The 144,179-nt window shown below is 41.9% G+C and overlaps 3 protein-coding genes and 1 long non-coding RNA gene across 5 annotated transcripts; 1 reads left to right on the top strand and 3 right to left on the bottom strand.

Moving 5' to 3' along the window:
* Positions 1–15,063: 15,063 nt before the first annotated feature.
* Positions 15,064–40,432, bottom strand: GLIPR2 (GLI pathogenesis related 2). The gene is made up of 5 exons (XM_064658561.1): positions 39,607–40,432; positions 27,574–27,682; positions 23,622–23,725; positions 17,732–17,809; positions 15,064–16,668 (listed from the first exon to the last, which is right to left on the bottom strand). Exons 1-5 carry the CDS (start codon positions 39,617–39,619, stop codon positions 16,508–16,510), a joined length of 465 nt encoding a protein of 154 aa, XP_064514631.1. The 5' UTR covers positions 39,620–40,432; the 3' UTR covers positions 15,064–16,507.
* An 11,200-nt stretch (positions 40,433–51,632) lies between these two features.
* Positions 51,633–57,949, bottom strand: BLOC1S4 (biogenesis of lysosomal organelles complex 1 subunit 4). Of its 2 annotated transcripts, none has more exons than XM_064658537.1 (5): positions 57,682–57,949; positions 57,286–57,357; positions 56,010–56,111; positions 55,204–55,338; positions 51,633–52,651 (listed from the first exon to the last, which is right to left on the bottom strand). In XM_064658537.1, the coding sequence occupies exons 1-5, from the start codon at positions 57,892–57,894 to the stop codon at positions 52,553–52,555; spliced, it is 621 nt and encodes a 206-aa protein (XP_064514607.1). In that variant the 5' UTR covers positions 57,895–57,949; the 3' UTR covers positions 51,633–52,552. The 2 variants fall into 2 exon arrangements, with proteins under 2 accessions (XP_064514607.1, XP_064514617.1); XM_064658547.1 differs by lacking the exon at positions 51,633–52,651 and adding an exon at positions 53,570–54,110 and having other exon boundaries at positions 57,682–57,945.
* Positions 57,950–59,053: 1,104 nt separating this feature from the next.
* Positions 59,054–124,483, bottom strand: PARD6G (par-6 family cell polarity regulator gamma). The gene is made up of 3 exons (XM_064658526.1): positions 124,169–124,483; positions 111,326–111,548; positions 59,054–61,888 (listed from the first exon to the last, which is right to left on the bottom strand). Exons 1-3 carry the CDS (start codon positions 124,238–124,240, stop codon positions 61,029–61,031), a joined length of 1,155 nt encoding a protein of 384 aa, XP_064514596.1. The 5' UTR covers positions 124,241–124,483; the 3' UTR covers positions 59,054–61,028.
* Positions 124,484–124,644: 161 nt separating this feature from the next.
* Positions 124,645–125,540, top strand: LOC135417924 (uncharacterized). The gene is made up of 2 exons (XR_010432273.1): positions 124,645–124,990; positions 125,138–125,540. It is a non-coding gene; the product is annotated as an uncharacterized LOC135417924 (long non-coding RNA).
* The last annotated feature ends 18,639 nt before the right edge of the window (positions 125,541–144,179 follow it).

Below are 144,179 nucleotides of genomic sequence, written 5' to 3'. Positions count from 1 at the left end.
ATAAGCAGGCATAGAGCAAGCTTGCGATGCTCTTGCCCTAAGCTGATGCTGATTAGGGAGAGACCAGTTCTCAAAGGGTCCTTGTCATGATTTAACCCCAGCCATCAACTCGGTGCTGCATAGCCTCACTTCCCCCTGGTGGAATGGGAGAGAAAATTGGAAGAGTAAACCAGAAAAAAACTCGTGGTTTGAGATAACAACAGGTTAATAGGGAAAGCAAAAGCCACATGCAGAAGCAAGGCAAAACAAGGAATTCATTCACCCCTTCCCATGGGCAGGCAGGTATTCAGCCATCCCCAGGACAGCAGGGCTCCATCATGCTTAATGGTGCCTTGAAGACAAAGGATATCACTCCAAATGTACCCCACTTCCTTCTTCTTTCTTCAGCTCTAGATATTGAGCATGATATTATATTGTATGGAATATCTGTTGAGTCAGTTGGTGTCAGCTGTCCTGCCTGTGTCCCCTCTCAACTCCTTGCGCGCCCCCAGCCTCCTTGCTGGTGGGGTGAAGGGCAGAAAAGGCCTTGGCCATGCTAGCACTGCTCAGCAATAATGAAAAACATCCGTGTTACCAACACATTTTCAAGCACAAGCCCAAAACACAGCTCCATACCACCCACTGTGAATAAAATGGACTCTATCCCAGATGAAACAAGCACAATCCTGTACTGATCCAAATCAACAAGGAAAGATTTGCTTGCTTTTCTCCCATATAGCAGAATTGCAAATACTATCTGCTGCCACTTCTACTACACTCCAGGACTAGTGATACAGCCTGGTTTAGTCCAGGGTGGCCAGAGGTGATGGATGCTGTGCTGTCTGTAGGATAGAACAAAAAGAGTAACATCTCCTGCTCTACTATCATCAAAATTTCTTCTTTTCCCTCTCATTTTGCTAAACAAGTATATCCATGTGAAAGGAGTTGGACTCCTTCATCCCATCTTGCCATTCCATCTGGGATGACTCGGTAATTCAGTTCTGCTGTCATGTTTGATTTTTGATGAAGCCACACCTGAAACACCAGTCACAGCTAATCAGGGCAGTGAAGTGAGGGTTTTGGAGACTTTCCTCCTGTTGTAGGAGTTTGCATCACAAACAATAAGATGACTTGAACCAAGTACAAGTGGAAAAAGACTGCATGACACAGCAAAACAAACACTACAGGACCAGGTTTTATTTGTAAACAGGAGCACAGTCAACAGCAGTCAAGCTTGTTAACACTGAAGAAGGTTTTGTTTACATCAAGATCAAAAGGCCCATGTTTCAGGAAGACCAAAATACAGCTAGGCCAGCAGAGGACCTGGTGGAAAGATGGCAAAAAGGCACCTTTTATCTGGCATCCCTTTCCCTGCTCTCCAAACAATGTTATTACAAGGAATCCAAAATCAGGGAAGTGAAACAATACATAGTAACTCTATGTTTGATACTTACAGGGTCGGGGGTTAAATTAGAAATGTTCAGAAGCAAAAGATTATCTTGTACTAAATATTGATCCTTAGAAGCTCAAACAGACCAATTCAACAAAACGCTTCATAACATCCAGCCCATGCCAGCCCCAGAAGTGCAGTGAGATCTCTGAAGCCAGAGCTCATCAGCTGCCAGGTCACACAGAGGGACGTCTACCCACATTTTGTGGACACATGCATCTCACTGCTTCTGTGCAGGCCTGGGAGAGTGAAAAAACAGGCCAGGGTTAGTCACAATTTCTGTCAAGTTCAGGATCTCTGTGTTTCAACAAACCACATTAAGTTAGCAGATGTGAGCCAACTTTCCACTCACAGTACCCCTGTGAGCCAGAAAATTTTATCTGGAAGCAACTGAGTGCATGAGAAACCTGAAGAAACTCCACAGCCACGCAGCAGAGGAGAGACCTGGGATTTATTAGGTGGCACTGATATAGACCTTTTTTTCCTTAGGGAGTCACAGAGGCTCAAAATTTAAAATAATTTAGGTTACATTTAAGTGATAAAGTATGACTAGCGATATTTTGAGTCACTCACGTGACAAGACCCATTGCCTATCCCCACTACTCAATCCTCCACTCCCTCACTGGTGTGTTCCAGGGTCCATAGGTGATCATTGCCATAATCAGCCCTAACCATGCTGCATTCATACATAGGCTTCCCTTGTTCAGAGTCCTCTATTAGAAACCTGGTCCCGCAGTATCAGTTGCACACGGGAAATGAAAAACAAATTGCCCAATATCAGTGAAACATACAGTAAAAATATATGACCACCTGCCGAGACACGGCAGCAGAATAAAGAGGAATAGAGATGAAAACGGTGTATGTTTATGAGAGAAAAAGCAATGGCAGCAAACCTCTGGATTGAAGGGAAAAGAACTCCTTAGTAAGGAGCAGCCATAAGCATCTTCTGAGAGGGTGAGGATGGCACCTGAGCACACAGTTCTCCTTGTAACCGCTTCTTAACCCCACTGGGTCATAGAAGCGCTGGCCTGAAGGGACTCACTGGAGGTAATCTTCCACTCACTCAAGATGGAACTATCATCCACACTAGACCATGTCATCTTTGCCCAACCAAGTCTTGGAAACTTCAAAGGACAAAGGTGTCTCAAAACATTTTCGCACATCATGGCCACTGATTTCAACAGAATTTAGAAATTTAAATTCATACAAAAATTTTTGTTTGAAACAATAAAACTAAACAGCTCTTCCACTACTGGTAAAAATAGCCACTGCTATTTGAAGCCATGATAATTAAATCTCCATAATCTATATTACAGAGTTATCAGCATATCTTGTACAGACTAGCTTACTCCTTCTGCCCTATGTGAGCCATAGGAGCTCCTGTAGGTGCACCTGTGCATCTGCCTTGTTCCTTATAAGCCACAGAAGAATAGTGACAGGGCAGCATCCATGGCAGGACTGTAATGTGCACCTGCAGTGCACGAGGAGTTCCTTAAATGGATCCCTTCTCATGATATCTGCAAAAGCAAGCAGGCAGTCATTCCCTTCATATGGAGGGAGACCAGCCTAGCCCACCCAGGAGTTGTTTTTGACCATTGCTACTGATCATTGCCTGCAGCGAGCTAGCTAGCAAAAGTATTAAACATTGATATATTTCAGTGTACCAATTGACTGTGCATTTTAAATAGACTCCCCTATTCTCTCCCAGTGGAAAGATTTATTTTGCTTTAAGAATATATAGGGCTGTGCTTTCAGTACTTTTTCTTTGTTTAACAAGCAGCTCTCTTGCTGAAAACCCAGTAGACCACAAAACCAGTCAGGGGCTTTTATCCAGGATGTCTGACCCATCGCCTGACAATAATTAGTTCAGGTTAATTACAGCAAATCTGTAGATTTGCAGCCTGAAATCGTCTCATCCCCTAAGCTGAACCCTCCAGAGATTTCTTTTATGAGCTCTGCATCCTAAGGGTGGACTTAAAGTAATGAATTTGTCTCTAATAAGATTCATAGGTTTGTTCCCTAAGCAATGGTGTCAATCATAGAATCTAACACTGATGGCTTATTTTGCTGAAAATAGTGAAATTGAGAGTTTTTAATGAAGCATGCAGGATTTTTAATGCTTTTATTTAACTCTTTGCATTGTTGGAAAGTATAAAAATACAATTATGTGAAATATCGTACCACTTTCTAAGTATTTCTGTGTGTGCCAATAGCTAATTTCCTTCTGCTCTATAATGTAAAAGGTTAATGTAATGACTCTGAGATTTCATTTGGAAATGTTCCAGAAGAGTGTCTGAGTATTTGCTGCACTTAATGGCAGGAAGTAATAAGTGAGGTTATGTATTGGTGAAAAATATTTCATGTACTGAGAAGATTAATACTGGAGAGAGGCACATGGGACACAAGCCTGAGGCTTCCTCCTCAATTCTGACACAATATAATATGTCCATACTTGATACGTGCCCTTCTGTAGTTAGCTCTTAATCATTAACAAAGCAGACAGTAAGTCTCTGGGGAGTGTGGTATCGGGAGAAGAGAAGGAACCAGATGTAGGTTTCTCCTCTCTCCTACAAATGAGTGGCAGACACCTCCACCTGGGAACGCCAGACCAGATGGTACTGGTACCAGCAAGGTATCTGCATCGCAAGATAATGCCATAACAACCTGAAATGGTTTGACTCTATCCTGAGTATTCCAACATCTACACTAATTTTGAGGCATTGTTATTGTACTTAGGGTCCCTGGAAAAGGAAGCACCATGTCACAGTTTTTTCAGCATTTTATTTCACATTAAATTTCTTACGTATGAAAAATTTAGCACTACTGCATATGAAAGATTAAGCCCTTTATTTCAACCTTTTCAAATTTACTCTTAATTCCAGTCCTATTCCTGCTGTCTTAGTCCATTCAAGTCACAAAACTAAGGTTTCAAGCTCATGAGAAATAGTGCCATTTATTTATTTTACTAATTTTAATAATTAAATTATCATTTTGCTTTTAATAACTACTTTTTACAAGGGCAGGTAGTGACAGGATGGGGCAATGGCTTTAAATCAAAAGATCGAGTTTAGATGAAATATTTGGAAGAAATTCTGTGCTGTCAGTGTGATGTGGCACTGGAACAGGTTTCACAGAGAAGTTGTGAATGCCCCATCCCTGGAAGTGCTCAGGTACAAGCTGGATGGGGCTTTGAGCAACCTGAGCTAGTTGAATATGTCCCTGCCCACGGCAGGGGAGCTGGAACTCCCAAACCAAACCATTCTGTAATTCTATTCTATGACTCTGTGAAAGAAGGGACAGTGTTCAAGGACTCTTTACTCAACTGGAAAGAGATTGTTGAGGTTGGAACTGGAAGAGGGTATACATTGCAATAGTCATCACTGGAAGAGTGGTCACGGCTAAGATACACAGTAACTGTACACCTACAACAACTCCTAATATTTAAAATACAATTTTCCTCAGCAAGGTAAATTGTTGAAAAATTTAAACTAACATTTCACTGCTGACAGATTACCGTGGGAGCTTGTTCTTCTCCCTGGTTGGGGGTCACACTGGCAGATCAGTGCAAGCCACATTTTCAGAAACGCTTTTAGATCAGCTGTGGCTTCTCTGCGCCTTCAGCTGAGTTGATGAACTTAGAAACTGTTGGGTTGGACTTAAGAGACTTGTGTCAGGTACCTAAGACAGATGTCAGACAGGACAGGCTGCCATGTTCACTGGTGGTCTACCTGACACTGGGAGCGGGGATTGAGGATTGTGTATCTCATCGCCTTCCCCAAGTCGGTGAGTCTCTGAATTCTCACATTTTACTGAGTGTCATGCATAAGCTGTGACCGATATCCTCTTTAAAGGATGCTTATCTAATGAAGTCTATTACAGTGCACATTTGAAACAATAAAGGCATCCATTAGGAAGAATATTATTTAGAAAAGGGAAAAAACTGGAGATACAGGATACTACTTTCTCTAGGTTAAGCACTGATCAGATGCTTGCAGTGACACACTTTTTTTGCTGGAAAACACTGAAGTACTGTACTAGACTTACATATCAAGGTTCTAGTAGCATGGGAGGCTGCATGGTGGCTTCTGTGACGAGACACCAGGAGCTGCCCTCGTTCCAGCCAGCTCCAAGATGGAAACAATGCTAGGCAAATTTGAGCCCTTCAGCAATGCCAGTGATACCTCTGTGATATTTAAGAAAATATAAAGAACACTGGGCAGCATCTGTGAGAGGGGAGTGAGAAAATATGAGAGAAACATCTCTGCAGACACCACGCTCAGTGAAGAAGGAGGGGCAGGAGGTGTTCTGGGTGTCGGAGCTGAGGTTCCCCTGCAGCCCATGGTGCAGACCATGGTGAGGAAGCTGTCCCCCTGCAGCCCACGGAGGTCCACAGGCTAGCAGAGATCCACCTGCAGCCCGTGGAGGACCCCATGACAGAGCTGGTGGGTGCATGAAGGAGGCCGTGACTCTGTGGAAAGCCCACGCTGGAGCAGGTTTGCTGGCAGAATTTGTGACCACACAGGGGACCCACTGGAGCAGTCTGAGCCTTCAGGACTGTGATCTGTGGAAAAGACTCACACTGGAGCTGCTCATGAAAAACTGTAGCCTGTAGGCAGGGCCCAGGCTGGAGCAGGGGAACAGTATGAAGAGGAAGGAGTGGCAGAGATGAAATGTTATGGACTGACTGCAGCCCCCATCCGCTGCACTGCTTGGAGAGAGGAGATAGAGGAGTTAGGAGTGAAATTGAGATCAAAAAGAAGGGTAAAGTCAGGAACAAGGTGTTTTGAGTTTCCACTTTTGTCTTCTCACTATCTTTCTCTATTATTAATTAGCAATAAATTAAATTTGCTTCCTCAGTTCTGTTTTGACAGTGAGAGTAGCTGGTGAATAATCTCTCCCTGTCCTTACCTTGACCCATGACCTTTTTGTCCTATTTTCTCCCCCTATCCTGCTGAGGATGAGGAGTGAGAGAGCAGTTTGGTGGGCACCTGATATCCAGCCAAAGTCAGCCCTCTGCAAACACCAAGACATAAACCTTCAATGGAAAAATTACTTGATCTCATCTTTTCCCAGCAAGATCTGGTATTGTAATTCTGGAGAAGGAAACCCACACCTAAGAATGCTAAGGATTGATCACTCGTCTCAAATGGCAAATGCTTCAATATCAGCTGCCATTTTCTTTGTTTCAGGGCAGGGATCTGAACCTACAAATTGGGTGTTGCACATGGGTATCCACTCTACTGGAGGGAAGAGAGGGTCCATGTCAGCCCATCTGTAAATCATGTTGCCCTCTTATTCATTCATGCAAATAGAAAAAGAGAGGCAATTGAAGACTGTATCTGCATCCTGATGGTTGCAGCACTTGTCTTAAACACAACTTAGACCTGGGGGAGGTAGGGTCAGGAGTATCATATTAGGAAAGGCTCAGTTTTCTTCTGATTTTGAATAAAATAAAAATTATACAATCTTTCACATCTCTCATAAAACTAAAAAGTTCTTTTTCAGGTGTTCCTATGGACTGACAAGTGGTATTAATTACTTAGAAGATTGCTTTGGACACCTCTTTGAAAACATTTCCATTACAAAGTTATCAAGCCGGGGTTTAGTTAGGGGAGACACACAGTGTGCTCAGTTCTGTTAAACCTGTTCACTCAGCATTGCAACATATTTTGCCACATAACAATCTCTCCCTGTAGAAAGACCACAGAAAAGCTCAGGTGTACAGAATAGCTGTTGTTTAATCCTGTATTGCAGTCAGAACTCTCCTCACTTAGAACCTGTAACCTGTTAATTGCCTTACCCTCATTTATATGATAAGTGGTTCATTTCCTTTATTGTGATTGAATCCCCTCCCTATATTACAAGAAAACTGGAGCTGCAGAGAGTGCTTGATTGGATTTCATTGCTGTAGGCCATTTCTTAAACAGGTTACAGGTTGACAAACATAGAAGGAGGATCAATATCCATCCTTTGCCTCATTGACAAGCTAATCTTTTCAGTAAACATTTCATCAGTACCTGCCATTTGTATACATACCTGCCTCATGAGGATGGAGAAAGCTCTGCTTTATAAGGTTTAGGTAACTAATAAATGAAAAGACAAGAATATAAATTGGGCGAATCATCAAGATAGTATTTTTAGGAAAATAGCCTTTTGTTGCCTACAGAATATAACCAAACACATTTCCAACCACTCTTAATTTTAATTAGGTTGCATTACACTCAGACCTGGTGTCAGTTTCTGTTTCTTTAACTCAGTTTGTATGGCTCTCTCGGAAAGGTCTGCCCCTCAGCCCCAAATCTCACACTCGCCAGAGTTGAAGGTATTAAATGAGCTCAGCAGATGTAACAGGGGAACTAAAGTATCCCTTTTCCCTTCATGGGCCCTGCCCACCTTTTGCTTTCTTTTTCACTCCAGTGCACATGAGAAGGGCCACCACACTCAGTAAAGTGACATCCTCCTCTCTTCTCAGAGGTAACAGGGCTATTTTGAGTGGATATTGAAGTTGAGGCTCTACTAATCATTTAAAATCCATGAATCATACTCCAAAAGAAAGCAAGAGAGTTATGTTTAATGTGTTTGGAGACATCTTTTTTTGTTTCTTTTCGTTTCACGTGTCGAAGCCTCCTTCCCCCACAAGATGTGGGCTAAAAACTGGCGTTGTCTCTGACATAAATTAGGGCCAATTCAGTCACTATATTTAGGCTTCTCTTAGAGTCCTGTGTATTCCAATTGCATGGCTGAATGACAAATGCTGCAAAAATTGGTGATGCTGAATTTCTGTCTAACCTGACACAGAGAATGAATGCATTCCCCACAGGGTCTGGGGTGAAGGAAAATGAACAGCAAAAATGAAAATTTGGGTTTACAAGAAAATAAAGTAATTATCTCGTGGATACTTTAGTAATAAGTTTATTATTATCCTCCAGTCTTTAATATTAAACTAAAAGTAGATATTAGTGATGTAAAGCATGGCAGGTGATTAATTTCTTTTATTGGCCTTCCTCTGCATCTAGGATTAAAAGCTACTACCGGCAGTACTAGAGGACTGAACTATTTCCTCTTGCACTTCTGAAACACAGCCAGCAGGATGTACACAGGAAAAAGACTCCTTTCTGGGTAGAAGTCTCCCTTCACTGCTCACTAAGGTTAACAGCAGTGGGTGTGCTGGTGCAAACTGGCCATTGGTTCGTGTCCTACTTTATCTAAGCTGCTTCTGATCACAGTTGCAGAACTTGACATTCCTTTAGCTTTAAGCAACATTAAGGCTTTTAGACCATCTCCATATAGAACTGCCAGCAGATGCTAAGATGGGATATACTGGTCCTCTGCAGTCATATCAACACATCTGGGATATGCACCAGCTCTGTTTATAGTGCATGTTGTGTTCTTTTGGATGTTTAATTTGCCGTCTTTGCAAAGTCCTTCAAACCAGAAAAGCCTCCTGCAATGATTTTGGCAGCAAACTGTTTCTTCAATTTCTCACTAACTTTCCTGCTTCCTTTCTTCTGTGACATAAAGAAACTCTATTAAGCCACACAGTACCATTTGCCAGTCAAATAAAGTTTGTAGACAGTAGAATACATTAGAGATACAGATTTCCCCAGGTTTAACTTTGCTGACACTACTGAAGTAACACTAGAAATATTTTGGTCCTGCATCTTGCTAGAGCAAAGTGAGGTGATACCAGTACTGAGTGCTTGAGAAATGACAACAGAGAAATAGTGTGGCAGTGTAAAGGTCAGGAGAATGCATATACAGTTACTTTTCTTCCCAAGGGAGTATTTCAATAAGTCTTTTAAAATACACAGTAACTAACTGCAACACAGCTCAGATGTCTGTTCTATCATCTATATAATGTAAGAAAGAGCAAGTGGAAAGCAAGAGGTTAGTTAATGTTCAACAATCTGGGAAAGTCTTTAATGCAGCATTTTTCCAGCATATTGGATGCCCTCTTTTCTCATATCAAGCTGGTCCATGTAGGTCTGAGAATTTTGTTTTCTAGTTTTTTCAATTAGCAAAAGCAGTGTTAGGATACATCTTTTATTTGATGTACAGACTAGAATAGAAATGTAATAGGGAAAAAAATTCCCATATGCATAGGTTAATTGCTAGTAAATGTTGCTCAAGCGATCCCGGATATGTTGATTAATGGCCTCAGTGAGGAGATGAAAAATAGCTAGGCTGCTGGAAAGATCATTAGCAATTTTAACTCCTCAGCTATAGTGATTGGCATAGAGAAACAATTACTAACATATAGAATACATTTTGCTGAGTACAGTGGCACACTGAAACACGTTACAGTGAGGCAGAAACAATCACTGATTTATTCTTGCATTCAGTTGTATAGGATTTTACAAGACAGAGAGAGAGAAATTTTTTTTTTCTTTTTCTAAATTTTTTGGACACATCCTTAATAAATGCATAGAATATTTTATACATAAACAAAAATGCTCAGCTCTGCTCATTAGTCCTATTATTTGAAAGAGGAGAGGGACAGAGTTGCTGTGTGAAAGCTACTTTTCTGGCGAGCAGATCATGTTTTACCTTGTAAAGGTACAGCAATATTAAGTGGTGCTTTGCAACAGCACAAAGCTTGAAGTCCAGAGGCTGAAGAAAAGAATTATAAGTTTTCAAGCTGCCCCTGATCTTTCAAAGCTCTGAATATCATAGCCTCACCCAGAGCATCCAGGAGACAATGGCGCTTGTGGGAATTCATGACAGTACCTCTCCTTACCCAGAGTAACTGCAGTCCCTGATGGTGCCACAGTACCTATTGAAGTTTTAGGGAGGAAATCTCTCAGCAGTCAGAAGAGGACATTTCAAAGCTCTTACAGACCATCCCAGGCCATTTACACTACTTAGAACCAGGGCAAGGTTCCCAACATCAGCCTTCAGATAGATGTCTAGCTCCACAAACACATAAATTGCCTTTCTCTAAACAAGTCCTCAGTAAAGAAGGAAAGCATCACCTGCAGGCTGACTCTTCTGGTAAGTCTTCTACACGCTGTAGCATGGCCCCAAAAAAACCTGAAGCACTGCACTCAGGAGGGTGGGAGAATAAGCAGCTGGGCTAAGAAGAAAGCTCATAAAAAAGCCACTTGCATACATGGTAGTGGACACTGCTTTGTTTCGGTATGAAGCAGTCTCCAGAAATTATGATCACTTTCCTTGAAATGATGCACCCTTCAGCTGACGGTGTGGTAGGCAGGGCGTATTGGTACACAGGTCTGCCAAAATCAACTCTACATTGCTGAATGTTCTTTCTAGCCCTAAGAATCAATGACTCAACTCAGGTACAGCTCAGCCATCACCTCAGTCTGCTCCACTGCCTGAACCAGACATACACAGAATGATCCTTTGCAGCCCTGCTGATGTTTTTCTCAATCCTCCCATATTCTTTGGGCCACCTGCCACCTTCAACCCTAGGAATTTCACAATGACTTCTGCCCACTCGATCATATCCCTTCTGAAGAGTAGCAAAAGGCTGGTACAACCTCATGAACAGTCATCACTGTCTACTGGACCAACATTTGGCAAGCCCCGGTGTAGGATATAAGCACTGTATAAATCCTTTATGAGACATCCCAGTGCTCAGAGCCCTCTCCTCCTGCCTCTTTTTCTGTGCTAGCCCAGACAAATTTGTGACACCTACCATTAGAGACTCCATGACCCATATTAGCATTCAGATCTCAGGAGGGGATTATAAAACAATCCTGAATGGCAAGAGAAAAAGGGTGGCAAGAAGCTGAAGGCAATATCTGGTTGATAATGAGACAAGTACAATTGTAGCAGGCTTCCGGAAAGCTCATCAAGAACAATCCCTCACATGGTTTCAGAAAATATGCAACAGGAAATTACAGCCTGAAGGCACTGTGTTCACTAGCAATTCCCAGCTAAGAAAAAGAGAGAACACAAACCAAAATAATTGAATAAGTCTCCTTGAGCTTTACGTGCCAGCTCTACACTTGCTGAGGGAAGTGAGCAAGCAGCAAAAAAGGGACACAATATATCACTAATTATCAAATATAGGAGAGAAAAACCCTGATTGCTGGAGCAACAATTCCTAGAAACATAAAATCGTAGTACCTTTTAGGTTGGAAAAGACCTTTAAGACTATTGATTCCAGCCATTAACCCAGCACTGCCAAGTCCACCAATAAACCATGTCCCTAAGTGCCGCATCTACAACTCTTTTAAATATCTCCAGGGATGGTGACTCAATACATTTTCCACAATGTAACTCTGTCTGGAGTGAGGCATTTGGTAATGTATCTGTGATGAACAGACAGGGGAAATCCTCTCATGCTTCTTACATTGACATAGCTTTTTTATTGAGGCTTCTAAGAGGAGACAGCCTATGCACAACATGGACACAAAGCAAGCAAGGCACTGTAAGCTATTTGTCTTGTGGAAGAAACATACAGGATAGGTAATTGAGCTGTGCAGGGGTTTGCCAGTGTCATAATTCAAATGAAACACCCTTCTTGGCAATACCCCATCAACAGCCAGCACATTATTGCAGGGTGTTTCTTCTCTATTTTGTAGAAAGCCTAAATAAATTGGGGGGAGGGGGAGGGGGAGAAATGAAGAAAAGTGGAGGCAGAAGGAGTGTGGAAGCCATCTACATCCCCTGTGTGGCCAGGCAGGACATTGCTTTCCCTCAAATGGGAGGAAGCACTACAGATCCAGCCAAGCCACTCAGAAGCAGCGTTCCAGGCCCTGGTCCTGCTACCAGGGGGAAGTGATTTCCCCCGGAGCTGTGACCACAGATCCCCTCCTCTGTGTTCTTCCACTCCCAACACAGTGACAGACAGCCATCTGTATATGTACAGGTATCCAGCACCTTCTTCTCCCTTTGCCCAAGGCCAGAGAGGACATTTAGCCATCGAGTCAGGACTACAAAAAACATTGGGAACTGTGTTAGCCGGCACACTCTAATAAACACAAGATTTTTGTGTAATGATTTTCCATGTTATTACTTTGTTTACTGGCATTGAAGCTTAATGCGAATTTTGGATGCAAGCGTGGATGGAGCAGCAGACCCTGAGCCACAGGTGCAGACTCCGGGCTCACCAAAAAAAAAAAAAAAAAAAAAAAAGACAGAAAAAAAAAAGAAAAAAAGAAAAAAGACAGAATATAAATTCACTCCCCGTTCCCATCGCCACATCACTCTGTATTTTGGATGGGCTCAGCTAAGTCCCTTCCAAACCACGTTTTCAGTCAAATCCGTGCACCCCTCCGGGGCGGTGCCAGGCGGGAACCGCGGGGCGAGGCTGCCCCCTGCCGGCGGGCCGCGGAACGGCGGGAGCGGCGCTTCCCGGGAAAGGGCCGGCACACCGCTGGAGCGGGCGGCCTGACCCGGGGTGGTGCTCCAGCCGAGCCCGGGGTTGGGAGGGCGGGGGGGAGCGGACAGGGTGGTGGTGGGAAAGGTGAGCGGCCGTCCTCTCACAGGGTTTTGGCAGGTGATCGTCAAAGAGGCAGACTAAGTGCTAAAGTAAGGGGATATTTGATCGTAGAATCACAGAGTGGTTTGGACTGGAAGGGACCTTAGAGCTTATCTAGTTCCAACTCCCCTCTGCCATGGGGCAGGGATACTTCCCGCTAGACCAGGTTGCTCAAAGCCAGAGCCAGCCTGGCTTTGAACACTTCCAGGAACGAGGCACCCACAGCTTCCCTGGACAACTTGTTCCAGTGGGTTACTACCCTCACAGTGAGGAATCTCTTCCTAATATCTAACCTAAACCTACCAGCTGTCAGTTTTAAGCCATTACCCCTATAACTACATGCCCTGGTAGAAAACCCTTCTTCAGCTCTCTTGCAGGTCCCCTTTACATACCAGAAGGCTGCTACAAAGTCTCCCAGGAGCCTTCTCTTCTCCAGACTGCACAACACCAAATCTCTCAGCCTGCCTCTTGGAGTGGTACTCCAAGCCCTATGATTATATTTGTGGCCTCCTCTGGACTCACTACAACAGGTTCATATCCTTCTTATGCTGGAGGCCCCAGGGCTGGAAGCAGTACTCCAGGGAGAGGGTATCAGCAGAGCAGAGAACGGTGGGAGAATCCCCTCCCTTGACCTGCTGGCCACACTGCTTTTGATGCAGCCCAGGACACAGCTGCTTTCCGGGCTGCGAGCGCCCGGAGTTTTTTGGTCTTGTTGAGTTTTCTAGTCAACCAACACCGTCAAGTTTTGTTCTTTTGGGAATATAAAGGAGAGAAGCTGGCAAACTAAAGTGTTTAATACAGACTTCCCTTTTCAGCACCTTTTAAAGACCAGTCCCAGTTCTTCCCCAAGTGCTTTTTTAACCCAGAAGACTGGAAATGAACCTCAGTTCATCTCCTTCTTCTTCTGCTGCTGCTGCATAAAGACCTTAGAAACTATCTGCAGGCGTCTAGAGATAGGTATTTTCCTCTAGTATCAGAGCTGACAGTTTACCTAATCTTTGTTCCCAGGGCAAACGTGACTTGTATCTGTATAACCATCTGAGGAAGCTCTTAAACATCTTGTTTTGGTCTAACACAACAGGAGATAACCCTTCTTTTCTCCTAATTTCCACAACTCTCCAAGATGTGGTAGAGAGTGGAGCAATATACCCACACAGATGGCTACTAAGTCAAGTGTCAGTGTACAATTGCCCAAAATCATATGGCTTTTCAGTGAGTCACATCAGCAACATTACCCTTCCCTTTGGACTCCTACATACACCATGGCTTGCTGTGCAGCCAGAGTTCATTTGTAGAAGGTATCAATATCATAATTTTGGGTTATGAAGAATTAAAAATGGGTTTTTTTAACTGTTACAATCATACTTACTTACATGGACCCATTGAGGCTATTTGAGTGGCTTTGTGCCTCTTCCATGTCTAATTACCTCTGAAACCCCCTCAAAATGCTCTGTCTAAAAACCTCCAGAAGTTCATTCATCATTATCATTTTAAATAAAGATAACTACAGGCTTTGTTTTGTTTTGTCCTCTCTTTACCTACCTTCCCAGTTCTGACATTAAAATAAAACCTAGGTGGCAGCAGAGAAAGATTTTGACTTGACTCACTCGACTAGAATATATACAGTTTTACATCAACCATTCAAGGAATTATAGGGCCAGTAGCATGAATGTCATTAGGATAACACCAGAGTATTTTAATACCAATAATTTATTTAACATCAGCTTTTAGCTTTACGTCAGTTGCAGCAAGCTTATTGTGTTTTTTAGAAAGTCCTGTTTTCATTCCCATCTCACTTGTCAGCTGAGGGTTGAAGGGAGGAAGGTCCAAAGGCTGGAGTTAGTGAAACACACAGGCCTGAGTGGGAGTCGAGTGGGTATTCTTTACTGGCAACACGTCAGCCGAGAGAGGGAGCAGCAGAAATGAAATGAGATACAAAGCAGGAGTTTGGGAGAGAAAGAGGTACACCTTTTCAGCTTCAACTGTTTGCTCAATCTTCATATAAAGGGATGATTTATGATCTGCTGTATGATTTATCCTTTCTTACAAGGCCTCTTTTTTCTTTCCTGGACTAGAATACTTGCTGTTTTTATTTGCCTCATGTTCCTGAAGTAATAATGTCATATGTTAATGCCCTAGAAATAAAATTTGAAGATTATTCCACAAAGAATCAGGTAACAGCAAAGGCTTGAGTAGTTCATATGCAAAAATATTTATTTTTCAGTTGTTCATGGTATGTATTAAATTCTTGGTTACAACAAAAAATTGTAACAAACAGCATCACAGTGACGTATAATCAAGCCATAACAGTGCAGTTTATTATAACTGTGTAAACAAAAAGAAGTATTTCTGTAATGGCACTCTTCATGAATCAAATTATGGCATACAGAATCTTAGCAAAAGTCAAAAGAAACATTTAAAGAGAAAAAAACAAACAACAAATTGAAGCGGTATGTATGAACCTGGCCAAAACGGCCCAATCTACATTTCATCAGAGAAAATAGTGTCTTCAGCATTTTTGCTTGGCTTGTTATTAAGGAAATTAAGTCTTCATTTTTTCATAGCATCAATCCAGCATGTGAAATATCACTATTATTGAATGATATGCACAAAGAGCAAACATCTCTTAATTATAACCATGTGAATACCTCCTACTGTGACGTTATTAAAGGAGACGAGATGATTTGAGAATGTTATTGTCTGTAAAGCATGACACCTCTGAAAAATGTTCCTTAGGAAATAAAAATAAGTTACTGAGAAATAAAATCCAAAGTGCACTGTCAAAGAAACTTTTTTTTTGGTGTAAATATCAAAAAGAAGAATCTTACTTTTCTGTAACAGAAGTAAACAATTTGATTATAAGACAAGTTACATACTGTAAACTGTAAGGTGGACTTTGAATCTGAAGTACACTCATCTCAAACATATTTTATATATTAGCACCTAAAATGGGATTTAAACAATTTTGGTCAATTTCAGTTCATGCGTTAATTATGGTTTGCCTGACGGATAAAATTTCTCAGCAACCTTTTAGTGTTCTGTGAGATTCTCTTCATCAAAACACACAGGTCTGAATGCCACTACATTTTACACATATACCTTTCAAACAGGAAGTCTGCGTATGTTCCATCTGCAGAGAAAAGGTCCCACAGTAACAGGAGGTAAAGACAGAGGAAAGAAGTTACAGTTATTAAAAAATACTGGAAAACTGAGAGTATTCATATAATTCATAAATATTGAGAGTAATCATATAATCACAAGCTGGTATCTTCAGTATACAGAAGGCTATAAATTTGCTTGTTTAAAAAAAATAAAGACATCCAACATGTGCCTACTCACATGCTGACATGGAGTTCATGCAAACTATTTAAAAAAAAAACACCTTATAAATTTTACCCTTCAGAAATGCTGCATATACTTCATCATCAAATAAACTGAGGCCCCCTCAGAAGCAATAGGGACTCAATGTGCACATCGACTCAAGCAACATGTAATTGCTTCCTCTGTAATGAGAAGTGAACAGCAGTATCAAACAGGAAATTTCATTGAATAGTGCTTCATTTCAAACACTGTTAGGTCCAAATCCAGGTTCACTTGTCATTAAGCAATAAGACGACCTTAAAAAAAAAAAGTTATTTTCTTGGAGGAAGGACATTTTCTTCATAATAGCCTGGATTTACTACATTTCCAGCTGGATCATATCTAGCCACCACAAATGTTGAGCCATCACTAGCAGATGCTTTTCCGACTCCCATCTTTTTTGTATTCTTCCAAACCATTGCTGTGAAGTGACCTGAAGAAAGAGAGAGAAACATATGCATTCACTTTAGGTACTAAATCTGTAACATCCCCTTTACCATGTGAGGTGCCAGGAAAGAAAAAAACAATACAAAACTGTTTCTTTTTCTAACAGGTAAACAAACCAAGGACATGAAAAAGAACCCTACATTTGCATTTTGTCTTGAAAAACCCTGATCCATACTGGTTCCCTACTACTATTCCCATTTCCATGTCCTATATCCAGATAAGAATGCCTACTTGGAGAATCACGAAAGAAGTAGTTTGGGAAGTATTTGACATAAAATTCAACAAAGATATCATGGTCTTTACTCTCTGCAGCGTGAACAGCAATTCTGAGAGTGACTTATTATTCATTTGCTTTAACCACCTCATACTCCCCCATGTGTTTGCATGTGCAACTCTTCAAAAGAACACTGTTTTTGTGGCTTCTTCTGCCTAGTTTAATAACCACCCCTGCATTGTGCTGCTTCATCAGTTGTTCCCTCTATGCATAGACAAATCCCGTGGGAGAAAAACATGATTTTCTTCATCTGAAACAAGCTCAGGCATCTCTCTTGCTTGAACATAATTCCAGGAACAATGCCCTTAAGTTCATTCCACACCAGATTGTCAATATGCAGCCAATGGCCTCTTCCTGATCTCTAAATTTTAACTCAAGTGATCTCTGTGAGCAGAGTGATATCATTCAGTAGAGGTCACATGTCAATATAAACAACACCACAGTGCATTTAGTAAGACACCTATATGATTCCAATTTAGTACTTCCTACAAATTAATTTGCCTTAAAAATAAGTTGCCTGTTAAAAACTTAGGAATTGGAGGAAAAATACAGTACTAAAAAAAGCCACTAGATTTTGCTAACTTTCTCATTTCTCAGTTTCCTTTTACCTTCTGCCAGTTTTTACACAAAACTTTAGGGAAATTCTAATTTTTTTCCCTTTCTAATATTTTTTCTAAGAAAAAAAGTAGATTTTTTAAAAATATCAAACAAGTTGGCTAAGCAACTTCTTTAAATAGCTGTGTTTTTGAAGAGATAGTGCCCAGTTTGAACTTACCTGTCCCAGAAGAAAACCCTGGGTTTTGAAAGCTGTAATTTTTTATTTCACTGTACCATCTGTCAGCCACATCCTTTCCTGAAAGACAAAACAAATATGCTGTGAAATCATGACATAAACACAGAAGTGTAGCTCACTTACAGCCTGGCCAGCAAGATCTTCTGTTAAAAGCTGTCAAGAACTTCTAGAAACATGGAGGAAGTCCTTTTACTGAAAAGAGTTTTTGAAATGTAGGTAATGTGGCAGTACATAAAAGTTACCAAGTGTTTATTGTTTCACAATAGCTGTTGCTACTTTTATCACAGAATCACAGAATAGTAGAGGTTTGAAAAGACCTTTAAGATTGTCAAGTCCAACCACTAACTCAGCACTGTTAAGTCCACCAGTAAACCAGGTCCTTAAGTGTCAAATTTTCCTCATATCCAATCTAAATCTTCCCTGGCACAACTTGAGGCCTTTTCCTCTCATCCTGTTGCCACAACCTCCTTTCAGGTGGTTGTAGAGAGTGATAATGTCTCCCCTGAGCCTTCTTTTCACCAGCCTAAACAAACCCAGCTCCCTCAGCTGCTCCAGACTCTTAACCAGCTCTGGACACACTCCAGCACTTCAATGTCCTTCGTGTAGTGAGGGAACCAAAAGTGAACAGGATTTGAGGTGAGGCCTCATTAGTGCCAAGTACAGGGGGATGATCACTTCCCTGGTCTTGCTGGCCACACTATTTCTGATACAATCCAGGATGGCACTGGCCTTCTTGGCCACCTGGACACGCTGCTGGCTCATATTCAGCCAGCTGTCAACCAGCACCCCGAGGTCCTTTTCCACCAGGCAGCTTTACAGCCACTCTTTCTAATTTATTAATTTAATAAATTACTAATTAGTCCAATGCTTCTAATTAAGCACCTCATGCCACCAATGCCATCAATGATTTGAGTTCTGCTTGATGCAAACACAGTCCATCAGTTTCTCCACTGGAGTACCAGGGAACCTGTGGCCAGCAGAGCTGGCTCAGAGCCTGGGCAGGCAACCCATGAATCAGCTTTAGAACCAGGTAGAGTTCATCCTGTTGAGTAGAGATCTCTGCAGCAAGGCGCTCACCGGGTAGGACAGAGCTGATGATGAGTGTTATACTATCACCAACAGATCAGGAAACAGGACTGTCCATCAGTTCTCATCTGCTGTTAAAACTTTTCAAGGTTGAAGTTAGAAAATCCTTTGTACAAGAGAGAACTGCGTGGCATAACATTTGGATCAAAATGGTCCAGCAATCCCTTTAGTCCTCAAAGAAACATCTGGAAATTTTAACACATTGAGTTTACATTTTTTTTCTGCCCAGAATCTTCTCTAACTTTCAGCTTGAAAGGTAACGAACACGTATCTCCCTCATCTTGGATGAGTGCTCCTCTCATTAGGTTTCTACACACAGCTTTCACCAGCTCCTTCTTCTTGAAATGTGTTTGAAAATGCCAGATTTTCTAAGCAAAGGGCACAGGGGCCTGTTCCACATGGAGGCCTCCCACCTGTGGTGCATGAAGATACCCCCTTACAGCTCCAGATAAACCAAAGAAAAATTACACTTCTGAAGTCCTCCAGTTTCCCATGTTCTCATCAGCATTGAATACTTCATATTTCTGAGTGCATTTATTTTTAGTTGTTTTTATTTAGCATTTCAGCCACTGTGAAGATCCATCTTGAGACACACTAACTCAGGGTATACAGCCAGAAACCTCTAATACACATGCTGTGTCTGTGTGACAGTCCATGTGTCTCAACTCATCAAGGGCTTTCACTGATAACAGCCGTATAAGGACATGACTACATCCAGGGATGTAGCTCAGACCAGAATTTGCAGATGCTATGCAGTCAAAAGTCAAATGTTACTTCTTTTCCATTACTGGTTGTTAGGAAATTGTTGTGTCAAACACTGGGTGGGGAAGGGGGGGGGGGGGGGAGGTTTTTCCCTGAGCTACATCAATAATGATGTTTCTGCTTAGCATTCCAAGATGTATTATCAACACAAGGCCGGTAGATTTCATAGCAATGTGCCAATGCTGTTAAGCCTACTGTCATGAAGAATGCTGGTCCCTGGTGGACTGTTGGCTGCAGAACAGCAGTGACTCATGCTTTGCTATTTCACAGCAAAAAGCCTTAAACTTGTGCAGTTCTAGAAGTCAGACACTGTGTTAACTTCTTTAAACTTCATTTTCTTATGATTGAAGCTAAAAGGATGATGCTGCTAACCTGGCAAGCTGATTGTCAGAGCTGTCATTGAAAGGAAAATACTGAATGAAATGCCATCTCTTGAGAGGTTTGTGAACTGGAAGTCCCACAAACTTATATGCCACACTGTTAGTTAGGAATAGTGCTTAGTAGAGTCAAATAACATTTTCTTCATAAAAAGGTAGCAAAACCTCTCTTGCTTCTCAGAGGGGAATAATAATTGGTTTCTTCTTTCCCTCTCTCCCTGCACCAAACAAACTCTGTAGAGCTGTTTTATGGCTGAAGTATGTAACACATTTATTTGTTCACTTGTTACTCACACTAAAGCTAAATGAAGACTGAAAAAAAGTGCAAGGAGCAATCTTTATGCAATACACAGGAAAAATAAAAAGCACATAGTAAAAAAACCTGCAACAAACCAAGCAGATCATCCTGTCCCACTCCAGACTTGAAGGCTTTGAATGATTTAGACACGTTTGTAGTAAGCTGGGTGGAACAGAAGTACAGAATGTGATTGCTGACATATCTGGCCTTATGAAGCCCATGTATTTTATGTGTACAAGTGCTGAAGTAACTACACTATACAAGTAGTATTTTTACAGATGTAGGACTGCATTCCCACTGCTACCAGCACTTCATTCCCTCTGTTAATGTATCAGTGTGATACAGCATAAAGAATATTTAAAGAGAAAGTCATTCCCACTCTGCTTGCTGTAGCTCTAAGAAAGAAGTGTGCTGCATATGACAGAAAAAAATCTTCATAATGGAAGTACTGCAGGACACATGGAATTTTTAGCAAACACAGTATCTCTTAATAATTAATTTGCTTTTAATTTAAAGAACACTATCATGTGAAAAATTTTTAACTTTTTAATTCAAGGGAGGTGGCAGTGCCATCAGATAAGACTACCTCAATCTTCTACCTGAAAGACAACGAGCATAGCTGGACAGCATAGCCTATGATGTGCTAATTCCCAGACTTCAAGGATGAAAACTTGCAATTTACTGAGGCCAGGCAGTGAAAACCTAGAAGTTGATCACTATGCTCCATTTTTCACATGCAGGATCAGGTTATCATTTTATGGCATTGCTGTTATCATCCTTGAATTAAGAGTCATGGTATCATAAGCTGTGAGAAAATAAAGTAATCCCACTGAGTGAGTTGCTGAAAACATTCTAATAAAATCACATAGGACATATTTCTCTGCAAGGATGGGCAGCATCTTGGTAAGCTACTTAAAAACTGGGTTATCACAACATTCCTTCCACTAGTCTGAGGGGAAAGAAGGTAGAAGAAGATTTAACTTCACCCCAGAAATAAAATATCTACCTAGAATAAAGTCATACTAATGGGTTTTGGAACTAATTATCTACTTTCAGCGTTCCTCATGCAGGTCCTTATTTTATTTTACTTTGTTTTATTTAACAGTATTGTATAAGCTTGGTGTTAGACAGGGCTGAGGCTCTGCCCACTAGTCCTGACCTGTAGGAGACCCAGGTTTTTCCCATAACAGGGGCAATACAGCACATTCTTCACAACCACACCAGCCATCCCAAACAGAATTTAGACATCCAGTGCTTGCCTTCATCCTCCTGACACATGAAAAATGAGATGAGGCATCCTGAGAAGCCTGACATACTACAGCTGCCAAGGCAGGCTGTGGCCTCTTGCATTAGTGGCAGATGACAGCTCACTTATTTGAACACAGACAAAGAGAAGTCTGCCACGAAGCAGTTCCTGCAGGACTAGAGGGAGGAAACAGCTGTCAACTATTTCTTGAATTACAGGGATAAACATATTTCCAGCAACAGCTTTACGGTATGTAACTCTAAAATCCTGAATACAATTCAAGGTATTCTTGTACCAGGAGAGGAGTCAGACTAGAAGGCTTTATAGTTCAAAGCTTAAATCTTCTCTGAAACAAGAAATGCATCTTCTGGCATTATTACAGAACTCAGTAAGAGCCAAAATAAACAGCAGCATCACTTTGTGAGAGAGAATACAGAGTATGTTAGAGGTTTATTGAGTTTTGCTTTATCTGGGGAAGAAACCGGAAGACATTGCCTGCCTTTGTTAAGCCCATGAATGGATGCCTTAATCCAAATTTCAGCCTCATTGAGCAGGATACAAATTAACTATCCAAAGGGAACTATAGAAGAAAAAGAGGAAGAATGAACTAGCTCCACAGAGATGAAAACTAAGTCCAGAAGAGAAAATAACTTTCTTTGAAGAACTAGCTTTCTCATTCTGGTACTTTGAGTGGTCCTGCTTCATTGGAAATGTAGAAGTGTTTTACAGAACAAAAGAAGATATAGGATATATAAGGCATTCCATCCTGTAGATAAAAAAAACCAGCAAAAGTGCTCAAAACTGGAAAGTTATGTATGGAAACAGTGCATTGAAGAAAACAAATTGGATCCAGAAAAAGACAGCCATTATGTAGAAGGATTTGTGTGTTATATTTCCAGCTCTCTAAATGGGAATTCTGTGACTTTAACCTAGGGGGAAGGAGTACAGGGCATTAACACAAACAAGAAGAAAGAAGTAAGCTCAGTCAGTGAGTCATAGCCACTATGCGAGCTTTGCCGTACATCTGTGTTTTCCCATGCTGCTCTGAACCCTTGCCTCACACTTTTGCAAAGGACAGAATGCCAAATATGAGTAGATCAAATTGTAGTTTTCCACAACGGGTTTCTTTTTCAACATGAAAAAAGTACCCACTTGGGACTAAAGTTGGCACTTGAAGAGGAACTAAACAACGTCCCTGAGTCTAAAACTCACTAAAATTTCCAGGTCCTTCCAGCACAGCCTGCAGAAATGAACTTTTGTTTTCTCAAGGCTGTGCTGGAAATTCCAGAGGTAGATTGGAATAAAGGAAACAAGTGGTCACTTTTAATACATCCCACCTGCTGTCCCTGCAGGCTAAGGCACTAGCCCTGCCCACTGGAGCAAGCAAGGAGGGAAGAGCCTGCTGAATCTCTCTCCAAGGGCTCACTGCAGGCTGTCAGCCTGGCGAAAATTCAGCTCCTGGGGCATCCAAACCAAAGGCTGCCAGTTACATGTTACATTTACAATCAGAAAATATATGGAGTAATTTTGCCTTCAAAAATGAAGGCATAGAAAAGGGCTCAAAGCCTGTTTGCTGACTGAGTGGACATACTAACATAGTAACACTGTCACTTTGGTGTCCAGTTTCCCATTTTTGCCCCCACAAACAGGAACTGCTGTAGAGTGCGCAATAGACATTTTTCCACTTTCCTCACCACAGCCGTGGGCAGACCTCTCTTTGGCTGGGACAAACTAAGGACAAAGGTGAAGTACACAGCATTGATGTCTTCCTTCTCTCCTCCCATGGAAATACAAGTAGCACTAAAGACAGCTCCATAGCAGGGACATATGAAGCAGCCTAGCTGCCAAGTGCCACCTCCAAAGGAACGTAACACGCTACCACAGTCCCTTAACCCCTCTGTGCCTACATGTGCTTCTTGCTCTCCATACACATAGGCGATTGAAAACCACTATCCTGCCCCCAGGGAGCCTGGGCTAGGCTGGGCTGGGTGGTGGATACATTTTTGAAACAGAGCACCCTTGCAACCAGATGCTCTGAGTTCAAAATACATGAGACAAACTATTTATCTGGTGTCTGTGAGACAACAAGAGAAGAAAACTCACCTGACTGGTCATAGGATGCCCATGCTAGGTTTTCACCACATTTTCCATTAGCAGACTCAGAGCTGTGCTTGAGGACCCTTGTGGTAGCCAGTTCTTCTGCATACCTAGCAAAGGAATCCACACATTGGGTCAGGGACCATAGCTGCAACGAGCAGCGAGGAGGAAGAGAAGGAGATGCAAGCAAGGAATTTTGCTGGAAGATGATGGCTTTAAGTCAAGTTATCAGGTTGCAAAGCCCTGAAGCCAGGGATGCTTTAACCTTATGTAGATCTATTAGTTAGGCAAAGGGAAGGCCCAGAGGCCATTTCCCTGTCTTTCATGAGCATCTGTATCACTGCTGAAAAGGGCCTAGAAGAAATCAAAAGTCAGGTCTCCTCCCACCACATTCTGCCCATCACCTGGAAATCCACTGGCCATCCTTAGCTGCAGCCACTGGTGGAAAGGGAAGTACCTGTAGCAATTGCTACAGGTGTCACCTCCTGACATTTCTAGGCTCCTCATGGGAGTAAACCATATGTTCTCAGCGAGATTGGAAAAAAAGACAGAAATGGGGATTCAGTTAAAGCAAGCATAAACCCCCTACTTAACAAATGAAAAAAAAAAAAAGTCAAATGCAAAAAAACAACAGTGTGCCAAGCAATAGGATGGAAGAGGAGACCACCTGGAGATTCTGAGGCAACAACTGTGTAAACTGACATAGGGATAAGCAGCAGTCTTTCGGTGGAAGTTGACACGTGTGAGAGCTGTCAATATTTTACTGTCTTTCAACAATAGGGTTAAGAAGGACATCAGGAGTAAACAATTATTCTCTTTATTCAACATTGGAAAGGCTTCAGTACAAAGACAGTGAAATTGGGAAGACCATTTGTTATTTCTCATGGCACAAGAAACAGGAGGCAACAGGGAGAACCATCAGGTCACAAATTTAAAAATCAAGTGAGACAAAGCACTCCTTCCACACTGTGGCAGAAGTCATTGCCACAGGATGATGCAGACACTGAAGCCCATGTGGGTTTGAAAAAGAGAAAGACAAAACTACAGTGTGTGTACGTGGGGGAGAATCTTCAGGACTTGTCAACAACAGCACCAAATAAATGAGGAGACGACCTACTGCTTAGGAAAACCACAATTTGCAGAATAAATCTGTAATTTCCAGGAGAAGATAACAGGGGAAGGATCACTACATTTGTTTTGTCCTACTACTCCTTTCCTAATCATGAATTACTGGCACCTGCCAGAGAAAGGAAATTTGTCCAGCTGAACATTTTGGCCCAATCTAGTTCTTCAGTCACTGGGTTCTAATTTCCTTCTGTCCTAAACCTCCCATCAAAACAAACAAACAAAAAAGTATTTAGCTACATCCATTAATTTAGAAATAATGAAAAGTCAGTTGTCAGTCTGCTACGGTCCGTGGGGGAGGGCAGAAAGGCCGCAGCACTGCACAAAGGGGTCCCATGAAGTTTGAGGTTGCGATGCGATGCCCCTTTAATGGGGGTGCACAAGGGTTTTATAAACTCTGGCGTGGAATGCACGAGAAAAGGGGGTGGAGCATGAGACAGACAACCAGGGAAATGAACAGGGATAGGGACTCAGGCGAAGAGGGAGGAGCGAGGGAGGAAAAGATGAATGGTAGCTCTCTCCTCTCTGCAGCTTCTTCAGCCAATCAGAGAGGGAAGCAGGGAAGCAGGGAGCAGGCATGGCTGGGCAAGGCCGGGAATTATAAACCTCGGGGAATCATACAATGCAAAACACATAATACTGTAATAAAGTCCTTTCAGTCGCTGTATATCTTTTTCCATTCCTGAAATCGTTCCCATTCTGATCCTTGTTCCTTCACATCAGTCTGCTAGATCCTGAACTGAGGATCTCTGGATACTCCTTCATGCCATATATCACCACAGTCCTGTAGTTTTTCTCTTCAAGGATTCCCACATCCCAAGTTAGAGGGAAGACTGGAACAAAGTACACATTAGAGATGGATGAAGCTGCCAAGGATGTGAGACAAAGGGTGATTAATACACTCCAGCTCAGGCTGGAGACTGAAAGCATGAGATTTTCATCTGAGATCATCACCCTATGCTTCATTACAGTCAGAGATAAACAGACACCTGCTGAGGGTGACTCATCCCATACTAAAGTAGGGATCCATAGTCAGTTCATTTAACCTGTCACCATTACTGGAACAAAAAATAGTAGAAAACAAACCATTTTCAACACAGATAGAGAAGCACAGAAAAGTATCCAGAGATACACCAAATACATATCAACAAAGGTATCAGATGCACCTAAAGAAAAGTTGTTCTTCTTTGAATTCAGGAATATGCAAAATCTGTCTTGACAAATACGAGATTTCTTAAATTTCACGTCTTTTATTCATATCAAAGCATTTCTGGTTCTTGGTATCAACCAGTTTTACCAGTCTCTGAATATGTGACTTTTAATTCTTTCAAGTTAAGCTACAGACCACAACCTAACAAAGGTTTCCTATTGTTATTCATCACGGCAGGGCAAGTCAGCTGAAACCAGAGAAGACTGTGAGGAATTTCTGAAGGATCTAAAAATATCCTGCAAGGGCAATAGCACGCTTAGAGATAAATGTGGAGCAATGCATATTTGATAGAATAATCTGAACTATTCATACAGGCTGACTTGTTCAAACTAAGCACAGCACTTCGGAGACATAAGAAGTACTATTGACAAGTCAATGAAATCTTTTCTTCATTGTGAGCCGTCACATAAAACAGAAACAAGACAAGCCTTCGAAGAACAGAAGAAAAGCCCCAGCAGATTACAAAGGTACATGGATGAGTCACTGGCATTCCATCTCTTAATAATACTGCATCCAGTTATCATGGTGTCTCAAGAAAAAAAAAGTGAAAAACCCAAGATTTTACTTGCTGCCAGAGTCATGTCCTCATGCCATGTAGACGGTGTGTTGTACAGCACAACACCTGGCAGAGATGACTGGTCTAGGAGTGTGGGAGCTAGTGCATCTGTGTGACAGTACAGCACCATGCTGGGACAGTAAATCAGGTTCTGCAAAACTACAGCCTCTCTGGCTCCCTGCCAGCCAGCACAGAAAAGTCTGAATAGTCATGGTAGAAAGCCTAATGATCTTTTACCTGCAGGGATCAAACTGGCCACTGTTTAGCTGTTATGGGAAGACATTTATTTTCTGAATAGTTTTATCAGTATTTACTCCTTCAGTTATATTTCCTTTGCACTGTGAGGATCATCCTGAAAAAATTGAAGATTTTTAAATCTACTTTTTGAAAAAGGTTGCTGTAAAGTGAAAGGAATTAATCTGGTTGCCGTAACTACAGTAAAAAGGACAAGCAGTATCAGACTCAAATTTGTCTAAGAAAGACTTAAGTCAGAGAGCAGGAAGATGGATTCACTGTATGTTAGACTGACAAGAAGCTGTGCAGTCTTCAACACTGGAGAAGAGGTAAGATGTTTCCCTCCTGACAGAATGGAGAATGTATTGTGCTTTTGCTTTTGGGGCAGGGAGATAGATAATTAGATCTGATTCCTTCTGATTCCATTGATCTTAGACCAGTCACCACTTCTTACCATGAAGAAATTCTTTATCTCACTATTTCAGCAGCTGTGGATATTCTTCTGCAGATGATAATCCATCATCTGACAAAACTGGTGGTGAAGCATGGTTTAGGCAACTACCAGAGGAGACATACCAGTGCAGACCGACACAGCGGCATCTGAAAATGGGTCCAGGAAAGATTTATACAGCTGTGACCACAGATGTATCCATATAACCAGCTAGACCTATGTGATGGAGAAAGAGAGGACAAAAGAGTGGAGTCCCACACCTTCCACCCAATAAGTCTTCACTGAGTATCAGCTTGTCAAAAGGCATTTTTGTATGCACAGTCGAACCTAACAGATAAAAGTGTCACAAATCTCTTTAGAGAAAAGAAAGGACTGAACTCACTGTTGGGCTCCTCTGTTTAACTTCTTGCAGAGTTTTAAGGGGGGAACTCCGTGTTTCTTCCTGCAGTCATTGTGTGCTTTCAAGACTTCTTCAGCAAATTGTTTGGAAGCTGAAATCACATTAAAAAAATTGGAAAGCTCTGTCAAATACAGACATTGGTGAAGACAGAAAAAGCATACCCTGTAGCTAAGACACTGGTGCAGGCTAGACAGAAGAACAGAAGAATACCACCCTCATTACCTGGGAGTAGGATGAAATAAACCATTAATGACTTCCATCCAGAAATTAACAGACACTCCCATTGGGATGGTACAGACTCACCAAAGGTTGAAGAAAAATGTGATCCTTACTGCTTTCCTCAACAGCAAGGGGATTTAAGGTTAGTCAGTCAGTTTGTCAGTTCAAAAGAAAAGTCAGTTTGACTTATTTTAAGATATCAGTGCTCTGCATCATCGCTGCAGAGTCTCAGAGTAAGTGACAAATAGCTCCTTCAAGGAGATGCATTAAAAATGCAAATTATGGTCCACAAATTACCTGTATTAGTCAGGACACCACCTAAAGGAAATGAAGATACTAAAATGTTCAGAACTATGCAAGTACTTTGAAACATGTACCATTCTTCTTATTCATTATATAGTACAAATTCATAGAAATCTCAAAATGCACCTTTATTTGGCTCAAGACAAATAATTGTTCACAAACAGCAAATCCTAAGGAAAGAAACAACTGTTGGGGATGAGTTTTTCCCCCTGTGCTAGAGTGTATTCAGTAAACATCTGAAAAAGCAAAGTTTTAAAACATCTTGTTTGTATCCTGGTGAACTTGAGGCTTTCAGCAGCACAAGCAATCAGTCACAGTGCAATTCACTTTGACAGCAATTTCATGTTACCTCCTTTTATGACTTTGCTGACTTTTCTCAAGACTCAGAGGGGAAAAAAAAGTCTGCCATTGGTCACTCTGTGGAATTTGCTGCCTAAAGAGAATTTTGGAACCTGAAACAGGGTATTGGGACAGTTAGAGAGGTATAGATAGCATCTTCAAAACAATTTTCACTTTATCTTGCTGAAACTTCTGAACAGGGCAAGAGAAATCTTTAAGTATTTAACTCTCCTTTTACCCTAACACAGGTTTTTACATTTATTAGTGATTCACCAGCTTCATTTCTGAATATCCTAACTGCACGACTGCCATCATTTTCCCTGTAAGACACTTTTGAAGCCCAAACAGACCTCATATCTAGAAAGTGTTTCCAGTTATTAACCTCAGATTTCTCAACTTCCTCTTTACTACTCAATCCTAACAACTAAAATCGATCATTCTCTGCTTTATTAGCAAGTACACTCTTCTGTTGTTTGTAATGATGCACTTTCCCCACAATAGAGCTGTCAGTTTGCACATACTGCTCTCAGAACTTTTTCCCAAGGTGATTACCCAACTCACACTCATGTTTTAAGCTGTTCTCGGTGTTCTCTCTAGTTTCCTCAAGAGCATTAGGATAATGCGGCAGTCTAAGATAATCTCAATATCCAGTGCACGTAGGAAAGCCATTACTGTTCCTTGCAGTATGTTAAACCTTTAGAACACAGTTTGAAGTTGGGTTGACTCTTTCCTGACCAAAGTGTCATTGTGGACATATACCTAACATATTCTCCATCAATATGCTTGCAGGCTCTTTTTTTTTGTGGTATCAAGTTTTTGGTATAACACAGCAACCCTTTTGAGTGAGATGAGATCTGCCCGCTGCACCTTCCTCCTCTTCAGTTCTCCTTCAATTTTGTGTATCACAAGTTGCATATCATCAAACAAAACAGGCACCTCCATTCTAGTATTCAAGCACATCCTCCACATCCCCTCCCCTCCACTCCCCCCACCGCCTTTTGCTAATGAGCCTGTCCCATCACTCTTATTACCATTGCTCGCAGCTCACTGATTCTGTCAGGCCAGAGTCCTAAAGCTCTCATCTGCTACATCCAGTGAGGTAGATAAGGGTAACCTGTTTGTACAACATGTATCACAGAGGAAACAACACCTATTACTGAGGAAGGCAAGCCTACAGCCAGTTCACTTAAACTCACTGATGAGCGGGTCCATGCTTCCAGCAGTGAAATGTTAAGACACTCTGCAAATCAAAGAAGTTGAAACACACAGCTCTGAAAGTTGCATCACATACTTCAGGTTACATTTTTTGTCATGAGACCATCCTAAACCTTGTGACTGTTATCACCCAGACTTAGTATCCCATCTGCTCAGCATTCAATAGTGGATAAACAATCCAACCTGCAACTATGAAAATTTCTATTCAAATTATTTGCTCTCAATGACAATAACAAATTAAAATTAAAAAAAAAAAAGTCAACTGAAATACAGATTTTATCAACAGTCAGTCCATCCATTAACAGAAATAATTCATAATTCAGCTCTGTACTAACATTCTTATTTACATAGATCAACAAATTATGAACAAAACTCAGCTGTTTCTAGTTACAGCAGGCACTGCTATGCTGCCCCTAGAGAACCTCCAGCTTCCCCTTCCCTCAAAGTGGCTGCTATAGAAATACTTAAATACTTATCTTCTGTGACTCAAGCTCATGTGCTAACCACCTCCCTCTGCACAGCTTCTCCCGTGCCTGATGATGTGTGGAGAGGGACGCCCAACCGCCAGATACATTTCAGATTTGTTTCAGGAGGCATGTTAAGTTTTTCCAGTTTACCAATGTTCCATACACTGAGAAGCCAGACATTAAAAGTGAGAGTTAATGGAAGTTTTCGGGCTCCCACCCAAATGGGAACAGCTTCCCCAACAGCTTTGGAGACGTACTTTTTTCCCTTCATGTAAGCTGCTTAAGCTGCTAGAAAAAAATTATTTCCTACTGCCAGGAAGTTAGGTTTGGTCATGAATCATTACAGAGTTTAATAAGTAAAACAACTAAAGGTGTTAGATACAATTGCTTCCTCCTCATTATTCAATTATTTACCTCTATTTTGTATTCTTCTGCAACACTGGCTAAGATAATGACAGCATGTGACAGTAAATTTCCAGGCTATGATGTGGTACAGAGAACACCTTGCAGTTGTGCTTTTGGACTCCCAGATTCATTGATTAACTTTGTGTGATCACTGAAAATTAAGCAGAGGCATCTGGGTTGCCTTTTCCCATCAGATTTGTTTTTCAGAGTATTCTTATTTCTCTATTCTTACTGTTTCTGACCGATGCCAATCTACTCAGTCTCTCTTGGGTGAAGAGCTCTTCACATCTGAGTCCCATCCTGCCTCTTGTTTGAACCCTGTCTTCTCCTGCTGTTTCTCCTTTAGTTTGGACATCAAAACAGAAGCGAGTTACCTGAACACGTATTCCACAATACAAGCTGCTCTGCATCACCTTTGCAGCTGTCAATTGGACCTACTCCACTGGTCTTGCAGAGCCGCAAGATGGTATGGGGAAACAGTAACAGTAAATTATTCCACCAAGCACCTCTCTACTTAATCCCAACACAACAGAAATTCTCATTGCTGAGGGTTGGACTAGATGACCCTCAAAGATGTCTTCCAACACAAATTGCTCTATGGTTCTATGAAACAAACCTCATGTAGAATCCTACACAGAAGAGTACCATTATGTCTGTCTCAATTGCTCTTTGAACTGTAACAGAGGCCTCAAACTTTTCACCCAATGTTTGCATTACAGGTAAATGGAGATAATGACCCCCCCCTTTCAATCCTGCCCCCAAAATAACTAACTAGAAATGTGCTCATACAATAGCAGGACACTGCATGTAACTTCCACACTCTTTACAGCCCAGAATCCAGGCAGAAAGAAGCCAAGCACTAGAATACATGGAGAGAAAACAAATGCAAAGTAGATAGAAAACACATAAAAGGTAACCAAGTAATTTTTTAAAGACTGGGTATAGCTCTGCTTTGATACTGAAATCTTTTCAGTCTCCCCTCAACTCTGCAGAATTGCTCTACCCTACTCTGAGAGCAGAAATGGGGTGTGAAATAAGAATGCATCAAATACAGATTTTAATATGTCCAACAGGTTTGTGGAAAAAGTAATTAGAGGCTTTAGGGAACTGTAAAGTAATTGCATCAAGAAGTCCTTTGTTACTGTCCCAGATAACTGAATATACCTCTATTTTGACAAACTTCTCCAGTCCTCCTAAAGGACTGGATGAAAACAAAATTCTTGAGTAAAAAACACCCCAGTTTATAAAGATGATATTTTCATCTAGACTCTTCTAATAGACCTGACATTTATTATTAATAATCTTTATCCTCACTTGCAATGTTATTATCTGGAAATTAGCCTTAGCTGAATCTTTTACACTCTGAGAATAGTTTAACTGATATGAGGAATGTTAAGAAGTCAGTTATGTCCTACTGCATTTTGACTCAGCACTTTGGTTTGAAGTCACAAATGCTTCAGGGTGGTCTTGTGCTGGTTGGCCTCTGCAGTGACAGAGGGAATGAATGTTCCATGTTTCTTTCTCCATTTATTTGACTACACTTGCTTGCCCCCACATTTGGCACTGTAACATCTCCCAAGACTGGCCCTTAATGCTATTCCTAAATACGTCATTTGGGAGCATGGACCTGATACTCCAATTCATGAATCACTTTCAACCATAAAAGCTGATCTCCCTCAGTGCCAAACTTCCCTGCTCTCTAACAAAACTGGCTGACTGCTTGGAAATACACAGAAGAAATGAAATCACATATAAATCTTGGAGGAAAGAAAAGATAAAATCATTCAATGTTCAGAAAGTATTATATCCTGGGTGGGGTTTCCTTGGCTCCTTTTTTGCCTTTGAATCAAGAATTCAATAAAGGGGCAATGTCTCCATCCCATACAGTAGGCATTTATGAGGGATATCATAATTGTTGGTACATTATTTCCCTTACAACCTGAATTATGCTATAAACTTACTAAAATTTAGAAGAGAAAGTATTGCTTATCAGAATTAAAGGAATTGGGAGTTATAATTAGAACAAGTTTGAATGGGAGTAGTTTCCTGGAACGTTCTTATGTTTGCTGCTCAAAATAGCTTTCCCTTCAGCTCAGGAGATCCTTTTTAACGGAGGAGTTTCTGTGATGTTTTTCAGCATTCAGTTTTGCCTGAACTTTGTTCACACACCTGCTTACCACAGGGGTGAGCTTCAGGACAACAGTAAGATGTCTCAGTTAATTGAGTCTGATGGACAAGGACACCACTCATTTTTTTATATGGGCTTTGTCTACAGCAAACTAGCAACTTAAAAACCTTGCATTACCTGTGCCATATGATGTAACACACTCTTTTCCCCCTTACCCAATTTGAGGTATATGGCATGAGAATAGGAAGTCAACGCTGTAATAATGTTTCAATGACATTAGTCATGTCACCTTTTGATTGCAAATCCTATTCTTGCTATGATAGACACTGTTGATTACTTCCTCACTTAAGGCCTTTTATAAACTGTTAGGCAATTGACTGCCCTGATTAAAAAGGAACACCTGGTAAACTGGAAGCTGCTCAGCTCTGAGAGGCAGCAGAGCCTTCCATGATATAAGCATTTAAAAAACAAGCAACACTAATCACCAGTCTTGAGCACTGACAGAACCAAGTTTTCACTTTCACTGGAGGCAAGGGTGGGAGGAGAAGTCCTCTGCTCATAGCCCCTCTCCTCCAAACAGATCCACAAGTCAACAGTCAGAACAAGCAGTCACTACTACAGAGTGATTTTCTCACATAAGGTGGGAACTGACTGCTCATCATATCTAGAGCAGCCAGTCTTGGCTTTGCATAAAAGACAATAAAAATATTATTTTTTATTACTATTCTGCCAATTAGGACAGGTGAATATTATAATCATGCCACACACCAACAGACACAGCTCTAGTAGGCATTTAATCTGTATGCTGATAACCCTTTAAAAAGATTAAGGAGACTCTCTCATTTATAAGGTCTTCTATTTGTAAATCTAATTGCCATGCAATTCCTAGGGCACATACACTTCCAAATACAAAGCCACAAGTGACCTGCATGTGTTGAACCACACTATGCAAGAGAAGAAATTCAAGCAAACTTCTCCATTTCTTCTCTTCTTCTGTCCTCAACATTGTATCTGTTTAGACTTTATAATTACAGTAATTTCTGAAGAAAATAAGGTGCAACTATATTCACTAGTGAGTAGCAGCAGAAATTGTTTTGAGTAATTGAAAACAAGTAATTGAATTAAAATGGAGTAATTTTTACAGGTCACCTATTCGTATTTTGGATGCTGCATATTCTTATGGGATGGGCAGCCATAGACAGAACCTTGTTTGTACCCAGTGCCAAGTTCATTTTACATAGCACTGTGAGCTGTTTGGTGCCAACCAAAGACTTCACAAAGTGAAGAATTTTGCAAAGAAGAATTGAAAAGAGGTAGAACAATCCCATGTCTCCTGGGATATGCTCTGTCATCTTATACCTCTACCACTTATGTTCTACCATTGCTTGGGGTAGGCATACCTGAATTAGATTTAATCTCATTAGTTTCAATACCCTGCCACCATGCTTTTCTGCCAAGGACATCCAAGAGCATTGCTCAGGCAACATTCAAAGAATATTTATTTACACACCTCCCTGAGGCATGGAAATACGGCCATGAACATTTCTTCTGATCACTGATGTGTAAATTCCTCTATCCAGTAGCCAAAATCAGGCAGGGAAACACAGAGAGCTTTCTTTACTCATATTTACTATTGATTACATCATATCTTTCTCATCCCTCTACTCAACAGATTAAACCCCAGTTATCATAACTCAAAATCTTGGCAAAAAGGTATGTATTTCATGAAATCCTGAATAATAGAATGATTTGGGTTGGAAGGGACCTTTGAAGAGCATCTAGTCCAACTCCCCTGCAATGAGCAGAGACATCTGCAACTAGACCAGGTTGCTCAGAGCCCTGTTTAACCTGACCTTGTACACTTCCAGGGATACTAAATGATGTTTGTGGTGGCCTTAAACAAGCCCACAGTGTCTTCCTACACAAGACCCCAGACTACTATCCCATTTTCTCACCTTTACTTGCACCAGGGAGGTTGGCTACCTGCGTGGCCTCACCTCATCCCCCTCTGCAGGGCCACCAAGCCCAGCTCTGGCAGAGCTCCTGCTATTCAGACCTTCACAGACTGGGCAGAACTTGCCTACATCTGTCTGTAAAAACAGAACATAGGTATGCTCCAGCTAATCTTTTGGAGAACAGCAAGGCCTCTACAAAAACAGAGATCTGAAATAGCCTTCTGGCCTGTTGAGATACATAAACAACAAAACGGTTAAAATCAAAACACTCATTTTCTCATACTTTTTGTTCCTGCACATAGAGCAGCAACAGAGGCAAATTCAAATCCAGTCAAGATAGACACTGCAACTGTATTGACAGAAAACTAACAGTTTGTATCTTCCCAGCAATAAAAGCTTTTTTCATGCTTAACTTTTTTTTTTTTTTTTTTGAAAGATTTCTTGGAGGATTCAGAAAGAAGAGATGATGCCTTGGCAGGTATCTCGGTTGTTACAGACCATCACATTTATGAGAAATAAAATAATCTGGTTTTATTATAAGTAAAGTTATGTAAGTGGGAAACGGGGTGTTGGGACTTCCTTCTTACCTCCCATTTAATTTTATTTCAGGCGTCTCGCGAAGATTGTAAGGTGAAAGGCCCCGTCAGGGCTGTACACCAAGGGAATATTGCGGCCGAGGTAGGATACAATATATAGATGGAAAATTTACATCGGCCACGTGTCTTTGTGTACAGGGGGGTCCCCCTGTACATGTACAGAGGGGTACGTCACCAATCAATCAAGCTGTACAGGGGGTATGCCCTGATCCAATCAGGTGGGACCAATCAAGTGAGGAACCAATCAGGTGGGAGGGTGACACCCACCCGCCGGTTTGAAAAGTACCCTTTAAGGTAAAATACTTGTTACCTGCTGAATATTCAAGATATTGGGTAACTGAAGAGTACAAAAAAGACACGGGCTCTTGGAGGGGTGTGCTTTTCCAGGCGGGTGGCTTGGGACTGCACCCAGCGCTGCAAATAAAGGATTCTTTTCTGTAAGTTTCCTTGTCCTGCGAAAGTTTTCTTGCCGTTTCTATAAATTGATAAAAGAGAATTTTCTCACACATTCTATCTTAATTCTTCGTGAGCCTTTCACACTTGTTTTGGCATTATCTGACTTGAACATGAGGAGCTAAGGGTACTAATCTAGCAGTCAACAGGAGCAACAACTGCTCCATTACCCTCCTTTCCCCCACCAAAACCTGGTGGTTCAAAAGACATGTAAAAATAGGGCTCAGAATATTGTTTGTCAAAGCCTAATGCATTTCTGTCAGACTTTTCTCTATTTGATATTTATTGAACTTGAAGCAAGTAATCAATGTTTTCCACACACAAAAACTGGAGGTGTGGGGTTATGAATTGAATTAACCTTGGTTTTGAAAGGCCCTTTTCCCTTTTCTCACCACACCTCCAGTTCAACTCTGGCGTAAAGAAAAAAAGACAACAACAAGTTCTGCAAATGTCCCGATGTAACCAAATGCAAGCGCTCAGTTGTTAGCAGTTTAGACCAATTCATTTTCTCTATTCCCACCAGTCCTGTAAAACCAGCCAGCACGAAACACTTTGTCATTTTGGCAGCTTGCGGGTATCGCATTTCTCAGAAAGCCAACAGGTCACTTCTCTAGTATGCCTGTACTTTTGTTACGACCTGCCACGGCTGTCTCCTACCGAGATGCTGAAGTACAGGTTAGTGCTTCAGATCAGCTGAAGATGTAGCTCTCCCTGAAGGAAACACAACAGTCCTTTTTACTGTGCTCTGAAGGTGCATCTTGAGAGTTAAAAAACAGCACACGCTTCTCAGATAGATTAAAACCATCGTGGAAAACTGCACTGAGTCTGGTTTCTGTCTTTTTTTTTTTTTTTTGTCAAAACATTTTCTCAGCCTTTTTTTTTCCTGTACTGACTCAACAAGTAGAACAGTGGGCAACTCCCAGTCTTTTCTCTGAGTCCCACCCACATTTTCAGAAGGGGAAAAAGAGAGAGAAGAGAGAAATAAAAAAAAAAAAATAAATAAAAGGTAATCCAAACGCTGTAAAAAGATAGTCAGTATTTACTGAGCCTGTCCTTGTCTTTCATAGCGTCTGCAGCCACTTGCCAGAGTAAAGAGGGCGATTCCCCCGCCATCACCTCCACCGGGTTTTTAGGGACCAAACGGAGCCAGCTCCCTTCCCCCACCAGGCTGAGCCAGAGGGGAAGTGGAAGAAATGAGACTTTTAGCAGCCTTTTTCCACCACCCTCCCAGCCTTTTCAGAGACTCCCACTGCTCAGCAGGAATCCCCGCGCTCCAGAGCGGAGGAGTGGAGCTTGCAGCCAGCTGCTTCCCTGAGCATCGGCTGCAGCTGCTCGAATGGATATCCCCTCTGGGGCAAGGGCTGCCCTCAGAACCCCGGCCTTCGGCCCGCACAGCTGCAGGGGGGGTCAGAGCCCCACCAACGCGGCACTCGCAGCAACAGGGCAACGAGGAGCAGCCGGCTCACCATCCCTTCATTTCCTGCAGAAATACTTATCCCTGTCTTTTTGGTTAGGACTCTCTAGCGCCTGTGGGGAGGGCTGCCTGCACCCCCCACCAATCCAAATGCTGTCTGAAAAGAGAATACATGGGAAGGGCGGAGGAGGTCTCTGTGTTTGGCTTAAGTATTTGCAGGACTCACGGTGATGGGAGACATTTTTCTAAACCTGACAAGGAAGTTTCAGTACTAACTTGGTTTCAGCACAAACTTGGTTTCAGCAGCCTGCAGCTTCCAAGGAAGAAAGCTGAGTCAGAAGTACCAACATCTTGCAACACTGAGCTCTATTCAATGAAGCAATACCAACGCTAAGTCTCTAGCTCTGTTACTCGCAATGAACATTGGTTCAAATACAATGTAACAGCTAGTAATACAACATTATTGCAGAGCATTTATCAAAGAACTGCGATTTTCAACAGTAGAATTTCTTTGTGTGGTGATACTTCTACCTCAAGACAGGTTTACCAAAACCAAAAAGAGACTGCTCTGAAGACATTTATTTTAAAATAGTGATCCCACTTTACATGAATTAGAGCATCCTCAAATTTAGACTTCGGGCAACCTCTGCCTTAATCTTTCTGACCCAGGAGAGGAGCAAGGACTCTCTTTCCAGGTTAAACAGATCCCAACCTGTTTCATTTTCATGTATCCTAGTATAGAGAAACTTGCCCATGTTGCACCTCAAGAGTACTACAGTGGAAATGTGAGGTATTTCACACAAAACACAGAGGAAGCAGTACTCCGTAAAACAGCTGCTCTCCTCATTCAAAGGCAAACCACACTGAATGATCTCAGACAGGAATTTGAAGACTTCAGTGCACTGGAAAGGGTGGATGGGATTTAGTTAATAAACCAATTGTCAGGACAGGATCTCAGTTTGATGATTCATCTAAAAATATTGCACACAGCTCAAAGATAGTAACCTGGACTCAGTTTAATCTTTATTTGAAAAGTGTGATACAAGTGACAAAATATGCACCTAGATCTCAAGTTTTATTTGTATAAGTATTTAGGGATGCAAACATTCCCCAAGCCTCGGCAAAGGGAGTTTCTCATCTGTAACTGCTCCTAAGTTTTGAAAAATCAACTAATGTGCAGCAATAAATGTACAGGAAAAAACAAAGATGGTGATTGCCTTATGACTGTTTTAGCAGTGTGCATGTATTAAAACAAAAGGAGATTTTTACTCCTTCTGAAATTGGGAGCTTATATGGTATTTGTACTTTTTATGCTACTAGCATAGGAAGTGCTGAACTTGATACTTCTGAGCAACTACACTTATTTAAATTGTTATAAGGTTAATTACTAAATCCCAATCCACTTTAAAACATATGCAGCTGCCAGGACATGGGGCCAAACTCACTGGCAGTCACATAGTGCTTTGCCTGGACTGGATGTCATACCAGTAAACCCTTTACAGTCACATTTGCAGTCAGTTCTGATCTCATCTAAGAAGCTGACCTTTAAAAACAAAGAAAAAGAAAAAAAAAAATCAACATACCCATGCTGAGGCCCACTAAAGTGTTACCCACACAAAGATTTTCCTCAGTTTTCTCTGGAAGAGGCCTTGTTTTTGAGTGTATAGAGTACTAGGTTTTGCTGAGCCTGTCCCATACATGCTGTTTACACACAGGACAGACAGAGAGTATGCCACCAGGCTCTAATTTGTCACAGAAGTAAAGTCCTAACCACAAGACTAAAAAACCCCTCCATCCAGTTTTATAGCCGTTTCAGAAGTTTGGCACAGATTTTCACTCATGACTCTAACAGAACAAGGTAAGAGAAAACAGGGGGCATAAGTCCTCCCTTCTTAATACTTCTGGCTCCTTGGCAGCTTCGGAGGTGTATTCCCCAGCCCAGACTGCCAAAGCAGGGCACACAGACAGCTGGTAGCAGTGGGAAAAGGAGCAAGAGCATAGGCAACAGCAGGGAGAACCTCTAAGGGTATGTGCACAGCTGGGGAGAGACTCAGGAGCTGAGGTGTCCTCAGTTAAACGGCAACAAAATCTTAAATCTAAATCCTTCTGACAATGAAGGGCGATAAAAAGCTTCCTCCATCTCAAAGCATCCTGCTGCCCATCTGCAAGGCTGGTAAGTTTTGTCAGACAGCTAGACATGAAGTACTTTTAAAGCTATAGGGCTTATAAATATTTTACACAGCAAAGCAAAAGTAATTTAAGCTACAAAATATAAACTGTATATAAAATACAGCTACCTCTGCACTGTGCAGGCTGGGGAGAGGGGGGGTCGTTTTTCTTGGTTTTTATTTAATCTAACTCCTTGTCAGAGAGAAAGCTCCTCCCAGACTGTACCATGCACAAACGAAAGCAGCTTTCTCCGAGGAAAGCCACTAACGCTTTAGCAATGCTTTCCGAGCACAAAACCAGGCACAGACACTGTATGAAAACACAGCCAACTGCACGATTTTCCCATGCTCACCTGATTTTCCCATGCCCAAGTGGTGGGTTTTTTTAATTTCACCTGCTGCCTCCTCTCTTGACTGAGTTTCGCCGTTAAGTGCCGGGACGAAGCGTTTGCAATTTCAGTTTAACTTCTTCAGTCGCCTGCGACCGCTGCCGGAGAAAACTCAGCAGCATGAACCCGCTACTGCCCCTCCTTCAGCGCTGCGATAAGCCTGCCCATGCCTTATAAGGCACAGGGACACCGCTCTTTTTTTTTTTTTCATAAAAAGATCCTGTTTAGGGTCAGCAGCTATTTATCCTCCACAGTAACCAAGCAGCTCCAAAACACCATATGTTTTCACATACCAGTTTAGCTTAGTAATTGCGGCTGTCCTCTGATAAGAGTAGGCTGTGCAAGGAAATTCTGTTGACAAATAATTCTGCTGCCACAGTAGGCATAGCCCACGAGGCTAATTCATACACATAAATGCTGCTGAAGTTTTATCCAGTTACTGTACGTTAAGTTAAAACAGGAAGTCATAAAGCACTTCGAACTATAAGTACGTTTTTATGTCTAAAATGAATCACTTCCTGCACTGTTGCAACACAATCTGTAGAAGGTATTAGTAAAATAAAATTTTGCAGGTTAAAGAGGAGCTGTGATGATGGTGTGTTTCTGTAAAAAGAGTTGGATGTGCGTACACCTCATTTTATCTGTGTAAGCACTGTGCCACTGTTATCTTCACATTACATCAAAACGCCTCAAGCTAATCTGGCAAATATTAACTACTTTAACTACAGTGAACAGGATACTTTGATTTAACTTCAGAAGTGCTGCATATCTCCAAACAATCATTCAGTTACGTGTTTCCAACTTTCATCTTTTCATCACCATGAAAAATCATCTGAGGTTAATGCTTCCCAATTTTTCACAACGCCTTTCAAAATTTCAAAGTTCTACTTGGTTTTGTGCCAAATCTGCTGGCTCACCAGGCTTTAATTATCCTTTACCCACCTCTGGAGGTGAGTTCCATGATGAACAAAGGAAAAAAACCTCTCAGAAATAAAAAGATGTAGGGTTTGGGGGCTTTTTTTAAACAAGTAGCAGCAGCAGGTGGGGAAAGACAACATCCCTTCACCAACACACTGCTTCTCCTGAGGTTGTTTCACTGGCAGGGCTGGAACAGAGGCTGAGGGAGTGTCACTAACAGACGGGATCACTAAGAACTAAGGGGGAAACCCATGGAGGAGGAAACTGCAGGGCATGAGAACGCACTCATCTTCACAGCTGCCTGATGTTTACCCTTGCTGGTAGCAAGGCAGGTAGCAGAGCAGGAGAAGCAGGTCAGAGAAGATGCAGAAGGAAATCCTTTCCCACTCCCTTTGCTGCACGTGGCAGTAGGTGGCTGAGGAGCAGGGTGGAGAGCTGTAGCTTGTTCTATCAGAGCCCTATCAAGGTGAAAGCTGCTGTTTCATTTGCTTGCAGGAGTGAAAAACCATCTGAGAAAAAAACGCTAGTCTGAGAACCCTAGTCTCTAAAAATGCTCTGCTAAACTTGAAACACTGGGCTGTACTACTCCTAGGCCATACATCAGTGCTCAGCAATAGCCAGTGCCACCTTATGGTCATAACAAGGAGAAGAAGGGAATTTATATTTGCATAGTTGGGAGTTTCTGGTATTCGAAATGCTCATTTATATTCTCACAGTTGATTGTTATATTTTACACTGTTTATGTTTTAGGTCTGTATAATATTCAGCTGAACTATAAAGCAATATCCTTTAGGACCTGGACTGCTACTAGGAAACAGCATCAAGCATCTTCAAAAGCAACCAGATACAACTGCATAACATTTCCACAACATCCTGTGCAATCATAACTTGGAAAATAGGGTTTCTCTGATTTGACAAAAATCCCGTGTTACCTACAGGGGAAAAAGTGGTGCTTTTTCTGATCAGAAAACAAGGAAATCAAAATCACTGCTCAGGCTTGAAATGTAAAAGTACCAGTACAAAGTAAATGCAATGACTCATCAAAGACAGGAAAGCAGTGTAAGCTGAGACATACAGAAGCAAAGAAGAAGGAAGGAGCTGGGCTTTTTTAGCATTTTAACATCACCTGCTGAAATTTCCACACTAAAGAATATTACTGATCTTATCAGATGGAAATTTGGAGGATATGTACACTAATAATCAAGAATGCAAACAAGTCTTTGAAAATAATGAAAGTGATTAAATAAAAAAGCCACTGCTGGTGACGTTTGCAAACTGTAAATTATTAATATCCTTTTACCAGTTTCAGGGAGTATCAAACAAATCAATCTGAGTGGAAACAAACAGGATTTTCCATTTACTTTATGACGTATCAAAGCACCACCAAATGCATGTTTAATTACTGCATGATTCCTTTACACAGAGAAATTACTAGGATGACATTGGTATTATCCAATGGTGGGCATTGGAAACTATCTTACAGAAACAGAAAGGCCCTGCACAGTCAGATGAGTCCAGCATTCTGCCTCCTATAGCAACACCTACTAAATGTTTCTGGAGAAGATGCAAAAAAAAAGTACAACATAGACTGACTAATTTTTAATTGTTTCATCTTCCTGCTAAGAGGAAAGCAGAACAAAAACAGCTGGCTAGAAAAAGTAACACTTAAATAGTAAAGACTGTTGTAATAAATATTTTTTCTGGAAATAGGTTATATAGAGCCCATGAGAAGGAAAAATGTAGTTTGAAAGGAAGTGCTTGAATCATTACAATCAGGGAGTTAGTAATAATTCAGCTGCAGTAGAGCTATTTCATCTGCATCCTGAAAATCTGTGGCTAAAGTTTTGGTGTCAAACTGACTATGTGGTATTCGGATGACAAAACATTCCTCCTTGTATTCTATCTTCCCTTTTCTCCCAACAAAGCAAATCCATTTTAGCCACCCACATCAGCCTCTTCTCTTTACCTTGATGTGACTGACCCTAATGCATGCCGTCTCATAACCTCCTCTGATGCCACCAGATGTAAACCCACATCCTTCCCCTGCTTTGCTTTCCTGTCTCTTCTGGAAGCTTCCTGCATCTCGGTTTCTCTTTCCTGTACCCCAGCCTGCCCTGTGAGACCTGCTGTTTGCATTGTGACTGGCCCTGGGTAGGCACAGGCATTCCTGTGGTGCCCCACAGATTGCCCCAGGGCATGTGGACCCAGCAAGGCCAGTGTGGTGGAAGTGGCAGTGTGGGTTTCTGGGCCCAGCTGGGATTGTGCTGCTGCTGCCTGCTGTCTCGCACAGCTTAGTCTTCACAGCCATGTGCTGACAGCCTTCAAAGTTCCTCCAGGACCTTTCACCAGCCATCCATATATGGCTACATCTGTGGAAACTCAGGACTGAACAGATGTTTTTTTGATGGAGCAAGGAACCCCAGGCAGATCTCAGGTCACCTGTTGTCTTCTCAGAGGTCTGCATGCACACGGCTGAGTATTCCCCTCCATCTGGCAAGGGAGCCCACCTAAGCAGGGCTCTGCAGCAATGTGCCTATTTGTGAGGGGGCCTCAGCAGCATTGTGGATTTCAGCCTGCAGATTTCTGTTCCAGCAACACTGCAAGTGATGAAGGAACAGCCAGCCAGCTCCTGCCTATGCAGATCCCCAACTGGTTGCAGGCAGATTTAGACACATTTAAGAAGGCTTGAGATGAACCTTTTCACATGTGCATGCTCTGGTGAGTCCAGTTGATGCAAATGCCTGTCATCATTAATGTTTTGAATCATTAATTCATTCCATCAACTGGTATCTATCAGATACAATTAGGTGTCTGCAGACACTAGGACAGACCTATGACAACACTGTCACGCGTAAGCCCAGCCGAGGAGGTGTGTATGTCTCCTAGCCTTCTTCTACATACAACTCTAAGCAGTTTCTCCACAAGTCAAACCACTCAGACAAAAAGTTTGTGAGCAATTCTAAAGGTAACAAATCTGTTTTTCCCAGACACTCTTAATAAGTGACCCTAGGTCCAACAGTATTCATATGACTATAAATACATCACGCATGAATGACATCATATATAGTGACAAGAACCATAAGTGAGCCGTAAAATTATGCCCAAAGCTCTATCAGTCAACTAGAAAACTGCATATTTTTAAAATTGTAAAAGGAAAATGGGAGAAAAAATTGTGGTAGAATATTTGAGAATATTCAACCTGTTCCAGTTTGGCCAGGCTTTGCTTGTGAGACCCAAATTGGTATTGCCATTTCACCTCCGAAGTAATCCAGGTTGGGTAGCAGATCAAAAAAAATTCAACTTTAACACAGTTAGAGATGTTAATTTTTCTCGCAAGACAACATGCTGCTTTTTAGTTTGACCATAATGTTCAGATGCTGAAGAAAATTAAAAGAACTGAGCTAAAAAGAGCAAGAGTACCTCATTTCTCAGCGCTGTTCTGTTATCAGCTGATCACAAACACAAAACCCTTACAAAGAAAACAGGGGACTGTCACTGCAGAATAGTCATTGACTTAACTTCTTCCCACACATTGCAAGATAAAAGTAGCGTGTGATTAATCATCATCACAGAATCACAGAATGGTTTGGGTTGGAAAGGACCTTAAAGATCATCTAGTTCCAACCATTCAAACCCTCTGCCACTGGAGGGGAGCAGGTGGAGGAGTTGGAACAAACAACAGTCCTAAGGGCTAGATTCCAAGCAAAAGCTTGGGGGACAAATTGTGGGAATACTGCTGTCCAAAGGAGTGTTGAACAGGCACTACCTTTCTCTCAAGGGGCCTAGCACCTTCCCCAGCTGACATTCTTCAGGCTCATCTAAATGTTTGAGAGTACAAGGACACAAATCTCACCAGAACAGGGCAATGAAGTGCCGACTTCAGATTTTGGATGTGCCTCAACATAGGTCAGACTACTGGGGTTCTGGCTTCAGAAAACAATCAGAGGAAAACCTTCAGCATGGTTGCTCTCAACTAGCTTTTAGCAGGAGCCTCCATAAGAAATGTCACTCTCCACCTGTGCAAATGCTTGGAGTGCTTCCCCTGCATCCCTGACATGGAGAAAGTAAGAGGAAACGCAGCCTCTGGGTACAGAGAAGTTAAGGGAAAGAAGGGGGAGGAGAGTGTACCCTGAAAGGTCTTCTGGCACAAAAAAAGGATTTGGGAACACTGAAGAGAGCTTCTGTCAGTTCCTCAACATGTTACCTCTCTCCTCCAAGGCTGCAGTGGGCTGAAGAGTATCTGGAGCATGCTGTTAGGACACTTCATGGGCTCTCTGCTTCAGCACAGTACCTTGGGTTGAGTTTAAACACCATTTTTCCAGGACCACTGCTCTGTAGTTGTGACAACAAAAGTTAAACAACAGCCCAGGTGAGCATAAATACATAAAGAGGTCAGACAACTAGATCAGCTGTTGACCTCCAGTAGTGGCATATTCACACATAGACTGACTTCCACAGCATCTGTATTTTAACTTCTGTGCATAATGCTGAAATCTACTACTTTTTATATAAGATCCACATAGGCAGTAACCTTTGTTTTAGCAAAACCTCATCCTACTAACTGGAAGCACCTCCTGCTTAACAGCCACATATTTAGCCATTACATTAAAATATCCCTGTATATGAACCACTTTATGAGTCAGAAATTAAATTTGAGCAGTTACTCATGAATGAGATCACACAGTTTTGGTAGGTCCTGGAAATCAGGAGTTTAAATATTCAGAAGAAGACAAGAAAGAACATCTGATATTGGGGAATAATTAGAAAAGAGACAAGAAAAAGGCAGATTGTGGTACTATTTAAACCTCTGATTTGCTTGTGCATTAAATTATGTGGGTAGTCCTAGTTTTCTGACCTCAAATAGAATACAGCAGAAGTGGTAAAGGATCAGAGAAAGGCAACAAGGTCATAGAAGCTTCATACACAAAACGACAAGGCTTCAAAACTTCAGTCACTTCAAACCCAGGCCATTCTACGATTCTTCAGCCAAGGGAAGAGATCATGGAAAGGAAATTACAGACATTACTAGAAGAGGATGAGCAACAGAGATGGCTCATAACTGTTGATTGTGCCCTCCAATAAGAGAATTAGAGGATATTAAAAGAAGCTGGTGGGAACATAGTTCAAAAATACGGACGTGGGATGCAACAGAGAAGATGCTTTGGCAAGGAGATTTTATTTTTGTGCACATTGCCTCTTGTCCTACCAGCAAGCACTGCTGAGAAGTGTCAGTGTCCTTCTCCCCTCACTCCCTCCTTTCCTCCCAGGTATTTACACATACTGATGAGTTTGTCCTTCAGTCTTCTCTCCTCCAGGCTGAACAGTCCTAGTTCTCTCAGATGTTCCTCATAGGAAATGTTTCAGTCCCTTAGTTGTCTTTGTGGCCCTGAACTGAACTAATTCACTGCAGTTAGAAGGTCTATGTCTATCCCTCCATGTCACTCCCCCATCATCTCCTCTCCAGCAGCTTTCCTACCTGACACATCAGGCTTTTCACAATCCCTGCAATATCCATATTAGTGACCCATTCGAGTCAGATATAAACACCAGCACCATCACATCTGCATTCATCACACAGCTTTGGTTCAGTCTTTGTACTCCTGCAGGGTGCTGGGGTTTACCCTGGGGCGATGCCTGTCCTACCAAGTAGTTCAGCACTGTAGTTCAGGCAGATTTGTAAGGAGAAACCTGATGTTCAAGCTAAATGTTTCATTGAGTTTCATCTTGACCTAAATGTAGCGCATGGCCAGCAGCACAGAATGAATACCCAAGAGCAGTTGTAGCATGTCAGCTAAACTCCTGAGCAAGTCTTTGGCTATATCCAATGCCAAGAGAACCCATCTTACACCCACTTAAAGAGGCAGTTCCATGGTGCGAGCTAATGAGAGCCAGAATGCTATTCGAGATGGGCAGTGGTGTCTCATATAACCCCGCTTTTGCTGACCTCTTTCTATTGTTGATTCTGTATCCTTCTCATAATTTCATCTAACTCACTTGTCAGAATCTTGACTTATCTCACTGGTACATGCAGTGAGTTTGCAACAGCACTGCTCATCTACCTTGTTAGCTAACAACATCATAGTTGATCTTCCTTAGGCAAGATTTCTCTGGCATTATGGCTTTGTGTTTTCCTTCCTTTGACTACAGAAACACAATTAAACTCAGGAAAAGTCAAGCTAATAAATCCAGAAAGAAAACACAATTTTTGTTCAATTATATTGTTTAGTATTTTTCCCCTTAATAATATACTGGATTTTAGATGCTACCGGTACTTCCAAAAAATTCCCAACAACCTCTGACACCAAGAATAAGGGCACTGCTTATCACTTGCAGTTGAGCCACTGTATTCGAGTTGATAAAACATTGCTGGAAGCAAGCATCTGAGCAGGCACATAGACATCTCTGTAATGACAACCAAAAAGCTATTCCCAATGCCTAATTTTTTTTTCTTCTTTCCCTCCATGCTTCCAAACAAATTGCAAAACCATTCCTGTAGAGGAAAGGGCTAATCAAAGAAACATGAGGGAAATAGATGCTAATTCCATAGCAGGCATCTCCCAGGCTGTACATGGGGAGACACTGCCAGGGAAAGTGGTTTGCTTGCCCTCTCAGGGGGATGGCTGGGAGTAGAGAAGTGTCACCCCCCACCCTTTTGCCAGGTCATCAGCACTGGGGTTGGACTGTTTGGCTTGGCAGGACTGATTTTTAGCCAGAACAGTCCAATGGTCTGGCTAACTCTACCTGCAAGTCCTACTGCTTTCATAGGAGAGGCAGTAATAAGAGGCAATAACAGCAACCCAGTCCAGACACACACACCAGAACTAGTCCACAGTTCAAGCACAGTTAAAGCCCCTCCTAAAACTGTACTTGGGAATAGTGCACTCTGGAGTAAAAAAAAAAAAAAAAAAAAAAAAAAACCAAGGACCTAAACTGTGAATAAATAACAATATCATGTGTATGTCATGTATGTTGTGGATCTTCAGTCAGACTTCCCAGTTCAGGGACCTTGCCCTCATCTGTTCATGCTGTGTCACTGCAAGTTTACACCTTAGAATGTGTCCCGGCTTATCTCCTGGCTATGCTATTTTCTGCCTCTTCCATTCCTGAATAAGGCTCTTACCATTCCTTTTTTTCTTTTCTTTTTTTTTTTTTTTTTTTGTATGAATCAATCAGAACCAGCTTTTCTGCCATCCTGCAGTTCTCTGCAGACCTTTTAGATTCACTCACATTCAGAGAAACATTTCAGGTACTCCTGTCATATTTAGTGTCAGCCCTCATTTTTAAAGTCTTAGGATTGTGGGAATTTCTGCTTTTGCTTTTCCTTTAAGGTGGTTTTCTAGACCTCTTGCTTGTAAAGAAACTCCTGATGGTATCACCTGTAAGGAACAGATGGCAATCAATTTATTTTTAAATAATGTAGGCATTAAACTATTCTCAAGAAACCTACAGCTTCTGAACCATGGGAGATGATAAATCAAATTGGATACTTATCCTTCTTCCCTCAGCGAGTGCTTTTTTCCCCTCGTGAATTTCATTCCTTTGTCTTTTCAGTCAGAACCCTCTAAGGAAATCCTTGCTAACATTCAGTTCCTTTTCTTACTTATGTCAGCACAGTTAGTTACCTGTATTTTCAAAATACTTTTTTTAAAGACTATTCAAGATCCTTTATAGATAGCACATTGGACTGAAAACATCGTATTTTATGACTGCTTATGCAATTTTAATGTCTTTTTTTATTACTTTAATAGTCCATCAAATAATGTACAGCCAATATTAAAGTTGACAAAAATTAAATGTCATTTGGAGTCTTCCAGGTGGATTTTAGACAGTGGATATTTCGGTTTTCCTACCATATCCTTTTGTCTGCTATAATTCCGAAGGCATTATTTCAATTTCTCTTTTTCACATTCTGTATCTCCAGGTGACTGCATTCTGTCTCCCCAGTGTTGTTTTGTACTGCCCAGGAGCAATACCTTCTGTTCCCGTTTTTTTTTTTTGCTTTGCTTGTTACTTAGCACCTTCGAAACTGTGATCATCATGTACCATTTGCATACTACTTACACTGTTTTGCAAAATCATAAAAATGACCAGCATTGAAAGAGTTTGCGAGTAGATAACCCCAAGCAAAAGGTGAAGACAACTCCCCTAATCTCCGAGATCAGCTGGAGCTGATCAGCTGTACTACCACCTTTAGGCTATACTACCACCCATCGGCCTAAAGTAGCATCAACAAAAGCAGCTATGTGGACAAGGCCTCTGCTCTGCCACTGCAGCACAGCCTGCCACAGCAGCTCAGCTTCTACAGGGATGTGAATCCCAGCCGTTTAAAACTCTGGATACCTGAAGGATTTAGCTGCAGTGGCTAGAAAGATTACTGGCCTCCATTATGATCCTCTTTGACCACAGATATATCTGAAAGGGATTTTGGCTTTTCAAGGCAGGGCTTCGGTCTGGGTACATAGGATTTTCTTGGTAGCTGGTCCAAGACTAGATTTCTTTTCTTTTCTTTGAAAACTGAGGGAGTTTAAAAATGTCATCACTTAAAAAAGTTTTCTATTTTTTTTCTTTTTTTTTTTTTTAAGGGAATCTTAAAATATTTACCAACTTCAAATATAAAGTTCTTTTCATAGATGAAGATGCAAGCTCTTCTTTCTCATTCTGGAAGGTCTTTCATTCAGGATCACTCTCTACAGCTTATGAGCTTAGTATCTGGAAACAGTTCCTGTGCAGGACAGAGTCCAAATTAAGTTTGCTACTAATTTCTTAGTAGTGCAGGTAAAACTCCTTAACTTTGATAGTTATTGTCAGCAAGAGTAATGAAATGCCACAGGTTTTGATGTCAATGTAATCTAGTGCATCTTTAAACAATTTATTATATTTTTTGGTCAGATAAATCATAAAATCTGTTTCTTTTCATTTCCATAATGTGCATTCATCTGTAATTTCTTTGTGCTTTATTGCAGCACTGCTCAAGTGGAACAAAATATGTCAGTCCAAAAATAATTAAATACAAATATCAATCTTTATGTGCCTGCTTCAGCCATAGTTTATCATATAACTAAATATTTATATAAGACAGATGACGTTGATTTTTGTCCAGGAGCTATGAAAAATGTAGACTTCTGACATTCAGTCCAATCTGCACAGCTTGTGAATAGAGCTTCTGCTACATATTTACATATATCGTAAATGATGTATGTATCTTTTAGAAAGCTGCAGCATTAGTTTAAATTAGCATTAGGCTAATGCTAGTTAACATTAGCCTAAAATGTATGTAACTATAAGGATATAAAAACTTTTACCATTACTTCTGCTAGGACTGCTTTAAAATGTTTGCTTCATGCCATAGAAGAAAAGTAAGATTTGTGTTGATTTTAATAATCTGATATTAAACATTAGCTCATTTCATATGCTTGATAACCAACCTTTAGCAGCTCAGCACAGTAATCACATCCTGCTTCACATCAATTCAAGCTGAAGACCTCTTCATGTTAAAAATCACTAATAAAGCCCTACAGTTCCTGGCTTGCATCTTGAAACTCAAGCAAAAGGAGAAAGACAAACATTGTGCAATGAAAGACACAATTATGGATTTCTGGGTCTATGAATATTGGTATCAGTGGATTTTGAGATTTAGATTTTATTTACAGTTGGCAGAAACAGTAAATATTGAGCCTAATTCACAATATAGTTACTGGTTCTACACTAATATAAAGTAACTACAGCAGATAGAACAAAGGAATATTCACAGTCTTTCTTTACACAGTGTGAACACTTGGGATTTTTTTGTGTAATTCCTGCTTGTGAGACTGATCATGAATAAGGAGACAGCCAAGGTGGTACAAACCTAACAGCAGAGTGCATGTGTGCATTTTGTCAGTGTTATGAGGATGCCTTAATTTTACAACTTTTCTAGACTATAGCTCACAGGTGAACTGTGACCTTGCTATTCTGTATCATGTATTTAAAAAAGCCACACTTTATTTATTGTCTGTAGTTTTATAGTATTTTCTTAATGAATCTTCCATGTCCATTATTTTCAGTAATAAAAAATATTTTGGACCATTTCCACACAGAACTATACTAACTACAGGAACTGCATGATTTTTGTTTGTGGTGTGCTTTGAAGATACAGCCCTTTTTTTTTCATACAGCTGTTTAACATAAACTCTCACTTCAGAATGTATGATTTTTTTCTCTCATTAACATGAACAATATTGTAAGACAAATACTCAGCTGTATAAACTTACTGAAAACTTTATTATTTAAAATATTATCTGTTTAAATGCAACTCCATTTTGGCTCACCTTAGCAGAGGACAAAGCTTTTATTTGAGCAGTTGATTCATTTAATTAGAAAGCTGTTCTAAAGTTATCTTTTTTTTTTCCATGCCAGCATTAGTGCACTTGAGAGTATTTGACTGTAGCTTTCTGTTGCTACACTGAGTTAGAGGTATGTAATTTCATTAGATCTCACTGAGGGATAAACCTTCAAGCATTATTCATGCATAAACTGAAAGGTACCATACCTTTTAGAAATGCAATTGTTGCTGCAGTGAAACATCTGAATAGTGAATTATTTATGAAAGTGAGGAGTATGGGAGGTGGAAGAGGAGCCCGTCTTCAATGTCATGTCTGTTCCTTTCTGCATGTTTACATACAATTATTTTTCTAGACTCTTTATGTTAAAATTCAGATAAGTTTTACATCAGGACTGCTTTTGGAGACTACTAATTCCGACTTCATGATCTTTGTTTTCATTTTTACTCAATGTTGTTTCAGATATTGCTTACAACCCAGTCCCTTCTGCTGTTTGGACACAAAAACATAAGCTTTTCAAAGCCTTATCTATTAATATATAATCCTTGCTCTGCAAATCCATACCCTTTTCTGTGCAGACATACTGTTTCCCTAAAGCATTCCTTATTCCTCCAAAATCTGAATTTTGGGTATTTCTAGTGACCATTTATGATTAACACCTGCTAGGTATTATATGAGGCTGTATGCAAAAAGGTTCTCAGAAAGAAAGGGACCATCCAATACTGTCCGGTGAAATGCAAGACCACAACAGGGTTTAGACAGCTATTAGTTTATTGACAATATAAATTGCAATCAGCAAGTCCCAGTAACCACATGGAGAGTTGTGAGGGAAAAGAAAACAGTCTGGTGAGGTGCCTGACTAAGGCTCAGTCAGGCACATCCCTGCCTCAAGTTTTCAGCATGTTTGTTTTACATGTATCTATAGATAGAGATGTACCTATCTCATGTCCACCTGGCTACACATCGAACAACACAATGATGCACTAATTAGAGGCTTGGTCACTGTGATCTGAGGATCGTCAGTGGGAGCAGGATGTTTGCTTTGTGAACTGGGACTAGGTCATGTGGATCAAGAGTTGGACTTAATGATCTCGGAGGTCCTTTCCAACCCAGCTGATCCTACAATTCTGTGATCCAGTCATGTCCCTGATGAGCTTCCCCTTCCTCCCCTTGCAACTAGTATACCCCAATGTGGTACATTTCTCTGTACAAACTGCAGGGACCAGGCCTCAAACCTTGGAGTAGATGGTTTTATGCATAGTTTTTCTTTCACCTCCATCATTACATTAAGAAAAAAACCCAAAATAACAACCATCCTTGTGGTATAGCTATTTACACTTGCAGCAGCACAAACATTTACGTGTTAAAGAATTTATATATAAAAGTACGTTTCCTGTTATTTTCCTATAAAAAAAATTTAATGGCAAAGTATTCTTAAATTCTCTCCCCAAAATAATCTGAAAATTTATACGGTGTTTTAGGAAGATTTTTGAAATAATGAACACAAACAAAGATTACCTGAAAATACTGTCTGAAGGAAGACAATGAGAACCAGAATGGCAATATGTCATCAATAGTGCCCAGAAATGCCGCTGTTTTGAGGTTAGCATTTCTTTTGTTCACTTGGCTGCCTCTATTCTGGCTGATTCATATCAATCCCAAAGCAAAAATCATCAATAAGGTGCTTCATTAAGACATGGAAAATAGTCTTCAGTCTTGAAGAGGACCGGAGGTTCATAGAGCGTCTGTTGTTGTCGCGAGGAAGACGATTTCTGAAAATCAGACAGGTTTATTTTTTGCCTTTTTAAAAAAGTATTTTAAAACAAAGCCTACAGAACTAAAATGCAAAACAACAGAAGTTCTTAAGGTGTATCTCCTTAATCAAGTGAATTCTTAACCATAGCTCAGATGAGTCTGGCATATTCTTAATGTTATTGAAGAAATGCAGGTTTTAATGCTTGCCATTCCAGCACCTAAACAGACTCAGTCCTGGAAGGTGTATGATATGCCAGTGTTGCAGGAGCCAAACTGTACCATTCAGCTGATGGTATAGTTGTTGAAATCTTCATCCTCTCAAAGCCAAATACCTTTACCTTTTCTGCTCCAACCTTCGAGTTCTCCGCAGCGGCTTCTTTTGAGTCAACCCTAGGCCTATGTTCTCATTTAGTTAGTTAAAAAAGTCTTCATATAGAAATACACCTAGTAGATGTTGCTGTCAAGAAGGCTGCTGCTCCTGTTGAGCTTCTTCATATGACACACAGCTAAAAATAATCTGGTAGTGGACTGGAAAAGAGCTGCTACACTGTTTTTCAGGAAAAGTGTACATGTTTCTTTTAAATATTAACCGTACATGGTTTTGCTATACCAAATGGCTCATTTAAGGAGACAAGGACCACTACTCATTACTGCATCAGTCTTGCTGCGTATAAATAATGCTGCAACACAACACAGACCCAGTGTATGTTTTCAATAAATGGCCTTAAATAGAATGTTTGAAATCAAGATTTATTAGAGTCTTCACCAACAATAAAGTTAAAAGCATACCAAATATTATTAGCATACTTGGAGTTTGGAATGCTTTGGCAATACCAAGATGATGATATAAATAAGCATACCTACAAAACAGCAAATGGAATATTCAGTTGAACTGTATACTTGTACTCCATATGAAATAAGTACATAAACTCCTGTTATATACAAAATTGCTGATTTATTAAATTATATTTTGTTAACTTTACAATAATATTAATTTCTCTAAGTTTGTTTTGGCATTTGAGTTGTGATGAACTTAAAAAATATAAACAAAGATCTGATCTATAAATAGTAGATATAATCAGTGTTCTCAACATCACAAATTTTTCCAAATGCAAAAGCAACCTCTGAAATCAAAGTTCTGATTTTTAGAATCATCTCCTATCCTGTACTGTCCTATGAGAAAACACCTTGCAAGAAAGGGAAACTAAGGGCACAGGTCTTCTGCAATCCACTGATTTAAGAGGTGTTATATTTGCCTATGTGCAAGAAGGGGATAATTTCAATCCAGTGAGGAAATTCATAGACAGGCACAGTACCCACAGTTGCCTAAGCACACATTTATGATTAGTTATTTTTGCAGCTGCTTAGCAAACTTTTTTATCTTTTCAGAGTCTACATCCTTAGTGATACCAGAAGTCTTATAGTACTGTACTTTACACTGACTGGTATTCACAAGGGAAGAACTCTGGGCAAAATCTGAAAGTGAGATTACAAATACACAGCTTGAGAAATACAAAATATATCCTTTTTATAAAGAAACAGATACATTTAAAGGGAAAGGGGGGGGACCTTGACTAAATTAAAACTGCATCTGGAAAATACAAACTACAGCTACAATGAAAATCATGACATGAGAAAAGCCTTCTTTTCCAAACCATGAGGAGAAATCTCTATAGGCATTTTCATTCCGATATGCTTGTGTTTACTAGTGAAAGTAGGTATTTTACTATGCAATATCCAGTAGCACTGCAGAACAGTAACCTGCCTTTTAGCTAATCAATTAATGCCAATAAGTTCTGAGTGTTTTTTTATTGCTATCCATACTCAAACTAAGAAACCACTGGACATGACAGGTTCAGCTTGCTGACACTTCTTAAGAGTTTTCTCGTTATTAATTGTGAAAAAAACAACTAAGCTGATGAAGTGTTCCCATGCAACACTGAAAAAGAAGGCACTTTCTTAGAACTACCAAACTTTTCAATTGAAGATTATATTTCCTTGGTTGATAACTGTTTTTAGGAAAAAAAAAAAAAAACAAATGGAAAATACTGTTGAATATTCTTGAAGGCCACTTATGTAGTTGTTTGTTTTTGTAACTGGCCTATAAATAGCAGCTTTGTGTTGGTTTTTTTTTGAAAAGAAAAAAATGACAGCACTCTAAACTTAAACATCAAGGAAAATGAAGGAATGAGATGAGAAATTAACTAACTATCCTTTAACAGTCTTGCCTGTACAGGCTCTTCCTACTTGCTTTGCATATCATCAGAGATCAGGGGTGCTTCAGTATAAAGGCTTGTGCATTATGTGCTTGTTTGTGCCCTTCACGTTCATTTCTTTGTGTCTCAGACTTGTTTTGCTAAGTTACACAAATCCTTGTAAGGAATTGTGATTTTTAAGTTTGGCTGTGGTTTTTTTCTTTTAATTAAGCCTGAAAACTTTGTAAAAATCCTAATGAAGTGTATAAAAGTTAAATTCAGATGCATATGTAACAAACTTACTATTAATTTAATAATCTACTTTAGTCAGCAGAGCAACTAAGCTGGTCATGCGGTAACTAAAGTTTACTTACATTAAGGAAGGATGGTATGCTGATTGTGTGCAAGATTTTCTTGAATGTGCTTGGAAAAGCTCCAAGGTCTGTTTCTGCCTTTATGACCCGTTCTTCCAGTCCAGCTACGCTATTTCCAATCATTTTCACAAAAGCCTAGTGTGAAAGAAAACCAACAGAAATATGACTTTTTCACTAACAAAACAGGATTATGTATCGCACAAGAGTGGTGAATGATCCATTACTTAAATGAGGAGTCAAGAACTTCATGCTCCCTTCCACCTACAAGTCCATTTTATTGCTAAAAATTACTTGAGACACTTAAAAGGCTGAACACCAGGTTAAATCTAATAAAACAATCAGTCTTTCTATTTACCTGTCAAGTAACTCATTTGGACTTCTTAGAATCTAGACTTACTACTAGTAAAAGAAAGACCAAGGATCTGTATCACAATTCTGAAGCTTTATCAGAAATCAATAGACCTCTCATTCTATTTGTCTCTGAGGACAGTAACTTTGAAAGACTATAAAAACTGCCTTGCTTTGAGCAGTCAATAAACAAAAATCCTTTTTTTCTTTAAATAGATGTTTCAAAAAAAGATGTTAAAAAAAATCCAAAAATGTTTAGAATGCTTACAGCGTCCAGAAATTATTAATAAATTGTGTTCTTGTTATTAACCCTGAAGTATTGAACCCAGATTGGACATGGAGAACAAAACTGAGCCCACTCCACATGCATGCATGAACACACACAGACATGGCACATCATTGATTCTCCCCCCCTTCTGTTAGGAAACAGAATGCATCTAGAGATATCAAATACCTACCTCTAGTTTGTCAATCTTCCTATATATCTGCCTCATTTCTATTGCTTTTGTGTAAATTTGAGGTATACTTTCATTGACAACTTGAGAGGAATCACTTCGAATCTAAAAACAATTCAAAGAAATAATACAAAAATCAGTGAATAAAACAAAGTGTTTAATAGATTTCATTCTGGAAACTAGAACTGTGCTCCAATTGACAGATTAAAATTCAGAGTTTAAAACCACCAGATTAAAATTAGTACAGAAATACTAGATTAAAACCAAAACACTAACTTTTTGTATCATTTCAAAGTAATTTTGAAGAAAATTTATTTTGCATAGGCTAATATTTACCTTTATAATTATATTAAAAGTAGGCTACTACATCTCCTTAGAACTGAGATGGAACATTTTCCAAGACATACTAAAGAACTAGACACATTAAACTAAAATTTTTACTTAAATTCTACTACCCGTACTTTTCCTCAGGTTTGTTAAAAAAGTCAGGACACAAAGTCTTGGTTTACTGCTATGAAAATAAAAAAATCCTAGGATGAAGTTCCCCTTAGAGTTGTGCAGAACTACATGTGCTACGCTTTAAAAGACAGCCTGTATACCAGTGTCAGCTTATAGGAACTTTACATTCAGTTCCCCTATCTAACCCAATGCAAAAGTAAAAACAAAGCTGCCTTTCTGATAAGAGGGTCTCCCCTCTAGCTTTGGAGGTTTGGCAACTCAGATTAGATACTCTGATTATAAAACCCAGGGAGCATACCTTTAGGTATTTTAAAGGAGAAGCAGAATATCATATTGTTCTTTCAAAGGTGTCATTTTACCATTCAAAATGGGATTCTCTGTAGGTACATGGATAAATATACAAATAAAGCTATGTAAATATGCAGCTAGGAAAAAATTCTTTGCTGAAAGGACTGTCAAGCACTGGAACAGGCTGCCCAGGGAACTGGTTGGTGGAGTCATCATCTCTGGAGGTATTTAAAAGATGTGTAGATGTGATGCTTAGGGGCATGGTTTAATGGTGGACTTGGCAGTGCTAGGTCAGCAGTTGGCCTCTATCTTAGAGGTCTTTTCCAACCTAAACAATTATATGATTGTATGACCACAAAGCTGTATGGCCGTATTTTGCTCTGACATGAAATTTGGCAGTTTTATCCACAAGCTGTCTAATTACCAAATGTGTTTTCATACTGAACCTACCTAGACAGAAGGCTTCTTCCTCTCCATGTCTTATTTACACAAGTACTAATTAAAAACGCAACTACATGCAAGTCACACATACCATGTCCAGCATTCCCACGAATTCATCCACTCTGGTCAGTAAGTCTTCTAGACTCTTGTCTAAGCTTTCTATCTGCAAAACAGAAATCCTTTAAAGGTACCCGAAAACACGAAAACCGGATTCTCAGAAATAACACTACCGAGTACAGACATCGTCCACATTAAAACGAGTCTCACAGAAATCCCGCAGCTTTCCCCTCCTTGTCTTTGTTGAGCACAAGGGACTCGACACACCGGTACGTCCTGTCCCGCACAGCACCACAGCGGGAGCGCGCCCAGCTCCGGAGGGCTGCGCTCCCAGGATACCCCCTCCCTTCCCGCCGCCGGGCCCGCCACTGCTCCCTGTCCCCAGGGAGCTCGGCAGGACCCCCCCGAGGCGGCCCGGCCCCTCGCCCACCTGCTCGCTGAAGAGGCTGCGGTCGGCGAGCAGGTACGCGGAGTAGGCGGCGGCGGTGGCGCTCAGCGACGCCTCCGAGGCGTCCTCGTCCTCCGGCTCCCCGAGGCCGGAGGCGCTGCTGTGGCTCTGGGACACGTTCCCGCTGTCCGCGCCGGGGCAGGCGCCCAGCAGGTCGGCTCCAACCCCGTCGCCCTCTCCGGCCGCCGCCGCCATCCCGCCCCCCGCTCCCGCCGGGATGGGCCGTCGCCGCCGCTCACATGACCGGGGCGGGCCGGCGCAGCCGCGCTCCCGGCGGGCGGAGCCGCCTTCCCAACCCCGGCCCCTGCGCCCCGGGAGACGGGAAGCGGCCGCTCCGGGACTGAGTTCACGGATCGCCAGTGTTGGAAGCTCAGGCCCTGCTGCCCCCGCCGCCTCTCGGAAGCGTTGGGACAGAAACGTGGCTCCCTCTCCGGGAGCGCTTATGGAGGATTTGCCCTTTAAGGAGGGCTGGAGCGCCTCTGTTCCCTCAGCCGCCCACCTTTACAGCCCAGTTGGGCAATTTAATCTCATAGCCGAAGGGGTCCCGGTCTGTGAAGCCCGAACAACTCAGGCGCGTTTCCATGCAGATTGCTCTGATAAGGGCCTGAGGTGGGAAGGGAGCTCACTGGGAGAGGATAATTGGTATAACACAGATTCAGGCATCAGTATGGGGCATTCAAAAGAGAAGCTGCTTTTGCCACCCCCCACCCCTCCTCACCCCAAAACGTTGCACAAAATGTCTGCAAGCCTTAAAAGTTACTTCACAAAGTGCTGGCTCTAAAGCTGACACATCAATACTTGGGTGTTCTCAGTTTGTAATTCATCTTGAGTACCTGCGTGTGAAACACAAGTTATGCTTCCTATCCCCTGTGATGAATAGATTGTACCGCAGGGTTTCTTTGGACAGTGACATCCAGAAGGCTCCAGGCAAAGGAGTGCAGTGCAGCAGCAGATCACTAAGCCAGAGGTATCCTAGGCTTTTTCTGAGGAGTCAGAATTAACCCTCAAAGCCCTGAGGTTTGCAGCCAGCCCTGCTATGAGAGGGTTCCCAAGGAAATCAGTGCAGCAGTACTCTTTAGTAAAAGCAGTACTGGGAAAACTGCTATGAGTGGGTTCCCAAGGAAATCAGTGCAGCAGTACTCTTTAGTAAAAGCAGTACGGGGAAAAAAAACATTATGGAAAGAAACTCAGTATCACTGAGATCAAGCAGCAAGATCAAAGTCTGTACTAATACAGAGAAAATCATTACTAAAATGGTTACATAGTTGAAGAGCCATCCAACCCAGATACCTTGTTTTCACAGGGATGGGATATACTTCCACATAAATGCTTGAGCACAGGGAAAGAATATAGCTTAGAAGTAAGACAGTGCACATTTTATTGCAGATAGGTCACATTGTCATCAGTTAAATAAGGAGAAACGAGTAACTTCAGCCAGACAAATCACTTATTCATAAAAGTAGTCTTATTTAAGGTGTAACAAAATTTTCCTGGTAAGATGGTCTGATTGACTGAAGCATATCCAGCTATTCTTTTTTTTTTACTGCACCAATAATCAGATTTTTTTAAAAAATGAAAACCTTTGGTAAAGTACAAACACAGTTTTAAGACGAACAGGATCAATGATCTATTCTTACTGTGCCAGTAAAAATAAGTACAGCTCTATAGCTGCTGTGATACCTAGAAAAAATTTAATTAGAGTAAGTGAAAGAATTTTAAAATAAACTTTTAAAGCAAATCTAAAAGAAATAAACTAAGTTCAATGTCCCAAAGATATTTAACAATGAGCAGAAGACTGGTTGTTCCACAGGTATTCTAAATTAGCAACAATGAATTAGTCCGCACATCCTTTTTCCAGCCATTACAGATTCCAAAATGGAATGTAATTTCTTCAAACCAAGACTTCTGAATTTTCATATCCATACAATATTTAAGAAATGTCTATTCCACCATATAAAAAAAGCTTTAATGTACTACAAAGTTAAAAACAAGGAGCAAATGACACAAGCTAAAAATAGAAAAATACATCGTAAAACATTTATATTTTGTTTCTTACACTGATTGAGATATAACAAAATATTTTGGATTAAATCACTTTCTTAGACTCATGGCATTTTCAGAAGCAGACAGGTTGTGACTCAACAGTCACTGGTCACCCAACAGCCAGCACCCAGTAAAGGTGTCTGACCATCGCAAACATCCACTATATTTTAAGTTTCTAGAAATCCTGTGTAGATGTTAAGCTTTATTACTAGAAGAGTCCAAAAATAACAGTTAGGTTTGAGAGTCAGTCAGCATCCCCCTCCAGCTCTGCATGACAATCAGCGAATCTTTTGTAAGGAAAGACCTTGTGGATTTAGGTGGCCCCAAAGGTACAAGGGATTGTGTCAGCTCTGAGGTGAAGGGGACAGTCCTAGCACACTCTTCCACTTCTGCTGCTTTCTTGCTTGCATCTTTAAAAATTCACGTGAACCATGATTTTCGAAAAAAAAAAAAAAAAGAGAGAGAGATGATGGGGAAAAAAACAAGAGGTATTATCTAATAAATATCGGAAAAGAATACACCACCACACAGCGGCGCTGACCCCGCCGTGTCGGTGCCTCCCCGCGTTCCCAGCGCTGGCCCGCAGGTGGCGACCGTGCCCCAGCAGTCACGGCTACATCCTACACACGGCCGCCTCGGGCCTCTAAAACCACTTATTTTTATATATATAGAATCTACAGTTTCCTTTGGAAAATGTATTTGCAGCATCTCCCAAACGTTGTTACCACCAGAGTAGGAAACAGCTACTTTTATGTAGAGCTCGTCTGGATTAGACATAAGGCTGAAAATATGGTGTAAACAAGTTAGCAGAAGGGCTGTGTGTAACAGTAGAAGATGGGATGGCTGTTAAGAAGCGCCCCCTTTAAGCCAGTATTAGAAGAAAACCAGGTTCCACTTCAAATAGACATGTCTGTTACTATTGAAATCTAATTCGTATACATGCACGTATTAATACATCCACCCATGTATTCAAACCCAAGTATGTAGCATTGCCATGGGTAGCCTGTAAGACTGCTTAGATTTATAACAACTAAAACAAATTTGTGTTCTCACTTCAGGGCTGGGATATGAACCAGATTTTGCACTCTGGCTTTCTCCCGACAAATTTTGCAGTGCATGACAGCTTTATGTCTAACTCCAGATGCCACGTTTCCTAGAAAGCAACAATTTTCTGCACCCGTGAGGTCTATGAGAATATCAGCTCCCTGTTTTGTGCATAACATGTTGCACAAGTTAATTGTCCCAATTGGCACTTAAGACTGTAAGGAGAATTGCAGAAGTTGCTACTAAAGCGTAATGACTGTTCCATCCTCCTCGATACCTCCTCTGGGGATAACCAGACTGTGTCGGGGATCAGTTTTTAAGGAACTGAGTAATTTGTGGATGTTGCCATTGCTTTCTCGGCCAGAGTTGTTGTTGAGCACCAGGTCCCTTTGAAGTCTGTGGCTAAGGCTGCTGCCATTGATTCGAGAGAGGCTACTGGAAGTAAGGCTGTGCAGTTTAGGAATGTGCTGTGGCTCCAGACCACCCTCAATGACAATGTCAGCCTCTTCATCACTCTCCATTTCATCAGGGTGGAAGTTCTGCAGCACATGGGATGTAGGCAAGCTGTGGTGACTCGCAGTGCTGTCTGTAGACTGGCCAGAACTACCAGACATCCTGCTGCTCCGAATAATATTGTTCCTCTGGTTTGCTGGCTTGACTGTGATAATAAGATTATGGCTGTTGGCAATCATCATGTCTGTGACTTGGTCAAGAGTCTTTCCTGCTACTTCAATGCCATTAACTTCCAGGACTTCATCATTCACAGCCAGCAAGCCTGTGCTCTCTGCTAAGCCACCAGGAACCATACGAGAGATGAAGATACCGGGTACTTTTTCCAGTCCATGAGGAGTAACTCTTACGCTGGTGCCATCGCGAATGTAAAATCCTAAGGGTTTCTCACACCCGTGTCGATACAGCCTCACTCTCCTGTGTGTTTCAGGAAGAATGTCCACATCAATTATGGAAGACACTGGTCTAAAATCATGAGGCATGCTAATGTTAATGTGAGGACGCCGTCGGAGGTTGTCATTGCGGAGTGTCACCAGAGCCTTCTTCTTCCTTGATAGCGTGTTGGTCCCAAAATTGCTGTAGTCCACTTCATCTGAAAGAGAAGCAGTACCAATGTATATCAATCAAACAGAATAATTCAATCTGCAGGGCATTTTACACTTAAATTTTGTTCAGTGAAGGCACACTCTTAATAATAGGGATAAAAGCCAAATTAATTCTCCCACTTATTCTAACCTTTGTTTCACTTTATGTCCATCAGCACAACATTCAGAATGAATGAGTTGTTTATAATTACTACTCACACTTCCATGTTTTGGGGAAAAAAACCCTTCTTTTTCTGAACTCCTATTTCAGCTATGTAGTATGCAATTACTTGCTGCAGGCCTGATATACCATCTTAGACATGAGACTGTATTTTCAGAGTTGAATTCTAATTTTACACATACGTCTCAAGTGGCCAAGGAGTGTATTCCTAACCTGAAAGTCTGAATTAGGGTGCATTTTAATACTCAACACATAGCCTTAACTGATAGCAGGCCTTAGGTACAAACATGATAGCAGAGTGCAAGAGAGTAGTTGGATACGTTTTTTGCCTAGCCTTTGTTAGTTAATATGCATCTCTTGGTACATCACTTTTCTTTTTGGAATATTTTACTTCATTTCAGCTGAACTTGACAGCAATAAAAAGTGCTAAAAGTGCCAGATAACAAAAGGTTCTGTGTAAGCAAGCAGCCTGGCAGAAAGAGATGCAGGGAGAAACTGCTCTGCTGCCTAGTCTGTATGCTAAACATCATAGAATGGACATGGACTCCTGCCCTTGAGAGGAAGATCCATGGGAAAGCTGCCTTTCTAGGGTCTGCAGTTTAAGGAAATGTTTAAATATTTTAGTCTCTGTAGCACTTATTTCAAGTGCATTACAAAGTAATCACTTTTAAATTATCCAAGTAAAAGAAGTTATTCCATGTAAGAAGCTCATGTTGTGCTTTGCATAAAAAACACTTAAGACATGAAGTTGTTAGTGTACAAATTGCGTCACTGCATTTCCCATTAAAAATACTGTGCATAGTTTAAACATGAAACATGCACTAGCTGAAAAATTATTTCACGGGGAGTTTAGCATGATAACACTTTTCAGATAAACTAACAGACTTCCAGTTTATTCTACTGTTGAAAACAAGCAGTATAATCCAAAAGTACATTCACAGAACTGCCACTAAGCATTTTTTTTCTCCAATAAATTAACCTTGCATAGGTTAGGGGGAAAAAGTTGTTAGTAAAAACAAGCTTATAATTGCATTTCTATGTCTTGCAAGTCTCATTTTCAAGTCTAATTTCAAGGCATATTATTGACAGACTTCAGTTAAATGACATTAAGTTACACTAATCAAAGGACACAAAAAAATGTGCTAAGCAGCAACCTGATCAAACTGAGCCTCTGTGGAGCAGGGTGTTAGATTAGCTGGGCTCCAGAGGTCCCTTCCAATCTCATTTATTCTATGATCCTACACAGTTATTGGGCTAGAAAAAGTCCTTTGAAGACTTCAGAAAGACTATTTCTGCATTCTCCTATAACTTATCTACATTGGCTATAATAACCCTGAGGACATATAAGGCATCTAGAAGGTGGCGCCAAAGGAAAAGTTCCCATGAAATAAAGATACTCCTTGAACAAATTTGTTGTGTTTAACTTCACATTTGCCTCTTCTCTCTCCTCCCAGGCTGTTCAGAGCTGTACCAATTACACAGGCCTTACTGTGTTATTTAGGTTGGTAAGGCACAGGACTGGAAGTCCTTAAAATCACTCAAATGCGAGAAGCTCCCAACTCGTTTCTGGAAGCATATTCACAGCCAAGACAGTGACTTTGTAGAGGGGGCACCTTCTCAAGTTCACTTGGTGAACAGTCAGTGCAGCGTCTACTCTTTTGAATGCACAAGCCAACTTCTGGAACCAAAGCTAGGTATTATTCCTTTTCTTTCATCAAGAAGAACACCATCTACATTCACCTAGTTCTGATGGACGATTCTGAAGGTTCACAACAAATACCTTTTCCTTGTAAAGTATGTGTCCATAAGAGATGTCTTTCATCACTACAGTCTCAAACACTGTGCCCTGCTCACCCTCACAATTCACGGATAAATTTCTGTGACAGTCCTAATAAAACAACTTGGGGATTCAGATTTAGAATATAAGTTCTTCCTCACTTGAAACACAGCACTGTAAGAACAGCAGTGCTGTGCCTTAGAGTCCAAGAGAACCTTTACCCCAAAATTTCAGTTTAAGATGGCAATTAAAATTACATACACATTACAGGTCTCTGTGTTTAAGACTTTTTCCTGCCGCACTGGCAAACCAAACTTAAACCAAAATCTGCATCCCTTAAAGATTCAGAAAAATAGGTAGGCAAGTACAGTTCAGTGCATTGTAGGTAAAATGAGCACATGCCCTGGTTAGTCATCTGTCCCCTGAAAGTACTCAGGTAACTGTTATCTCCCTTCCTCTCTATGTTAGTATATTAATACTTAATTACTTTAAGGCAAACTTGCTAAAGCTTTACCAAATAGTTCATCTGGGAATATCTGTTGATTACAGTTTTCTTCCCCTTAAATTAACAACAATCCAGAGAGTTAATTCTCACATGCAAGTCTGTGATGATCAAGTACTAATGTCACACAAGTATGATGGTCCTCCTAAGACACACGGGTCATTTTTGAATCAGCTTTCTTGGGTTGGGCCAGCATCAGGGCAGTGGAACAAAAGAAGTAGTTGTTCTATGCCTGTGACCTCCTCACCTGTGCTCAGTCCAGTAACCTGCCCCCCCAGATGACTGCCAGCATTCCTAACCTCTGAACAGCTTCAAGACAACCACCTCCTCTAAAACAAAAAGCCCATCTTACCACAAAAAATGCTACCTTTTTCCTCCAAACATGAACCAGACAGAAGCAGGATTACATTACAAGTGATACAGGCTACCTTCAGTGTTGGACCACTGACCATTCTTGAATTTAGTATTACAGGGCTAGACCATGGTAAAAAATGAAGTCCATGTCCTGTTGATGACTGAAGTTTCTGTTTTTAAAACAATGCCAAGCATTAGTTTCCAACTCTGACTCTAAACAGGATTCCATACCAGGAAGATGAAGTCCTAATTTTAACAGGTAAAACTGCTGAAAGCTATTACAGGTTGGAGAAATGAGAGCTAATTTGAAGAGCTTTTAAGAAAAAACACTAATTAACTTTATTTTCCAGAAAAAGTTCAAGTACAGAATATATGCTCCTTAACAATACAGGGATTATTAGATTATGTGAATTCTAGATAATCTGCTCACTGGCAGTTATACTCAATTGGACATCACCTTAAAATAAAAAAAAATAAAACAAACCAAAAAATCCTGCAGAACAAAACAGCTACCTCCTCGATGGTATTTAGAACCACTATTCTTGCTGTTGGAATAAAGCAAAGTATCTCTAGTGAAGTTTAACATCAGCTGTTTCTGTAGCATCAGAAAGTCATCAATCCCTAGCACAGCAAAAAGAAAACTTCCTTCTTTACAAGGGAACTGGGACAGGTCAGACAACATCATTCACTTTAACCAGCTATGGGGTGGCCACAACCAGTACTAAGCTGCTCTGGTGGCATGTGTCAGACTGAACTGAAAACTGTATCATTGCATAATTTATGATGACTTTTAATGAAGGTCAGCAACTTCTTGTTAGGTTTTGAGTTTCTCACTGTATTGAATTTCAAGTAGGAATGCCACTTCAGCTAAAGGAATGGACTGTGCTTGATGCTGGGTCTCAGGCAAGACCAGTATATACCATATGGAACCAGGCAGAGCTCATTTTTCATGTTTCATTTGTTGCAATATCAAATTCTCCTTTTGTGGAGCAAAAGGTCTATAAAATTCTGCATGTGTACAACCTTGAGAAGTGTCATCAAATGGGACATTTGAACAGTGCTTGAAGCCAAGTGTCATGTCTTCTTAAGTCTCAAATGAGGCTGGAATGAAATGTTATTTACATACAGGTGACAGAGGGAAAATTAACCTTTTAGGTCTTGAATATGTCCCGGATTTCTCAGAATGGGGCAGATTACATGGACCATTTTCATCTACAAGATGTAGTGCTTTCAGACAAAGATGTACTATGAACTGGCCAGATAATCCTGCATAGCCACTAAATTTTGAGACTTGGACCTGAATTTTACTTGTGCCCATAATTTACTTCCCACTGAAAACACTATTCCTGTAAAAGAGATGAAGAACACAATTTACCACAGTTGGAGAAGGACTCCTCAGATTTTCTGTTCTCTCTTACTTGAACCTGCAACCCAAAGCTACACAAAAAATACCTCAAACTCTTCTGCAGACACTGAATATTATTGCCACTCTTTTCCCAAAAAAGCTTCAGCTTTCAGTAAGTTTTAAGAAACATTTTATTATCTAGCATGAGCTGCATAGAATCATAGAATCAACCAGGTTAGAAAAGACCTCTGAGATCATCAAGTCCAATCCATGAACATAAAACCTTGTGTATTTTGGCTGCATCCTTTCAGTTAATATGTGCTTGGCGGTAGGTTTTTGTTTGGTTGGTTGGTTTTTTAAATAGCCTTGTCACTACCTGCTTGCCCATAAGGACCTCTCTGTTAGAGATGATCGATATATGCTACAGATCTACAGACCTCTTCACATAGGAAGTCACCTATGCTCACTTTCTTGACAACAGTGGTGGTGGTTAAAAACATACCTGTAAATTCACAGATGGTAACATCTTTGAGTTACTCTTCTAACAATTCTGTAGTCAGCCTGTGACTTCACAGAACACATTACACCTTCCTGGTGGGCACCATGAATCCTATGATGTGGTCTATCTGGATTTCAGCAAAACCTTTGACACCGTCTCCCATAGTATACTCCTGAAAAAGCTGGCAGCTTGGACAGGGGCACTCTCTGCTGGGTTAAGAACTGGCCAGATGGCCAGGCCCAGAGAGTGGTGGTGAATGGTGCTGCATCCAGTTGGTGGCTGGTCACCAGTGGTGTCCCTCAGGGATCAGTGCTGGGCCCAGTTCTATTTAATACCTTTACTGATGATCTGGATGAGGGGATTGAGTGTACCATTAGCAAATGTGCAGATTTCACTAAGTTGGGGGGAAGTGTTGATCAGCTGGAAGGCAGGAGGGCTCTGCAGAAGGACCTGGGCAAGCTGGAGAGATGGTCTGATTCCAACGGGATGAGGTTCAACAAGGCCAAGTGTCGGGTCCTCCACTTTGGCCACAACAACCCCATGCAGCGCTACAGGCTGGGGACAGAGTGGCTGGAGAGCAGCCAGGCAGAAAGGGACCTGGGAGTTCGGATTGACAGGAGGCTGAACATGAGCCAGGAGTGTGCCCAGGTGGCCAAGAAGGCCAATGGCATCCTGGTCTGGATCAGGAACAGTGTGGCCAGCAGGACCAGGGAAGTGATTCTTCCCCTGTACTCAGTGCTGGTGAGGCCACACCTCGAGTACTCTGTCCAATTCTGAGCCTCTCATTTCAGGAAGGATGTCAAAGTGCTGGAGCAGGTCCAGAGAAGAGCAATGAGGCTGGGGAAGGGACTTGAACACTAGTCCTATGAGGAGAGGCTGAGGGAGCTGGGATTGTTTAGCCTGGAGAAGAGGAGGCTCAGGGGAGACCTTATCGCTCTCTACAACTACCTGAAAGGAGGTTGTAGCCAGGTGGGGATCGGTCTCTTCCCAAGCAACCAGCAGTAGGACAAGAGGGCATGATCTTAAGCTGTGACAGGGGAGGCTTAGGTTGGATATGAGGAAGAAATTTTTTACGGAGAGAGTAATCAGACATTGGAATGGGCTGTCCAGAGAGGTGATGGATTCACCATCCCCGGAGGTTTTTAAGATGAGACTGGATGTGGCACTTAGCACCATGGTCTAGTAACCACGGTGGTGTTGGATCAAGGGTTAGACTTGATGATCTTGGAGGTCTTTTCCAACCCAGTTGATTCTTTGATTCTATGATTCTATCATTAAGTCATACAGGACGTAACAGCAGAGCAGAGTTTAAGGGCTATTTATAAGGGAAAGAAAACTGGTTAGAGCATTTGGTTGTAGCCAAGAGAGTATTGTATTTCTTTAATTTACATGAAACAAGAAATTATAGACCTTCTGAAAAAAACAACAGGAGCACCACTCCCACTGCTTGGACAGCTGCTTTTCATAGGAACTGCCTGCCAGATAAAATACCAAAGCTTAGCCAGATAAGATTGTATAAACAAGCTGAATTCCACAGAGAAGCAGACTGTCAGGCTCCTATAGGAACAGTTCATTTCAGACTCTACATTTTCAGTGTACATGCGCTCATGGCTTATTATTTCCTCTGGGAACTGTGGAACATTAGTTGACAGCTCTGGAAAGTACTTCAAAGACAAAATTACTTCCACTAGGGAGAGCAGCACTTCAGGCAGCTTGGGAAGGAGGCCAATGAGTCATTAATAGTGAAGGGTAACCCCTCCATCCAACAGATCTCCATTACTGAACATTCAAATTAGCAGCAGTCAAAACTGTTTCAAGGGAACGTGTCATGTTTAACCCTTCTACCATTCTGTGTCCCAGCTACAAAACACTGTCTGTGTTTGACACAAATTGCAATCAGTGTCTATTTTCTCAGAAAGATCAACACCAGAAGCATTTGTGAAAACAATCAGACAACAAATAAGCTGGCAGACTCTCATTTATGACCTATAAAGCTGACCACATGCAAAGGGATTTAAGAGGAAACAGATACGAAGTGAACTTTGGCTTGGGGGGAGGATCAGTGCCAACACTGCTCATCAAGGAGTATTTAATAACGGGAAAAATAAGGTTATCTGAATGCTAGCATTGCATTCTATATGTTGCAGGAATATTAAAAAAAAAATCCAGAATCACTGCTGCCAGCAACCTCTGGGTGAACCAACCCAAAAAACACACTGTAGGTAAAGTAGTTGTAGCTGCTATTCCATCAAAAGTGAAGTAATGTATCCCGCACAAGCACAGACCCACACACAGCACTTACTCCTTTCTCTCCCTTCATATCACTGTATCACAAGAAACTGGAAACAATCTCATCAACATTAAGACTACTTAAATGTTATGGTTTATCTATAACATTTAACAGGGCTTTGGAAGCACAAACTAGGCCTAGTAAACTACAGTTTTGCCAAAGGCAACCTTCCTTCTACAGTGATTCAGTACTAAAGATATTAATTTGCCTTCCTACTTAGGAAGTGTTCACTCATAGGTTAGGACTAAAATCTAATACAAATGCATAATGTTACACACATGGGTAACACAAATGTATTTCCAACATTAACATCTCTACTTCCAACACTTATAAATTTAAAATATCCTACCTTCTTTCAAGGAAGTGAATGTTATTTTTTTTCTTTGGTTTTACATGCTACAGCAAGCAAAACTTGAACTGCATTAGCCTCAGGCTCTTTACGGTGTCAGACATGTATAAAAAATATTTTTCTGCCAGTTGCCTTGAGGATGGAGACAATCAATTCCTTGGGACTTAAGTCTACGTCGCTGGTGTGGCCTCCTGCACTTCTCACTGCTTGTCATCAGAGGCCACTGTTCCCTTGCTGAACCTCTTCCCTTCCCAGCAGCAGGCCCTTTGTTTCTGACTCAGCACTGCTGCGATGGAGCAAAAGTTGTTGCTGGACCTCCAAGTTTGCCCCATGAAAGAAGTGAGGCCTTTGGAGGAGAAGGGTGCTACCAAATATAAGTAAGCACTCAGGCCTGTACCTCCCAAAGCTATCCTTGCCCTCAGAAATATCCAAACCCAGCTCCCCAAACTAGCCATAAGCTAACTAGAGGACTCCATCCACACTTTCACCTGTAAAATTTGGTGTTTCCCAGGACTGTCAGGGGTTTTTTCCTCTAGGTTTCATATGTTACTTCTACCCTAAAACATGACAGAAACAGCCCTTCTCCCCTTGTTTTTTTCCACAAACCACGTTATGCCAAGGTTGCGTTTTTGCAGCACTAGAAAATTGTAGGGTTTGAGCTTTGGCTTCGTTGCTGTTTTCCTTGGGTTTTTTAAAGTATTAGTTAATCTTCTCATTTCCTGCAGTAGGTCAGTGGGAAGTTGGGAAAAGTCATGTTTTTCTTCCACATCTCAGCCATCCATCATTATTATGTTCATCCCAAGGTCACAGGTGCTGCTCTGGAGGTTTTATTGGTGAGATGGTTTCCCAGGCCAGTCAGCACTGACCGGACACCCAGCAGCAGTAGTGGGTTGGTGATGCATGCAGAGAGCAATAGCATCACCTGTAAGCAGCTCTCCTGATGGCCAGAGCCTGACAAAGCAATCTATATGTACACAACAACTCCTAGCAACCATCAAAAACTGTGTTCACTCAGCTGATGGTATCAAAATGGGAGGGCTATCAATCTAATCAAAGATGCCTAGGGAGAAAAAAAAAAATCATCCCCAAAACCACCACTTTCCAACCTACAGTTGCATGCAATCTCTACAACAAGTCATGATTACAAACGTCAAGATTTAAAGTTATTAAAAAGCAAACCATTAATTATTCTGTTTCACCCACTCCATTTTTGACCTGGAACAAACACGCTCTTCTATTCACTCAGAAGATCAAGCAGTTGAAGGGAGCAGTAACAGCAATAACTCTCATTATGCACTGCAGCTACAATAAAAATCTCATTAAATGACACAAAAAGTGATAGATTTTATAAAGTAAGTATTGAATATAACTGTTTCCAAACTGGTAGCAGAAAATAGTTACTTTTTCCACAAATCTAAAGTGTGGAAGGCATGAAATGTAAACAGAATTTACAGACTGAACCAAAGAGCAAGTTCAGGAGAATACCATTCTGTTTTTCATAACTGCAGTATTTGAAAAAAACACCACAAGTAATGAAAAAAAATCACCTCAGGATCATATGCATTCAAAATATGAATTTTACACCTCTGACAAGAAACAAAATTTTTGTCTCATACTAGTCTCAGAAGAAGCTGCAAATGAAGCTTGGAAAGGCAGCACGACATTAGGCAACATAATATAAAGGCGGTGTGTTTGTATGAGGAGAGTATTTACACAGCCATAGGTGAAAGGAGAAGGTTTTGAAGAGCTGCAGTACTGAAACTGATCAGAACCATCATCCTATAGATGACAGGATATTAAAACAGCCATTTCCTCTGTTCAGAAGTAAGGTCATCGGCACTGAAGGCCATTTCGACAGCTAGCAGAGGTGAGCCGTGCCAGGAAGGCAGAACCTGTACTACCCAGTTAACACAGTTAAGACTGTAGCTCGCTCAAGGGAATCTGATTCAAGCCTGGTATTACACACTCCCTTCTGCTCCTTTCTGCCACATACCCTCGCCTTCTCTGCCAGATGCTCTCCTCCTCTCCAGTCTAGAGTGATGAACCCTCCTTAGCTAAAACTGGCAGTTATCAAGAATCCTCTATTACCGTGTGGTCAGGTTAATCATATTTCTGTAGCATGCAGGCAGTTTTTCTGCTTGGAAGGAAAAGATATTCCAGAGCTGGGAGCACTAGTAGCTTATTCAGAGGTGACAAATGAGACACTGAACTGCTACAAACATTAAATCTGTGAGGTACAAGAGTACTATGAAGAAAGACTGTTTTCTGTTCTGAAGTAATTCTTTCTCATGCATTCTTTTGCTGAGTAACACCTTATTCATCCCAAGCTAGTTCAGACAAGCAAGCTAGGAAGTGTCTTATTCTTCTAAATTCCCAGTAAAGATAACTAAAAGAAAAAAAGAAATCCCCAAACTGTGCAGAAGTACATATTAATGAAGATTTAAGTATCAAAGAAATAAATGGTGATCTCTTCCACACTCTTTATCTTGGATTGTTCTGAAGTTCCTACCAGACCTTCTCAGAGAAAGATGTGTTTTTAAGCAGTTAAAATTCTTCTAGGTTTTGTTTTCTCTCTTCAAAAAAAAGGATGCAATAATGTTTTTATAGCTTCACTGTTGTGGTGTGATAATACCACATACATCCTGCAAAGGGGGGGGAGGGAGAGAAAAACATTTGCAGTGCTTTACAAAGCACTTTTCTGGTTCCTGCCTCCAACCCAGCTGATGGTAAACAAAATCCAGATTCTGCCTCTTATCATGGAATTAAAAAGGTTTCACAACAAGTGTGGCATAAGAAATTAATTACAACACTTGTCTTTCAAGTCCCGACCTCTGGGAGTCTCCCAAGCTTTGTTGGCTGGAGTCAGATTAGTCATAAGATAAACACCCCTCGTGGGCCAGCCCTGTGAAGGGCTTGCACAGCTGCTCCCTCACTCATCAGCCCCACACAGCCACTGCCCCGGATGCCCCGGCCTTACGGCACTGACAGGCTCTTGCCTACACCTGTGGTCTCCCAGATGCATCAGGATGCCCTCCTGGCTGGTGGGACTGCAGAGCTGTGGGAATCCCAGACAGTTTATCTCCTGTGTTCAGATGGGACAGGAACAGGTGGTACTGCCCCTGCAGAGACATGTTTTCCAGTCCCCTGTTCCCCAGGCTGGAGCAGGCCAGGGCGGGCAGGAGCAAGCCCGTGGGCAGAAGGAGAAGGAGCAGCACCAAGCCCTGGCAGAAGCAGGTCTGAGCCAGTCATCATCCTCAGCAATGGCCAATGCAACCCTGTGCGTCAGACATGGTGACGATGGCACTGAAAAGGAGCACCAAGAATTAATGCAAAATTAAGGGCCCCTCAGGTGGCAGGGGACAAGGGAGGAGCAACCTCGAAGAGCTGCTGGTACCAAGCAGAAAAGCTGCAAACACGTATTATATAAATCTATTTAATGTTCTGTTTCCTAATGCAGAGGAGAAGCAAGGTCAAGAACCCAATCTATTACAATTCAAACTGCGTCTGTAACACTTCCCCAAGTTGCTGGCACTCTTCTTCCTTCAGAGGACATGACAGCTCACCTCACAAATGGAAATCATTGCTGCTTCTAGATATAAACAAAGCAAAAGCCAGGAAGCCCTCTTTCCTGATGACAGGTTGCAAAACAGTAAAACTGCCTGTGGAGTGCAAAGTAAAACTTTTTCCTGAATAATTACTAGGGCAGAAGCAAATGCTACTTTTCTTGAGAGCCCAGTCGCTCTGGCAGAGGCCCAGCCCTTTGCCAATCAGTGCAGAGCTGATCTATGATACAGAGAGGGGCCAGAAAGAACTCCCCACTAAGGGAATAAAATGCCAACCTCATCCCTAATGCACAGCTGCCCCCCAGCTGAATGCTGCTGCTGGTGTATCCTGAGTCCCTGTCCACAGGCTAAGGAAGGGCTAAAAAAAGTCAGTCTGAGGAAGGTTGCCTGTCTGATATTTGCCCATGCAGAGCCTCCCTACAGAGCCAAGCACATGCTGGACATTTCTGTGGAGGAAGAAGCTCCACAATACACCTTTTTTTCAGCACAACAGTAGATATTTACATAATAAAACTGTATCTCACAGGTTCTCAGTGTGACATTTAGCAAAATCCCTGTGGTCTTCACACACATACACACGTGTTGCACATTACTTTGTGGTACCCATAACTCCTGCTGCAATGGTGGCCCTTACTCGGGCTAGAGCAGCAAGTTACCCTCCTTGTTTCCTTTGCTGCCATAGCCATGAAGTAAGAGGATTAGAGCAATGTCCCCACCCCTCTTCCTCAAAACAGAAATGAAGCCTTGCCCAACATACACTACCTTGGCTTCTACAGTTGAGAACAAAATAGTTTTTTACTTTTAATGTTAGACTAGCAATATCTTTTCCTGGCCATCATCAGAAAGCAAGAGGCATTTAACTCTCATCCCTCTTCTGTCAGTAAAAACTACATGTTTTACTTAAAAGCAGATTAAAGGATCATGGCGAGCCTGGCAGAAGGATCAGCTATGTAGAGTTACTGGCTAAATGATTTCCCCAACATTATTTTTATAATGCTGTATTCCTTTCTCCATCACTGGCTAGGGCTTCACGATCAATTATGTACACAAACTAATTAAAGGCTGCAGCTTGGGCAAACTTTGCACCTGAGGCGACTCCCCAAGAGCTGTCAATGTTCGCAGCACCTACATACTTGAGGGGTCTAGCCCTCAGATGACCACTAACAGGACTGTGAAGCTTTTTTCCTAGAATATCAAGTAGCAATCTGCAATACTGAAAAATAAACAGGCAAAAAAACCCCCCAAATACACCACCAATGCTTTACACCACTTAAAAAGCCTGGCTTTTTTCTTCAAGCAACTTTTAAGACGCTCCATCATTATGTGAGTGTGGTAAGCTAGTGGAGGGTGTACTTTCTTTTTAAAAAGTGTTTCTCCCTATGAGCACATGATACAAACAAGGGAGTGGCAGACAGGAAGTGATTATTCAGAAATTATAGAATTAGATCAGGTTCCACGATATCAGAACAAAACATGACACATGGCAAGTGAAGCTGACATTTACTGGCTCAAATGTAAGAAAACCTTTTCTTTATTTACTAAACCTACTTCAGGCCTCATGTAAGCATTTTGTCTCCTTAACTAGTATCAGTGTTGGCAGCTACAATCATCGATATTGCCTCCTGGGGAGCACAAGTTACTCCATGTATTTCAGCAGCAAAGTTATACCAAACACTTCAGTACAGACCTCAATCTTTTACCCAAACAAGTTTTTTTGAAAGAAAACATAGCTCTGCCAGTAATAGCAGCAAGCAATGGCACTGCTGCTCATGGTTTGACTGACACAGCTGCTCCTGAGATGCTAAACACAGACACTGCTCAAGTTCAGACCTCATCTCTGTTACTAGCAATCTCCTGTCACAATGAACGGAGGTTCCCAATGCCAGGCTCGGGTACACCCACTATTCATGCCACTGGGAATTCCCTTCATGATCTCAGTTTTCCTGTTACTCAAGAGATAACACTGAGTCATCACCACGTTTGCCTGTTAAGTGACATTATTGAAGGGTAGGGGCAGACAGCTATCTCAAAGAACATACAGCCTTCACAGCCTGATCCCTGCTCTGAGTGAAGTGCACAAACTGTGCTGGGGCATGGCTTTTACTGTACCTGGAAAAATTAAGCTGTGGCCAGAACTTACTGCTGTGCAACTCCTTAGTGTGCACCGACTGATTTACTACCATTATAAGTTCCAGAAAACACACCTTAAAGAAAAGTGTCCCGCACAAGAGAGCTAATTACATAAAGTCCTTTTCATCTGTGAATCCTGAAGTGCTAAAAATAAAAATTTACTGTTCATGAGAGACTAAGCTCCCATAAGAATAGTTAAGCTAAAAACCTGGAGAATACATCAGAGGTTATGCAAAGCCCAGCAGCTTTAAAGGAAGGAGGAGGGATTTGCAGGGTTCAAAGGCAGGAAAAACAGATGCCATATGTTAGGACTAATTTTCATTACACTGCATAGCTTGTTTCCAAGAATGCTTTCAACAGAAGCATCCTCCCAATACAATAGGCAAGTGCTCCTTAAGCTGATGCTGGACAACCTTCAGTACAAGCTGCATCACAGCCCAGAGAGAGTGGACTGCTACAAGTAACCTCTGCTCTCCACTTCTTCTGTCTTCTTGTGAGACCTTTCACTACCCTTGAGTTCCTCATGGGGTTCTACTGTGAGCAGCCAGTTCACATCATCACCCCCTGTATGAAACAAGAATGAATTAAAAACACCTTCTGCTTTCTCTAGACAAAAGCCCAGTGTCCCAGTTTCCATGTCTTTCCTCACCTTACTCTCTTAAATTGCTAGACAGCATCAGGAATTGGCAAGATCTCTAATAATAAGATCAGTCAGCATTACTAAATCCATACTAAATTCCCACAACAGAAGCCAAATAGTGACCAAGACAAGAATTTTTATTTGATGATGTGTTCCAACTTCAGAAAAAAACTGTTCCAAGGACATGAAAAGTGAAGTCAAATAGCCATATAAAACGAAAACAATGGCTCAGAAGTTGACGTGACTAATATGTCTTCTTGCTAAGATGCTCTTGGGAGGGATATAAACACTCAGCACTAAGTTGTGCTGTATTTTAACATGTACTCATTAACATAGTAGCTAATCAAACACCTTATTTAAAGTCTTCCAGCTTAACAAAGTTTTGCAGCTGCAGTGTAGAGATCAGCATTAAGAACAACTCACTCTCAGGGTTAAAGAAGTTTGCTTTGTGCTTATGTTAAGTGTTACAGATATGCTTATAGGTGGCCAAGAACCCAAAGTGTAGAACCTTTGTGTTTAGTACAGCATCAGCACAGGGAACCTCCTGCAGAAACTGAAAAGGTCCCAATGTTTCCTCCCATGCTGAGGGATAGATACAGAGCATCAAAGGAGACAGGCTAAACAAGTTTCAAAGTTAATGACACCTGCCCTTAGCTTAGCAGCTAACACCACATTAATCCAGAGAGCTGCAGTGAGGAGAAAAAAAAAATAGAGAGGTAGAAATTTTTCTTTCTGGGCTTTTCCTTACCCATCCACATTGTATTTATCTACTCAGCTTCAATTTTTCCTTCTGCATGGATGCAATTTAACATCCAGATCACCACGCTAAAACTCTGCACAAGACAGCTCATCTCGCCTTTGTCTGTATCAGTTCATTTCACACAAGTCAGGCCTTCGACCATGGCAAATCAAGATATGTTAGTTGGAAGGAATCACCTTGAACCCTTAGTGTCCCTCTTTTAATACACAGATACAGGTCTGAAAGTTTAAGAAAAAAATGGGGAAAAACAAAAGGCTGTAGCTATGAATCACCTGCTTGTCTGAGAAAGAAAGAGATCTGGAAAATCCTGATACTAAGAGTACCTGAAGTATACTGAAAGAGTGGCGAGGCATTCAAGACAAACTAGGCATCATAGATATCAAAAAGCCAGTTCACAGAAGGGAGAATCTCATTTGTAACACAAATTTCTCCTGGGAAAGCACCACTGTCCTGTTTGGTTTTATGCCTCTCATGTCAGATCAGTCAAAGGCCAACATAAAGTTAACATGCCAGATTTCACATTATCTGCTCGCCCAAACAGCTGAGAACACTGTTTTAGCTGAGCTCTGCTCTTTTGCTCACTTCGGATTGTTGTGCTAATTAAAAAGTCTTGCTCTTGTGTTACACAGCCCTCAGGAAGAGAGGAGGAGATTCCTAGCTTCATAATCATGATAGCCAATAGCTCCCAGCACTCTCACCACTGCTACGCGGAGTGCCAGGGTTGTGCTGTCAGCTTGACAGGCTGTGGGAGGATGCTGTGTAGGAGACTCGTCACGTTATGCAGAGTCAGCCCAAGCTCCTTCACAGTAGGAGCTTTCTGCTGAAGTGCAACATAAGAACCTCCCTAAAACTACAAGACTGTCTAACCAAACTTCCCAAACAGAAAGCCAGCCCCACAAAAATCCACTCAATAAACAAAAGGTAGTTGCTGGCTAGGGAGTTACTGGATATAGATGTGGCCCCTTTGGGCTCACCCCAACCCCTGCCTAACAAGTGAAAAATATTACTATTGTCACCTCCAAGCTTAGACTTAAGAATTTCCATCTTGGAAGCGCTACAAGGAGTGAGTCATTCTATATACCTTGGCACTGATTTGCAGGCCAACAGGGAATATCCAGAGGGAACTAATGTCACCAATTGGTAAGGCAGCAGCTATGTTTACCAGTTTAAACAAGCTTGTGTCTCAGTACTTCTAGTTAGACATGGCCAACAGTGAATCTCCAATTCACAAGTCATAAAACTTTCAGTTCAGAAGTAATTCACAATTTCATATGACTGAAAATTAGAGATGTTCAGAAGTTATCACAATCACTGAAGAAAAATACTAGCTATTAGAATCACACTAAGTGGCAAATTCTTTTGAATACCTGTGTTGTTCTGGCCTGATGTCTGTAACGTCTTTAGCAGAGTGGGAGCCAATGTGTGCTCTGGCCTCACATTTGGTGTGAGGCCAGAGCAGCTGCCACCTTGCCCTCTCTCTGGGAAGCAGGAGGAAGCCTTCACAAACAGGAGCCAGGTGTGGTGGCACCAGGCACCCACAGGACAGCAACCAGAGCAGCTCAGCAAAGACAGGAACAGGGTGGGGAGCTATCAGCCTGAGTGATTTTGAGCTAAACCTCAGGAAGGTTTAGCTTTCATCAGCTAGAGCTGACCATCATCAAGAATTTACAAGGTGTGAGCACGCTGGCTAGGAACCCCCTTCCATTACATTGATTCAGAAAGCAGAAGACATAACCTTTTTATCTTTGCCCCATCCTAAGAAGTTTTAAAACTATATGATAATAGACTACATAAACATCCTTTCTAGCCTTTTTATTTGTGTGTAATACTGCAAGTCTCTAGGATGCTTTCCTTAAGGCTTCAAATGGAAGAAAGTAACCATGAGCGCAAAGTCTTCCCTTTTCCTCCTTAAAATTTATAGATGCCTTAAGTAAGAATTAAAATAAGGCACAACAGTTTAACTGACATGCTTCAATTCTCAGGTTTTATCTCCTCACTGTGTATACTCTATGCCCTATCAGCTGCCTATTAACAGGCAGAAATGAAGGTGTCATACATTTTTAACACTGCAACCCAAAACCACAAAATAAAAGCCTTGCACGAGTCTCACTATCTTTTAATAAAATACGAGGTTTCTGCTGCCCACTCGGGAGGGCATTTGAAACATTCTTATTTTCTAAGTGGACAGAAACTATGTCTTTGCAAACTCAAGGAAAGCAGCATTAGAAGACCTGTGTTCATTTTTTCTCACGAGGAAACAGTTTTCTGAAATTCACTTTTAGATTTCCATTTTTGAGGTATCAGTGCATGGGACAGCAGCACACTCAGTGTGTCCCTAACTGGCATCTGCAGTTATTGCACATTGTATTAGTTGCTCAGTACACACATATCACCAACCATAATTATTTGCAGATTCTTAAAAAAACTGCTGCCGTTCTATAATAGTGTTCTCACTACACCCATTCCAAGAAATCCCTAAGTTACAAGGAAGATAAACAAATGTAAGTGACCATCTTGATAGAGCATTTACAATAGGAGTATCTTGTAAAGTTTGAGAACTTGATTTACACAGAATGTTTGCACAGCAAGTTCTCTTTAGATGATGACTAAGCTGTCACTGAAACTGGCTGAAACTCTGAACCACAATTTCTCTCACAGGGGGCTTTGCCAGCTTTGCTGCCTACTGCCAGTTTTCATCAGCTCAGCAGTAGCCACCACTGCCACCACCTGACAAAACTACTTCCAAATTCAACTTCTGTATCAACCCTTGCAGTCTAGGGGCAAGGTAAGGCAGCCAAGCATGGCAACAAAATTCAGACTTCTTGCACTGTGGAGCACAATGATTCAGAATGAAGGAGTAGTTCCTTTGTTTTTCTGAATTTACACAAGATCAATACTGATTTCTCTCAATTGCTGTAGTAGGGAAAGCCACATTAAAAAAGAAAAAAAAAAAAAGAAGAAAGACTACTGTATCAGACTTCTTCTGTCCAACATTTTTATTTTCCCCTCTTGACACGTCTAATGGAGCATGAAAGCTATTGCTCTGTTCCCTCTGCTGGCACTCTGCCAGCAACACAGCCAAGAGATTGTAGCGCTAAAATTTACAGATTGTATTATAACCTGTCAGCACCTTTAATGTAAAAAAAATATGTCAGATCGAATCCTTCTAACAAGTCATGCTGTCGGGGGGATGCAGAAAATGGAGGAATTCCTGTTTACTCTTAACTTGAAAACTTACTTGGGAGGGGACTTCCAATTAAAAGCTAACATCTGAAATACCACACTAATTTGTGTGTCATTAGCACACATGTTTATCTAGAAGATCAACCTAGAGTTTGTTGATGAAGAATCACTGCAGAAGGTGAGCAGCAACTAACATGAGAGGAATGGGACATGCAGGAAGACATTGCTCAATGCTTGTTAGGATAGGAAGTGATACCAGAGGAGAGACATGGCCTTGTCCTCTCAGAGGACACCTGTGCAGACAAGTGTATGCTATGTCATGCTATCGCACTCCCAAATGTCATTGTCAGGGCTCAGCAGTCATATAGACTGCTACATGGATTCTGATACTGAGCTGCCAGGCATGCAGAGACCTCAGCTTACAAAAGCTATGATCTGTCATTTTATTTTAGGACAGGCCTGACTTTGTGACGTTCTGTGTTTCAGATGCTATATTACTTTTAGAGTTCACCTGTCCTTCCAATTAAATCCCGAACTGTTAGCTGGAGTTGGCTTGCTAAAAGGTACCTCGGACTTGCAACTCAAACTTGACTATATACTAATGTAAGCAAAGAGTCACTAGTTTCCAAGTGTGAGAGTCAAATAATGTTGGCAAAGCTGGGACTGCCACTGTCAGGAGAACATAACTAACATCCTGCAGCATGCACAAGTGGGTGCCACCTGCTCCAGCCAGAGCTGAGCACAGTTCTGTCCTATCTCAGCCAATTATTCACTGCAGAATGAGGGACAGGGAAAGTAGACACATCCAGGGGGACTTCTCATGAGCACTTCCAACTTAAATAAAAGCCAGATTCCTACCCAGTGTTGAGAAAGAACACACCTGCTCAGAATGTTACCACATCTCTCACAAGTAACAGCAGTGAGAGCCTTGGAACACTACGTGGCTCATGACTGAGCAGTAAGACACATATAGCACATTTCAATTCTGGTTATTCATGGATGGTCGATTCATACCAATAGCACAGCTCTGCCAAAACCACCCAACAGGCCCAGTCTGAACCCTACAACACTGTCAGCTTCCCATGGACATACCTGATCTTTGCTAACTAAACTCTACCCTCAGCTCTTTCATCCTAACAAGAGACTAGCTTGTCCAGGATGCCCTAGGCTGATAAGTAAACTCCTTTTGATTACTGCTGATTGTACTAATACAGGCAGCATTTCAGCAACTGGCTCCACACAACACAGAAAGGTTGAGGAGACAAAAACCCAATCACCACACCAATAAAAAAGAGCATAATTGACAGATGAACCACCTAGAGAAGCAAATAATTTGTCAGCTGTTGGCCTGGTTCACTCTGCTCATGCAGCAACTCTTTCTGTCCAGTCTCTCTGGACAGACTTCTTTCAGGGCAGGGACTGGATCCACATTTTTGGTACAGTGAGTCTTCAAATTCTAAACACAACACAGAGATCACTGAAGCTTGTGGAAGAGGAAATGCATGCACAGAAGGCACTGGTTTGTAAACGATCTTGAAAATTTTCCTGTAAAAAGAATGTAGTATCTTTTACGTTCGTACACACATATGAATGTGCATTTCACAATTTTCAATCACACCTTTTCATTTGCTTTGGCCTAGTGCTGTCTGGAAGACAGTCATACTGCATTGAACATTCCACAGTTTCCAAGTCTAGGCAGAACAGGCCTAAAGACAATCTGGATTCAATTCAAAAAGCAACTTTGCCTTGATTGAACTTTATTGGCAATTCTGTTTGTGAAGAGGCAACCTAACAGAAGGGAAGGCCCATGTCAGTCACATCCCATTGTGGCCACAGAGAGTTTCAGTGTGAAAGCTTTGCTCTTTTTCTACCGCCAAAGGTAGAAAAGGAGCATGGAAAACACACTTGAGAGGCAGTAGGAAAGAAGTATCAATACCATTAAGTTCTAAAGAAGGGCTACAAACAGACATGTCAGCAATGAGGACCACATCCAGCCTGTTGGTAGTTCTGCAGTAAGGACAGATTCAATCCATGAGCAATTCCAGCATGCCTCCATGATTTGTGCTACAAGTTTGGGTCTCAGACTAAAAACTTTACACCTGCTGTACTCAAGCTTGCATTTGGGTAGACTTCTTGTTCATACTTCTGTCTTTTGTGGCTAATTTAATCAGTCCCTGACTAACATCTGAGGCTGCAGTAGGCCATGCCACAGTATGACCCTAGCTTGATCCCAGGATTGCTGCAGCAAGCCAAACCCACTGCTGTATCTTTCTCCACTTTCCCAGGATAGTGGGTGTTGTGGCCACTTAAGAGCACTTTCTCCTTGATAGCCTCCGAACAATTGGGAAGTCATTGCTAGTTCCTGCAGGTCACCAACTATGGCTTTTAGTCTCTCCCCATGTGAGTCTAGAGGTTCAGGATTCATCAGGTTAATGCCCAGCAATAATGCTTCCAGCAGTTTCACAAACCAATATTAACAAAATTATTTCACTTAACCTTTTACCTTTTTTTTAGTGTGCACTTTCAAGTGCATCTAGCCATGATGAACTGGTTCTTCTTTTTAGTTCTCCTAGCTAAACAAAGAGAAGCTTCCAATTCATCCAGGTCTCTCCTAAAATTACTACCATAATTATAAAGTCTCGACTTCATTGTCTTCCTGCTCCCTTCCTAAGAAGTTCCTGGGATGACAAAAAAAATATAAAAATAAATCCCATAAATTTTCTCATACAGAATTATTTCATTCAGTTTATGTGCAAGTTTTTAGTAGAAGGCTACCAATTTAGGACCGGTAAGTTATAGCGCAGGTTGAAAACATTGGTCCTTAATGGTAAATATTTCCTATGCTGTCTTAGCTCAAAAGCCTGAGCCTAGGCTGCTCCATGTTTGATTTGCAGGCTGCTCCATGTTTGATTTGCAGGCTTTGCTTTAGAAAGTATTCAAGTCAAGAGAGGCCTGAAATAAAGTCAAATACATATGATGGCTCTGTATCAGCTATTTCTGGATGCCTTTACATTGATCTTAGGGATATCATCACCTGCCTACACAGACACCACCGCTAAAGGAGCTACTGAGGAAAACAGGCAGGGAACAAAGTAATGACTTTTGCTTTGGAGATAAGGGACTTAAGAAGAAAACACTCGAAGGACCATTAACAAAAATCACAGTGATAGTGAGCTAGTAACTGGCTGTTCATCTGTCCTGGCTTTAGAATAAATCTTTGAAACTTGTCTACCAGTCCTCAAGCAGCCCCAGATCAAAAGTACAGTGGAGAACCTCTGCCCCCATCAAGCTCCTTCTGGGAAGAAGAAACGTACATGTACACACACGCTGGGGCACAGATGATGAGCAGCTCTACAGAGCAGTCCCTGGAGCTAGGCCATGTGGCTAACATCAGAGGGGCGGTAAACCCTGTGTGAATAGATCTCCATAAAAAAGGCCTTTAAAGTGAGATTGCTGACTGCATGACCCGTTACAGGCCAGCACTATGCTCCAAAAGGATGACTGCTGTCTCTGTGGCTGCTCATAGATTTGTAGCGAGAAAGACAAGTCAGCCTGTGGATTTACCACTCATGGATATAACTCCCAAGTTCCCAAATACAGGGCTATAAGCCAGGTTCTGTTCTAAATGTTGGTGACCCTCTCAGTCCAGTCAGCAGAGAACTGACAGCAAGTTACTTCAATATGAGCAGAGGAACCTGGAGAAGGGGCAGTGCCACAGCTCACTTTGACAATCTGGTCAGATTCTGAAGGGACATCTTCTAAAGAAAGGAAAAGTTTGAGTCTGAAATTGAATGAGATTTGGAGTAGGAGCAGATAAAAAACCCCAGGGTTGTTTGGCCTAGGAGGTTGACAGGAGCTTAAAGCAATGCTTATGTTCTGGCCAGCGTCACTAATGAAGGCCAGCAGATGAAAGCAGTGTTAAATGCTACTGAGGAGGGAGCAGAAAGAATCTGAGCATTTGCTGACCTCACTAAAACAGTGGCTACTTAAGTGAAAATATTAACTTCCAGAAAAACAAAAGCAAGAACAGCTTGTTCTTCAGACTGTTAAGCTTAGAGATATCCACTCAGAATCTGGATTTCCCAGCAGAAGCATACAAGGCAGTAGTCCAGTGTACAGCACAGAGACCCAAAGGCTTTCATGGACACTCAGTCGCAGAGATATTTAGAGGAGCACAAAGGAGAAAAAGAGAAATAATCAAAATGAATGGGAACAGAAGAGGGAGGGGGAAAGAGGGAGCTAGTGCTGAGCTGATGACTACATTACAAGGAGCACTTGCTATGAAAAAGAAGCACTAAGTGCATTTACAAGAGTCAAAGTCTGTATAGCCTTAGAAGGCCAGCCACAGCGAAAGAAGATAAAAAAACAAGAGGGTCAGGCTTGAACTCATGAGGTAGAAAGAGCACTGTGGCCAGCACTGAGAAAAGAGGAAATTCATATTTGGGAGAGGATGGAACCAAAACGATTGCTGAAGACTGAAAGGACCTCTGTAAATAGACTTACATACATTTCCTCAGACATCTCATTTCAGACTGAGATATGCTTTCCTTAATGCAGATTCCAGGGAGCAGATGAAGAAAAAGTTCACAGTTCACACCACCTAAACACAAAGTGCTAATTTATTTGTATCCTCCTATCCACTGAAGACAGCATTTGGGCAGAAAGCTATTCCAAACTGACACCAAAACCTTTCACTTTTGCCCCTACAATGAGAAAGCTTTAGCTTTTATCTTCAAATGATACATTAAGAACTCTAGTTTGTAAGGCAACCATCTGCTATGACTAGATTTACAGGGCCACATCATCAGTTGTCATGTATCACCATCACATCCTCAAAGTCAGCTGCACTGGAGCTGCAGCTGGATCTGTCATGAGCTTCACTGTTTAAACATTAGTCTGATATGCTGTCAAGTTGCAGAAAAAAATATTATCTACCTTTCAGAGATTTATCTATTTTCTACCGAGACAGTGAATCCTGATTTTTTTTGTTGGTCAGTTCTTCAAGGTCTGGGCCTAGTCTTCTGGAAGCCTTCAAAGTGCCCACCTCAACCGTTCAGAATTTGGCACCAACCATCCCTTTGCAACCCTAGTGTTTAATGTTTTGCAGAAGCAAGTGCTGAGGTGTCCTCTCTGAACCACCCACAGCATCGGCTAGGCCATCCCCACAATGAAGACTTACTCCTGGCAACATGAAGACGGGTGGACTGCATGGCCCAAAGTCTGTACACGTGTTCAAGGAACAGTGCTTTGTAAGCTCTTTAGCCTACAGGGATAGATCTATCACATCATGTCTGGGTGACTTCTCTATGAAGACTAAGCATAACTTACAAGCGGGCAGGAACCACATCATTCCATTTAGATGCTGCTGAAAGACAGGAGCATTGCTTAAAACTAGGAAAAGGTGTAGCATTTCCAATCCAGCAACACATTGTGCAAAATAAATTATGACTCTGCCCTGAAGTCATTTCATGCCTACTCCCCATGCTTCTCCTCTCAGCCACTGAAGTCATTGAGTTGTACTGCTCCACTTCTACAGCAGAGCATAAACACAGGGCAGAGGAGACGGGAGGCTGGGTCAGCTGCTGCACTGCACAAGTGGAGAATTCTTGTTCCCTGCAAAGATGAGACCCTCAAAGATGAGAAAAAATCTCTAACTCCTGCAACTCTATTCTCTCGAGTAACGCTAGGTGTTGGGAGGAGGGATAAGGGTGGTGGGGGTGGTGGTAAAAGATGAGCTCACACAGCTATCAAGAAAAACAGGAGAGAGGGAAAGGAAAGAAAGCGCACCTTACAGACATGTTAAGAGATGTCTGAACAAGAACAGGGCTGGCCCAAAACCACACCACAGTCTCCTGAGAGTAGTGGAAGTAAAAGCAGTTCTGCAACTAAAGGCTTATCAATCACTTGTGTGTGTATGCTCTACTGAACTCCTGAGAAATAAGAGACAAGAATTGAAGGATGACTAACAGGCTCTCAACAGACAGGAAGACAAGAGCAGATATGAGCAGAAGGGAGAGAATAAAAAGCAGTACAAACATTACGTTTGGGAAAAGGCAAGATATAGAGAATGCCCATATGCCATACTGCTGCCTGGAACAATTCTTATCTCACCTCCTTTGAATAACCAGCACCGCATTGCTGACTTCCTTCATATTCCCACTTACATCAGACTCTCCCAGAACATCATTTCTTTTTTAGGAGTGTGACTGCTCAGTTGCAATCTATGAAACAAACAGCTGCTGAAGGAAGGATGCAGCAAGTTTTCAGTTGACTTCCAAGTCATGCAACTCTGTCAAAAGAGAATAATTCACAGAGCCATTCTGTAGAACAAGAGAATGAGAATTAGATGCTGAACTATCCCCATTAGCTCACTATGCATGTTTGGATCCACTTTGTCCATAACTTTAGCAATCCAGAAGAGGTGGTCAACTTGCTTCCTAGGGAAAAAAAAAAGCAAGCCAGCTAACACCAGCTTACAGACTTAATCCCACAAAACATGACACCGCCTTGCAAAAACATATTCCAGCCTTAGCTTGTTTAGGTAATTAAGACAAAAGATCTTCCACCCTACCTTTGCTATAAGGTATTCCAGTACAACTGTACTCAACACTTAGCCTGAAAACATGCCCATTCAAGTTTGAATACTGGATTCAACCCACTTAAAAATTCTTCTGCATAACTTGAAAAACTAAGCATAGACTTCATTAACAGCTGGATGGTTAGCATTAATCAGCCATTTCACTCCTCTCCCACTGTCCTTGTAGCCAAAGGCTGAAAGGATTCACTATAAAAGCTACCCAATTTATAAAGCTTTTCTCACATGATAAATATGGTCATGACTTCAGATTACCAACAAGCCTTTCCTGACTCAGCACCACCAAACTGACCCATCTCCTGCAGTGAGTGTCTGCCCAAGCTCAGGGCAATGTCAAGTTAAAAAAAAAAAGTACAATTCTCATATTTTTATGAGAAACTTATTGAGAAAACATTCATATTTTCTGGCTATATTTAAAACTTCACCCTTTACTTTCACAGGAGTTAAGAGAAGAAAATCAGGTCCTTTGTTTATTGCTTTGCTTATGTTGCCCTATTTTTAGGGTAGGGGGTGTGTATGTGTAATCCAGACTTTGGCATCTGTTGCTCTCCCCTTGGCTCCCCTGACATTCTTTGTCACACCAGACCTGATCATGAAAGACTCCAACAAATTGCTTGAGCATTTTCAAGTATGTCAAATCAGCTTTACCACCCCTCACCCAATCTGCCCTCCTACACCCCAAGTAAGTCTATTCATTGTGAAAGCACGACCTGCTGAAAGAGTAGAGATGACACAACTGACATATTTTCATAAGGTAGTGAGACACTTCCAGCCACCCCTTTTCCTGTGGATTCCCAGCAAGGATGGTCTGCTGAGAAAAAATAAACAAAAACAAAATAACAAAGTCACAGTTTCACATCAGCAAAACACGATGCTTCTTCTGCAGCAAGTAGGTGTGGAGAAGACATTTCACAGTATCTGCCACTGGCCTCCTCCAGATTCCACAACTGCAGTCTTTCTAGTCACCAGGAAGTTCCTTACTTCATAGGATAAGAAGTCAGCTGTCCCATATAGTCTTGGTCCTGTGAGACCACTGTGACAGTTAGCTTGCATCTTGCCAGCACACACATATTTGTGAAGAAATTAAAGCAGCTTGAGTAACCCACTGCACGGCCACCTACGCATCTTTTGAAGTCACAACTTGGCTCAATGTGCTGAGGAGACCTACGGAATGCTGGCAAGCAGAAACAGTGGCCAAAACCAGCAAACCAAAGTGGCATAAGCATTGGAGGGAAAACAGTGGTTAACACCTGCTGCTCTAACTCAGACCTGCAAGCGAGGTTACAGTGAACACTCTTCCAAAGGCACATACAGGATTTAACTAACTCCTACAAAACAAACAGAAAACCATTGCTTTTGGATGTTTCAAACATGAAAACCTGTTCGTTTCTACTCCACCCCTCCGACAGCAAAGGCATTTTCAGTAAAGCCAGAAATAAGATAAAAACAAAAAATGAATTTTCCCTTCTTCATACATAGCAGGACAGGGGAAAGCTGCTTTTCTCATTCAGCAGAGGCAGCTGCTAAAGGAAAGCAGAGGGCGGAAGGAGCGGTATTGCCAAAATCAGCAACACAAACATCAGAACAGCTTCAGCATCTCATCCCCTGCCTGCTGGCGAAGCAGCTGCCCTTCTGCCAAGGCACAGGGGAAGGTCAGCCATTGTAGAAGTAATTGAAACAGATGAACACTGGGAATAGATTTCCTCGAAGAGTCTCATTAGCAGAGCAACTAGAGTATGATCTCCTCCCTCTTTACTATAAAAACATCAAAACATATTCTTTATTAAACTCCACTTGCAAGTGATTTCAGAGAGACTAGGAGAAGGGCACACTTAATAATAAAACATGACCGGAAGGGCTAGACCTGATTTAAAAAGTCAATAAAGCGTGTGTTTTCATTTAAGAAACAAAACTTAACTGTGGTTTTAATAAAAATCCAACCTTTATTTGTTTTGGAGAAGGAGAAGGGAGATCAGTGTGCTACTCCCTTTGCCTCCCCAATTTTGAATCCATCTCATTGCTCATGGCAACAACAAACAAAATTCAGCTCAGCCCTAAGAGAGGTTTGCTCCTAAACCAAGTGGGAAACCCAGGCATGTGCTGGGTGGATAGAGAAAAATCACTTGGGATTTCTTGCGTTGTTTCAAAGATTAATCTAACATTTTAATTTTAGACCAGAAGCAGCACAGCAAGATTGGGATTTTGTTTTAAAAGGGCAATTAGAGCCTTCCTCCTCCATTTGTTCTTTCTCAAGAAGAAATATCTCTATTGTCTTGACATTTTAGAAAGGAAAAGCCCCACTGTGATTGTTTCACAGCAGTTATAAAATGCAGCAGTCACACAATATGCTGCCCTAGGTTTGTGTTTTTGGTTCTTATTTAGGTGCCCAGCCTGGGTGGTGCAGGCATGAAATCATTTGCCCGACAGCTCAGCTACTGGTCACTTATTTAAGGAGAAAATCACTGATGACTGCAAACCAAGATAAACACCCTAATGTGCACAATGGAAGAACTCTGAGAAACAATATGCTCTTTCAAAGAGAGCCCACACATTGATGACCCACTGCTTTTCCACCTTAGCCACTACCTCTACCACAGTCATATCTTAGTGATCAGCCTATTCAAGTTCACTTTACTCATATGGACGATATAAAAATATTTGGCTTACAGAGCACTCACACACAGACTTAAGAACAAGTTACCTTGGAAAGCATGCTGCCAAATTCATAGTCTAAAAACACCAGGAAAAACAACCATTACCTATTCTACCTAAATGGCATCTGAAGAACCATTTTAAAAGTCCTTTAATCTCTTATAAAAAGACTTGCCAGTACCAAATGAATTGCAGTCACGTTGCCTGCTAGCTAAGGTCAACAGTTCTGCAACACTGTGCTGTATGATTTTATCAGGCATGAGAAATGCAGAACTCACATGTGCCAGCAGCCACCCCACAACACTCGCAGTGAGTGAACAAGGAAGGTGAATTTTCCTACAGTAAGCAGCTCCCTGAGGACACCTCAGATTCTCCAAAATCTTGCCGTTTATGAGGTGCGTGATTTTTATGCAGCAAGACTGCAGCCGTGTTTCTGAGTCCAAAGCAGGACATTTTGGGCAGCTCTACTCAAGACAAACCAAGATGGAAACCTACTGCATTTTTAATGACAGGGTCCTTATTTATCTCATATAGCAGTCCTCAAAAACAAACCCAAGAATTTCCAGGATTTTCCCCAGTTTAGGCGGAGGAAAAACGTGTTTGGTATTTGATTCCAGATTTCCCACAGTGATTAACGCATTTTAGAAGAGTTACCCAGTAAGACGCAAGAGCTATACTTATCCAATCGATTTCACGCCATGACACTGAAGTAAGATGCCTTCCTGCCAACAGCTGGCTCTTACTAATCCTTCCATTCAACTTGCTGAAACACGATTTTGCACCTAAGGCCACATGCAAAAGCATCTGGCTCAGGAGCTCAGGATGAGCTCCACACCTTTCCTTTCTACCCCTATAAATGAACACAAACAACATTTGATGCCAGATCCCACAAGCCCTGAGATGGAGGCAGCAGCCAGGAAATGCTTCTTTAGAAGCAGTGGTAGAAGCATACACTATAAATTAGGTACACTATAAATTGGCCCAGTGCAGGTGGCCACAAGGATGTAATGTAATGCAACCTTAATTTCAGATTGAGTTAATCCTGAATCTGGAGGTTCACAGGACATTTTTGAAGTCTCTTCTGCTTACTAAACAAGAGACTAAGTCAAGAGTCTGCTGTGAATTCCTTACACCTTACAATCGCCAACTTAGGTAGGTAGAAAGATCAGGGAAGTAAACAGCAGCTTCCAACATAAGTGAACTCCAGCAGAGACCATTCTAAGAAGTTAACAGAAACAGGGCTGGACAGTAAAAAGACTAAACCCAAGCAAGTTCAAGGCACTCCAGCCCTTTCCTGCTATAACATGCCATGTTTAAACAGAATCAAGTCTTTATGCCTCAATCCAGGGAGGATTTCCCTTTCTAGGACAGAGTAGCATAACATTTCCTTCCCTCATAAAAAGGCAGCAAAACTAGGTCTTCTGAACTTAATTTGATCTGCCAATGTTGGCATTGAGTGCTGGTCAAACAACAAGGGAGAAATTATTTTTTAAAAAATTAACATAATAGTTCGCTCAGAGACTACCTTTACACTAAGACTCAGGAAATGGATGGCAGTAGTTTTATTATAACTAGAGGGGGAACATTTTTCTTTAATAATCTCTACAACTGAAGTTACTCAGGTGTGTCTCCAGCAGACTTAGTCGCAGACACATTGCATAGTCAGAAGATGAAGTCATCGTCAGTACAAAAACCAGTCTAGCCACTGAAGATGGAGGCTTTTCTCACACAGCTACTTCACAGCAAACATCTGGTGTACCTGAATGGAGCAGACCATGGCCAACAGCCACTGCAAGCAGCAAGCTCGTCGAGAAGAGGCAAGGTAAAAAGCACAAGCTACAAATTCAGTAATGGAGAGCCCTGCAAAAGACCAAATTGCTATGTTGTGGAACTGCACCGTGTCACCGACATCCCCAAGGGTTTAAGGAACACTGACACATATCTGCCTTGAAGCTTCAAAACAAAACAACTAGGGAGCCTTTAATGAATCTTTCTCTCCTGTATCAGGAGTGCATCCCAACCATACAGTCACAGAACAATTAATGGCCAGTTAAGGATTAAAATTGCTTCCTGAGCCAGCCAAATTTAAACATACAGCTTAATGAGCTTATGTGAGGTGTGTGCCAATTAGAGCAAAGCATCCTTAATTCAGATTAGGTTTTATTTATTGATTATTCACATCAGTCAATAATGTTCCCTCCTCTTCCATCTTAAGCAATTTCAAATGTGGGGGGGAGAAGGAAGAGGAAGCAGAATCATAGCATGGCCTGGATTGGAAGAGACCTTAAAGATCATCTAGTTCCAACCCCCCTGCCATGGAGGTCTTTCACTAGACCAGGTTGCTCAAAGCCCCATCCAACTTGACTTTAAACACCTCCAGGGATGGGGTATCCCCAGCTTCTCTGGGTGACCTGTTCCAGTGCCTCACCACCCTCACAGTAAAGAATTTTTTCCTCGTATCTAATCTTTCTAAAATAACCTGACTTGCAGCTTTGGAGTTTCAGTTTTAACAGTAAGCAACTAGTTATATTCAGCGGTGAGATCATAATCCAAGGACAAGAAGTTTATTTGCATTTTCCAAGTTGCCAGCTGTTTGTTACATGAGGCAAATGGCAGACTTGGACTTCAGATAGTTGGACTAACATATCTCTTTAGATCAAGCATGTTTGAAAACAAAGCCATCCAGACACACAGAAGGGAAAGGGTGAGGAGATCCATCTCCAAGATCACAGTAGACTGCACCACAGGATTTCTAGCATATATCTAAACTATGTTGTTTTGGAACAAAATCTACCATTGCAATTGAGAAGGCAACTGAAAAGTTGACTTCTCAGAAGCGTGCTATTTGCTCCATGCAGTCACATACAGGCAAGAAATGGTCAGCCAAAAACTGGCTGCAGGCAAATTGAGGCATATGCAGGAAATATGGCACCAATTCTTCCTGCACCTTGCTGGTGTAAAACAAGCAGTGCATGAGGAAAGCTAATACTGCACTTCTAGTGGGATCAATCTTTCTCATGCTACCCTTTCTTACCCAGTTCTGGGGAAAAGCATGCCTCTTTTTCCCCCACTTTATGTTTGATTTTTCTCTTATTCACTCTCCTAACCATCATTTCAGTCTGGACAAAATACATTCAGACTGCAACAAAATCATATGCTTATGGTAAAGGGTAAACAGCTCTGCAGGAGAACACAGCAGCCAAGAAAAATTACCACATACCACCTATACAGGAGTTTGATATGCAGGGCCTGAGAAAGCCCCTCAAGAGACCATTTAGTGCAATTCTCTACAATGAGACAAAAATCAATTCTCTCCCAGGAAGGGAGAATAGCAAGATGATGAAAAAAGGGTCCTGACAACTTTCAATCACAGCATGAAAAGCAGCTATAACAAACAAACAAACAAAAGGAAAACAAACAAAAACCAAACAAAAACTACTAAAACCACAAAAACAAACAAACAAGGCAGGATACCTAACTTCCAATGCCTTTATCCCACACCAGTATCAGACCCATTTTCTCCTCCCTCAATTTGTCTGCTCCCTTTGGGGAAAAACAGAAGGAAAAAAGTTTCCTTCACCCTTTCCTCTTCACCTTTTCGATGATCACCTCTGGACCTTTCTTTCATGAGATGAAGGGTTAACAGTGAAAAAGAACACATTAAATAGAGGTTTCCCCTGTGCCAAATTGCTTCTCAGATGACAGTATGCTAGTTTTATTGATGAATGCATCCCACCACACTCATCTTTGCAGTACATTTAGAAAAACATGCTCTCTACTCTGCCATTGACAACACTGGATGAAAGTATGGACTTGAAGAGCAGCTTTTACAGCTACTTTTGAAGTGCTCCCCCCAGTTGCAGCATTGCTTCAAAAATGGCTCAAGGTTGGGAGCGGTGAGGGAGGACGAAGATGCTGCACTGTGATGTCTATTGTGTGGGATAGGTCCTGGGCTGCTGCTGGAGCAGGGAGGAAGCCAAGAGCTCGGATGCAGCAGCCAGGGCAAGGACACTGACACAGAGAGTCCAGCTGAGACTGCTTACTTGTGGAGTGGGAGGGGTATCAGCAAGCACTCTGAGAACTTAAGAGCTCCCCTGCTGAGGAACCTCCCCCAAAAATGGGCATTACTATCAGCCTGGCCCAGGCTTACAGGGCAATGCTGTGCAGGACCGTGAACCAAGAAAAGATGGATGCTTTGCTAGGCTGCAGAGTCCGAAAGCACAATTTGGTCCTATACAATAACCTCTCTTTAAAAAAGAGACCTTAACTCGTGGGAAGCTTTGGCAGTGATTGTAAATTATGCACACACACACACACACACACACACACCCCCTTATATGCCCTGAAAAGCTTCAAGCAACACTCAAAACACTCCCAAGACTTCCAGCTGCTGTCTCAGCTAAATAGCTTAATATAGGACCATATACTGTTTCTCCTTCCCACATGCACATCTTCCCCAGTTTTCCAAAGATCCACCTTTGCCAGCATGAAGACAGACATGGGTTACACTTCTGGCAGCTGGGGGAACAGGCTGCATGAACTACACAGCAGATTTGCAGCAACTCCTCACAGCACAAAAGAGTGGTTGAGATAGGGGAGAGGAGAGCACAAGGGGACCAGTGTGCTTTTCTCCAGTTCAGAGATACCAAGTGGGAGTGTTTTTGTTCATTTCAAGGGAAAAAAACCAATAAATTCTTATTAGTATGCATACTATAATTCAAAGTCTTACAAACTTCCCTGCAATAGCAATCTGACTCTGCCAAGCAAAGAACTGCTGCACTGCAGAAAAGTGGGTATAAGTGGAAAAACTGCATCAAATAAGTTTTCCCCTTCTTCCAAAGGAGTTTCACCTCAACACATTAGCATTTCATTTTCTCCCTCCATCACCCCAGTCACTGATGCTCTCAAAGCTGACAGCAATTGTCTGCACCGTTCTCCACAGCTGGTTCAGAAAGTGACGTCCAGGGTAACTTGGTGTATGTAAAGGGGGATTGAAATCAAGCTCGGAAACAGGGGGGGTAACAAAGCCAGACCTTTGTGCTTTTAGAAGAGTCTGTTTCTTTGCCCTCAAATAGCAGCCTCCTTCAGTCCCACTTCTCATTGAGGCCACCTTTCCTTTTAGTCCCTGTGGCTGTGAGTCATCAAAGGACTGAGGTTAGCCTCTGGAAATCATCAGTTTTCTTTCTTCCTGTAATGCTTGGTGATAGAGACCATATGAACTTTTTGGGAAAAATCTGACCCTGGAGGGCATGCATTTGTTCACTGTCACCTAGTGACCCTTTCTTTTTGGTGCATAGGTACTTGTTTTAATGATGGTAAAGAACAGTTCACACCACATATAGAAAAATTAAAGTGCAATAGAGCAAATACCTGTTTATAATATACAGAAATAATTGGTGCAAGCCACACATTGTAAATTCCCCTCCTCCACTTCCTCATCCGAAAAGGGGGCACAGCACAGGGAAAATAAAATAAATACACATAGTTCTGTTAGGTTACCCTCGCAGCACCAAGGCCAAGGGCACTGCTCTCCCGTCCACAGCGGACGGCTGCTCTCCCAGCCCACTCTGGACACCAGGCACAGGAATACAAGCTTGGCACCACTTAAACCCAGCTATGTGGCTTCTGGAGCAAAACCAGTTCATGTCCAGCCAAGAAGGCACAGAAGCAGCCAAAATGCAAATGCCTGTACCACTGTCTGCAACTAAGCCTTTATATACTTGTACTGCTTATGTTTTCAGGTCAAAATTTTTTTTTCCTTGGTAACTACGAAAACTGGACAACTTGCAGAAGTGTCTCAGAAGTTGACCACAGGCTCTAGAATGCAAGGGCTTTGCAAATAAAAACACCCTGCAAGGCCACAGCTAAATAAAGCAGCTGAAGTTTACCTAACTAAGAGTATGTTAACTACAATATACTTTCTTGGAAATCACCATTTCATTCTTTAAGCTATGAGCATGCACTGCAGTGCTGCCTCCCCAGCCTGCACAGAGGATATATCCTTTCTACTCCTTGAATTTTTCCTTCAAAGTTTACACCCCCAACTACATCTATCCGCCCCCAGGCACGTGGTCTAAATTAAGCCAAAAAAATCAAAGCCAGTTGATTATTTATTAAACAAACAGGATACATTTTGTCTTTGGTAGAATGGAGCACTCCTGGTTAGCTGCAGACTTTAAACTTCATTTTGGGGGGGGGGGGGCGGAGGGAAAGGAAGGAAGTGGTGTTTCACTTCAGGAGAGCACTGAGAAGTCGTTATTTTACTTAAAAGCCATCTGCCTACAAAATGAAACTGTAGGCACACATATGACTTAACAAGCTATAAACAAGCATCAATAGCAACAATCATATTTTAGTGATAACAGCTGGCTTTGATCACAATTCTTTAGGATTACTCTCCCCTTCAAATCATTTTCAACTCTCTCAACTCCTGTCAAGCCTGTCTCCCACATCTGCCGATTAAAGGAAGAGGCAGAAATTGAAATTAATGGGAGTACAGGGAGCAAACTAGTGTGCTCTGTTTGTGTGCCAAAAATTTTACCAGGATGCAGAGAGATCCCTGACAAACAGGGGACAGCAACACGTGCAAATGAAAAAAAGCCACAGCTATTTGGCAGTACTAAATTTTTCCAGACAAATTCTGAATACTTTGTTTCCTGTGAGAAAATAAGCATTTGACTAGAGATCTCCTAATCAGGAAACAGACACGTCAGGTATTTCTAGAATGCTAATGAATGTACAGAACAGAGCGGGGATTATCTGCTGCCTGCCTCAGCTGACACCAGGGACTCCCAGTATCTGAACTCCCTCCTGCTTTTATGCAAGTCACAGTTTGCAGAAAGATCTTTTGCATGAAAAATACCAAAACAATACACAACGTCAGTTCCCAAATGGATACAGAGAGCTACATGTGGAGTTACAGGAAGACAGGGCTTAGGAGCCACTTGCACCAGGGATTGTTTTCTTCTTCTGGTTAGGGAAAAAAGAGAAAACATATCCAAGACAAGAATGTGCAATAAAATCAGATTAAGGAATGTTAGTCACTCCTGGCTTCCCTTCAAAACAGAAGTCAAAAAGTTTCCTCCATTTATTCACAAGATGTCTAAACACTGAGTCTTGCTGAAAGAATAGGAAAAAAAAGAAAAACAGAAAAAGTGAAAGGAAGAAGTGAAGGTTGCTCTTCTCAACTTACTAATAAGCTCCCCAACTGTTTTTCCTTCATCCATGTGCTAAAAGCCAAAGCAATCCCTGCAGCATCAGCAGGCACCGTGGTCAGGGCTCAGTCCCAGCCAGCCAAGAGTGCAAATACAGTATTAAATGCATTCATACTTTCCCACTGAGACAAAGCCTGAACAGCCTAACAACTGCTACATCCTCTGTGCTTCCCAGCTAAGCCTCCTGATATTGCTCCTAAATAAAAACGTCCCTGGCTGATTCCATCTATGTTTACACAAGGAAGAGTCTGAGGGTCACAGGCTGGAACAGCTGAGAAGAGCAGGCACATTGCTGCAAACGTGTCTACTCTTCTTCAGATTTGGCTTTGGTACTCAGTGGCTTTGCTATTGCTATTCAGCATCCATTTACACAAACACCAGTGTGGTTCTCGGAGAAAGGAGGATTGTAATTGAAACCACCAAAAATAACCATTGGCATACAACACTTGTTATTTAGCGCAGACCCCCTTCAGCAGTTTTCACGGTCATGATTCAGCAGACACAGTGGCAGCACTCCAACATAAGGTCTCTTTCTCCTTTTTCTGCAAAAGGACCATGGAGCTGCACAGAGCAGCCTAGGAGAGGACCTCATGCCCCCAAGCTTAACCAATTTACCACCACACTGCATTCCAACCACAAGAGAAAACACAGACTAATGCAGTTGCAGGCAGAGAATTGTGCTAAGCCTTCACAAAGCCTCTCCCATGGAGCCCTTTCCCCACAAGCAAAATGGACCGGGGCTACTATTCCCAGCAGCTGATGAGTCAAATAACTTTGTTATGAAACACTTGCTTAAGACCAGAGTTGTTATTTAAGGAGCCAGTATCTCACCTGTCTCTCAAAGATAATACAGGTACATGAGACAACACAGCCATAATGTAGCTCCTCTCTTTGATACAGAAGTGATGTGCTCTGAAGCAGCTTTTGACTGTTTTAAATGTGTCACACTAGAACAGGAGTTGTTTACCCAACTTCTGCTGAGATAAAACTGGACATGTAACACCTCTCAGCAGTTGCAGAAGATAGTCAACATACAAAAAAACCTGCTGTTAGGTTTGTTTGTTTGTTTGGGGTTTTTTTTAAATAAATGAATGAAAATTCTTCGTGTCAAAGAGGGCCTAGCTGAAAAAGTTACTGACTGGATATATGAATTGATGTTTCTCTCAAATTTGTGCCACTCAAGGAGCAGCAGGGAGTAACATATGCCCAAGACTTCTTGTAAATACATTTCAACACAAAAAAGATTGTAAGCCACACAGTTTCGAAACAGTTGAAATAGAACTCTATTCCTATCAATTTGTGCTTAAACTTCAGGCACAACATACCATATTTAGCATTTCCAGAGGAATGCACATAAACGACCATGAGGAAAATGACTGTGGTTGTAGACTTCCCTTTAAACACCATCTTTTACTTCGAAAACAGACAAATACACCATGTCTGAGGAGAAGAAGCTGTTTAGCAGCTCCCAATTTACACATCTGTTGGGCAAGAGAGTTCCCACAGACATAAGAGCTTTTGTCTTGCATTGGTCACATCAGCTCCTCTGAGCTGTCAGATACAACCACCTCCATATATGAGGACACAATCTTCTAAACCAATTTGGAGGAACAATTCTTTTCCTTGGAGCCTTTATAGGGCTTTAACTGAACCTGGCACACAGCTTTGAACATCATCATCCTCCAAAGGTTCTGGGCTGCTGCCTATTCAGATTGTTATTGGTCATTGTCCCCTTGGGAGGGCCAGGAAACAGGATACAAATAATCAGCAAAGCATAGCAGCAGTATCATGCTGGTGTATGGAGAGACAGAGAGAGAAAACGACAGACAGGAAACAACTTTTTAAAAAATGGTGGAACTTGCATTTGACAGCTCTTTTTAATCAAAGTAAGCCACTCAGAAATGTATATGTGTTCTGAGCAGATTACTAATCATAAGTATTTTAGAACTATTAGGTGGCAACTATTTCCCAGCTGATGTGGATTTCCAGTTTCAGGTGCACTAGACGCCACACCCAAACCCTTTAGTTTTTTTCCTCATCATTAAAAATAACTAAGTGGCATGGGATCTAAGTGTCTTAAAAACACTTGATGATTGTTTTCCTCAGTAAGAGCTTATTGGACCAGTGTAAAAGCCGTTCACCCAGCTTTTAGCTGGATGATAAAGAGTTAGGCATATAACTTGCACATCACAGGATAAAAAAAAAGCAAGCTTACCCATCACTGGCTGTTGGGAAAGCAGAATTCTGCAAGTTGCAAAAGCTCATATGCTTTATCAGAGCAATGATTACATTATTCAGGAGTGGCTAGTGGCAGTGACTGTGCCACCACCCTTGCAGACACACCACTCGTGTGAACTAGGTAGCCTGGCAATCATCCGTCTCCCACCCTTTGTTTCCAAAGGAAGCACCATTCTGAACAGCAAAAAGAAAAGTTCCCTACAGAAGCACTACAGTGGAAACAACTTTAGGGGCTGTGGTGCAGTAGCTCTACTCTTCCACACCTTACAGCAGAACTTGATTCTACTGCCCTTCGAGCTGGCAAGAATTTGAGATATAACAAATATAGGCAAATATTACATGCAACCACTCTGTTTGTTCCAAGTGCCAGTATTCTCAGTGCCATTGACACTGACAAAATATTTGAACCATATTCTGTACTTTACTATCTAAATTCAATATCCATGTGATGTCCTCCCTGGTAGGGTTTCTATAAAAGCTGTTCTAGCCAGATAGCAAGATATCAGCTGCTTAGGCCTCTCAAATTGTTTTTCAGAATAGCTACTGTTTCTGCACATCCATTTTCAAGCCAGCTGGTTGCAAACACTAAGTGCTATAAAGATTTAAGCTGATTATTTGCTTAAAAGTGATTCATTTTGAAAAAAAGTCTTGAAGCAAAAGATCTAGGAAGCAAGGTTTTGCAGACAATGTGAATTCATAACTGAAGTCCTTAATGGCTTTCCTTTTAAACCAGTAAGATTTGGCCTCTTTTTTTTCCACATTTTTCCCCTCCATCTTTCCCATAGATATTTCTTTTGTATTCTCTCTTCCCCTGCATTTTGAATTCTACTAAAACATTATGTTTGGGGATAGATAGATTCTGGAAGAAACCTCAGAAGTATGAAGACAGCAGTCTCAGAACCATCAGACCTCCTGCAAGCTAATAAAGCAGCCAAGTGCACAGTTGCAAGTTAAGTGCCATGTGAGCCCGAAGAGACCCAGCTTGTACACAAGATTTCCCCTTCGATCCTGAACTCTACCCTAGTGCTCTGCACTGAAGTGCACCAACCTCTGGTATTCACACATTGGATCAGCTCACGAAGCCCATCAGCATGCACTGTAGGCAAGCACCGTGTTCAAGAGCACAGGGTGCACTGCATTGAATAACAAGCATTCCTGATTTATTTTAGGCTGCATGAAAGCTAATAACATAAGCAAATCTTATGTTTGCCTTGAAACAGTACAAACACTAAGACTCAGGGAACAATGTCTCAGCAAGACAGCTGGAACCAAATCTGAGTAATCACAGAATAGTTTGGGTTGGAAGGTACCTTTAAAGGTCATCTAGTCCAACCCCACTGCAATGAGCAGGGACATAGACCCCATAACTGCATGGCAGAAAGCACGAACACGCTTCACTCTGTAAGCCCTTCCAGTCCACATGAGCTGACGCAGCCCCATCACGCAAAAGGGATGCAAGGCCATGCCAGAGCCTTTGTGTACCTTACAGACACAAGAGTGTAGCAAGCTGCCTTTATGAACCTTTGGATCTCAGCACAACTCCAGAAACACCTCTAACAGCATTCCCTCCTCAGTGACCCCTCCTCAGCAGGGATGCAACCTCTCTGCGTTACTTCTATGCACAAGCAGCTATCCAGCAATTTATGTTACTGACACTGACATGTCTCGTAGTGCCAGGGGGTCTCTAAGGCAAGGAGACCCGGTTTGCTGGAATTGCTCAGTTCACACCAGTTGCAAGAGCCCACCACGGAAGGGTACCATTCAGCAAGATGCTGGCAAGCAACCTAGCTAACCAGGTTTATACACTAACAAGGAAACAATTCCCTCTCACAGCTGCTGATGATGTGCATACGTATCTTCTTCACGCTGACCTCTTTCAGCTTTCTTGGGACATCCACATGGAACTGGTATGAGACAGAGGCAATAACATTTCCGAAGACAGATGGAACTAGTAACTTTGATTTTCCAAGATAAACACACACACCCATTAACTAGACTAACAAGACTCAAGAGCATGCTACCCACACACTGTATGACACCCATCATGGTAGAAAGGCACCTGCATCACACTCTGCAGTTCCAGTACTTCCCCGTGATGCAGTAGGGATCTGGCAACTGGTGAAAGGAAGGGAATGGGACATTGGCACTGCTTACCAGCTGAACTGGGACCAATGAAGTACAGTGCTAAAAAAACAACTCAGGGAAATACTGCTCTCTAGCCTTATTTCAGGCATCCAGAGGCAGGACAGTTAGTTGCAGGGATGGTCTCCACATGGTTGCGTGATCAATACTGGTGAAGCCCACTGTGAGACAGGGCTTTGTGCATACCTCTGACAACATCCTTCCTCTTGCTCACCACCATTATGCACTTGCCAGAGCTGATGCAGATGACAGGTACCCTTTCTGAGGGGTCATATGAGCAGAGGAAGACAACTTTGTTGCAGCAAGCTGTTTCCTGTGATCTGCAACCCATGAGCTGGCTCATGTGGTCAGCTGCTTCTGGGAATATTTTAGAGACAGGAGATGGGTTCTGAGGCACTGCCAAGCCACTTTGCCCACAGCAGCACATGTTAAATCACAACAGATATCCAGTCTGCAGCTTCTCCCAGAGCTCCCCCTCTCCTCTTCTCTCCATTCCCTCTAGATGACATGGCACGCCTGTGAGATGAGCTTTAGAACCTCCTTGTACCCCAGAGTGCCCTGCAGTGCTTGTACAAGAGTGCCGAGTACAGCAAAGAACAACTTCTTACAAAGATCCTGCATTACAATCCACAGGTACCATACTTTGTTACTCAGCATGTCCCCTGCCAGGTGACTGGGAAACTGTGTGTGGCAAGGGGAGGTGTTCTGTGGTATGGTAGCCAAATACATCAAGGAAGGAGAAATTTAATCCCACTTAAAACAAAATACAGCACAGGACAGTGTTCTTTTAGGGGGCAGGCTGGGACTCTCAGGGCAGCCTGCAGAGAGCTATTCAATTCCTCTCTTTCAATGCAAGAAATGTTAACTCACTGAACTTTACACTGTGAAAAGAGCTGCCAGGTAATGCTGTCAGATTGCCTTTGAAGTCAGACAAAAAAAATGGGGAAGGGGAAATTCCACAATACTCTCACCAGCACCTTTGCATCCACAAGCAAAAGGCAGCAGACCTGAACTGAAGACTGAAGGTAAATAAAAAAGTTTCCTGTTTTTCATAGTCATGGTCCAATGCAAGCACAGATACCTTGATGAGGTCAGAAAGGCACCAGCCACACAATTACTGAAATCAACTAAAAAAATAATCTGATGTGCCTTTGGGTTTGTTCTATTTATACAAAAGGTATTAGCCAGATCTAATGAAAATCCTGATGAGAATTCGCATTTTCAGTCACCCATGCAAATGTTAAGACCACTAGCAGATCATTGTGAGGACTGTTTGGCCTCAATTACTGTCTGTCCAGGGGAAACACTTGGGATACAACCTTTCAGGTACAAGCTGATAAATGGAGACATCATGTGTTTACCCACACAGGCAAGTAACTCCCTCATGAAGGAACCTCATGGATGAAGAAGCAACTTTTGAACCATAGCACTGTATGACCCAAGTTCAGTTTAACACTGGAAACAGCAATCTCACATTTTGTGAGAGGTACAGGTAAATCCTGTGCCACAGTTTAGTGCATAAATGTTGACTGCCCTATATGCTATCCTCTCCTCTTTCTAATATGCAGATATTTTAAAAGGAACCAGTACACTGCACCAGTGTCCACGTGCACTTTTAAGTGACTGAAGAATAATGCAGCCACAGCAGACAGTCATTCCTCCCGCTATAGATATTCTTTGTCTCAGCTAAGAATTGCTCTGAAACAAAATTTTTAAAACTTCTTGCTGCATACTGTACTCCAAATGTGCTGAACTTTTATTTTTTCCCCTCTACAAAGGATAAGGCGTTCAAGGAATGCAAGCTTAGGAAGCTCCATTTTTTCTTCTTACTAGCCACAAAGGCACTACCCTTGGACTTATTTATGGGCTCTATTATAAAGCATTCCTTTATTCACTCAGAGTCAGAAAGAATTCCCCCCAAACTGCAAGAAACTTTTTGGTTTACTGGTTAACACAATGCATTTTGTTAACACAATGGTTTTTCCTCCCCTCTCTGCTCATGTCAGCTGCATTTAAAATCAGACCTTAGTAAGTGCACAAAAGCAAAAATGTACAGACTACATTATTTTGTAAACAAAATCACCTCATCTGGTGGATACATACTACTAAAACTACTGAATTGCCTGGCAAAATGAAAACAAAGCCACATTAAACCAGGTTAATAAAGTGAACAGTTTGCCAGCAGTGTCCATCCCGAGGTCATAACTTATGATACCTCCGTGGTATCCAGGGATGAGGGAAACAGCTTTAGGCCTTTTCAAATCCTTAACTGGTACCTCAGCCTTAATGAAAACAGTTGTGTTCACCTACAGTAGAGGCAGAAAGGCTGTCTCAGAGTTTGCTGCTGCCAGCAGCTGAATAGCCTTGCAGTGCCCTTGCCATGTAAAAATGTTGCTTTTAACCAACTCCACTGGACTCCAGCTCTCCAATTTCCAAAGACACCAAGCAGTATAGAATTTCTTATTCATATATAAATTCAAATTAAATAACCATTCTCCTTCAAAATTTCACAATGTTAATTTTTTTAAATTCTCAAGCCATTTATTGTTTCTAATGCAAAAGGATAATCAGAGAAGAAACCTAACTGGTCCAAGACTTGCAGTAAAAGGTCAGTTCTCCTCACTAACTGCTATTTCCACACCTGTTCTGTCACTGCTGCTCTCCCCAACTGATGGCAATGCTCTCCAAGCTGCCTTCTAATGCTGGGAGTAAAATATCACCAGCACTCGTGTGCTTTTACCTAACCCATGCTCTCCTGCCTGGGGAGCAACAGCCTTGCAGAGCAATTAAAAAGCTATGGTAAACAGTACAAAGCAGAGAGCTGAAAGGAAGAAAAAGCAATACATGGGAGAAAGAACCAAAAGAGAAAAAATAGAAGAAAATTGGGGGTGGTGGGGCAGATAAGTGGCGTACAAGTTGTTCATGTGAAGTTTTTAGAGGTTACTTAATATCAGCATATGGCAGGGGACTGAAGAGCAAGAACAACAGTGAAGTTTTCTAGGTTAATAGTTTCCTTAATATTCCCACAGGATTCTTTGCTACTCTAAACATAGCACAGAGGAAAAAATAAGATCCAAGTAGATCATCATCAGGGGCAGGTTCAATAAAGAGTTCTTTCAACCTCCCTCAAGCTGCTTTCTCTCTTAGAGCTGAAAAATATCCAGAGTTCTTACGCAGTATTAATTACACTGACACTTTTAAATTTGGAACGTGCAATCCCAACAATGCAGGCAGTCTGAAGACAAAAAGGAAGCTTTCAGTCACTTAAAAAATAGTTTGAGTGGAGTTCTATTTGTTGATTTACATTTGGAGTTAATTTTTAAATGCCTACTACAAACACCTAGCAGAAATACCCTTCACTGCATCCTTGCTTTCAGTGCAAGAGTCTACCAATTAAGTTGTCCTAAGCCCTTTAGCATACTTAAGAGTTTGGAGTACTTCAAAAATTTAGCAGAAAACCTGTTCCTGAAGGTCTGAATATTGGTATTTGCACTGTGCTATCTACCTCCCCTTACTACATGGAAGCTTCTTTGAGCTTGTGAAGTCTTGTCAGGTAAAATTCAGTGCCAAAGAAGAGACTGTCCACTTTCATTATTATCTCCATATTACACTTGTTTCCAACACTTACAGAAGGGAAATGACAACTAGGCACAACAGGAAAAAACCTGAGCCATCAGCAGGAAACAGAATCTCTTGTTTTGACTACTAAGGTAAGAAAAGATAAATAGTGGAAAATTCCCCTTATAGGCATCTTAATAGAGGTGGATCCTTTGAAAAGTTGTCCTTACCACTGTTTTTATACAGCCAAGGCACCTGTCAGAGTAGCTTCACTATCTTAAAAAGGATCTGACCAAAGAAGAAAACAAGAAATAGTTTCACTTGATACTGTATTTGAGTAGACATAATTGGGGAGTTCTTGTATTTTGCTTTAAGTACTGTCAGAGCAGCAATCCACAACTGTAAGACAACAAACAGAAGTTCGGAGGACAGAAGAGTGTTTATTTGCTTGTCCTTATGTGGGTTACCAGCTGAAGCTAAGCATGGAGAGGAGCAGAAGTTCCTATTAAAGGCTGTATGAGTTCCCACTGTAAACAAGTTTCTTTAGTCTAAATTCAGCACAATGTTGTGGTATGGTACCAGCTTGGTGTGATTTTTAAGAAGCATCAACTATTAAAGTCTACTTTTATTATTAATATATTTGGTTATTTGTATTTATTATTAAGATATTAAACTTTGAAACTGAAACCAAATCCCATGTAGCTTTAATACAAGTGCAACAAATGTTTACTGTTTTTGCTAGGCTTCTGTTCTGTGCTTGCTGTACACTGCAACTACAAATATTTATGCAGCACATATTTTTGTGACAGTTCCCACTACCAGTTATTGATCGACTATAGGCGAAGCCTATCTGTAAGCTATGCTATTTCCACATGCTTTCAACCCCCTTTCCCTGAAAATTCTTGCTTAGCAGCTGTTCTGGTTGCAATTAAAATAACTGGTGATGAAAATCAAATATCCTTATACTCTAAAAATGAAGTTTTCAAGGAGAAGGAGAGAAGCAACCTCACACTGGCTCTGCTCAGCCACCAGGAATCACTAACCATGCGAACAACAAAATCCAAGCCTGTTTTGTGCTTATGTCTGACAAGCCAGATTAAAAACTTTATGTTTTTAAAGTTGCTTAATAAACTAGTAGAAAGATAACGATTATTCAGTCTCATCATTTGCACATGAAAGGTGGAGCAGAGAAGTTACAGTAAGGTGTTGCCAGACTTCACTGGAACAAATAGCTGCATTTTACTTATCTTCAGATATCAAAGGACTTGAGTGGGACAAAGATTACTTGGCTTGACAAGCTTTCCTAGATCTCTCCAGCTCAAAACCAGAGATGTTTCTGAAGAAAATCATGAAAGGATTTAATTTAAGCCTAGCAGCAATTCTTATTACAGTAGCACAAAATTTACTACCATCCTCTGATATTGTCAAAGCTAAGACTAGATGCCTTGCCCCCCTTCCAAATACAGTGGAGCTGCACATTTCCAAAGGCTAGAAGCAGACAAGTTCTTCCTCCCAGGAAGCAGAGGCTTCATGGCAGCGTTAAGCTGCTTTAAAATATGCTGCTCATCCCATGCTCGGTCCTCACTCAAACAACTCGTTTTCTGCCAAAGAATGGGCTCAGGGAGTTCAGCCACTGGATCATACCAGTGCCAGGGCAGAGGACACAGGGTAGCAGCCCTGGGACAGTCTGACCAACAGCACGGCCACATCCTCCACTGCGCCCATGAGCTACAACTAAGTGTCAGGAGAGTTTCCTCTCCACCCTCCCACCATCTTTATACAGGAGCAGGTAAACTGAAGCCACTTTCTCTACACCCTTTATTTTATTCCCTCATTCATTGAAGACCACTGTGAAAATCTGCTTAGCTCAACCAAAAGCAAGATCAGAAGCAGTTCAGTATTTTCCCTGAGTAGGTGGTGCAACCTGCTTTATTCTTTAATATATCAATCAGATGCCTTTGACAAGAGCAGTAAAATCACATTGTTCTTGTTGGGAAATACATTTTCAGAAGGTGAAGTCAATGCCTGTGCTGTAAAATGAACAGGAAGGTTACTGAAGAACCAAAAAGATGTGAAAGACTTCAACTCAAACTTTTCCAACTGTCCCCACTCTAGAAGAGCAGAGAGTTAAAGGTTTTAGGTAGCTGGAAATAGTTGCTGCCTCAAAGCCAGTTTTTCTGTTTAACACATGTGGTTAGACAGCCAACAACCATTCCTAGGGATTATCTGCTCAGAGTATGAAAGACAATAAAACAACCCACCATCGGTTTTTCAGTCAGATCTGGGCATGATTCCCATTAGCACATTTTTATTTTAAAACTGTGTGTGACTGCTCTGATTTTATAATACAAGAAAGCTAAGGACAGATGTTGGTACTTAGAGCTGAACAAAACTCTGCCAGGTAAATAAATTGTAGAGTTATGAACTGCTTCTGAACGTGCAGAAATATGTTTCATGGCACAGCAGTTTAAATACATTAGTTACTGCATGCAGTTGAAGAAAAACAGCATCTTCCAATCTTTAAATTAAAACAAGCCAAATCCAAAACCCAACCAGGTAAATGCACATTTTTCCCTGTTGATTTTGGATCAAGCTCTAAGTGAGAACTGATGGTAGACAGCAGCTCTAACCACTCAAGGAAGAAAACAACAACTGGTGTTCAGTACTGGTTTACTGTTACAGTAACAGACTATTAAAAAAATATAGCTACAAAAGAAAAAAAACTTATAGCAAGTTTCTGAAGATGATACTTGATGGCTTTTTACACACAATCAGTTTTTCAGACTGCAAAATGCAAGACGATACAGGTATCAGAAGTCATCAGCCTTCTCCAACTTCCAGCCATGTTAATTAACAGCTGCAGTTCATTTGTGGCATTTACTAAATTATAATGTAAAACCCTGCTCCAGTTAGCTGTGGAGTGTGTTTTAGGACTGTTTGCTGTTAGAATGCCCTTCAGCTTGTTCAGATTTTTTTGCCTTTTATGCTCCTGAAAGAAGTGGAATATTTGAAAAAGCTAATGTGAAATACAGATTCAGCACCTGACACTTCAGCACTTCACCTGCCTCCTACTTGGAGGGCACTTATCATGAAACCGTTTAAACCTTTAGAGAACTTCAAAATTAATTGTATTGTTGGAAAGATTGTGTATTTGATTTAGAATTTGCTTTAGGATTGACAAAGTGCCCCCACACTCATTAATTTTTTGTTATTTTATAATAACAATACTCTATAATAACAATTTTATTGCTATTGTTATTTATAGAATCAGAACAGACCTCCTATTGCAATGGGGACAAAACAAAAAGGCTTCTCGGAAGAGTTCATTTGACCTCAGTCTGGGATCAAGATGAGACCCAACAGGCTGTGCACCACCTCTGTCACCTCCTTTGCAACTTGAGCTATAGCAGATTTTGTTACTGCCCATGTAAAGTCTATAAACCCCAACGAGTGGTAAGAAGTGTAGATCTGGTTGTCATCAGCCTTCATCACTTCTCCCAGAATCAGAATCCTTAGTCTGGATTTACAGTGGTATGCTCAGTTCGAATTAAGATCCAAATATCACTCCATTCACTATGCTGCTGTCTTTCAGCATCTTGGTCCTAGATATACCACTTTTCCTCGGAAAAAAGCACTGCACAGAGTACTTACAGAGCAATCAGCACGTTCATTTTGCAACACTTCCCTGAGTTTCTGAACTTTCTAGGTCGAACACATCATAGCAGGTAAACCAAGCAAAAGAAGAGTAATCCTGAAATGTCTTTTACCTGGTAGACCTCCACTTACATCTTTATACCCCACTTGCTAAGTTCAAGGAGTTGTTTCAGGCAGGTTTACAATAAAGATATTATAATTCTGCTATTTATTCCATTCTATTTAAGAGCCTCCAATACATCTTGGAGGCCTCTGCCTCTGTGAGACAGGCATTAAAGTAAGATTTGATAATAATTTCATTCCATTTAATCATACAAGAAACACTACATACAGGACGTAACACTAACTTCTTTCAGTTTTTCTGTTCTATGTTTCTGCTTGAATTCATAGTTTACGCTTAAATATTTTTGCAGTATGCAAGAGATTGTCTCAAGTGCTGTAGTTTGACTCAGACACAGAACAAATATTACCGAAAAAATGATGATCAACTGTATCATCAGATAAGCTCTTCCTCTATGCAGGCCTTGGCTAGAGTACCAGAGTTCAGATATTATGGAGCAAGTCAAGCACATCCATGATTTCTTGGGTTGTTCTAAGGTCTTTGGGATATGCATCCCTTCCACAGCAGCGGGCACCTTCCATAGAGAGCTCTGTGTATATGTGGTATCAGTTACAGCTGAGTGAACAAATCCTCAAGCTCAAAGCATCAGCTGATATAAATCACTACTGTACTAATGAAGCCAAAAGAGCCACATCAGTTTACAATACAGGACATGACCCATACTTGCAGCCTGGGAAAGCAAGTCAAAAGAAAACTGCCTTTTCTTTTTATAGCCTGGTTCTCTAATTAGGATTTTTGTCTGCACTGTAATTTGGTATTGGGAAAAAAAAAAGGCAGAAAAGAGCACCACATACTTTCAGCAGACAAATCACTATGAGCTATAAAAACTTGCTATAGCTGAATTTACTCAAACATAACCCACAAATGTCCCAGATTCTTCTAGACCCCAAAACCCATGAACAGTAATTGTTGCGAGCACACTGGGAACAGCAATTCAAGTTCTTACTTAAACAGCTAGCTAAGAAGCACTGACATCGCTGGCCTGCGAAGGGAACAGCTGCTCTGATCCTGAAAAATCTGGGGCTGAGGAGACTTGAACAAAAAAGGAGAAAGTGGAATAAAGCCATCCCACACCTGGACACCAACCTGGCAAGAAGAGTCCAAGCAATGAGCACATGGTTTGCCTCTGGTGACAAGTGAGGGAAAGGCTTTTGAACTGAAAAAGTACAGGACTAAGCTCAGATAAAAAGCATCTAGGCAAACAAAAATCAAACTAGCAAAGTGTTCCTTGATTATTGTGCAAAGAGTAAGTTATCTATTTTGCCACTCTGGGAACAAACAGGCTGTTTTAACGTGATTGTATCATTCACTTGACAAGAGAAAGGATATCCCAGCTATAAACTGAGAAAACAGATGACTCATCAAGCAGTTGATAAACAGTTTGCTCTGCTAGAAAAAAAAAAGACCTGTACTTCAACTATTCAGTCCTTTATGTCTGCACACTTCTGCCTAGTTCCCTCAAACAAGACTGTGAGAATAACCTCTGGCAGCCACCTTCCAGGACTACTCCCACTGAAGAGCAGTGAACCCTGATCCAAAAGCCTAGAGAGCCCGTACCCTGCAGTCTCCTTCAAAGTCACAGCAGAGGACTACTCTCATATTTTACCAGCATCCCTGTCACCTTAATTTCCTGCCTCTGAAGTCAGAGTTTAGGGTGTGAGCTGAAGCACTGCAGGCACACCACATTCCTCTGAATGGCACAATGATTTCTTGGACCTAGTCATCTTGTTCTCTCGTGCAAGTCTCCAACAGAAGGACCAGCATTGCTCTGTCAACTCCATCTGAAGACAGGGAAAAGAGCAGGGAAGCAAAGGAAAAAGAGATAAACAAGATTTCAGTAATTCCTACTATTCTTGAAGGGAACAATTTCTAAAAGCTTCATCAAAGCAAAGGAAATGGACTTGGGACCATCCACAAGTATAAATCTCAAATGTTAACCTCAGGAGTCCCTTATGAGAGGTACCATTAAGCAAAGGGATCGGACAGAATTTACTGTTCCCTTCAGCTTTATAGAAGGAGAATGTGTGTTGGGAAAGTTTTCAGGCTTTTCCACAAGCGAGGAGGCATGAGCCTGTCTTCCCTCTTACAGGAGCTTTCTTACTTGTCAGCATGATTCTTCTCACTGAGCAAAAGGTAAAAGAAAAGCTTTTAGGAAATAATGCTCTTTTCCATTAAATTTAAAAATTATAAACCTTCACAACTAGCATACTTCTCCTATTGAAGAAAAGGAGGGAGCACTTTTTCTATTTGTAGTCAACAGTTCTCTCATTTGCCTACTTCCGTGATTTGCATTTTGGTGGCAACCCCCTCCCAATGCAGAGTTAGGGATACTCAGTGGTTTCAGCAGTCTGCTCAAAGCAGAGCAAGGACAACTGCATTTTGAACAGGATTGATGCAGAGACATGAATAAACTTGAACTGAAGTAGGCATGGTAAGGGATTTCTCATGACCTGACCCACCATAAACACCAGCCCTAACAGGCATCACAGGAAAAAGATTTCATAGAATTTGTGATCCACCTTTGTATTTTCTGCACAAGAAGGGAGAGCAAGTCCTCTCCCACAGACATATTCATTCACTTGATAGACACACCACCAAAGCAAACTGCTGTACACCCTCTTCTCAATTGTCTCCTTGAGTACTTATCCTATGTAAAAGAAGGTGGCAGACAACATGCTCTGAATGGACAAGAGCCACACAGCCCTGGATGTACCTGAGGGCACTGAATTGAACCACACACTACACCAGCTCATATCAATGAGAAGGCTGGAGCCTCCTGCTACATCCTTATCATTACACAGCAAGAGTCCAGGTGAAAAAAGCTACATGACTGCTCAAAGTCTCAGATTAAGTCTTTTTTCTGAATCTGTTGCTGACAAGACTTTAATTCCAAATTCCATGTGCTATAAATCACTATATGACTGAAAAAAACCATGGAGGAAGTGTTAATATAGTGTTAGGTTCCCCTGAGATTTATGGAGCTCTGTGTTGAAGACACCTTATTATAAAAACCAATTTTCATCTGAAGCAACTGCCAAACATGGTCTTTAAGGAGAACAACACACAGCCACTTAAACTTGATGTCACCTTGACATTTGGGCAATTCTGCCCAAGGTTTGCTTGATGAATCAAAATGAGAAGAATCAGCATTCTTTAGTGTAAGGAGGGAAAAATCATCATTTGTCTGTTTGCCAGGTCAACATAGTCAAACAAGGTGTCATTTATGACTTTTTTTTTTCCTTTCATAACTACACATCTCTGTGGGTTCCCATACTACACAGGCATGAATCATTTGGGTATGACACTGACTATCAAGATGGATAGATAAGATTTCGAAATGTGAAGTAGTAGTACCAGGATCCCCTTTCTCCTCACAGCTCCCTCAAAAAAGTGGAATAGTGCACTTGGCATGCTGAAGTGATGATATAGTACCAGTGGTACACTCCCCTTGGAAAATACAGGGCCCATGGTGATTCTCAGCATGTTATCCTTTAAACACCTTACAGGTAGCAATGCAGTCCCTCTACCTGCCCTGAAGCCATGCCATTCCTGCAAGTTGCGATGAAGTGCCTGAGAGGAGGAGCAAGGTGGCTCCTAGGCCCCTCTTACATCATTTCAGCCTTTAGATTGGTGCCACAAATCCACTCTTCACCTCGCCCCAGCACACTTCAAGGCACTGAAATGAAATTGCATCTTACCTTGTCTTTGTATAAAAACCCTGAGCAGTGGATGAGCACTTGAAACAGCCTTGAAGAAGTTGTCATCATTATTAATAGGGAGAAGGTCTCCATGCACATCAGCATATCCAATCATCACTTCCAGGTTGGCTATGTGATGAATGTGAAGAATTAGTTTGTAGAAGTCTTCAAACTTTCCTGGCTTGTAGCGATCCAGAGAGAACCTTCTGAACTCTGCCCCAAACTGCAAGAGAAAGCAAAGAAAGCATCAGCAGATGTGTCAACACAGGCCAGTGCTCTAACTTGGCATTCAAACATGGTATACATCACCTTGCTCTTTTCATAGAATCCAAGAACATCAGAATCAATTACGTTGGAAAAGATCTCTGAGATCGAGTCCAACCTCTACATATTCCAACATATTCCATGGTGAATATAGTCACATGTTGTTTCTTACAAGTCTACAAATGGTCCTCACATTAGAACATAAACATGACTACCAAGACACCACTCTGTTTGACAATAGATATGCTCAAGTGTTCCATCTTAGACGAAATCACATTTTTAAAACATTAAGTTTTCATTAAATCCTCTAGAGAATAACTGCATTTGTAGGATTTAAACAGGAGAGGAAAAATTTGATTCTCTAATGAAAGAAATTAAGAGAATGAAAATGGGCATCTAATTAAATTAAATGGCTTAAATCATCTTTCTGGTACACTTAATTTAATAACTCAGATTGTATAGTATTAGTAAGCTACTGTTCATCAACTGAACCTCTAAAACCATGCTAACTCACTCTTGAAAGCATGGAACCACAGCCACACATCCAAGTACAAGTAAGGCTTGGACTAGGATCTCATGGAAGTTCTCATTTGCAAAGTCAGTCAATACAAGGGCTAGAAACCAAAGACACAAAACTAACAAGGACACAAAGAAAAAGAAGGAAAAAAAGAAACAAAAAAAGGGAGAATGTTCTCTAGATAAATTCTTCATCAAAATGAAGAATGACTTGCTTAGAGGTGCTCAGCTCTTAAATCAACTACACATGCAAGCCAATCTTTTGCTGAGACTAACAAAAGTATGAATCATCACTATAATCATCTTCAAGCAAAAAGAAAAAAAAAAAACCACGACAACCCTAATGGCTTTGGGCACAAGCATGTTCTCAAATTACTTCCGTAGTTATGAAAATCCCACTCTTCAGCATCAAAGCCTAGTTGTGATCATCTGAAAGCTTGTTTAGTCAAATTATGCTGCTTGTTTGTAATATTAACTGCTAGTTCCAGTTTGGATTTCAGAGTGCCCATCCAAATGCACAAGAGGCAAACAAACCACAGCTGGTTCCAATGGGGGAAAAACAGTCCTCCTTTGTCCTTCACCCCCTGCTCTTCTCCAGAGAAATCCAAGTGGCAACTTACTTCCATTGACACATTTCAAACTGAAAAAAATTTAAGTATTTTTATTTAAGTTTTCTTTTTCTTAGATTCAAGCAAGAAACAACCATCTTCCAGTGACAAGTTTATCTACATGGTAAACTAAGGGGGCAGGAACAAGGTCTTCGTAGGCTTTGTTTAGAGCTGCATCTCCTACTCTGCACACCTGAGCAAACCTGGGATTCCTTTAGCCAAAATGCCAGGACATTCAGATGCCAATTCCAGGAACCATCTGTTTACTGGATAACTTGTTTAGGACCATTAGCACACACAAGGATGCGGCTGCTGTGCAGTCTCACCCCAGTCAGTACAACACCCATCCTACACAGCTCCCTCGGACACCTGCCTTGCACGGTCTGCCGGGGGAATCCATCGGTCCTGCTCTGCCCAATACATAAGCCTAGGGAGAGGCCAGCTCCTGCAAAGGGACAGCACACCCAGCAGGAACGTGACATGGAAAAGGAGAGAGGAAAGAAGTAAGGATGGTTACTTGCACGTTGCTGTGACCCAAAGCTCAGCTTAAGTTGCCACATGAGAAGAGGACATGTGGCAAAAGGGCCAGGCCCCTCCCAGCCTAACCCCCGTGGGCATGCTGGACATGACACTACGGGATCAGTAGAGCGTGACATGTGGGAATGCAACTGCAGACTTGGGGCACTGTGGTCTGACACGAATGCTGTACAGTCAAACTAACTTGATCATATGTTCAGCCTTAGGAAAGTCCAAAAGACAATTTCATTTGCCTAGGAATAGGACAATAGTAAATAAATGCAAGAGATTTCACTTGTACTTTTTGCATGACATAGCCTTTTAAGGCAAGAGAGCTAGAAGGTGATTCTGTAGAGAGGGGTAGGAGGAGGGAAGAGTCTCTTTTTCAAAAGAGATTTAAGAAGATAAAGAGGATGATTTTGTTTTTGTTTGAAGTTAGTATTACTGTAGTAATAGTCTAGCTGATTAATTCCCTCTGTGCATATACACAGGCAGCAACCATTGTCAGTGGGTCTTTTCAGAAGAGGGGGAAAAAATGCTTCAGCTCATTCATCATCACTAATGAGGCTGATAGAAAGTATCGCAGTAATAATAGGTTTTGCAGTACCACACAGCTTGGAGACTGAGTGCTCTGCATTGTATTCAGCCAGGATTTTGAGGTAACATCCACCACATATCTTACAGAAACTACAAAATCTGAGGGCTTTGCACAGATAGCCAAGATTACTAATCTGCTTCTCTAAACTACAAAGTTCATCTTTAGAGTATCTCTTCACAGAAAGATACACAGAGACTAGTGTCTGCCAGCAAAGTCTCTGCCAGCACAGTACTGTATTACACTGTTTGATTTGCTAACAGTTTTAACAGGCAGATTAGTTTTCCAGAATGAAGTAAATTATTCAGACCTATTTAACTAATACAAATACTGCATCTAGTATTGCAGAAGTCAGAGGACGACAGGGACATAGATAACTTAAAAGAATTTAGTCTGACAGAGCTAATCATGACTGAAAAAAACCAAGCTAGAAAGAACTGTACGTTTTCTTTCACAAAAACAGCCTCTGTCCCAAGATCCTCAAAGTATCAGCCAACCACTATACTTGCTGTCCAGAGTTTGATGACAAAAAGCACACAACAAAATACATCAGGCAGAAACCTTGATAAAAACAGATGCCAAGTTAGTAAAAAAGAAAAAAGTGTTCAGATAAAAGTTGTCTTAAACAAGGAAGTCTCAGCTAACTGATCAAAACTTACAGTCTGACCAAGAGCAATCAACAGCTTTTTTTGTTTTTGTTTTTTTTCTTGCTAAGGGGTACGAGAGGTCAGAGGAGATGAGGAAACAAGATTTTGAGGTTTATTTACTTAGAGAACTGTTATTTTGTAAAATGAAAGTTATTTTGAAGTAAAAGAGATCAACTTTTTTTTTTTTTAAAAATTTTAAGTTTCAAGAAGTTTACAGGGCCAAAAATGAATCCCTGTGTTTATGAAGTGCCATCCCTCTAGTTTATTGCTAGCTTTGAAATCAGGGTATTATAATAAGAAGACATCAAAGAGCAACATTGAGCAATAAACATGAATTATGTTAGCCACCTAGTTCTCTCATGGAGTAAAAAGTCAAGAACAGAAAGAAAAACAAACACTTTCATCCTTGCATGGACTGTAATTTCTCCTTACCTGTGAGACTTTCAAAACTGGGAAGACCTAATCAGTGATGCTTTATCAGCAAGAAGAAGCAGAGGGCAAGAAAGAAGAGGGAAGACAATGTAAATGGTTTTGTGCTTGCTGACTTTACCTGGGACTTCAGAGCTCTGCTGTCACATTTATGTCTGTTTCTCCATTCCCTTTTTCTCCCCCAGTTATGTCTCCCCCAGCTCACTCAGCACTCTCCTGCTCTCCTCCCGGTCTCACAGTGGTTGTCACTATGGAAAGACACCACCAAACACAGAGATGTTCTCTGCAACAAGTTCTTTCTTCAACTGCTTGCCCCAAAGCAACTCTGCTTCATCCCAATGATCAAGCTGGTAGAAGTGTGGGATTTCACATTCTGCTGTTCCGTGCTCACACCTTGCTAATTCTTGCAAGAGACAGTCATAAGAGCAAGACACCCTCTCTTCTATTTGCCTTTCACAGAACCGACATCACAGATATAATTTCACTACCTTCTCCCCCAAACTTTTTTCCTGATTGATATCATGCCATATTCCTACCCTTCTTCCTTCTATTTCCTCCTTTCCCATAAAAATACAGCCAGGCTTTAGTATCTTAAAAATCTTAGGATAGTTTCTCTTCCCAAAGAAAACCAGTGGTTCCCCTTCTTTTTCCATGCTTCTTGGATACAATGTTTCACATCTCTGCTTTTTGTTTGAAGAACAACCTTTGTAACTGCTTCCACCCTCTCCAGCAGTCTCTAAGGCTCAGTTCATGATAATACTTTTCTTTCTTCTGCATCTACTTGGAAGACAAAGTCAGCTTCTTTGTCTATCCCCATCACCCTCAGTTCAACTTCTGTTCATGAGATGCACCTCCTATTCAACTTCATAAAAATTCTCTTCTTAGACGCTCAGCTGCCAGCTCAAGGGCAACTTAAAGACAAGCTGATCCTTTCCCCTGCCTCACCTACCTTATTTCATGATTATTGGGAACTAGACCACTACACTGCCTTCTCCAGCATCTCTAACTCCAGTGCTACCTTTCATTCAGGCACTTGCATATATTTATGTGTTAATTACCCAGATCTTTTCTGCCCAATATCGTAAACCCATGGACACCATTCAGCTACTCATCTGCACACCTGGACTGCTGCTCTGTACTTTATCCTTGCTTTCCTAAACACTATCTTGCCTCATTACCATGTGGGAGTCTGTGAAAATAGCTATCCATGAAAGCAATTTTATCAGCCTGTTCATTGGAATCCATCATTCCTTTCTTTGCCACCCCTGCTCCAGTAGCTCCTCTCCTATTAGATCACCCACATAGCTGCTTCCTCCCTACCATCTCTCTCAGTACTGCCTCCAGGCAGCATACTGCCAGCCTTTGTCACCGCCTCACCTCTTGATATTTAAACCCCCACTGCTGTTCTCCTTCAAGAAACAGTCATTAGCAGCAAAGCAAAGCCTTTAAAATAAATAATAAGTGCAAAGTCCACCTTTCCAAAAGAAAATCTCTTCCTTTTTTATGCCAGATCCCCATATATCTCTGGGAAGAAACCAAACTCTGTTTGCAAATGATGTAGACCAAGATGGTCCTGCGTTTTCAAGAGAAGACCAAGCATCACACACTCCTTAACGCCACAGAGCTTAAGCACAAATACAGCACAGAATGCAAACATCCGTGGCATGTCACCATCAGGACAAAGGAAAAAGGAAGATTTGGCACCTTGCCACCCCAAGAGACAAAGGACCACTGAATCAGGTCTGGTCAACACTGCCAACAGCAGATAAATTCGTGAGCCTAACTTTCTGCAGAAAGGTAGCTCTGCCAAACAACAGGTCTCTAGCAAAATCAAAACATTTTCTGAACATTTAATAGGAGATATCTACATGGATATAAGAAACCTGTAACCAGTAAAGGCTCTGGCTGGTTGCAAACTTATTTAAGACCCTTCTAGTTTCCGCCAGAGGTTTCCCCATGAGCTCAGTGCCAACAACAGCTGCAGAGAAGTAATTTGATGCACATGCATGCAAACCCCTGGCCAGACCCGAAGGGGGACTGGGAACAGCTGTGCAAGGCGGAAGCAGGAGGAGCGATGGCCCAAGGCTGGGTGGCCCTGGGACTGGTGCACCACATCCCACCTCAGACATTTCTGCTTGAATTAACTCCAGGAATTTCCAATGGGAACAGGACTACTCGGGAGATTTTACTTCACTTAGAGGAAGAGAATGTCTCCAAAGATACATTTCATCATTTAACTTCTGGCCTCCATTGTAAAGGTAGTTAGGGGTAAGCAGTCAATCCTTGGAAAATCTTTCTTGGTTACTAAAGCTCAGATTGAGTGCAGTCTCTTACAAAGGGAATGATAAGGGACTACAGAGGAAAGCACCATTAATTGCACCTCTGAAGAATTCCTTGGAGGTGGCTAGTTCTGGAGCCTGTCAGACAGAGCCTCCACAGGTATTTTAATCTCACACAGGAGACATTCCTTTCTGACTTGGCTGTAAACAGCATTTAATTTTCTGAGGTGCTCTTCAAAGTTGAAAGGTCTATTGTTCAGTGTCCTTTAAGACTGTCTCAGTGTGGCGAGACTAAATTTCAGAAGACAACTCACATAAGACAGACAGGCTGGACAAAGTTTTAAGCCAATCAGAAATTCCCAAGTTACTAGACTAAAAATTATTACAAATCGGTGAGAAGCTGGAGGAAAGATCAAGAACAGGAGAGTATGGGAGGTACTGAAACACCAGGTAGCAGCCCTAGCCCTTCTGGTCAACACATCACAGGGACACTGATAACCACATAGTTAGCACAGCTAGCACCCAAGGCCATAACAGTATACTAACTTTGGGAATATTATCGGAGGAACCATCTTTCCATAACTAGACAGACCTGAGACTACATACAACCTGAGCACCAGAGCATATCCTCCTCTACACCATGCCCTATGACACCAGGCAGCTCAAAGCACAGGTTCTAGCCTTCCCTGTATCTCCTACAGACACAATTGCTCACATAGTGTCTGAGTACAGGTCAGAGAAGATACTTACACTGTGCTGGTGCTTATTGCAGCTGTCACCTGAACAGAACTATCACAAAATGACTTGTCTGTGTAACACCTTCCAGCTGAAAGGTTTGGCCTCTCTCTGTGAAGGGCAGCAAGCATGCACAGGGCCCACTGTTGTGGCTCAGCTGTTGCATGGTAACTTGTAAAGCTGGGGCCACTTTCTCTAATGTCACCTAACCACGTAAAGACAGACTTAAGTTTACTAGGTATGACCACTTCAGAAAGTCATCCTACTATGAAAAACAACAGACAAACCAGGATTTTAGTAGGTGCTATTTAGCACATCAGAATAAGTGCAATACCTGCCGTGAGAAGCCCAGCAAACTGGGAGGGAAAGGAACAGAGGCAACACTTCTTAAGGGATTAATGTTTACAGTCTCTTTCTCTTGACACGTTTTGCAACAATCCAGACCATCTCAAGTTGCTATTACCGTAGCACACTGTCTTTATCTGAGAGGGGGAAGCACTGCAGTTTTCTGAGTCCGTGCCACATTTGGTTTGCATATAATCAAATATGTTTTGAAGCTTAAAACCAGAAGTTAAATCATCTGGTTACAGGGCTTTTCACTGCACTTATTTTAGTTTTATTCTAGGTATGACATGTATGACCTTAACTTGGAAGAATAAGTACTGCCTAAAAACTTAAAGCAGACTTAAAGTCTGTTTTAACATCTTGTAGGTTTAAAAGGAGTGCTGCTTTTTGATCTATTTTGAAGAGTGCTACACATGGAAAACTTTTCTTAAAATTTCAGAAGGCCTGTAAGGCTTCGGGGTTAGAGTGAAAACAAAGTACAAAAGGCTGGAAAACACTATTTGTAGACCTCTCTCACTTAGTTAACACCAGAGAGTATAGAACCAGACCTTTAAAATCTCTTCACAGGGGACTGTTAAAAGTAAGTTTGCTCTTACTGCTGTTGCTACAGTTATAACACTGCTTGATGTTCTACTTTATACCTTTCCAATACACAATGTGTGTACATTGTTCAGCTGTACTGTAATAGCTGAACAGTCACACAGACATGCAGTATCAGCAACTTTTGGAGGAGGAAAAAAAAAAAGGATGCAAAAGGTTTAAACCAGCAATCTTTATGTAATGGCACAGGTACACTTCTAAGAAGAGGCAACAACATGTGAGCAGGACAAACCATTCACAAGCTGTTTGGATGTTATGTCTATCCAGCAGCTGGGCAGGCTTGCTGAAGCACTGACTTCTACACTTGCGTCAAACTAAAGCACATTCTTTTAGCTGTTAGTGACTTTGTAAGAACATGGAGCACGGCTGATCCTAAACATGCTATCTGTCTTTGAAAACCATAACTGTATCACATCTATTCAGGACACATCAAAAATGACTGAATATTTATTAAAAATCCATTTGCAACATCCATCTGAACACCAACATTTACTGGAACAAAGTCAAAACAGGATAGGAGAAGAGTGTAAAAAAATATGGTTATAGTTAACTGGTTCTGTTTATCTTAATGGGTTTGTTTATAGTAGTAGGATGTTAGTCACATTATTGTTCATTTGTAAATCAGTTTGTAATGCAAGAAAACATGACACTATTAATAAGGCAGAAATGTCCCAGTCAGCACATGAATCAGGTAGCTGCGCTTTTATAATCCTCAGCCATTACCAAAAGTTCCACTGTCTGAGAGGGTTCAGCAACAACAAAGGGTTTTTTCCAAAGGACTATTTTTTGGGGAACCATGAGTACATTTAGCCCGTTTCAAAAACATGAAAATTAATTCTTACTTGTATATATACAGTTGGCAGGAATTTAAATAGTAGTAGCAGAAAAATAGTGCTCTGTTGCTTTTAAGCCAGAAACAGAAACTCAAAGAAAAAAAAAAAAAAAAAGACCCACACTTTCACTAACAATTCAAAGGCCCGAGGCAATCTTATATCTCTACTATTCCAGAATATCTAAGTAACTCGAAAAGAAATACATATTTGGGCTGATAGCTACCTTCCCTGTTTGAAAAAAGGGGACAAAAAATTAAATCCCCTTTCACTCAGAGCAAGACAAAAGAAGATTGGCTACATGGAGTTATAATTAAAGAGAAGTCTCACCACTAATGTAGGAATTCCTATTTTACAAGTATTTGTTCTGTAGGCTTATACTTACAGGCAAACAAGCCTGCAACCTCTCTGTAAAGGTAAAGACAGAAAATGAAAAATAGGTTAAGAACCCTGCCTGTGGCCACGAGATCCCAAACAAAACAAACAAAAAAAGCCCCACACGCTGCAGGCACTGGACCTCTTGGTAAAAGGGAAAAAAGGGGAGAGAAAGGGTCATCTGGAAAACTTTTTCAGAGATTAGAGACATTTTCTTCAGAGGGGACAGATACTTCACTTGTCACCCAACAGAGGAAAAGAGGCAGTGAGTACTAGACACATGAGAATACACAGTTGCTTTAAGCCAGCAAGATAATGTGTTTTCAGATCCTGTCTAAAAGGGCTGAAACATTAATCCTGAGCTACAGAGACAACACCTAGATAAGAACTGAGCTTCTAATTTATTCTGTCGTGAAACACGGGAGAGGAGGGGTGAGGTGTAATTACAATTCAATTAATATTTTCCTATGACATGTGGCAATTTCTAAGTGGGTTTCTCTTTACCCTTCCACTTTCCTACCTAGCAATAAACTTTAAAGTGTTTTGATTTTAAAACTAGTTCTCAGAGGAGGAGACAGAGGAAGGGAGAAAGCAGGGAGCCCAACAGAAGAGGACTTCTTAAAGCAGAAGACTATAGCAATTTCCATCATTGCCATGTCTGAAAACAGAGGTGCAGATGCTGTTTTCCCCTTCAGTATTTGCTGCAACACAGCGATCCAAGAGGCTTTTGCAGCACCTTAGTCACACAAAGAAAAAACAACCTGATGTACACCAAGAGTCATGACACAGTGTCACGAAGCTCATCCTTCTTAAAAGACATGTAGCCAGGGAACATATCACTGCCAATGATCATAGTCACAAGGCATTAAAAAATTCACAGACACAAGCATCAGCAGCTGAAGCGTGCTTCTGGGACACGTTCCCAGCAGGGATGATGGGTCAGGCTAGGTCCAGCGAAGGTACAGGTTGGCTCAGACCAGCTGAAATCCATCCAATCAACCGCAAAGCTCACAAGTCTACTGGACAAGAAGAGAATACTGCCTGGAGTTTTGGGCCCTTTGACACAAGAAGAATGTTGAAAAACTGGAGTGAGTTCAGCCACCAAGATGCTCCCTTCCTCCTTCTCTCCGCTCTGCCCTGTTTTGGTTTTTTTTTTTTTGATAATCCTGTGGCACACATCAGGAACCTTACAACTTAAGGATACTCAGGGACTTACAGAGAAGTGTCTTACCCAGTATGGTACTAAGCTCTGATAAGTTCTCCCCTTCCAATAATCAAGGGCACAAACCAACTTTAGAGAACTTTATTTTGGAGAAAAGGACAGAAACCCAGGAAAACCTGGAAAACCTCAGTTTTCACAGGAGCCATTTTTGAATTGTGACTAATGTGACACACCAGCTGGATAGTGGTTTATCCTTAAGAAAGGAACCACCTGGCTATCATAACAGAGGCAGGGATATCAAAAACGCAACATTTGCAGACTATCACCCATCCGACTCCCCACAACCATTTTTTCCAGAGCTCCTTTCCATCGAACTCGACCTTCAGAGAAGAAAAGATATTTCACACCACTGTGTAAAAGCAGCACTCTCTCACACAGCTCCTCCGCTAAAAGGGATTCCACGTGCCCACCAACTGCCACTTCCCCAGCCTTTGAAAAGCCACCAAGAATCCCTTGATCTGGGGCCAGCAGCATGCCCCAGCGCAGAGGGTGAGCTGCACCCACCTTCGCTCACCTGGCAGCTTGTGCTCTCAGGCGATAGCTGCAAAAGCAGGAGTTCAGACTCAACTTTCAAGTTCTCAGGCAAGCTGGGACAGGCCTCATACTTACAAAACACAGGCAACTAAATGTTTAAAAGCTGACTACATACGGCTACCAAAAGTAGCATTACTGAATCTTTTTGTTTCCCCAGCCTTAGATAGTCCATGCAAACAAAAAGCCTCAATAATCTGTATTTCCATTTGATCACAGCAGGACAACACAGTGATCCACAGGGACAAGACAGACAGCATCATAACCGACCCTATAAGATATTTAATAGGACATATGAGGCCTTGACACAGTACTGTGCCAAGTATCATTTGCCAAAGCTTTTCACTTCAAACCACTGAAGAGTAACTCCGTGAGAGGGAATCTATGAGCTTTACAGACAAAAGAAAACCATCCATACCAACCTCTGTTTGCCAGCAACTGGTAACAGCCTGCTACATCGACAGCCTGGCTGTTACTGTGCCCAAGTCATGCTAACAGTGAAACCCACCAGCACCAGGAAATTCAGCAGCACAGCTTCCACTGACCCACAGTGCAGGTTCAGGGATCATCACTGGGCATAGGCCCTCGGCAGGATATTTTGACTTTAGCCTCTATTTTTTTTCCTCCAGTTTTTTTCCAATGCAGTACAGTCCTCTACAGTTACTTCTGGGTCATCAACAGTGACTATCCTGAGCTACAGAAGACCTCCAGTAAACCCCTCCCACCCATACAAACTTATTTTCCTTCCCTCCAAAGATCTGCAATCATTGCTATACTTACAACCTCCCTATATCACTCTGTGTCTATAGAGCCACATAAGATTTGCTTACAGAATTCCTGCAGCTATAGAGGAAGCTACGAGCTGTTCATTATACAGTTGCTTTTTAATTGTTAATAGAACAAACTCAAGCTACAGCAATATTAAAGTAGATGAGAGAGGATGACCTTAAAAATTCTTACCTGTGTTTTAGTGTAAAGCTCACACAATGCATGGGGTATAACGCAGCAGACAGAAAACAGGATTTAGGAGCCACAATGAATGTTGTGGGTGGGTTACATCTTAAAACCAGTACAAACTGAACCAAAACTTTCCAGCAATGGAAGCAGGATGGAACTTTCTAGGCCAGTTGAACCCTTCCAAGTTGCAACAGGAGCTCAGGAAATAAGGGCCTCAATGTACATTTCAGGTGCCACGTTTAGAAATTATTGGAGGCTCCCCTGGACACAAGGTACTTCTCCCACTGAAGTCACCTCAGCTCTGTATGTTGCTCAAGGCCTTTGATCTGAAGGCAAATTTTACCAGCAGCAACAGACAAAAATGGGGACCACTGAGCACTAACTCCCAAACTCATCACCTCCAACACCAACTCAGCAGATGACTGGGGACTCCAGAACAGGCTGAAGTTATCTGTATTCTTTTCAGCTTATGCATTACCTACACTTTGCCCGTTGTATGTGTACAAAACAAGGCTTCCAGGGAGATTTCTCAGTGTTGCTCAAATGCTACTTATTTTTGCCCTCAGAGGTGGCAGGCAAGATTTTGACGTGCTGGTTCAACCAAGAGCGACCAGAGGCTCTTGAAGAGAGCTCAGCAAGACCAACCTCAGGCACAGCCAAACATCATCTTAGGCCACCGAGCTCCGGCAGCCGGCTGCTTGTGGACACGGCAGCCCTGCCGATCTCAACTCCTTCCCTAACACCACCAGCGCGCACAAGCTGATGCCGGTGCCAGCATCCCCAGGTAACACCCGGCACAGCCGCCGCTGCGAGGAGGTCGAAGCTTCCCGCAGGTCTCTCTCTGGCTCCTCGGGCTCGGACCCCCGGCCCATCTCCTTCCTGCTCCTCCGCTCCTCTGGCCAGTGCGCTGGGGAAGCCGTCCCGCCCCCGGGAGCCGGCAGAAGCACCGAGGCAGCGGCAACAGAAGCGCCCCGGGCTGGAGCGGGGGCGGCACTGCCTCCGCATCCCCCACCGCCCCCGGGCCGAGCCTCCGCCCGCCCGTCAGGCGAGGCCAACGGCGCTCCCCGAGCTGCCCCGAAAAGTTACCGCCGAAGTCCCCGCGGCGGAACAAAAGATGGAGCGGGAGCGGCGGGCGCCGCGCCGGGGGCGGGCGGGGAAGGGTCGCGCCGCCGCCTCCCGCCAGGCAGGGGCGGCTCGCCGGGAGCGGCGATCCCGCCTCTCCGCGAGCTGCCGCCAGCCCGTCACCGCTCTGCGGGCTGTGCCCGGGGCACGGCTCCGGCCGCACCGGACGGGGAGCTGGGATACGGGATGGCGGGGGGGGGGGCTCCATTCATTTTCGGGAGCGCCGCCGGGCAGGGGCGCTCCCGGCCGAGGCTGCGCCGCGCTCCGCTCACCTTACTCTTCACTTCCACTGCGCTGCACTCCAGATACCGCAGAGTCTGAGATTTGTTGAAACTCCGGTTCATCTTCTCGGCCCCGCTGCCTCCCTTCCCGCGCCGCCGCCTCCCTCCCTCCCTGCCTCCCGCCTGCTCGCGGGCCGCGCGCCCCCGGGCCGTCCCCACGAGCCGACGGCCCCGCTCCCGCCGCGCTCCGCTCCGCTCCTCCGGGCACTTTGTTCCAACGGGACCGGCGGCGGCGCCCGCAGGGATCCGCGCGGGGCTCGCGCGCTCCGGATCCCGACACTGCCGCGCGCGCGCCCGCCTGCGCCGGCGGCGGGCGGGGCCTCGGCCCGCCGGGACGCGCCCCCGGCCCCGCCCACAGCCACGCCCACCCCGCGTGGCCGGGCCCCGCCCACTCGGCCGCCGCGGAGCTCCCGCGCGACCCCGCCCCGCGCGTGTGCGCGGCCCCGAGCGCGGCCCCGAGTGCGGCCCCGGTGGAGCCGCCGCGCAGCGGGAGCTGATACGGGAATTGTTTTCCCGGGCGGCGAAAGGTCTGGCTACTGAGGCCGTGCAGGAAGCAGACAGCGCATCCGCGGCAGCCGCCGAACCGTGGTTCGCCGAGTGCTCGGAGGTGCCCGTTGTGTGGCACAAAGGAGACCCGCACAAACTTTCCAGACAGCGCTGATTATTCACTGAAGAGTGTTGAGATCTGAAAAGTGCTGCGAGTCATTAATTTGAGACCACAGATCATCAGGTTTGGGAGGAGAGTTTCCACCACTCTGTCCTTGAAATAAACCGTCAGACTGCCTCTCTCTTCTAGCAGATCTTATTAATTAGGTAGGTTACTAATTTGAAAATCTCGAAGGAACTTACTTCTTTCCATCTTCTGCCAAGGACCTTTATAATTCTAACAGACCTTTTCTCTTCAGTCAACTTCTTTTAGTCACTGAGAGCCTTTGAAAGTGGTATTTTTTTCCTACACAGTCCTGCCCAAAACATCAGAAACTTAGGACATGGAACAGACCTGTGCAACCAGTTTTCTGCTGCTCAACGTCTCCTAGGATTGTCTGCCCGCCTAAACAAGGAGCATGAAGTCCTAAAAGACATGACAAATCACCCATCCCTTCTCCAGACCCACTGAGCAGATGTCAATGGCAGTGATGGGGAATACCCATGAATTTAAGGGCAAAAAAAAGAACTGAGTTGACTTCTCATGTGATTCCAAGTGGGAGGATCAAAGCATATGCCCCAACTACAAACTAGCTCCATCTTATTGGAAAATGGACCTGAAATGAACATTTGCCACATGTTCTGGGCTTGCACCGGGTTTGGAAGGCTTGCTGTAAGTTAAATTGGAAAAATAAAGTCTAGATAGCTGAGAAAGGAACCGCTTGTGTGAACTTGATATTTTCCTCTTTTCATCTTAGTATGAGGAATGCAGCAGCTTTGCTTTCCTGCTGTGATGGCCAAGGCCAAGCTGTGGAGATACAGCATCCCTGGGGTGCTCAAGGGCTGAACATCGCTTTTGGGATGTTTTGATGTAAAGAAGGATCTTGAAATCCAGCAGCTGGATTCGAGCGTTTAGAGGTTCAACATATTGTGCAACAAGGCCAGTTCACTGGCATGAAGTTAATCAGTAGCTGAAGGACCAGTCTAGTTATGTCACCTCTGATGGGGGAAATGCTGGTACTGCTCATTCCACCGAAAGCATCAGGGGGACTTTATTCCAGCCCACCTGTCCTCCAGCTGACCCTTGAAAAGAGACCCTGCTGCTTGCTTTACCTTCTGGGTCATGAAAGTGCCCCGGGACTTACACTTCACACACGTGGTGATGTGGTTGAATTCAGAATCACAACCACAGAGAAGAAAGTTCTGAATTAATTTTTTGTTTCAATTTTTTTTTATTTTTTTTCTGAAAAAAAGTAAGTTCTTAACAGGTGGCGATCAACAAACAATTTTAGTCTTAGTTTTAAATTTGGTACCTCTTGTATTTGTGATGCTCATTTGAGAAGTACAGATTAGACTTGTCTTTTATTTTATGCTTCAGGGAGCACATATGCTTCATTACCATCTCTTTTATATTAATAGACTCTTCAAACTAATAATGCCTACCGAGCTGCGTGTAACCAGAACAAGAATTCAATGAAAATGAATAATATATATATATATATTTGGGTGAAATGAAAGCTGGTAAGCCACACTGAATTCATAAAGAATAAAGATATCTTTTTTGAAGAATAAGACAGGGCTTATTTACCAGCAGGACTAAGGGGACTTCCACTTTCCCTGCCCTGTCAGTGCAGTCATTGCATATGCTGTTCATATTTCCACCACCACATGAATACACAATCCTGTTCTTCTAATCTACCCCGTCTTTTGAAGCTAACAGGTGTATTGAGGACACAACTTACTGTATTTCAGGAGTGGAGCTAAATGTTGTTTCTATTTCTTCTATCCTACAAGAATTTAGAAGTGGTAGATCACTGCCACTCCTTTTTTTTTTTTTCACCCATAAGAAAAGCTGCTTTTCTGTGGTTTCATTCCTGCACATTTTTTCAATCTCGCATTAAACACATCACAGTAATCAAGGTGAATACACTGATATGAGGAAATATGCTCTTTATACCTCCAATGAGGCTATTACTAGCAAAGGTTATTTTCAAACTACTTCAACAAAATCTGGTTTCTGCTGCTTTTTCTCAGTCGATCTGTTTGCCTTAAAAAAAATCCATTGTTAAACCTGAAAAAGATACTTTAATTTCAATTATTTTCATTCAGGTTTTAATATATGTTGGCATGATTACAAACATAATGATGAGCAGATCTTTAAAATGCAAGTGTTTTGGATAAAAGAAGTCAAATTTGAGTTAAATATTCGTAAGTCCAATTTGAGTTAAATATTCATACTTTTGTAGATTAATATAAACACTTTTTTACTCACTCTGATGTAAGAAATGATCAGTTTCTGGATAGCTCATTGATTAGGCTAAAATACGGGGTCACAGTATGACCAATTGGCCATATACTTTCATTAGTAGAAAAATAGAATGTAAGTATTTATTAAATGAATATAATATTATATAAGTATTAAATTATGTATGATTTATCAATATTATTTTGTTAATAATTTATTAAACATGAATGCTTCTCAATCAAGCTTCACTGAAATCCAGTTCAGTCCATTCTTGTAAATTCTCTAAAATACAATTTTTATTCCTCCGCTTCCAAATTGGTTACAGGTTTAGTCCCTTTCCTCCAGAGCAGAGCAGAGGCACGATTAAGACAGCTTGATAAAATTCCTTCTTCTCTTGCCTCCTCTTTCCATGCCCATGCTCTGCTGTAATGAGCAGTGACTTCAGCCATACACCAGCAGGACCCAAAACACTGGATGTGCTCTCTGGCTGCCCCGGCCCCACATTGCACCAAGCCCTGCAGCCCCTACCAGCTGTTTTCCTCCTCAAACTCAGTCACAGATGGTTTTAATTTAACTGCTTTTGCTCAGCCACCTTTTAGGACTGTTTTTTTTCTCATCGCTTGCCAAGGGCACAGCATTCCTTTGACAATTTCTATAAATCTTCATCTGTTTTAGCAATCTGTGGTTACTTTATCCTGTTTCTGACCCACCAGAGCTTTTAAATCATTGTTTCTTCCTGGGTGCCTATCTCTCAGCCCTTCCTTGCAGCTTTGCAAGGTGCATCCAGAGCGTGGGGGCACATTTGCTCTCGCCCAGCCATAAAGCCCCCTCCTGCATGCAGCACAGCACCAAATACTTTTGTTTCTTGCCCTAAACCAGGCAGGGATGCCACAGCCCAGGTATCCTAACAGGCCATTTAAGAAATATTCAGATATTTCTGTTTTCAAAGTTTTTTATTTATCAGACCAATGAAAGGTGCTGCAACATGCACCTGACTCTCACTGCTGCAATGTTGTTTTTCAGCATGCGAGGGGCTTCACTCTCACTCGCTGCATGCCTCATTAGTATTAATAAGTAATTTACATGCTCTGAGAGGTTTAAAAATATTCCAGACTCACGTCCAAGGATTTATTTTTCTCCCCGCTTGCCTGTATTGAATTTGCAAGAGTTACAAAAGAGCAAGTCCTAAGGGCTTGGGGGAGCTGCTGCAATGACAGACTGGTTTTGGTTTCTTTAAATGTAAACCAAAATGAAGCATAGCATGAAGGAGGGAAGAGGGGGGATGACAACTATTGTTTTGCTTGTAGCAAACAATGTTCCTGCCGCAGCCAAGATGGTTTCTAGTTCATCAAGCTCAGAGGACAATGCCAGGGAACATCCATTGCCCTACTGCAGGAGCCTACCTAAAGCAGAGCAAGAAGAATAATGTGACCAGCAACAGCAGTAATGGATGCTCCAGGACAGGAGACCAGCTGCTCTAATGGTTTTCCATTGTCCCATCCCTCATGGCAGTGAAATGTCTTCTTTTTCTTTGAGTTTAAGAGCTTTCACCTTCAGGCCTACAAGAGACATACATGCATTTAATAGCAGAAAGAGCAAAGAGAGAGGAGGGGTTTGTTCTCAAGGGGTGGGAAATTTGATGCTTCTTTTCCACCAAGGATGATAAAACATCGAGGAAACCTCTTGCATGACTTTACTACAAAACACTCTAAGAGGAGAGACCAGAGCAGTTGCTGAGGGAATGGCACCTGCTGAGCTGCACTGCAGGGCTTGTAAGCAAGCACAGAGATGAGCATTTGCTGTTGCAGCTCCCAGGGTTTCTCCAGAGAAATGTGCCAGGGGAAGTGGGTGGAGGTCCCCAGGCTGTCTGCACACAGGTACCCTGGCTTCAGCAGTTCAGACCAATGGGCTCTTGTGTCAGCTGAAAATTTTCCCCTTTGGCTTCGTTGGTGGATATTATATAACCTGTTACTCTTTGATATGTATCAGCGTGCAAATAATTCAGGAACCAAAACTGCTGGGATACAACAGTCCCAGCAGCCAAACTGTGAGCATCACCAGACAGGGAGTAGGGTGGGTTATCAGATTGATTGTCCTCTTGCCGAATTACACCTAAATTGGGGTTAAAAGCAACAGTACTTTACAAGGATGACAAAGGTGAATTTGATTGGCAGGGATGAGTTTGGGAGTGAGAGGAGGGAAGAGAGAGGATCATGCTCCTTATTGTGCTGCCCAAGTGTGCTCTAGCTACATGAATTGCCAGGATGTGACATTGCCCATGAAATACAGAAATATTCAAACTGTATTTGTTCTGCACATGTATCTGCTGAATTTAATGATCTTTATCTCTCTTTCAATTGCTTTGATTCTTGGTTTTCTACTCTTATCCAAGGAGAAAAACATGAAAAAGCAATAAAGTTTCCCAGATGTCATTCAGCAGAAAAAATAGATATCATCCTCTACCAGTGTCCAGAGGTAGCTCCTTCTACTTACAGATGGGGTAAAAATGTTGTTTACAATGTGCTGCTCTGCAGCTACTTATGACGTTAGAATGATCACTGCAAATACTTCTAAAATATTATTGATTTAAAGGCAGTACTAGGTCTAGGGTGTGAGAGGGTCTGCCTGGTTCTCTTCTACCAAGAGAAAGTTATACTTCACTTTGTCCCTTGATTGTTGGTCCTACTTCTACAGGAAACTGAAGCATAATTGTAAGTTGGCAAGTGCAGCATACATCTTCTAATTAATCCAATGCTATCAAATAATTTATGCAGATGGCATCATCTTTATCTTCCCAAGCACTTTTTCTGTGTGAAACTATGAACAGGCTATTCAAACATACTATGACAATGGAGAAATTTTTCCAGTGTCCTCCAGTAGTTATGAAATTTTCTAATGGAATTACGCTGACCAGATCTGAAAAGAAAAGTAGTACTGTTAATTTGCAAAGTTAATGTCTTTAAGAGAAAGCTGCTATCATTAAGATATAATCATGCCTTCCTTTCAAGTGCTTATCTAACTTTCGCAGTGAACAGAGAAACCTGCCATTCTTCTCATTCTTCTCAATCACAAACTGGCTTTAATCTCTTTTGGGTAACCATTTAACTCATCAGAATGCCGTCCACCATCTTTGTTAGTCCTTAAAGCTGAAGCTTGGGATCTGATAACAGGGTAAGAGATACAACTTTTGCCTAGACTATTTCAGTCCCTCACCGAAAGCACAGAGAGGTTTTTAGGTTTTCACAGGATGCAATTAACTGCAAGGAGCAATGAGAATTTTCATGAAGATGTAATTCATTGACAACTTACATTCGGGAAGTGACTAAATGTCACCTTAAATAAACAACCCCAACAGTCTTGAATTGCAGCTTTAGGCAATTTGTAAGGCACTATGCCTAGCTATTAAGTTAAACCCTCCCAGAACTGGTGGTTTGTGGGCTCACCTGCTAATAAGGGAAAATAATAAGAAACTGTCCTAGCCATGTGAGTTGACTGTTCACTTGCTAACCTGAATTATTAAAAAATGTAACACTCTGCAGCTGAAAGCTTCAGCTGAAAGCTTCTTAGTAAAAAAAAAAAATTGTCAGATGACTTTTTAAGTTCGCTCTTTGCCAGATTTCTTTGGCAGATCTGCTAGACCAAAGGCAGTGTTAAGATAAAGATAGATTCAAAGATGTCATTCCCAATTAATAATAATAATAATAATAAAAGGTTAGAGGGAAAGGTCACATATTCACATAGCAAACTCCATCTGATGTTTGCCAAACCGCTGCACATAGCTGTACCAGGCTGAAATCACCTGATCCTGTCAGAACTACTGAAGCAAACTCCTGTATGGAAAGGCACTGTAAAGCTCTAATTGTCTGGGACTGGACATAATCTCTTCCTCACCCACCTGATTTGCAAAGAAATTTGCCAAGAAGCAGCTTACTACATTGGAGATGTCCTTCAGCATGCCTTTGTGCCCTGCAAACACTACAGTTTAAATCATTTGTGTACAATCAATCCTTTCCAGAGCTTTCAGTGAGGGCAAACAGTCTCATGTGAGGCTTGAAGAAGTCCTTCAGAGCAGCTGTTTAGAAATGCATGAAGCATGAGGCACATTATATTCTCTTCCCACAGGCTGAGGGCCAGATGTTCAGTGGGTGTAAAGTGACAGAGTCTCAGTGTGACAATTTTTTGGGGGCCACAATGATTTATACCAGCCAAGAATCTGGCCCTAAGTGTTTCAGCCAATTGACTTCCTCGACCTTTGCTGCTGAAGAGCATGGTTTTGTAACCCCTGATCTAAACTTCATCTGGCCTTGACATTCTCTGTGAGGTGAGAAGGGGTGGGAAGTGTTCAAGATTGCTGACTGAAGGTGCTGAAAAGAGAAATCTCTCAGAAGATTCCTGATGCCACTTCTCCAGGCCAGTTTGCTGAAGTCAACACAGGTTTTTGATTGTGATGCATTTACTTATTTTCCTTCCCGTGTTTCTGCTGCTAGCAGTGTACATAGGTTCTTTTTATCTGTTTAATCCCAAAGCAAGTTAACTTTTCCACCCTCTTAAGATCAGGAAACGAGAATATTTCTAAGCAGAGGTGATGTTGCTGTAATTTTTTTTCCTTCATAACTTGCATCTTCCTGGAACATGAATGAAGATTACTCATGGGAGTATGGATTTCAGAATCAGACCTTTTGGTCATTTTGACAGTGTCATGGGAGGAAAAACTGTTTCCCAGAACCAAACAATTTTACTGCATTCCAGAATCATGTGCAAAACAGGGATCCCATCTGTTCAACAGCATTCCCACTAAGTTCTGCCTGTATCTCACTAGTGTAAGCAGTTAAACAAAGAAGCCTCAGTTTTAAATGATAATGTTTTTTTCAAAATACAAGACACTACTAGAGAGGGCTTCATAATAATTTGCACATATGCCAAGATGTATTTTCTTAAATACTGTTTTGACTGGAAAGGCCACTGCAGAGTAGTATAGCGCTACAGCAATCACTCCTAAATTAAGCTTTCTCTGTGATCAATGTTTCCAGTTATTCTAAATCTGCAATAAATAATAAAAGCATTAACCTCAGAGCTGATGGATTAAAATTGGGCTGAAATAGACTTTTTTACTTTTTGTCCTGACAGCTTGAAGAGTTTTGAACAAAGGGTACTTGAATGCAGCACTCTAGGTTTAGGCTAGTTTACCACAGTGATTCTACAATAAAGAGATTATGAATAAAAGAGAGGGGATTTACTTTATGAGATTCCTCTAACTAAGGGCTGGTGCATGGGATTTTTATCATCACCATGAACATAACCAAGTTTTGCTTAGCAAATGCAATGAAGGACTTCTGAGAACTCCAAGTATGGGTTTTATAGTTGCTTAATTCTGCATGTGTCCACTTCTGAGTGTCTGCTTTGAGTTACCTTAAAGTTCTTTTAACGTCACTCCATCTGACTGCTAGAGATTTGCCTGATAGCTCTGCTTGTGCTTTTTCTTACAGAAACTGATCTGAGAAATGAATTGCAATTTCAATGCTTGCCCATGGAGAGGAATCATTGTTTGTCTGGGAAGTCAGCCTTGCTGGTACACATGCTTTGCCTGTGGGCAGGGAACGAAGCCCACCAAACCTGGTTTGTCCTAACCTCCCTCTTTCCAGCCCTTTCCCCATGGCTAGAGGAGCCTGGAAATGTTTGTACTCAGCTCATGGGTAGTAGCAGGAGGGCTGGAAGGGAGATGTCTTCCAAGACAGGAGCTGAAGATGTTTTCTCTTTCCTGTGAAAGTTCAGAGGGAGGGCAGGATATCTAACAAGCCCTATTCCACCCTTTCCTGCCCAAAGTCCACCTGAGCACTCTGGTGCACCAGCATGGCTCTGCAGCCAAGCCAACTCTTTCCTGTAGTCCTCTTATACACATAGCTCTGGGATGTATCGCCAGAGGGTGTCAGCATCCTGATGGCCCAAGATGTTTCTCACAAGACATAGCAGCTGTCATCCCACAGATTTTTATGCTGTCTGGGTTCTGCCACGATGGAGTCAGTTCAGCGTGTGCATTTTGTAGGGTGCAAGGGAGACAGGTCTGGTTTTCACTCCTTGGGTTCATCCTTAGTTGCAAGTGTCGTGAGGGCCATGTGCTGGGCAATGACAGAGAGATACAACCTATGGACAATTAAGAGTCGTCCCTTGCCTGACTAATGGCTCATATGGTATGGGTGCCTTCAGGAATGCATCCATGGTGAGACTATGACTGGCCCTCAGGTCTTTGAAAGGGGGCAGCCTGGGCTGGAGGCACCTTGCAAGGCACCAGTGTAGGGAGAAGTAACAAACATTGAAACTCCTCATGATTTTCATCTTTGTAAGAAAACTTTCCTAGGATTTGGCAGGGGCACAGGATGTAGTCTATTAATTTTATCAGCAATAGGTCAAAATGTGTTGATTTTCTGGCAGGTGGGGCAGCACTTAGCGGCTAAGGTGGAGAGGCCAGGGGAGGGCTTGGGCTCCAGGACTGAGTAGCAGATATAAGCTGGTCCCTCAGCTTCTTCACTTATAAATCAGAATGAAAAGAAATAGTTGTTTCTCTGCATCACAGGGTTAGTACAAGTCTTAATTAACTTGTGTTTATGATACCCTGCTGAAAAGGTGTTAAGATAATTAGAAACGTAACTCCTACATCTGTTCAGGACTACTCCATTGGGGCTGCAACCCATGATTAAGATTTCTAGCAGATGTCACAATGCAAATGGTGATGACTAGTAAGTGGGAGTACCATAATGAGGAGCACGAGCAGCTCTCCTCCCTCTGAAAACAGGTATGCTCATGCCATCACTGCTGTCCACACACCCTCACATTGGGTGAGGTCCCTTCAAGGCACCTGGCCCCACACCATGGTGCCACTTAACTCCCTGTCCAGAGGGTAAGGCAGATTATGCTAAAAAGTGGTCTTTTATTATAATCATCCAGCCTCTGACAAGCAGATTAATCTATTCCAAGCCTTCTACTCTCACTGTAGGCAACTGTGGAGAGAGGCACTTGCCATTGGAAAGCATGTTTTACTGATGCCGTTAGGGAGCAGAGTGACATCATTTAAATTTTTTGGAACGATGGCCTTTTTCCCACAACTGCCTTGGCTTTTGTTCCCTTTGCACTGGCGCCATGCAACTGGCTGGGGTCTGATGTTATTTCCCAGGGTGCCAGGAGAAAGCAGTCTCTGGAGAGTGGGTGATTGGGAGGAGTCAGCAAAACACTGACGCGCCCCAGTTTGATTTTAGTCTGTCGGGAGAGGTGATGATATTTGATTTTGGCAGTTCCATATTTTAAACTTGAAACTTATTAGAAGAATGCCTGCCTGCAGAGCAGGGATCCAGCCTGTTGGTATCTGAGGTGCTGGAGGTAGTGACATACACAGACAGAAGGGAACTGAAAGTGCGTACGCTAGGTGGGGGCTGGAAGCTTCCTGGTCTGGAGCTAGGCTGAAGGACACAGATAAAACAGGATCCTGCAAACAACTTCCCTCATTACTCTCTTTCCTCTCCAGAGCAGGTCAGTCCTTTGCATCAAGGTGAGGCTTGGTTCTCCTGCTCTTCCCCTACTGCTTCCTCAAAGTTCCCCTGCCTCCTTTGCTTCACTGCATTCTCCTTCTTAGCCAGATGTTTGTTTCTACTCTTGCAGCCTGGACCTGATTCCCATCAAGTCTGGGGTCTCTGCTGTTCACAGGACTGATGGGGCTTTTACCCTACCAGGGTGCCTTGGCCTAATGTGACCCACACGAGCTATGAGTTGCTCACACAGGAAAGATTTTCTGCAGATTTAGCATTCAAGTCTCTGAAAGTTGTTCAAACTAGGACTCCTCACATGTTTGGAAAAAGTTAGGTACGTGTCAGTGGCAATGCCGTCAGTCTCCTACTCAGCAAAACTGCACAAATGCCATCTGCATGAATGCAATCTTTTCTCAAATCCTGCTAACATTAGTAATTTCCAAATGAAAGATCACACAATTTTTCTTTTAAGTATGGATAAGAGGTACATTCCCTAGCCTCTTCCTTGGCAATGGTGGAGCTGTTTTGCCTGGGAGAAACAACACAAAATAAGCCCAAACAACCCCCTCAAAACCACAAAAATCCCAAACTGAAATCAACTCCCAACAAGACTAAACTAGCCTGAGGTAGGCACCCAGAGAAGATTTCAGCTCACTCACTTTTAGCAGTGCCGTAAGGAAGCAAAGGCAGGATCTCATGCCAGAAATGCCAGGCAACCTGAATCTGAGGCGGGCTGCCTGTCTTGCCTGCTGAGCTGGCCTGGACACTTGGCACTACATTCTGGGTGCGTTGGCTGTGTATGGCAGGTAGCCTCTATTATGGATTCCTGCTGGCAAGCCTGCACCTGAAAAGCAGCTCCAGCGACTTTTTTCTTTGCTTTCTTTTTTTTTTTTTTTAAACACAAAGCAATATGAATCATGGGAAGCAGTAAAGACTACATGAGGTTGTTTGGGTAACCACTATGCAGAGATTTAGTACCCAGTTTCTAAAACAACAGTTTCCTGGGACATTAATTCAGTAGTAGTTGAAAAGACAAATGAACTCCTGGGTTTATTAGGAGTGGGAGGGCAAACTTCAGCAATGCCACTGTATAAACCCACAGTGAGCATCTCTCTTAATTATTCAGTGTCTTGCTCCAACACCATGTCTCGTAGATAGCATAGCAGAATTTGGAAAGGTGCATAAAGAACCAACAAAGCTGACCAGAAGTGTTATACAGCTTCTCTAATATAGAAGATGAACTGAAGTTCCACAGTCTGGAATAAAAGATGACTGAGAGGAGAAACTGGAGAGGCTATAAAATCATTAGGTGAATGAATCATAGAATCATAGAATGCTTTGGGTTGGAAGGGACCTTAAAGATCATCCGGTTCCAACCTCCTGCCATGGGCAGGGACACCCTTCACTAGACCAGGTTTCTCAGAGCTCCATCCAACCTGGCCTTGAACACTTCCAGGGATGGGGCATCCATAAATTCTCTGGGCAACCTGATCCAGTGCCTCACTACCCTCACAAATAAGAATTTTTTCCTAATATCTGATTTAAACCTACTCTCAGTTTGAAACCATTCCCCCTTGTCCTGTCACTACATGCTCTTGTAAATAGTCCCTCTCCATCTTTCTTGTAGGCTTCTTTCATGTACTGGAAGGCCATAATTAGGTCACCCCTAAGCCTTCTCTTTTCCAGGCTGAACAAACCCAGTTCTCTCAGCCTTTCCTTGTAGGAGAGGTGTTCTATCTCTCTAATCATCTTGGTGGCCCTGGACTTGCTTCAGCAGGTCGATGTCCTTCCTGTGCTGGGGACAGGAAGGTGAATAAGGAGTAGTTGTTAGCACTTTGTCACAAGAAAAAAATTAGGAAGCTTCAGATGGAGGTTTAAGGCAAAGAAGAGAAAGTATTTTTTCTCTCATAGTGCTTCATTAAACAATGAGGTTCCACTGGATGCTGTGAAGGCTAAAAGATTAAATTAGTTTGAAAGCACTTAGATTTATGGAAGAAAGCCTATCAGGGCTAATAAACACAGAGATGCAAATATGTTCTTTGATTCTAGAAACCTTGGTCAGCCAGCTGCTAGAAGCCAGAATAACACACCAGGAGGAGCAGCACTGTATGCTGGTCCTAATCCTTCTTCTTTTTCTCTTTTTAAATTTATTCCTTTTGTATGCAATCCTAACCTTTTTCAGAGACTACAGGCTGAGTGGCATTACACATATGGTGGCTGTTCTACTTACAGTGCAACAGCCGTGAAAATGTACCATCTATCATTTGAGGCAACTGGGGAAAGCAACGTGTCCGAGGTGAAGTTTTCTGGGCTGGATGTTCATTAGTACGGCATCAGCAGAACTACATCAGGGATCAATTTTTACTGTTCATTTTCAACTACAATAACTGCTTGGAACACTAGTCTTTCCAGTTAGGTTTGGTGGACTGTGCTTCTTTATAAAGGTTACAGTCTATAAAATAGTCATAAACAAGACAAATACAAAGTATGCTTTGGATGGATGCTGGTCTTCTCTCTTCATAAAAAGGATGAGATGGAGTAATGTGCAGTATGTTTTAAGTTATGCTGCATAGTTGCCTCAAAATCCCTTCTTATGGGAACAATAATTCTCGGGAGAAAGTGCCAGCGAAGAATTAATCCTGATGGAACGTACATATTTCTTCCTGGGGATTCTCATAGGAAATGTCTAGTTTTGCTATTTTAAATTATTTTTTGAAAAATGTGCTACCAGTTGTAGGTGTTCCGAAAATAGATTAAGTACAGGAGTAGGTGACAGGCATAAATATAAAGGAAGAATGGTGAACCCTGTGTCACTGAGCTTGTCACGTGCAATTTGAATACTCCTGAGAAGAGAAGCAGTACCTTAGAAGCTGTTAGTTTTTAAGCCAGTCACTAGATTACAGAAGCAGGTCTCCCAGTTTAAATCAGCTTCAAAGTGAATGAGTGAAGAGTGTTCCTGGAAAAAGAAAAGAAAAGGGAGAAAAAATCTCCAAAGGTATCTTTCCCCTTTAATACACTGCCAAGGGCTTTCTTGCAACAGGAAGAGTTAGTTCACAGGCACTGAGAAGCCAGGATTTGGGTCTCAAACACAGTAGTAGGAAAGCTAAAACATGTGAAATTATGCTGCTAATGAACCTAAAACAGTTGCCAAGTCATTATCTCCTGTCAGAGAAGCTGGAAAAGCAATGTGATGAAGAAGAGTCTGTGCTGCTTGCAGGATGATTTTGGTGGTTAATGAACCTGTATGAGTGAAAGAACATCAAAACGAGACCGGGAGTCCTTCTTGTTTGCTTATTTCTCCCTGTAGGAATTTGTCTGAAGCTGCTTAGTACACTGCTGTATGATGCCTTCAGGTTTCATCCAGTATCATCCCACTTCTGAATAAAGGACTTCAAAACTGTTGACGATGGAAATAGGTAGCTTTAGACAACTGCACCTTTCAGATGCCCTGCATTTTTTCTCCTCTGCTACCCACCATCACTTTATTGTGAGGTTGCTGATGGCACTGAAGTGATCGTCATGGCTGGGGCACAGTCCGACATAGCATGGAGCAGCTCCTTGCTTTTACCTTGGCATTCCCCACTGTTGTTCTTCTCCATATGACAGCCTGATTCACCTCCCTGTTTCCCCAGCTGGGGATAACCCAGTGACTTTGTGATATTGCTAGGTCTTCGTCCTAGAAAGGAAGGCTGTAGGAAATGTTTTCTTCTGCCTTTTCAGTGGCAGGACATCAGACTGGACTGCATTCACCTCCTCAGATTTCAGATTGAGCCCTTGATACCAGACCTCACTCCATGATGAGATTTTCCTCCAGCCTTTAAGAACATGCTACCCTAAACTTCATCATCCCTTCTTCATCAGCATTTACATATAATCTTGTCATTTCCTGATACAAGATTTTCTTTCCTTCAGGCCATAGACCACTTACTGTCTGTAGTGGGTTGACCGTGGCCAGATACCAGGTACCCCACTAAAGCCACTCTCTCACTCCCCCTCTGCAACTGGACAGAGGAGAGATTAAAAAAAAACAGCTAAGAACTCATGAGTTGAGATAAGAGCTGGAAGAGGGCAGTGGCTGATTACCTCCATGGGCAAAACAAGACTCAAAGTGGGGATAATACTTATATTTATTACTAACAGGATAAAAGCCAAAGAGTGAGAAATAAAACAGTCTTAAAAACACCTTCCCCCCACCCTCCCTTCCTTCTAATCCTTCTCCTTCTTCTTCTTCCTCTTCCTCCCTTACTAATCGCTGATATGGACCTGTAGCTGGCCTTATCCATTTCTTCCTTTTCACTACTGGAGCAATGACTGTAGGTGTTATAGTCTGAGTCCCTGTCTCAGCCAGAGTGTCCTCCATTATGGTTTGGGTCCCTGCCTCCACTACAGTCTTCTGAGGGTATTGAGCTGTGGCTCAATAAGCACAGGCCAGGCCCCAGTACAGGAAAAGAAGCTGCTGGGTTTTTTTCTCTGGGCTACTATGGGGAAATAAATTCCAGCTCAGCCAGACCCAGCACACTGTCCAAACATCTTGTGTTCATTTCACCAAGTCCTAACAATTTCTAACTATTTTTCCCATTTCCTTGCCTATCTGGGTAATCTGGTATAAAACATTCTGTTTCTAAGAAGAAGGCAAAGTTCTTCTGCAGAACAAGGTGTTCCCTTATTTTAGCACTTTTATGCTAACCTACATCAGGTCCACTGCAGAGCACTTAGCTGTCACTCCAGCTTCCTTAACCATTAGAAGATAGCTAGCCTGTGTTTCCCAGTGGAGAACAGGAAAGACATCGAGGGCTCCCAGTGAGGATGAGGGAGATCTTGATAGACAATGAAGCCTGACCTGGAATTATGCTGGCTTGTATATATAACAGGATTTAAACTTTCACTGACCTTTGTCAGATGTTTCACCATTGATGTCACCTTTGACAGGGCAGAGAAAGCTCCATTACACCCAAGAGACCAAACGATCAATAATCAGTGTGTAGGGGAATAGTAGATTCAGCTTAGCTTCCTGAAGCAAAAGCTTATGTAGAACAGTTGCTTATTTCCAGTGACAAAGAGGGAAGAATTGCTCATTTCTCAGAGCTTATGGAAAAAATGAAGCTGACAAGAGGGAAGATGAAATAATCAGAAGAAATTATTTCTTGTATACACAGGCATAATATATTTTCTTCCTAAAAGAACCTGATATGAAAAATGTTATCATTGCTAGGCTACAGGAAAGGAAACGTTTTGCCTTCTCATCTCAGGTTGGTTTCCGCAGACAGACAAAGATAAAGCTGCCTTATGCAGCTCACAGAAGATGAATTTGCTTATCCTAAAACCGATGTTTTCTAACTGGAGCTCGACTCCTTACCATATGAAGGCACTGGTGTATCCAGGGAAGCAGAGGATCCACAGAGCTGTGACACTAGCTGCGTACCAGCGAAGTCAATTGAACTGAGTTCAGGAAAAAGTTGTATGGATCGCCTGGGAATTGCATAAACTCAGTACTTCACAAAAAGGGCTCATTTATTAAGGATATTCAAAGTAGAGTCCCACTTGATGGGATGACTGCTTGAAAGACATGACAAGGGGATGAAGTTTATGCAGTTTTTGCATGACAACAAGTTTGTGCTGCCTGGCTATGGGCATGCAGTTCTGGGATGAAGGAGCACAAGGCTGGAACTCAGGGTGGGACAAAGCCAAGATTTGCCAAGCAGTGGGAAGAGGAGTCACAATTTACTAGTCCAGGCACACAAGCACTTACCATGGCTGGGACCATTCCCAGGAGGCAGAACTTGATTGTTCTACTGTTCAACAATTTTGTTCAAATTGTTGAACAATTGCAAAGTATTGTTAAATTGTTAGCATAGCTCCTACCAAAGAGCATCTTCCAAAGAACTCCTGGCCCAGGGTCTGTTCCCAGAAGGCAGCTTGAGTACAGGAACACCCTTTGGTGAATAGGAGAGTTTGAATATATGGTCATGGGACACTTAGTGCCAGGAAGTGGAGCTGGGCACAATAAATTTACTTGTATAGACATAGCTACAACTTGTACAGAGGAGAAGGCAACAGAGCTTGATTTGAGTGCTTCTGAACAACCTATTTGGGAATGAGTAGTAATTTAAAAAGAAGTGTTTATCAAGCCAAAACAAAGGTCTGGAGCAGTGCGCTGGATGATACCAACCCACGAAGGGCCGCAGGCACTCTTTGCTGCTGCTCTGTCAAAAACTCATGCAGAAAAGCAAGCAGCTGTCAGCTGGGGGATGGCCAGTCACTGCAGCAGTACTTACTCAGTGCCAGGGAGTTTAGATATACCAAGTTCTGGCTATATGGAGGAGAAGGAAGTGAAATTGCACATTACAAACACTGCTTTTAATAAAGATTTTTTTTATTATTTAGTTGAAACATTGACACAGACAGTCCTTTTAGGTTGTAAACATTTGCTTCATATTAACTTGGTTGTTCCCTATTTGTCATGTTGGTACTTGAGAAACTGAAAGCGGAAACTACTAGAAAACAAAGGGAAACAACTGAGCTTGTGTTAATCCTCTAAAGTTAGTAAATCAAAAGCAAATAAATATCACAGATTATGTAATTGTAGACTAAAAGACTACATAAGATCCCTCCAAAATATGGAATAAAATGAGCTCTGTCTGCCTGTTGCTTATGCAGTTCTTGTTTAAGTGTCGTTGAAATAACAATGCGCCAAGAAATATAAACTGCAAACGCAGCATTTTAATAAGCTCAAAGTGAACTAAAACAAGCCGGAACAGATCTGTTGGCTTTTGCAGCTTTTTGTTTGCAAGATGGGGAGGTTGGAGGTGGGGGGCATGCAGGGAGGGTATTATTTCTTGCACATGTTTGCCTGGTGCTTATTAACAGGGGCAATGTTAAAAAATTTCTGTGACATGGTACAGGCTATAATCTTCAAATTTAGAGCCTTGTACTGCTCTCAGTCTAGTCACACAATCCCCATTAAGGAGTGTAGAAAGCCCTGAGGAGTTTGGGTAATAGGCTTTAATAGCATCTAAGAAACAAAAATCTCCTTCTCAACTGTGCCCACACCATCTTTTCTCACATTTTACAGAAGGACTTTGGGAACTAGTGTATTTTACCCTCATATAATCTGTTGTCCTTTAAGAGTAATCATGTAAACATGGGCTTAAGACAGATCTAACTCGTAGATCTGACCAGTTTCCTTGTCAGATATAAAAGCAATTACAGTGTAGAAAGGTTAATCCCACATGTGAAAAGGGCCGAGTAACATCCTCCCCCCTAGAATTAGCCATACACCGTCATTTTCCCTGGCACAATATCCACTGTTCGTTAGTGCCTTGGTTAACAACAGCATCTCCCAACTCATGTTGCTCAGTTTTGCTTCTGCTTTGCTCAGCCAAAATCCCTGTGAATTCCTGAGCTGAAGCTTCTTCTTCGAGTCCCAAAAGATCAAGCCTTTTCCAATGTGTAGGCAAATGGCTGTGGTGATTCCCCTTTCCAAGCACAACTACTCTGTGCTGATGCTGTCAGAGGGGCCTGGTGGATGGAAAGAGGATGCTCATGGATACTGTCAGAGAGCTTCTTTCTAAGCAAAAGCACAGCCAGCACAAGGCTGGGCATGGTGGGAATCAGGGACCGCAGCTCTGCTCCCTGCCCGGCATGGCATGCTATGACAGCCTCCAGGGCTGTGCCACCCTGGCCTCTTCCTCTGCTGCTACTTCCCTCCTCCCTTCTGAGCAAGCCCCTGCCCAGTGTTTTAGAAAATTAATGCTAAGTAGAAAATGATGAAAGACTATTACCTGTAAATTACCTGACTAATCATATTCTCTCTCCTGGGACCTATTATGCTTCTGAGCTAGCAACTTAGTCATCCTTGCAGGCAAGCTCTCCATGTTTCCCGGTTTTGTTCATCAAGTTTATCCAGAATATTTGCAAATTTTTTAGTTTTCCTGCAAGCTAGCTGTTGAGTCCTGCCAGGTGCTCAGCTCCCCGAGCGCTCTCCATGAAATTAATTAAGCACATGCTTGACTTTAAGCATGTGAAGCTGATGGCAATTAGGAAAATGGCAGGTTCTACAGCACTCTCTTTTTTTGCTGGCAATTCCTTATGTAGTTAGGATGAACTGTCCTCTAGAGACGCTTGCCTTTCTCCATTGACTTGTGAGGAAATCCTGACAGCCTGTACACCAGTAAGAGCAGTTTGGATATACCAGCCAAGACATAGCATGTGTATCCCTTCGGTAGGGTATTTTGACTCACATGGAAGAAAAGTCAAGCACTATTTTTAGCATCCTTTATTGATTCCTGTATAATTTCCTTTACACTTCCTGTGGAAGTTCCTTCCTTTCCAGTAACACCAGCATTTGAAGTAGCACATCAATCCCTATTATGTGTCAAACCTGATTTTTTTTCCCAAGCCTCGGCATGATGCGGAAACTCTTAAACACAAAGCCTTCCTGTAATTTAAATACCCAACTGAATGTGTAATTCAAATAAGATGTGGTGAGTACTAATGAAGTTACCCCTGGGTTCAGCAGATAATACAACTTTCTGGATTATTCATGGGAAGGTTGATATAGAGCCACAAAATACATTACTTTGCCAGAGAATAGAAGGAATGGCTCAATGAAGGCTAAACTCTAAATGACTTTGGCTCTGCTAACATCCCTTTTGTGGTTCTGATTTATTCTTCCCATCTGAAAATTACAGGAAAAAAGTGCAGTTATTCACAATTTTATTATACTTGCTCTCAAGAATGGTAACTCTCGAGCCTCCTGAAAACTCTTGGAGGAGTTTCTGCTTTTAAAACACTTTCATCACTAAAAAGAACTGATGTTTAATTCAAACCAAAACAGTGGAGGGAGTCTGGCCACTAGTTCTGAAAGCCATATTTAAAGGTGAAAGCTGATGCCTACTGTGTCTTGATAAACCAAATCAGGCCATGTCAGATGAAGAGTACACAAGTGTTTTCACCCTTAACAGCACTGTATGTTACATCAGTGCTTTTTAGACTAAGATCTGTCTATGGCTATCCATAAAGCACAGAGTAAAGCAAGGCAAGTGCTATGCAATTTGCTCATTAACTATTTTTGTCTCATGCATTTGCTATTGGTATGCCAGCCTTTGTCTCGTGATGTATCAAATGTTATTGATTTTGTGTGGGATTACAGCAGACAGAAATGGCCTTGATCATTTTTGCATCTTAAGGACAAATTGCCTCCACCAAAGGTCTTAGAGCCACAAGAAGCATCCAGCCCTGTAAAAATGCCAAGGCATTGGTTTATGCCTCAGTTTCTTTGCTTTTACTAAATATAAAATATTTGTCCCTAATCTGTTAGAAATACATGCTAAGTTTTCACAGCAGAAACTGTGAGCAAAAGCATTGAACACAACTGCATTGAAGCACAGGGACCCACCACCTTCTCAAGGTTCACAACCTACCAGGCATGTGTGCACCAGAGGAAGACAGATGAGTAGAGGAAGATTTAGCTATTTATGCTGCACGTGCATGGCAGAAAAGCCAGCCACAGGGTGTGATGCTCTGAATTCATGGCTCTTCCATACTGTGTGAAATCCTCCCATACACTGCTGTATTTGGGAAGTGAAGGGGTTAA

Source organism: Pseudopipra pipra, chromosome 1, assembly GCF_036250125.1.
Source record: "Pseudopipra pipra isolate bDixPip1 chromosome 1, bDixPip1.hap1, whole genome shotgun sequence".
NCBI lineage: Eukaryota > Metazoa > Chordata > Aves > Passeriformes > Pipridae > Pseudopipra > Pseudopipra pipra.
This window is presented reverse-complemented; position numbering and strand designations above follow the sequence as displayed.

Coding starts and splice junctions, on each gene's coding strand:
- GLIPR2 (XM_064658561.1), bottom strand. Junction 17,810..23,621: donor GGCATCCTATGACCAGTCAG/GTGAGTTTTCTT, acceptor TTTGTCTTTCAG/GAAAGGATGTGGCTGACAGA. Junction 16,669..17,731: donor AGGGTTTTCTTCTGGGACAG/GTAAGTTCAAAC, acceptor CTCTTTCTTCAG/GTCACTTCACAGCAATGGTT.
- BLOC1S4 (XM_064658537.1), bottom strand. CDS start 57,894: ATGGCGGCGGCGGCCGGAGAGGGCGACGGGGTTGGAGCCGACCTGCTG. Junction 57,358..57,681: donor GCAGCCTCTTCAGCGAGCAG/GTGGGCGAGGGG, acceptor TCTGTTTTGCAG/ATAGAAAGCTTAGACAAGAG. Junction 55,339..56,009: donor GGAAGATTGACAAACTAGAG/GTAGGTATTTGA, acceptor CTTTCACACTAG/GCTTTTGTGAAAATGATTGG.
- PARD6G (XM_064658526.1), bottom strand. CDS start 124,240: ATGAACCGGAGTTTCAACAAATCTCAGACTCTGCGGTATCTGGAGTGC. Junction 111,549..124,168: donor CAGTGGAAGTGAAGAGTAAG/GTGAGCGGAGCG, acceptor TTTCTCTTGCAG/TTTGGGGCAGAGTTCAGAAG. Junction 61,889..111,325: donor GGTTTTTATACAAAGACAAG/GTAAGATGCAAT, acceptor CTTCTCTTTCAG/ATGAAGTGGACTACAGCAAT.